The sequence below is a fragment of the Aquarana catesbeiana genome, linkage group LG13 (genome assembly GCF_042186555.1).
Source record: "Aquarana catesbeiana isolate 2022-GZ linkage group LG13, ASM4218655v1, whole genome shotgun sequence".
Taxonomy (NCBI): Eukaryota; Metazoa; Chordata; class Amphibia; order Anura; family Ranidae; genus Aquarana; species Aquarana catesbeiana.
In genome coordinates, this window is record NC_133336.1 from 187,507,335 (window position 1) to 187,651,513 (window position 144,179).

At 45.7% G+C, this 144,179-nt stretch overlaps 2 protein-coding genes and 1 long non-coding RNA gene across 4 annotated transcripts in view; 2 read left to right on the top strand and 1 right to left on the bottom strand.

The window, feature by feature from the left end:
* The first annotated feature begins 14,019 nt into the window (after positions 1-14,019).
* Positions 14,020-116,836, top strand: MTMR11 (myotubularin related protein 11). Of its 2 annotated transcripts, XM_073609822.1 has the most exons (17): positions 14,020-14,332; positions 42,127-42,196; positions 52,269-52,405; positions 65,048-65,120; positions 67,826-67,968; positions 70,332-70,410; positions 79,953-80,094; positions 82,761-82,848; positions 82,940-83,028; positions 89,043-89,167; positions 94,732-94,804; positions 98,333-98,403; positions 101,020-101,192; positions 103,960-104,130; positions 107,257-107,496; positions 110,364-110,636; positions 114,193-116,836. In XM_073609822.1, the coding sequence occupies exons 1-17, from the start codon at positions 14,276-14,278 to the stop codon at positions 114,340-114,342; spliced, it is 2,154 nt and encodes a 717-aa protein (XP_073465923.1). In that variant the 5' UTR covers positions 14,020-14,275; the 3' UTR covers positions 114,343-116,836. The 2 variants fall into 2 exon arrangements, with proteins under 2 accessions (XP_073465923.1, XP_073465924.1); XM_073609823.1 differs by lacking the exon at positions 42,127-42,196.
* Positions 48,376-58,886, bottom strand: LOC141117158 (uncharacterized). Its single transcript, XR_012237111.1, has 3 exons — positions 58,820-58,886; positions 52,986-53,167; positions 48,376-49,865 (listed from the first exon to the last, which is right to left on the bottom strand). It is a non-coding gene; the product is annotated as an uncharacterized lncRNA (long non-coding RNA).
* Positions 116,837-139,824: 22,988 nt separating the features above from the next.
* Positions 139,825-144,179, top strand: part of SF3B4 (splicing factor 3b subunit 4) — a 25,405-nt gene continuing 21,050 nt past the window's right edge. Inside the window, exon 1 of the mRNA XM_073610297.1 lies at positions 139,825-139,948. Within this exon, the coding sequence (XP_073466398.1) occupies positions 139,915-139,948 (34 nt within the window). The 5' untranslated portion in view covers positions 139,825-139,914. The remainder of the gene's footprint in view (positions 139,949-144,179) is intronic.

Sequence of the window (144,179 nt, forward strand, 5' to 3'; positions counted from 1 at the left end):
AATAGCATATGGTTACTGAGAGATGCGTTAGTTATAGCCCTCCTGTAGTGATGTATTGGGTGAGTCAGGCCCCAGTTAGAAGCCAGGTTGGGAGGAGCCCTAGGGCAATTGGGGCATGGGAGCCAGAGACCCCACCATCAGGTAGATGTAGCCAGCAAGTGGAGGCCCTGGAAGCTAGGTTGGGAGAAGCCCTAGTGCAGCTGGGGCATGGGAGTCAGAGACCCTACCATTAAGCAGATGTAGCCAGCAAGTGGAGGCCCTGGACAAGGCTGGAGGCCGGGGAGAGGTAGACCTGCACCTTGTGCCCTGTAGACTTCCTAACCTCCATGGAGGTGGGGGCTATGGTGGGTTGCAAAAGGCCTTTTAGGCCAGGCCAAGCGTTCCCTGGAATGAGGCTATTTGCCTGGAGGGTCCCGGGAGAGGTGTACACATGGAGGAGATCCCATCTCAGTGAGTACTAATGGCCCCAGGTGGGGAGAGACTAAGGGAAGATGGCCTACTGACAGTGCTGCATGATGCTTTCACATGTGACTACTGTGGACCATCCATTAAATGTGATTGACGATATGCTGTCAAGTGACCCCCCATGGTATGTCGATGGTGTTTGTTTGCGCCATCTTCCAAATACTAGTAGTAGTGCAGCAACCCTATTTGTGTGTAGATATTCCTCCCTTTGGGGATATAAAGGTTAATAGTTGGGAATGTTGGGAGGAGGCCTCTGGTATTGAGTGGGGGCACAAGACGGCGGAGGGTTACTGCCTCAGCGGGTGGGCCACTGTTCTAGCAGGAGAGGAGCGGGGCAGGGACTTGTACTCTTGGTACCAAAAGCTAGCCATTCGTAAGTCCTTCTTACAACTGGACCACAGCCTCCCCTCTACGGGACCACAGCCTCCCTTCTACAGGGCAGCAAATTTCTGTGTGCTCTGACAACTGCTCCACATTCTGCCCAAAGCTGACGTGAAAGACACCACGCATCCCCAACTGCCCACCTACCTCCAACTGCTAGAAACCAAGCAAATGGCCACACATGTGCAGTGCACCCTCCTCCCCAACTATGGCTAGCCGGAGCAGGGGAGGGGGAAAATTGGTTTTTGCGTACACAGGGTAGAAGGCCCATTTATGTCATGGCATAAGGATGCAGTTCTGCTTCATTACCCTCAGCGCTGGACCAACCTGTCCCGGCACTGGGAAACCCAAAACTCTGAGGTGGGCAGGGACAGGCAATATGGCAACTAGTGGTGTATCCAAAGACCGACTACGCCCACCAGGCCCCACCTGCCGCTAAAATACCAATTTTGTCGGTACTGGCCCTTTAAATTTAAATCGTTCTTGACTGATGTGTACTTTAACTGTAACAAAAAAAAAAAATCTGAATTCTAAAAAGTTGATATTTTTTCCGAGTTCCCTTTCAGGTCACATAATAGGCGATGACCCGGCGGGGTTGTCACTGCTCTTTAATAATGAATAAGGATTTGTTTATTGCGGCGATCCATAGAGTAATGGGATCCGGGGTGTCTCGCGGTGTCGGGTTCCAGACACCTGTCTATTCAGGGTGTGTCAGCGCCAGTTTAAGGTTCGGTCACTCGATCGGCTTATACTTGGCACATGAAACACATCCAAATTCTTTCCTTTGTTACATTCTTTCCTTTGTTATATAATCGCGGTGCTGTCAGCTCGCACACAACTCTGCTTTCCTCCTTGATAAAAATCCTCCATTGACTATTTAGAGCTCCTCTAAATATTCATGAACTGGCACAAGACTGCATTTTTTTATCTAAAGCAGCGCAACTTTATTACCATTTTAAAGACATCCGATTCTGAAAATAGACTTCCTTTTGAGGCCTGTAATAGCTGGAAATAAATGTATTTTTATCACTGATTCGTCTACATGGGGCATCCGGCTGGCGTATATGTTCCAAACTGCGCTCGGGCACTCCGAATGTGCGCTGCGCTCCCAGACACAGATGCCTAGGCAAGGCTCGATCGTTCATTAATACTAGGAATGAGCAGAACTGACTGAATTTAAGTGAGGGTCGGCAGAATTCAGCACAATTGTGCCCATTTGGAAACATGCACTAGAGTCAATAATGAAGGTGCTTGGGTTTTAATTGTACCCCTTCCCCCTTCAGACACCAATGATGGGGCACTATTCCTCCCACTGACATCACAGATAGAATATCATTCCCCCAACTGCAGTATTTCTCCTATTGACAAACACCGTGGGGCACGATTCCTTCCAATGACACCAATGATGGGGTACTATTTCTCCCATGAAACCAATAATGGGGCACTATTCCTTCCACTGACCCCAATAATCAAGCACTAGTCCTCCTGTTGACATCAAATATGGGGCATAATTCCACCCAAATGATACCAACAATTGGGCAACGTTCTTACTGCTGACACTAATGATGGGGAATTGTTCCTCCCAATGACACCAAAGATGGGGCACCATTCCTCCCATCGATATAAAGGATTGAGCACTATTCTTCCCACTGACACCAAAGATGGGGCTTCTATTCTTTTTTACTGAAACCAACAATGGGGCACTATTATGACTTTTGTACTATATACTATTATTACTATTATGACACCAATGATGGGGCACTATTTCTCCCACTGACACCAATGATGGGGCCCTATTTCTTACACTGACACCAATAATGGGGCACTATTCCTCTCACTGACACCAATGATGGGGTATAATTCCCCCCATGAATATAAAGGAGTGATCACTATTCTTCCCACTGACAACAAAGATAGGGCTTCTATTTTTTTCACTGAAACCAACGATGAGGCATTATCCTTTCCATTACACCAATGATGGGGCACTATTCCTCCCAATGATGGGGTGTTATTCCTCCCATGAATATAAAGGATTGAGCACTATTCTTCCCACTGACACCAAAGATAAGGCTTCTATTCTTTTCACTGAAACCATCGATGAGGCACTATCCCTTCCATTGCACCCATGATGGGGCACTATTCCTGCCACTGAGACCAATAATAGGGCACTATTCCTCCCACAGACACCAATGATGGGGCACCATTCCTGCCACTGATACCAATGATGGGGCACTATTCCTCCCACTGACACCAATGATGGGGCACTATTCCTCTCATTGACACCAATGATGGGGCACTATTCCTCTCATTGACACCAATAATGGGACACTATCCCTCAAACTGACACCAATGATTGGGCACTATTCCTCCCACTAATACCAAACGTTGGGGCACTAGTCCTCCAATGAATACCGTTCCTGGGGCACTATTCCTATTACTACTAACCCCAGGCTGTATGACATTTATTTACTCACACTGACCACCAAACCCAAGATACTGTATTGTCTTCTCCCACTGATGCCAGGTCATTTTCTACTCCCACTGACCACAGTCCAGCCCCCCTAAAGTCTGAAGGCCAGAAAACCGGCCTTTTGTTTAGAAAGTTTGGAGACCCCAGTTCTAGATCACTAATGTCACAGGGAACGAAAGCAAGGGTAAATCCAAAATTTTGAGCTGCCACCAGAACAGGAATAGAGGGGAAATCTTCCAGTGGGGACACCATTTGTTCCAATGACGGCTGTCTAAGTGGGGATTTAACTCACTTTGGAAAATTCATAGCTGGGAACTTACTGAATATTGACAAAGTAATGCAGTCTCTCAATATAATTTCCTTCTATGCTTGAGGAAGAATAATAGTCCATTATTAGGAATCACTTCCCCACAGTGTGTAAACTGAGAACTGAAAGGGCTCATGCACACAGCCCCAAGGTGAGTGTACAGAACCTGCATAAAATCATCTGCTTTCTACAGCTGCCGCATAGAACTGCCCATAAAAAGCATATACGGCTGTATGCGAGCATATGGCGGTATTTGCATACACTTGCATGCACGAACGTAAACCCTGGTTGCAGACATCGATCTGACAAAAAAGAAAAAAGCCCTTTCCCCTGAGATCTTGCAATATACAGCGGAACTGTCCCAGTAGGGCACTGGTGGTGTAGCCTTCCCAGGGGGCATCTGTGAGGCCCCCCGCTATGTCACCAATGTTGTAGAGGTGCATGCACTCGGAATTTTTACTGTATTGGGGAAAGGTCCACTTTAATGACAATAGGTTGGGCTTTATCTAAAATATTTATACTGTTGCAAAAGTGTCATTGCCTGGAAGATGGCCACAGTGGGTCTTATTTAAAAAAAAAATCTGATGGAATAAATGTAAAACTGATGTACAATATCTAAACCTTCGAGATCTCTAAATAAGGGTCCCCAGTTCTGCACATGCCATGATTCAAGAGGCAAACTGCTCAAGCTGGAATTTACATAAGATTGGATTGCCTGCTTGTTCTGGGAATATTGTGAAGAGTCAGGAATTTAAAGTTCCACTCAAAGTTCTCGTAAATGACCAGCTCACACTAATGTCAGAGAGCAAACTCAGCATTTTGCCGATTTCCTATTAACTAAAGGACTTGTCACACCTAGCTGATCTTCTGCAATACAAACACGTTTTACTGCATGCATGCATCTATACCATTCCTACGTGCTCTACACAAACTCTACACAAATGGTGTCTTTGGTAGGCTTTGAACCCAAGTCCCAGTGCTGCAAGAGCATTAACCACTAAAAAGGTCAGTCCACCCAAAACCCACCCAAAACCCATACTTTATTGTTTAGTGGGTGCCGTATAGTAGGGATGAACTTGGGTTTGCTCCAAACCCAAAGGTTAGCTGTCATTGCTGGGCCAATGAGCTGTGGGCGAGAGGTTCCATGCCCTGCTGCTGACATACACAACATCAACCTTATTTGGACACATAGCCACATTGGATCAACATCACTGACCTAATAAGACCCTATGTTCAGCTCATTGGCCCAACAATGACAGCTAACCTCTGGGTTTGGGCCAAACCCAAGCCCATCCCCTACTGGAGAGTTACTCCCCTTGCAGCCTCATCTATCTTCTGGGGAGATCTCTTGAGTTTCCAGGTCAACACATCTGTTGCGTCAATTATGTGAGGCTCACACCATCCCTTATGGATCTTGTTTTTATTTTATACAATGGAGAATGTAACAGGAGGAGCTGGAACACATTTAAAGTAATGCAAGGGCGTCCAAAACTCCCAGGTGGCCAGGAACGGAGTCAGGAATTATGGCCAGGAGCATCGGAAACATGGAGCATCCGAGACATGCAGTATAAGTAGCCAGGGGCTAGCTCACTTCACCAAAAGCCACCTATACTTGTTTTCTTTCCTTCAAAGAAAAGAGGAGGGTCAGCTTCCAGATTTTTGGAAGTGGGTTAGTATCGCCTCTTAGGTAAACCTTACGCTACCTGATTGTCCAATCAGGAACACCATATCACACCATATATTGTGACCCTTACATGCAGAAAAAGTGACCACATGGGTTATCAGACCAGGGGGAAGAGACAAACGTCTCCAATGACATCTTATAAAAGCCTGGTCCTTTCCTTGAGAATCTAGAGCAGTTGGTTGACCATGTCATTTCTGCACTCCAATCTTCATTTCTGCACTCCAATCTACTGCACGTTTTTTTTTTTGTTTTGTTTTTTTAGAGCAAGTCTACAGGTGATCATCACTAAATCCAGATGGTTGTCCAAGATATTGATCTGTTAGCACTTGCAAATACAATTGGACAGGTTGGAAAACCTTATCCAATCACCAGCGTTAGATGTCACCATTTACGTCCTTTCTCTTCACTCCACAGCATAGACCTAGATGTCACCATTGACATCCTTTATCAGCATAGACCTAGATGTTGCCATTTATCTCCTTTCTCCTCATTCCACAGCCTAGACCTAGATATCACCATGGACATTCTTTCTCCTCATTTTACAGCATAGACCTAGATGTCACCATTAACCTCCTTTATCCTCATTCCACACCATATACCTAGATGTCACCATGGACCTTTTTTCTCCTCAATCCACAGCATAGACCTAAATACTTATCTCATCTGAGTACTTATGCTTAAACACAAAACTAGACTGAAAGGCATCTTCAGAGATTCGCATCTTGCCCATTCCTTCGACCTTGCCCATCTAATTCATCTGCTCAGACCGAGTGAAAACAAAGGCCTCTTTATGTGCCTCATTGTTCTCACCTCCGCAGTCCTTTAACCAGGAAGCCAATCACTTTCCCTGGTCTACAGATAGCCACTAGACCGGGACAGTCTACAAATCTCCAAAACACAGTCATTAAACAGGCAACATAAGAAAGAAAAAATGTGACGACCACATGAAAAGGACTTTAAATATCACAACACTAATCTTGCATAGTTACGCGATTAGTTGAGTTGAAAGAATACACATGTTCTTTGAGTTCCACCAAAAAACAAAACTAATTCATAAAAATTAAAAAAAGGCTTCTGCATTCTGAGAATCTGAACTTGCAGTTGATTTAGGGGAAGGCAAAAGTAAAAAAATAGAAAATTTAAGCCCATTCACACTAAAAGGCTCATGAAAAAATAGGTTCTTCATGACTTTTTTTAGTCCGTGGTAACAAAATGCACAGAGCATATGTATCTGGATGTGCATTGGGTTGCAATTAACTTTGCATTGCAACAACAAAAACTGCTCATCCACAGTGAGCTACTGTGCATTGCATTAACACACGTTCTAACACAAGTAATAGGTCATGTTATAGTGGGAACAAGCCTTTAATCTGTCCTCATATGTGAGGTCCTCCATAACCCTTATTAATTTAGTTGTCCTTCTCTATGCTCTATCCAGTTCCAGTTTCCTTTTTGCGACCTGGAGGCCAAAAGTGAATGGCATATTAAACCAATTCCCATTAGCCATCGGCATATACTGTAAGTGACTGCACTGTCACTAACAGCTTCGGATCAGAGTGGCGATCGGGAGGCAATAGAATGGGCACCCAATCACATCATCACCCAATCACAGTGATCACACAATTGATTGCCCTCTCTGAAGGCAAAATGTGCACCACTGTTTCTGGGCCCCAACACGGATGCAACACAAATAGTTGGTATCTACATGTCGTTTAGATATCCACTAACATTTACCACCAAAGGAAAGCACTACTTGTCCTAGCAAGGTATAATTCACCTGGATACATTTTGGGGTCTATTTAGATTTAGATTCCCTTCACTGTATAAGTAATCCAAGCAGTTATACAGCCGCTGGATTACTTTTACAGGTGGTGGAAGTGGGTCCCACACCTCTCCTGCCTTTGCCTTTATCAGGCTCTCTTGAGTGACTGGTAAGGATGCAACCAGCAGCGGCATCTGGTTCCTGGGACACAGTGAGAGGAACTAATGTTGTTCCTCCCACTGTGTGACATCAGAAACCGGAAGCGACAAAGATTTTCTCACTTCCGGTTTAGGTTTGTTGTTTATAAATGGTTAGTGGCTTGTAAAAGCATCTGATTAAACCATCAGTTTGATCAGATGCTTTTCGAGAGCAGATGAGAGATCTGGGCTCTAATAGACTCCAGATCTCTCCATAAGGAGGACCTGTCACAGCCCATGCTATTGCAGGGGATATTGCTCATCACTTGAGATGGCCGTAAAAGTGATTAAAAAAAATTAAAGAGACAGCATAAAAAACGTAAATAGAATCAATAATGCATTTTTGTAAAAGCACCTCCATCCCCCCCGTGGTTGTGCGCAAATTTGAATGCGTGCGTCAGTCTTGCACGCATATGTAAACAGCAATTGCACCACACGTGTAAAGGTATGACCTCGAATGTCAGAGTGAGAGCAGCAGTTCTAGCTGTAGACCTCCTGTGTCCTGTGTCACTCTAAACTGGTAACCTGTAAAGGCTTTTAAAGCGTCACCTATGGAGATTTTTAGGTACCGAAGATTGGTGCCGTTCCACGGCCGTGCGTAATTTAAAGAGTGACATGTTTGGTATCTATTTACTCAACATAACATCATCTTTTATATTTTACCCAAAAATTGGGTTATATATTGTGTTTTTGTGCATTAAAGTGGGAGTAAACTCCCTTGTATGATTTTCTCCTATAGGTAAGCCTATAAGCTACCTAGCCTAGGCTTACCTAGAAGTATAGTAAATATCTCCTAAACGTGCACCATTTAGGAAATATTTACTCTAGATGCAGTCGGTGATGTCACCGGCGCAATCGCTCTGAAGGAATGGCATACCCATCCCATTCCTTCAAAGCCTTGTCATAAACATCAAAAAGGCGGTTGGAAGCCTGATCCCCAGTCAGGCGACCAAAAATGGGGCATATTGGACTATTACGGTACAGTAATTAAGGGTAACCATAAGAGCAAGTAACAGCAGTAATAAAAATTATAATTCATTTATTGATGCAACGGACAGGACATGGTAATACAAGAACATTTAATAAAAGTACAGGCATATCACCAATGGATTCGATAGTATACAGTACAGCACAAAATCTCAGATATCATATTCCTCGACTAGTTTCGCGGACACAATCCGCTTCATCAGGAGGTTATCTGGAGATAAGTTTTTCTGACTAAACAGTCTGAACCTGACAATTAAAAATATACAAGATTTATAAAGATACATTATCATACAATTATTATTCCAGCATCAAATTATACAAATAGGTAATGAAAATAGGGGAGGGGGAGGGGGGAGAGAGCGAATCTGCTTACCCAGGTCCCAGCAGACCCCAGGCGCAAGGCCCCAACACCAACGAATGATCTCCCACGGCAGCCTGGGGGAGCTAACAAGATAACAGGATAGTAAGGATAAGTGTATATCGGAATTAAGGTAACCCAGGTTGCCATATACAAAAGGAGGTGATATATCAATTGGTGAGTATAGAGAGGGGGTGATGACAAGGGGGGTTGGGTGAAATTGTGGAGGATATCAATAATTGAAAGCGTATTATGTAAGGCATAAAAGATTACAGGGTGACCAACCAAATAGGAAAAGGCAATGGTAAACGAGGCATAAGGTGTTATATGGGTGGAAGGGTAAACAAGGGAGGAAATGGGGCCGTGGAAGGGAGGGGAGTGGGGGTGGAGAGGGGGATAGGGGAGTGGGGAGGAAGGGTAGTGGGGGATTGGAAGGGAGTGGGGGGGGGAGGGGAAAGGGAAGGAAAGAGGAAGAGGGGGGAAAGGAGAGGAGGCGGGGGAAAAAGAATGAAAGGGTGGAGGGGGATAGGGAGAGAAAGGGGGAAAAAAAAAGAAAAGGGGGGGGGAAAAGGGGGGGGGAAAGAGGGGGAGGGAAGGCAGAGGGTGGGATGGAAGGTAAGAGGGGGGGGAGGGGAGAGTGAGGAGGGGGGGGATGCAACAATGTGAACATATGGGTGAATAGGGGGCAAAAAGTACCTGATAATAGTCAAAGCATGGAAGGGTTCCCGAAGGGGACATCCTGCCAGGGACTGGTTCCATAATAAGGTATAATAAGGTATTATTATGGAACCAGTCCCTGGCAGGGTGTCCCCTTCGGGAACCCTTCCATGCTTTGACTATTATCAGGTACTTTTTGCCCCTATTCACCCATATGTTCACATTGTTGCATCCCCCCCCCTCCTCACTCTCCTCCCCTCCCCCCCTCTTACCTTCCATCCCACCCCTCTGCCTTCCCTCCCCCTCTTTCCCCCCCTTCCCCCCCCCCTTTTCTTTTTTTTTCCCCCTTTCTCTCCCTATCCCCCTCCACCCTTTCATTCTTTTTCCCCCGCCTCCTCTCCTTTCCCCCCTCTTCCTCTTTCCTTCCCTTTCCCCTCCCCCCCCCCCCTACTCCCTTCCAATCCCCCACTACCCTTCCTCCCCACTCCCCTATCCCCCTCTCCACCCCCACTCCCCTCCCTTCCACGGCCCCATTTCCTCCCTTGTTTACCCTTCCACCCATATAACACCTTATGCCTCGTTTACCATTGCCTTTTCCTATTTGGTTGGTCACCCTGTAATCTTTTATGCCTTACATAATACGCTTTCAATTATTGATATCCTCCACAATTTCACCCAACCCCCCTTGTCATCACCCCCTCTCTATACTCACCAATTGATATATCACCTCCTTTTGTATATGGCAACCTGGGTTACCTTAATTCCGATATACACTTATCCTTACTATCCTGTTATCTTGTTAGCTCCCCCAGGCTGCCGTGGGAGATCATTCGTTGGTGTTGGGGCCTTGCGCCTGGGGTCTGCTGGGACCTGGGTAAGCAGATTCGCTCTCTCCCCCCTCCCCCTCCCCTATTTTCATTACCTATTTGTATAATTTGATGCTGGAATAATAATTGTATGATAATGTATCTTTATAAATCTTGTATATTTTTAATTGTCAGGTTCAGACTGTTTAGTCAGAAAAACTTATCTCCAGATAACCTCCTGATGAAGCGGATTGTGTCCGCGAAACTAGTCGAGGAATATGATATCTGAGATTTTGTGCTGTACTGTATACTATCGAATCCATTGGTGATATGCCTGTACTTTTATTAAATGTTCTTGTATTACCATGTCCTGTCCGTTGCATCAATAAATGAATTATAATTTTTATTACTGCTGTTACTTGCTCTTATGGTTACCCTTAATTACTGTACCGTAATAGTCCAATATGCCCCATTTTTGGTCGCCTGACTGGGGATCAGGCTTCCAACCGCCTTTTTGATATTGATTTCTGGATGATGGTACATATGCACCTTTGCTACCTTTATATTTTACTTTAGAGAGGCCTTTGCCCTAATTGTATACATTGGGTGGATAACACACCCGTCTTTTTGTCGAGTGGGACACCTGGGTAGGCTGTCTTAGTGGAAGGGCCACCAATGCCCCCCACCATGCGGACCCCATCTGTTCCACCCCTCAATTTTAATCAACCCCCACTGACACACAATTTTGTGTGTTGTTGGGGGGGCCTCTAGCATACGCAATTTTACCCCTTGATATTACTTTATGGCTAATTTTTAGCCCCGATGCAACCCTCCGAGACAGATGCCCAATAGGTCGGCCAGACACCCTTACCCTGGCTACCCGCCCTCTATCCACATGTTTTTACCCAATCATGTGGCATTGTCCTTGGCCCTCCTTAACTTATATGCATATCATGCAATTAGGTGTTATGGGTTTATGTCTCTGTGGGATTACTGCACCGGTATCTAGGGTATTACCATCCCTAGTTCACCTGAATAAAGCCTTTCAGTTTTTTCCAATTTTGTTTCTACCTTTATTATGCTTTATCAACCCTATATTGTTGTTTTCACAATTTGTTCTACTGAGACCTCTGCTTCCCCAGTCCTGGTCCTGGCTTCTAGCGCCGGCGCGGGCCCCTCCCCCTGTGTTCTCCCGCGGCGGCCTGGTGAGGTCCCTGGTGGAGGGATCGGCCTCCTACACGGGACCGCCCCCTCCTCTTGCACCGGCCTTGGCTGGGACGGTGTCCCCTTGGCCTTGCGGCCGGTGCGCATGCGTGCGCGCGCGATCTTTTCGCGCGCGCGCCGTGTGGAACCTCTGACCCTGTGACGTCATGCGCTGGCGTCCCATTGACGTACGGCGCAGCGTCGCAGGGTTGGGAGCTATTTATAGCGGGCTATGCCTGCTAGCCGGACGGTTCGGTCTGCTGCCCTTGGGTGCCTTTACCTCAACCAGCCTAGTACAAGTTTATGGTAAGTACCCACCCACCCTTCTACCTAAGTCCCATACCCCTGGGCACCAACATCATGTATCTCTAAACTACTGTATTTTACCTTGCAGCTGGCCTAGGCTTAGGTTTACATGCCTTGGTTTGTGTTTGCCCATCGCTTGCAGTCCTCATTATTACCCTCTTTTTTACCTTATTATGGAACCAGTCCCTGGCAGGGTGTCCCCTTCGGGAACCCTTCCATGCTTTGACTATTATCAGGTACTTTTTGACCCCTATTCACCCATATGTTCACATTGTTGCATCCCCCCCCCTCCTCACTCTCCCCCTCCCCCCCTCTTACCTTCCATCCCACCCTCTGCCTTCCCTCCCCCTCTTCCCCCCCCCCCCCTTCCCCCCCCCCTTTTCTTTTTTTTCCCCCTTTCTCTCCCTATCCCCCCTCCACCCTTTCATTCTTTTTCCCCCGCCTCCTCTCCTTTCCCCCCTCTTCCTCTTTCCTTCCCTTTCCCCCTCCCCCCCCCTACTCCCTTCCAATCCCCCACTACCCTTCCTCCCCACTCCCCTATCCCCCTCTCCACCCCCACTCCCCTCCCTTCCACGGCCCCATTTCCTCCCTTGTTTACCCTTCCACCCATATAACACCTTATGCCTCGTTTACCATTGCCTTTTCCTATTTGGTTGGTCACCCTGTAATCTTTTATGCCTTACATAATACGCTTTCAATTATTGATATCCTCCACAATTTCACCCAACCCCCCTTGTCATCACCCCCTCTCTATACTCACCAATTGATATATCACCTCCTTTTGTATATGGCAACCTGGGTTACCTTAATTCCGATATACACTTATCCTTACTATCCTGTTATCTTGTTAGCTCCCCCAGGCTGCCGTGGGAGATCATTCGTTGGTGTTGGGGCCTTGCGCCTGGGGTCTGCTGGGACCTGGGTAAGCAGATTCGCTCTCTCCCCCCTCCCCCTCCCCTATTTTCATTACCTATTTGTATAATTTGATGCTGGAATAATAATTGTATGATAATGTATCTTTATAAATCTTTATATTTTTAATTGTCAGGTTCAGACTGTTTAGTCAGAAAAACTTATCTCCAGATAACCTCCTGATGAAGCGGATTGTGTCCGCGAAACTAGTCGAGGAATATGATATCTGAGATTTTGTGCTGTACTGTATACTATCGAATCCATTGGTGATATGCCTGTACTTTTATTAAATGTTCTTGTATTACCATGTCCTGTCCGTTGCATCAATAAATGAATTATAATTTTTATTACTGCTGTTACTTGCTCTTATGGTTACCCTTAATTACTGTACCGTAATAGTCCAATATGCCCCATTTTTGGTCGCCTGACTGGGGATCAGGCTTCCAACCGCCTTTTTGATATTGATTTCTGGATGATGGTACATATGCACCTTTGCTACCTTTATATTTTACTTTAGAGAGGCCTTTGCCCCCCCTTGTCATAAACAGCGACTCCTGCGTGGGAGTGACGTCATCGCCGGTTTGGCTATTCATATCGCCGAAGCCCGCGAACCCGGAAGGAAGACCGGGTGAAGAAGGCAGCGCCTTCAGCGGTGACTGTCTGCCGCTGCAGGGCTTCGTTTTCAGGTAAGTCTGTCATAAAATGATAGCATGCGATGCATACTAGCACATTATGATTAAACCTCCCAGGGCTTTTTTTTTTTTTTTTTATGCAGTGTACTACCGCTTTCAAACTCAAATGTATTTGTTTAAAAAAAATTGCATTTGAAAAATCGCAGCACAAATATCGTGTAATATAAAAATAAGTAAGTAACACCCACCATTTTATTCTGTAGGGCCCCTGTTTAAAAAAATGTATAATGTTTTATGGGTTGTTTTCTAGCAAAAAAAAAAGTTATGTTGTTTACATATAGGAGAGGAATTTCAGAAATGGCCCAGATCAGAAGTGGTTAAGGGGGGGTAAAAACCAGGGCTCAACCACCTACTTCTGACTGCCCCAGGCTACCCACGTGAATGCCCTAATTGTGAATGTGGTTTTCGTTCGGAAAGAGTTGCACCTATTGCAATGAACTATGTGTACTACGCCTAGGATTTTATTCAAATGGCAGGTCTGGCAGAAAGTTTAAGGGAATTTTGAACTAAATTAATTAACTCAACAATAGTTTGGACGAAAAACTTTTTTAACTTTCCGTACGAACGTTGGAATTAAAATCTAACCACGTACGGCCAGCTTGAAGCGTCTTGTAATAAGCCTCTATTGCAGACAATACATAATACATCTATTTTGCAATAAAAATCCTTCCTGATCGCAAGTTTTTTTTTTGTTTTTTTTTAGCTTAGGGCTAAGTTCCATTTTAAGCGATGGAAAGCACAGAAAGTTCCCCTTTAAGAGTTTGGAGCGCATAGTTACAGTGTCAGTTTCACTATGGCAATGAGACTGAAAAGCAGACGCAGGGGAGGGAGGCTGTAACCTCCCCCCCCCCTTTTCTATCAACGGGAATCCCAGCAACACAACACTCGCCACTGCCTGCTGTAGGCTTCTCACTGCTGTTTGGGGTGACTAACTGTCCCCAGCCCCTTCCCAGGACTATTCTCCTCCGCACAGCAGCAGAACAAAGTCCTCTTTATACTGTCACCATGGAAGCTGCAACAGCAGAGAGAGGCTGACTCTGCCTGTTTATACAGCTCTGTCCTGCCTACAGATCTCCAAAGCTGGCACCATGCTGCCCAGACCCAAGACCACCTTCACCCTCAAGCAGGACCCCCGAGAGATCATGGTAAGTCCCTTCCTTATATATATCTCTTCGTTGGTTTGTGACCTGGGACAGTTTGTGTAAGGGCTCACCGAGCGGAAAGAGAAGCTCTATTATGTAAAAGAGCTGCTGATCACATTCCGAAATAAATTGGAGGCAACCCCCCCCCCCTCCTCCTCTACCGTAGCAGCTGCCCCTCTTTCGGGTCCGCTGTGTAGAGATGCCTAACAAAATCTACTGCTCACTGTACGCCTATGTTATTCTTAGCTCTAAGTTCAAGTCCGTCTAGTAAAAGATTGTGTTGCTTGTCTGCAAACTTTGGGGGCTCCTTCACACCACTTGCATTGGTGTTGGCCTGGGCGGTCCCAACGCAGGACAAGGTGGTTAGCGCAGTCCCAAAACAAGACAAGGTGCCCAGATCAGTCATAAGACAAGGCAACGTTAAGGTGTCCAGAGCAGTCCCAATGTAAGACAAGGCACTTGGCACAGTCTTAACACAAGACGAGGCAAGGACAAGGTGCCCAGCACAGTCCTAACATACGACAAGGCGCCCGATGCAGTCCTAATTTGAGACAAGGCAAACACAAGGTGACCAGTGCAATGCCAATGTAGAACAAGGCATAGACAAGGTGCCCAGAGCTGTCCCAGCATAGGACAAGGTGCCCAGCACAATCCCAATGTAAGATAAGTCGCCCAGTGCAGTCCCAATGTAAGGAAAGGTAAGGCAAACACAAGGTGCCCAGTGCAGTCCCAGTGTAGGACAAGATGCCCAGCGCAGTCCCAGGGTAAGAAAAGGTGCCCAGCGCAGTCCTAACGTAAGACAAGGTGCCCAGTGTAGTCCCAATGTAAAACAAGGCATAGACAAGGTGCCCAGTGTAGTCCCAATGTAAAACAAGGCATAGACAAGGTGCCCAGTGTAGTCCCAATGTAAAACAAGGCATAGACAAGGTGCCCAGAGCAGTCCCAGCTTAGGACAAAGTGCCCAGTACAATCCCAATGTACGATAAGGCGCCCACTGCCGTCTCAACACAAGACAAGGTGCCCAACGTAGTCCCAATATATAAGGGGCATAAACAAGATGGCCAACGCAGTTCCAGTGTAGGACAAAGCGCCCATCGCAGTCCCAGTGGGAGACAAGGCGCCCGGCGCAATCCCAGTATAATTTGGAGTGCCCAGTGCAATCCCAACGTAGCGCAAAACTGGGGAGCCATTAACAATAAATTGCAAGAAATGCAACAAGTGTTTTCGCGTGTGTTCATGGAATGCTTAGATGTAAATGGAGCTTTAAGGAGATTGTACAGAGATTGTACTGTTAGTACCATGTATGGTGAGCCTTAAAGTTATACCATTTCCCATAGGGATTGGTCAAATGTTTGAGCTGGGTTGTGACGCTCGGTCACATGCATTGCAGAGTGTTGGCTGCACTTCCAGATTTACTTGAATTGGTTTTGCCACCTGAACAACCCCCATTCGCTGTCATTGCAGCTTAAGAATGAAGGGGGCAGTTGGGGGCGCTAAAACCACATGTTTTTAATGCCCCCCAACAACACGTCTAAATTTAGCCTTAGGACATACTAGTGTGTATAAAATGTATCTAAATGTCCAAACCTTTTATATTTTAGCTATAGATAGAGTGTGGAAGGTCTAGAACCCCTGTCAGGATTTTACTGCAATCAAAGTATGCACATATATGACTACAGGGTACAGATCTATCAGTATATTATAATTTTAGCAAACAACAGTGGAGACTAAAACCAGCCATAGTTGGTTCAAATCTCAGCCGGTTCAGCAGGGACTGGCCAAAATTTGAACCATGAATGATCAGGCTGAATGCACCCAAGTTGATCCATCAATCGACTTGGGTGCAACCAGCCTGTCAGATTTTTCATGCAATTACTGCCAGCAGGTATGCCGTTGGCAATAATCTTAGTGTTCTCCCGGCAGGGGAGTGTTTTGATAGGGGAATCGAGCGATTTGCAGAAAAGAAAATCGCACCATCTATGGCCAGCTTTAGGCCCTAATCACATGGCTGTAAACATGTTACCGATGTTATTACATGTGTTTTCTATGAGAGAAGTTCCAGCAAATTGATCAGTAAAATACTTATGCATAGATGCATTCAAACGTGTAACGATGCATATGCACATGTACAGGCAGTCATCAGAAATCTTGGGGCCCTTTACACAGCTTTAGGCCTGGGCCCCCGGGCCTGACCCCCTTACATCAGAGTTTACCCCTTTTATTAGGGTTTCCAAGGTCCCTCCCCCTTACACCACTGTCCCCAGGTTCCCCACTCCTTTCATTAATGTCCCCAGAGTTCCCTCTCCTTAGATCGGGGTCCCCAGAGTCCCCTCTCCTTAGATCGGGGTCCCCAGAGTTCCCTCTCCTTAGATCGGGGTCCCCAGAGTCCCCTCTCCTTAGATCGGGGTCCCCAGAGTTCCCTCTCCTTAGATCGGGGTCCCCAGAGTTCCCTCTCCTTAGATCGGGGTCCCCAGAGTTCCCTCTCCTTAGATCGGGGTCCCCAGAATTCCCTCTCCTTAGATGAGGATCCCCAGAGTTCCCTCTCCTTAGATCGGGGTCCCCAGAGTTCGCACCTTACATCAGAGACCCCACTTTCATTAGGGTCCTCAAAGTCTCCCCTTACATTAGGATCCCAAAGTCCCCCCTTACATCAGAGTCCCTAAACCCAACCTTACATCAGGGTCCCTAAAGAAACCTCACATCAGGGTCTCCAAATCCCCTTGTATAAAAGGGTCCCTAGCATCCATTACCTTTCAATAGTGTCCCCAGTGTTAGAAGGGAAGACCAAAATGGGGTAAGGACAGTGGAGAGGTTTAAGAGAATAGTTGGGGTAGGGGAAGGGGAGGAGGGAGTATTGTGAAGACCCCAGCTTACATCAGAATCCGTTCCTTCTCATTGCAGCACTCAACTACAGGACAGGTGGAAGCTGAAAGGCTGGACACTTGGACCAAATAGGTTTGGAGGAGAAACAGCGGGCGGTGGAAGCTGTCAGCCACCATACATTTAGGGACAGCTCTGATTGCTGCACAGCCTGTGCTGTTGCTGAGCGGCGCGGCTGTGGCATCAGGGGCGCTGACTGGGCAGGGCGCTCGAAGGGGAGGGGGGTTTGGACCCAGCAACAACTGCTTGGCTGGAACCCGGGCCCCTTGGGACACCTGGGCCCCCTACATGTGTATGGGCTGTTCCCCTCTGATGGTGGCCCTGTGTACTTTACATAATTAGTTTTTTTTTATACCTTATTTTTCCCCTTTGTTGTGACTTAATTTATGCGCTTATAAACGTATGCGTAAAGTGTACAGATTTTTGCATTCTGTGTTACTGGCCTGAAAGCAGCTCATGTTTACGCACCTGTGTAATTGGCTCCAATGAAAACAATGGAGCTGCGTTCAGATCTGTAATTGAAAAACACTTGTATATGCGAATGTGTGAATGAGGCCTTTTTTTCTGAAATTATATTATACTGATAGATCCGCTTACGCATATAATGTAAGCATGCGCGTCTTTACGCGTTTTAACGCATCTATATGCAAGTATTTTACTGATCATTACATAGGGAACTTTTCTCCTACAAAACACATGTATTAACATTGGTAACATTCTTACAGCCCTGTGAATGTGGCCTGACACCTTCATAAATCCTATTTGTAGGGAGCAATTTTTGTAATTATTCCCTAAATAAATAAAATAAAGATCTTGTTGTCTGCAAATCATAAACAACTGCATTTTTAAAAATAAATTTTGCTTTTTTTCATCCTTTGTTATACCCCAGTGCTGCTGGGAAGACAGGAGGGAGACCAGTGAATTTCCATTTGCTGATCTCCCCTAACCAGTAAGAACCCAGAAACAACATGTATTACATCACTTCCGGGTCGGCTGTGCACTTCTTTAGCTTCTATGGAGGGCAGGTGAGACATCAGGGGTCCTGATGTCTTAATAAAGAGAACCAGTCACAACAAAATTGTCTCACATAGGGGAGTTTTGGTGCCCTATGTGATATAAAGATTCAGTGAGGAAAAAAAAGTGTAAAAAATTTTGAGGAGAGAGAGAGAGGAGGAAAGGAGAAGGAGGAAGAGAGAGATGGAGAGAGAGGAAGAAAGGAGAAAAAAAGAAAGAACAGAGAGAGAGCGGAAGAGAGAGAGGAAAAAGAAGAGAAAGGAAGAGAGAGAGGAGGAAAGGAGAGAGAGAGAAAGAGAGAAGGGGAGAATGAAAGGAGAGAGAGGAAGGCAAAGAGATGGAGAGGGGGGAAGAGAGAGAGATGGAGAGACAGGAAGAAAGAGGAGAAAGGAAGAGAGAGAGAGAGAGAGAGAGGAAGAAAGGAGAGAGAGAGAGAGAGAGAGAGAGAGAGAGAGAGAGAGAGAGAGAAGAAGAAGAAAGAGAGATGAAGGGGGGAAGGAAGAGAGAGAGAGAGAGGAAGACAGAGGGGAAGAATGGAGAGAGAGGCAGAGAGAGAGAGAGGGGGGGGGAAGAGAGAGAGAAGGAGAGAGAGAGAAGGAGAGCAAGAAAGATGAAGAAAGGAGAGAGAGAGGAAGAGAGTGAAAGGGAGAGGGAAAGAGAGAGAAAAAGAAAGAGGGGGAGAAAGAGTTAGGAAGAGAGAGGGAGAAGTGGGAGAGAGGAAGAATGAGCAAGAGAGAGAGACGGAGAGGGGGGGGAGAGAAATAGAAAGATGGGGAGAGAGGGAGAGAGAGAGAGAGAGAGAAAGGAAGAGCGAGAAAGATGGAGAGAAAAGAAGAGAGGGAAAGAGGAAGAGGGAGAGAGAAGAAGAGGGGGAGAGAGGAATAGGGGGGAGAAAGAGAGAGTGAGGAAGAGAGAGGGAGAGAGAGAAGAAGAGAGGAGGGGGAGATAGGAAGAGAGGGGGGGGAGAGGGGGGAGAGACAGGGAGAGAGGGGGAGAGAGAAGAAGAGAGAGGGGGGGGGAGAGAGGAAGAGAGAGAGGGGGGGAGAGAGAGGAAGAGGGAGAGAGAGGGAGAGGAAGAGGGAGAGAGAGGGAGAGGGGGAGAGAGGGAAGAGAGAAAGAGAGAGAGATAGGAAGAGAGAGGGTAGAGAGAGGAGGAGAGAGGTAGAGAGGGGGGAGAGAGAGGGGAGAGAGAGGAACAGAGAGGGAGAGATGGGGGAGAGAGGAAGACAGATAGATGGAGAGAGGGGGGGGAGAGAAAGATGGGGAGAGAGGAAGAGAGGAAGAAATAACAAGTGAGAGAGAGGGAGGGAGTGGAAGAGAGGGGAGAGAGAAAGAGGAAGAGAGAGAGACTTGGAACAGCAGGCATAGAGAGACATGTATATTAATATGTATATATATAGAATGTTATATAACTTGTATTATGTAATGCAGTGATTTGGGGGAAATGTTTTCTTTGGCTGGACTTGCTGAGTTTCATGTGATTTGTCTACATTCAACACACTGGGCTATGGAATAATACGACTTCCACAATCCCCTCTGTGAAGTCACCCTCTTAATTTTGGTTTGGCTGAATGTGTCAAAATGAAGGACTTTATGAACACATACACATTGGGGGTTATTTACGAACGGCAAATCCACTTTGCACTGCAAGTGCACTTGAAAGTGCAGTCGCTCTAAATCTAAGGGGTCGATCTGAAATGAGGGGAAGCTCTGCTGATTTTATCATCCAATCGTGTGCAAGCTAAAATGCTGTTTTTTATTTTCCTTGCATGTCCTCCTCGGATCTACAGCGACTTTACTTCCAAGTGCACTTTCAGTGCAAAGTGGATTTTCCTTTAGTAAATAACCCCCATTTCATTCTCTTTGATGCCTTTTCTTCTACAGAAGTTTAGCAGCAGAAAAATTGCATTAAAAAGCCCCGTTTTGCATGCACGGTCATTTATGCACGTTCAAGTGTTTGGTGTTAATAAATTCTATTGGACCGAATGTTAATTTATTCTGGCCATTAGCATGTATTAACGCATGAACGCGCATAAACGTGCCAGTGTTAAAGCACGTTTATGTGCGTTTCTTTTTATGCTCAAAAGCTCTTCTCCTGAACACGACTTTGGTGGGTATTCTTTTTCTGCCTCTAAACTCCCGTAAAGGTCTATGTGTGTATGGACACCTAGGCTAACACAGAGGGGCATTTAGAGGCATAAAAAAAAGTTCCAACACCTGTAAAGCAGGCATTTTTTAAGCTGCAGTATGCGTGGGCCTATATGCCCCATCTGGTCCTGTTCAAACCTTGTGATTTTTAGAACTCAATTTACATGCAAAAATACATGTCCCACATAGGGCAGGGCATGTGCGTTTACCACCCTAAAGAAACTCCTGCTCCTTTCTGGATGATAAGCTTTACGCAGTTTTTACCGTGCGTTTTGCGGTGCAATTTGCTCGGACCGAAACTTAAAGTAGAACTGAACTATAGGCAACACGTTTTTCTTCTGCATGGATTTAACACACCACACTCTTTCTGAGAACTTGGACGGCTGTTAGGTAGCAAAGACATATATTGGGCATTACAAAATTGATGCAGCAGGATAACAATTAGGACCTTTACAAAAATTAGCTAAATTGCTCATGTATGTATAGGTTAGACAAGTTTTAGAAATGTCTTTAAAAAGTCTGTTCACAACAGGTGAACCTAAAAACATATGCATTCAGTTTTGGAAGGAGTAGGGATTAGAACCGCCAGCGTGCCAGCAACGAAAGCTACTAGGCTGCTGGAGCTGTCTGTATCCTAGCAACAAAGGATGCTAAGTGAACGGTGCCGCCTGCTTCCTCACAGCAAAGGACAATAGGCGACAGGAGTCACCTGCATCCTAGCAAAAAAGGAGAATAGGGGGCAAGAGCCACCTGTATCTTAGAAACACAGAATTCTGTGTGGCAGGAGCCACCTACATCCTAAAAAATGAAGGACGCTAGGCAACAAGAGTGACCTGCTTCTTAGCAACAAAGGACGCTAGGCACCAGAGGCCGCCTGCATCCTACCAACAAAGAAAAATAGGTGGCAGAAGTTGCCTGCCTCTTAGCAATACAGGATACTGGGTGGAAGTAACCAGCTACTTCCTAAAAATGAAGGACAGTAGGCAACAAGAGTCACCTGCTTCTTAGCAACAAAGTACACTAGGCACCAGAGGCCGCACGCATCCTACCAACAAAGAAAAATAGGTGGCAGAAGTTGCCTGCCTCTTAGCAATACAGGATACTGGGTGGAAGTAACCAGCTACTTCCTAAAAATGAAGGACGCTAGGCAACAAGAGTCACCTGCTTCTTAGCAACAAAGGATGCTAGGCAGCAAGGGCCACCTGCATCCTAACAGCAGAGGAAGATAGGTGGCAGGAGCTGTCAGCAAGATCCAGCGTAAAATCATATGCACGCATGCATAAGCCTTAATACTGCCTGGTGGGCTAGGGGCTGGAGGGTCGGTTACAAGGCTGGGGATAGCAATAATGCATGGATCACAGGTTTGATACATTGTTACCACTTTATTTTGCTGTTGATATACTGTATCTGTCATAACAAGATTATTGAGCTACTTGGATACAAAACCGTATGAGTGTTTTGCAACACTATTGTGTAAACTAAAAATAGAGAGGGTGACAGCTATAGAAGCCCAACAGAGGTTCTTACTCATCGCCAATGTATCTAAAACAATAAAAAAATGTTTTGGTAGTGGATGATGCTTTTAAAATATTTTTTTGATGATACAGAAAATCAGCGCAATGGAAAAAAGTATGACAACCCTAGTTGTGTATGAGCTGAGTTCCCAGCGGACGGGGCGGGTGTCGCAGGGAGGGGGTCATTAGATGATATGTTTTTTGCGTAATCCCTCATTAAGAAATGGTTTGTTGCAGACGCCATTTGGGGCCGGAATCCCCCCCCTTGTAATCCTCAGCGGGAAATGTCTGCAGGGGCTCCTGGTTAACCCTTTACTTTGCCCTTCCTCTTGGCTTGCGATGTGTGAGGCTGGGCTGGGCTGGTGGAGAACGGGTTAAGTGTAGAGCGCAGATTGCGGGATTAGGAGGGAGCAATTTTTATTTCACCAAGACAGAAGCTAAAGTAGCTTGTGTGTAAATTGTGTGACCTCCCAGCATACTGGTTTATCTGTAACTCTATGATTATGTCGAAGAAGCTACCTGCATCTTAGCAATGAGAGATGCCAGACGGCAATAGCTACTTGACCTCTATCAATAAAAGATGCTAGGCAGCAGGAGCCACCTGCATCCTAGCAATGATGGATTCTAGGCAGCAGGAGCCACCTGCATCCTAGCAATGATGGTTTCTAGGCAGCAGGAGCCACCTGCATCCTAGCAATGATGGATTCTAGGCAGCGAGATCTACCTGCATCCTAGCAACTAAGAACGCTGGGTGGCGATAGTCACCTGTGTCCCAGCAATAAAGGATGGTAGGTTTCAACAGCTGCAAAAAAAGGATGCTACGTGGCAAGAGCCGCCTTTTTTCTAGCAACGAAGGATGCCAGGCAGCAAGATCTCCCTGCATCTTAACTAAAGACACTAAGGACGCTGTGCAGCAATAGTCGTGCATGTCCTAGCAACGAAGGATGCTAGACTGCAACATCTGCTTGCGTCTCAGCAACAAAAGACACTGGGTGGCAACAGCTGTAAGAAGGATGCAAGGTGACAGGGTCTGCCTGCTTCCTAGCAACAAAGAACACTAGGCTGCAGGATCTACCTGCATTTTAACTAAAGACACTAAGGATGCTGGGCGGCAGTAGTCGCGTGTGTCCTAGCAATGAAGGACGCTAGACGGCAACATCTGCCTGCGTCTCAGCAAAAAAAGAACACTGGGTATCAATAGCAACCTGCGTCCCAGCAACAAAGGACACTGAGCGACAATAGTCACCTTCATCCTAGCAAAAAAAAGACATTGGGTGGCAGCAGCTGCAAAAAAGTTGCTAGGTGGCAGGAATCGCCTGCTTCCTAGCAATGAAGGATGCTAGGCAGCAAAATACGCTTGCATCTTAACTAAAGACACTATGGATGCTGGGTGGCAATAGTCGCATGTGTCCTAGCAACAAAGGAGGCTAGACAGCAACATCTGACTTTGTCTCAGCAACAAAGGATACTGGGTATTAATAGCCGCCTGCATCCTTGCAACAAAGGACACTGAGCTACCTGCGTCCTAACAACAAAGGATTCTGGGTGGCAACAGCTGCAAAAAGGATGCTAGGTGACAGAATCTGCCTGCATCCTAGCAACAAAGAACACTATGCAGTAATAGACACTTAAGTCGTAGCAACAAATGATACTAGGGGTCAGGAGCCGATCATCAAACACACCTACAGATATATAAACTGTATATTGTCACCGAGTCACCTGAACAGTCACTCAACCTTAATGCGTCTTTCCAGTAAACCTCACAGGAGAATAATATGTCAGATGCCACTGGATTTGAAAAATGGATGCTAAAAGGGAAGATCTTAATCCATGGTAGCAACTAAGGACGCTGGACAGCAATAGCCGCCTGCATCCTAGCAACTACAGACACTGTACAACAATAGTCACCTGTGTTCTAGAAATGATGCACACTAGATGGCAATAGTCACTTGAGTCCCAGCAATGAAGGATTCTAGGCAGGAGCTATCTGCATCCTAATAACATAGGGCTCTGGGCTGCAAGATCTGCCTGCATCCTAGCAAATAAGGACACTGGACAGCAATTACCTCCTGCGTCCTAGCAACTAAGGACACTGGGCAACAATAGTCACTGGGTCCTAGAAATCATGCATGCTAGGTGGCTATAGCCACTTACATCCTAGCAATGAAGGATGCTAGGCAGCAGAAGCCATTTATGTCCTAACAACAAAGGACTCTAGGCAGCAACATCTGCCTGCATCCTAGCAACTAAGGACACTGGGCAACAATAGTTGCCTGCATCCTAGAAATGTCTCACGCTAGGTGGCAATAGCCACTTAAGTCCTAGCAATGAATGAGCCATCTATATGTCCTAACAACATAGGACTCTAGGCAGCAAAATCTGTCTGCATCCTAGCAACTAAGGATACTGGACAGCAATAGCCTCCTGCATCCTAGCAACTGGGCAGCAATAGTTGCCTAGAAATGATGCACGCTAGGTGGTCATACTCACTTACCTCCTAGCAATGAAGAATGCTAGGCAGCAGGAGCCATCTATGCCCTAACATAGGACTCTAGGCAGCAAGATCTGCCTGCATCCTAGCAACTAAAGATGCTGGGTGGCAACCAAAGGCTGCTTTGTCAAAGTATGCTTGTAGGCATGTACACGTTACATCATCTGGAAAACTTAAATGCAGGATCTTGCTGCTAAAGTAAAGCTTAGCATGCTCGTGTTCTTATATTCATTGAGGCAGGAAAAGTTTTGGCCATTAATGGCCACCCGACTATAGAAAGGTTTCCTAATACTAGTCATCTCCTTTTATTCCCAGACCACACCCACATATGACATCACCCATTTAAGTCCCAGCAATAAAGGATGCTGGGCAGCAGGAGCCAACTGCATCGTAACAACATAGGGCTCTGGGCTGAAAGATCTGCCTGCATCCTAGCAACTAAGGACACTGGGCAACAATAGCCACCTGGGTCCTAGAAATGATGCATGCTAGGTGGCCACTTACATCCTAACAATGAAGGATGCTAGGCAGCAGGAGCCATTTATGTCCTAACAACAAAGGACTCTAGGCAGCAACATCTGCCTGCATCCTAGCAACTAAGAACACTGGGCAACAATAGTTGCCTGCATCCTAGAAATATCTCACGCTAGGTGGCAATAGCCATTTAAGTCCTAGCAATGAATGATGCTAGGCAGCAGGAACCATCTATATGTCCTAACAACATAGGACTCTAGGCAGCAAGATCTGCCTGCATCCTAGCAACTAAGGATACTGGACAGCAATAGCCTCCTGCATCCTAGCAACAAAGGACACTGGGCAACAATAGTCACCCGGGTCCTAGAAATGATGCATTCTAGGTGACCATACTCACTTACCTCCTAGCAATGAAGAATACTAGGCAGCAGGAGCCATCTATGCCCTAACAACGTAGGACTCTAGTCAGCAAGATCTGCCTGCATTTTAGCAACTAAAGGTGCTGGGCGGCAACCAAAGGCTGCTTCATCGAAGTATGCTTGCAGGCATGTACACGTTACATCATCTGGAGAACTTAAATGCAGGATCTTGCTGCTAAAGTAAAGCTCAGCATGCTCATATTCTTATAGCCTATAACCTCCTTCCCTCTATTCATTGAGGCAGGAAAAGTTTTGGCCATTAATGGCCAACCAACTATAGAAAGGGTTTCCTAATTCTAGTCATCTCCTTTTATTCGCAGACCACACCCACATATGACATCACCCATCAGGGCGGCTTTTGCTCTTTAGTGTAGCGCCTTAACAATTAAAGGGGACACACTCTAAAATGTTGACTTTAAGGTAGAGATCACTTCATGCTACCTGTCATCTCTGTGACAACAATGTGCTATGTGACTTCTACAGAGGACACAGAGAAAGTAAAATGCTCCTCCTGACAGAGAGGCGATCATGTGCTCGAAGTGTAAATACGGGCGCACTCCTCCTGACCTCTCAGGTATGCAACCAGCACACACACCCATTGAACACACCTACAGATCCATAAACTGTACATTGTCACCGAGTCACCTCTCCTGAACTGTCACTCATCCGTAATGCGCCATTCAACTAAAGAAAAATAAAGCGGGTGCCTTTGCATTTGGAAAATACCGATTGCCTGGCTTTTGTGCTGACTTCCTGGTTCCTGTACTTTCCCATCACTGACCTGTGAAAGTGTGCAGGTCAGGAAAGTCAGAAAATAGTCAGCAGTAGCGACGAGCTCAGGCTCGCCAGCTGTCATTCCTGAGCCAATCAGCTGTGGCCAGGACATTTAAGGAAGCTCTGTACAGCCCCCTGCCGGCTCCTCCCACCAGACACGGTCTGTCTGGATTGCACAGAGAAGCATAGAGGCCCAGTGATGACACCTCTAATGCCCCGTACACACGATCGGATTTTCTGATGGAAAATGTCCGATCGGAGCGTGTTGAAATTCCGACCGTGTGTGGGCTCCATCGGACATTTTCCATCGGATTTTCCGACACACAAAGTTGGAGAGCAGGAGATAAAATTTTCCGACAACAAAATCCGTTGTCGGAAATTCCGATCGTGTGTACACAAATCCGACGGACAAAGTGCCACGCATGCTCAGAATAAATAAAGAGATGAAAGCTATTGGCCACTGCCCCGTTTATAGTCCCGACGCACGTGTTTTACGTCACCGCGTTCAGAATGATCGGATTTTCCGACAACTTTGTGTGACCGTGTGTATGCAAGACAAGTTTGAGCCAACATCCGTCGGAAAAAATCCATGGATTTTGTTGTCGGAATGTCCGAACAAAGTCCGACCGTGTGTACGCCCTATAAGTCTAAAATAAAGTATGCAATGAAAATGGGAAAGGATTATTGAAAAAATGTAATTTGAAAGAAAAAAGAGGAACTAGGGAAGGCCAAATATAAGCCGATTAAACGTCAGTTTTCAAAACCCTCAACCACAATCATCCCATGTGTCTGCTTTCATATGTACTGCGAACTCCAGGACAATACCGCTTCCTCTTTCTTATGATATTGTTCACTTTCTCGGTTCTTGTTTTGGCGTGGCTCAAAAAAAAAAAAAAAAAAAGTTGTTTCCAAAAATGAGAAAACAACCCTTCCCCCGCCTCCCCACAGTCAGACCGCGATTCTTTCATGTTCACGTGACCCTCAGTATCAATGTCAGAGATCTGTGACAGTTGAAGACTTGAATGGCTCATTCTAGGAAGGGCTTGGCACTAGGAGGTGGCTCTGTGTTTATATGGAGTCATAGTTTATGGTTGGCAGTTGATAACGGAGGGGGCACTGATATCAGCAGGTTGCAGGTTTTCTCTGTGGTGCTGTGTATTGCTTCTACTAAAACACTGAAAGTCTTTGATCAAGAAGATAGGTCCTCTTCAGCACCTAGCAAGATTCCAGATACCCCTCATAATGGGCACAGCAGGTGTACAGACCCGGGAACTGAGGACAGAGATGGGGGGAGCCCCTCATAATGGGCACAGCAGGTGTACTGACCTGGGAACTCAGCACAGAGATGGTGGGAGCCCCTCATAATGGGCACAGCAGGTGAACAGACCTAGGAACTGAGGACAGAGATGGTGGGAACCCTTCATAATGGGCACAGCAGGTGTACAGACCTGGGAACTCAGCATAGAGATGGTGGGAACTTCTCATAACGGGCGCACCGGGTGTACAGAATCTAGTAAAACCGGAAATATCCGTTTTGGGTGGACTAAGCCATAAACTAGTAACACATATTGATAAGATTATTTGCTTTAAGCTGATTATTTTTATGGGTACATCTTATAAAAAAAAAAAAAACTTAAAGTGGACTCTGCTATAACTGCATGAATAAATTCCTCACATGAAGTCACAGTATACTACTTTTTTTTCGGGGAAGCTTCACCTTTTACCACTAAAAAGCAATCCTTGAATTCTAATCAGTGCCTTTGCCTATTCTGAGAGGTCACCAGTCTGCTGCGGGCAGGGGGAACATCTCCCCCCCCCCACTGATCACTCATACTTGACACTGTAACTTTGAAGCAAGTCAGGAGGTCAGGGGCTGATCTGTGTCACCCAAGAATTGCAGAGGCACCGGGATTTACATGACTGTGTCTCCCCTGAGATGACATCTCAGTGCAGGAAGTAGATGGTGACCCTGAATGATACCTGCACAAAGATGGCTCCATCATTCAGGAGCAATAAGGCAGATGAAAGGCATTACCAGGGTGGGTATTGTCATCTCAGTGAAGAGTAATAAATATCTGGAAGTGACACTGACACATTATTTGCAGGCATACACTGAAAAATATAAAACATATCTGATGAAAGTTCCACTTTAAGGAGATACTAGTTTGGAAAGCAAAACTTTAAAAGGGTTGTAAAGTCTCAGGGTTTTTCACCCGAATGCATTCTATGGTACACCCCCCCCAGGAGCCCCCCTTTTACTTACCTGAACTCAGTCTTTCCAGTGACGGGGACGAGCACAGCAGCTCCAAACGCTGTCTCGGGTCCTCATTGGATAGATTGATAGCAGCAGGAGCCATTGACTCCCGCTGTCAATCAAATCAAGTGACACGGGAGCTGGGGGGCGGGGCCGAGTCATGCTGTCTGTCAATGGATGCAGCAGCAGGACTCAGGAGCATGCCCGCACGAGTGCCCCCAGGGAATGTGGCCCTCGGTGAGGGCACGCGAGAAGAGGAGGAGCCAGGAGCGCCGCTGGGGGACCCCAGAACAGGAGGATCGGGGCTGCTCTGTGCAGAACCCTTGCACAGAGGAGGTAAGTATGACATGTTTGTGATTTAAAAACTCCTCCCTCTCGCCTCATCAACATGCTAATGACATTTTTAAAAAAAATGTGTTTTAATTACATATCGTATTTTAGATCCAGTGACGTCATCACTGGGTCTCTGTGCTTCTCTAAGCAATGCAAGCAGATCATGGCTGGTGGGAGGGGCTCTACATAGCTTCCTGAAAACATCACAGCACCCAGCCTCAGTGCTCTCAAGTCGAAGTCAAGCCCTAATGCAGGAAGTAGGCTGAGTCTTTGGGAGGAGTTATGCACATATTAAAATGTCCTGATGGGCATGTGTCAATGTTCTCAAGAACCCTCAGCTGTGATGTAATCAGTGGGAGGAGTTATGTAAATGTCAAAATGCATTAATGGGCGGGTGTCAATCTTCCCAGGAGCCCTCTGCTATGTTGTAATCAGTGGGAGGAGTTATGCAAATATCAAAATGTCCTGATGGGCGTGTGTCAATCTTCTCTAGAGCCCTCAGCTGTGATGTAATCGATGGGAGGAGTTATGCAAATATCAAAATGTCCTGATGGGTGTGTGTCAATCTTAAGAGCCCTCAGCTGTGATGTAATCAATGGGAGGAGCTATGCAAATATCAAAATGTCCTGATGGGCGTGTGTCAATCTTAAGAGCCCTCAGCTGTGATGTAATCAGTGGGAGGAGTTATGCAAATATCAAAATGTCCTGATGTGCATGTTACTCTCTTTAAGAGCCCTCTGCTATGTTGTAATCAGTGGGAGGAGTTATGTAAATATCAAAATTTCCTGATGGGTGTGTCAATCTTAAGAACCCTCTGCTATGTTGTAAATAGTGGGAGGAGTTGTACAAATATCAAAATGTTCTGATAGGCGTGTGTTAATCTCCTTAAGAGGCCTCAGCTGTGATGTAATCAATGGGAGGAGTTATGCAAATATCAAAATGTCCTGATGTGCGTGTCAATCTTCTTAAGAGCCCTCAGCTGTGATGTAATCAGTGGGAGGGGTTATGCAAATATAAAAATGTCTTAAAGGGCATTGTCAATCTTCTCAAGAGCTCTCAGCTCTAATGCTATTGGTGGGAGGAGTTATGCAATTATCAAAAAGCCTTGACCGGCGTGTATCAGTCTGGAGGAGTGGGCTTTCCTAGGCAGGCTGCTTTTGCATAGGTATCACCCACATGGGATACCGATCCTCCATGATTGAAAGAACTGAAATCCAATGAATGAAAGAGGTGGGCCAGAGACAAACTGGGGAGGAAAGGGCTAGGAGATGTTGGACGTCCTCCAGCCAGGAAATGTGGTGGGCTCTATCTAACTAGCAGACGCTTCTAATGCACACTGTGAGAAGCTCACTGTGTGCAGTGAAATCAGAGTAAGCAACGCCAGTCCATAAAATGAGCCCATACAAGGGAAGACCAGAGCTCAGCTGTAGAGTTCATTATAGTTTATCCCATGTACTGGCACGGTGGCAGCTGAGGTGGCAGAGAATTCCGCTACCGTTGGCACGCACAGCTGTACACAACACGGTGTCAGGTGGGAAGTCTGGCAGTAACAGAGGAAGGGTTGGCAGCTCTCCCCGTCTCTACAGTCACACCTCTGTAAAAACAACGCTCAGAACGGGAGGCCGCGGTGAGTCACGCACCCTGTATTTCTGGAAAGAACTCGTACACAGTCTGTCCGGCCCATGTTCAGCCAACGCTTGGACGTCCCTTCGATCGTCTTACCAGACGAGAAATCTGGAGTGATGGGAAATGAAAGCAGACGTAACCCAATCACCACCATCTTCTATGGATTTTATAACATGTTTCAAAAGCATTCAATCCGCAGCTTTTGTTGCTCCATTCACACCTGTCACAGCGACTTTAGAGTACAACTTTGGATGGGTGCAACTTGAAGGTGATTTGTTGTCCCTCTGCAAAGACAGATCCACTGTAAAACATTCAGATAAGACTTTAGGTCCCCTGTTCACACCGGTTCAATTTGACAGTCCCAAATCGCATAACAAGTCGCACCCCCATTGTCGGCAATGGAACCGTTCAAACTGCCACGACTCGCAAGCGACTTTGAAAAAGGTTCCTGCACTATTTTTTTGCAGATTTCATTGCAACTTCTGTTGTCTGCAATGAAATCGGCAGTGCAAATTACACTGATGTGCGGCTTTGTAGTTGCTCTGGAGTAGAGTGATTTCAAAGCCGCGGCAGTGTGAATGGAGGCTCATGCAACTTCTGAAGGATAACAATGAAGTCTATGGCCCTCCAGTTGCATGAAAGTCAGACCAAAGTAGTGCATGAACTACTTTGAAGTCGGTGTGACTTTAAGTCGCAGATATATGAATGATCATTGTTGAAAAAACATGGGGTACAATTTGTTGTGCGACTTTAAAGTCCAAAGTCGCATTACAAGTCGCACAAGTGTGAATGGGGTCCCTCAAAAGTTGTGAATGTTTTCTATGCAACAGTGGGTCCTAATATGTAGCGGGACAACAAGTCACATCCAAAGTTGCATCAACGTTGCACTCCAAACCCGCAGGACTTTGGAGTCATACAAATGTAAATGGAGCCTTAAAGAGGATCAGGTGATGCTGCAATGAAGGTCACTTCATGTTCTGGGGGTGACAACGCTCTGTCCCTGTCTACCAATTATCTTGCTGTGTAGTCACCCTGTCACAGGGACTTCTGATGGGGACTGTAGGTTTCTATTTTAACACTGTTGTTATCATAAGAAATCCTGCCCTGAGATATCTCTGGTCTCCCGCCCTTCTACCCAGCAGTACCTACCATGGGGGTCCGGGGCCCTTAGGCTGGAAGGCGGATCCCAGGAAGCACAGTGGGGGGACTCCGACAGCCGGCTTGTCAGATTTACACGAGTGTGTATAAAACCCCCCCCGCGCTACTGTCACCCTATGACACACGTCAGTGGCAGGGAAAGTGTTAATGTCATTTCAAAAGTCAGCATTATTTAATCTACAGCTTTCTTTAACCGCTTGCTTACTGGGCACTTTTACCCCCTTCCTGCCCAGGCCAGCTCTCAGCGCTGTCACACTTTGAATGACAATTGCGCAGTCATGCAGCACTGTACCCATATGAAATATTTATCTTTTTTTTTTTTTACATAAATAGAGTTTTCTTTTGGTGGTATTTAATCACTGCTGGGTTTTTATTTTTTGCTAAACAAACGAAAAAAAGACCGAAAATTTAGGAAAAAACAAAAACATTTTTCATAATTTGTTTTGCAAACAGGTCATTTTTCTCCTTCACTGATGTGCGCTGATGAGGCTGTACTGATGAGGAGGCACTGATGAGGCGGCACTGATGGGCAGCACTGATGAGGCGGCACTGATGAGGTGGCACTGATGGGCAGCACTGATGAGGCGGCACTGACGAGGCTGCACTGATGAGGGGGCAGTGATGAGGCGGCACTGATGAGCCTGTACTGATGAGGCAGCACTGATGAGGCTGTACTGATGAGGCTAAACTAATGGGCACTGATGAGGCGGCACTGATGAGCCTGTACTGATGATGCAGCACTGATGAGGCTGTACTGATGAGGCAGCACTGATGGGTATTGATGAGGCAGCACTCATGAGGCAGCACGGATGAGGCAGCACTGATGAGGCTATACTGATGGGCACTGATGAGGCTATACTGATGGACACTGATGAGGCAGCACTGATGGGCACCGATGAGGCTGCACTGATGAGGCTGCACTGATGAGGAGGCATCGATTGGCAGCACTAGTGAGCACTGTTGGGACTGCACTGATAATTAGTGCCAATGTCCCTTTAACACAAGCTGGTTATCAGCTCTCTTCCTCTCTCCTCATGCTGTCAGCGCGAGGAAAGAAAAGCGATAACCGGCTTGTGTTTACTTTCATGATCAGCCGTCATTGGACACAGCTGATCACGTGGTAAAGGGCCGCTGTGATGGGTCCTTTACCCCGATCTGTGATCTGGTGAGTCTGAAAGGGGCGCGCAGGTAGCGCAACCACGGGAGGACGTCTGTGGATGCCCTACCGGCAAACTAAGCCCACACTGTAGCCTCCTTTTGGCTATACCCCGGGCAGAAAGTGGTTAAAATAATTTTGTGATTCTGCCAGGAAGTTTGTCAGGGCACTTCCTGTTATAGGGTGACAACGCTCAGTGTTTTGTCTACCAAGTGTGCTTCTGCGTTGTTACCCTGTCACATGGGCATCCAATGGAGACTACAAGTGGCTGTTTTAACACACAATACCCAGTCATGGTGATCTATGATCACCTCCTCACCGCCTGCCAAAGTCCACCATGGATCGCTTTTTAGAAGGGCGACCCCAAGGCTCCATTCATACCTGCGTGTTTTATAAATGTGCACAAAATCTGGAGTTTTTGCCTGCATTTACCGACATACTAAAAATGTGTGTTGCATTTGCAGTTCCATTCATTGTTAATGGCACTCCAAACGTGGCAGGGAACAGGCGTTTTGCCATGTGAAAAAAAAGTACAATATAAAATGCGGCAAAAAAGCTGCATGGGCAACTCTGCCGTTGTTTGTCACGCATAGGACAGCTCATTGAAATGAATAGGCTGCTCTATGCGCGTCGCACCAAAAAATGCACTAGGCGTGAACGGAGTCCTTCGTGTGTTTTTAGTGTTTTTTTTTTTTTTTTCCTTCGCGGGTTATTAGTGTGTTTTTTCCCTTAGAGTGTTTTTTTCCATAGCATGTTTTTTCCTTTACCATGCTTTCAAATGTATTTTTAGGCATTTTTTTTCCTTGGCATGTTGTTTTCCTTGTCGTGTTCTTAGCGTGTTTTTTTCCTTAGTGTGTTTTTTTATTGTGTTTTTTTTCTTAGCATGTTCCTTCCTTTGCACGTTTTTTTACTTAGCGTGTTTTTTGTGTTTTTTTTCTTAGCGTGTTTTTTTTCCTTAGCGTGTTTTTTAGTGTTTTGTTTACATTTTTTTTCCTTAGCATGTTTTTTCCGTCGCGTGTTTTTAGCACCTTAGTGTGTTTTTTTTTCTTTTCTTAGCGTGTTCTTTCCCTTAGCGTGTTTTTTTCCTTCGTGCTTTTTTTCCATTAGTGTGTTTTTAGCCCCTTAGCGTGTTTTTTCCTTAGCGTATCTTTTGCATTTTTTTCTTAGCATGTATTTAGCGTATTTTTAGCTTTTTGTACCTTAGCATTTTTCCCTTAGCGTGTTTTTTCTTTCTTAGCGTGTTTTTCCCATTAGCGTGTTTCTTCCCTTAGCATGTTTTCAACTTTTTTTTACCTTAGCATGATTTTTTCCTTAGGGTCCTTTGCTGCAATTGTTGCAAGATAAATTGCACTGCAATCGTGGGAAATCGCATCTCCCTAAGCTCAATGTTCAAAATGGAGCAGGAGCTTTTATCGTGCGACAATTGTGGCAGAACCGCACCCGCGTTTAGGTGCCAATGAAAATGAATGGCACCTTCGCAAGCATGATGCAAATTGTCACTTTTGCAGAGCGCTCTGGGATCCTGGGCAGAATCGTGGCGATTCTGCCTGCAATTGCAGACGCCCAGGTGTGAACGGGGCCTAAAAGCTGAACTCCAGTTGAACACAGAGGTGGATTACATACAAGGGATCTGTTTTATCTGCTAAAAAATTTCTGTCCATCCAGTCCTGAGATTTACACAGCCCTGCCACACAGCAAAGCCCTCTCTGGCAGTTCAGGAGGGCTGATTTTTCTCTGCTTTCTGTAAAACTTACAGGTTTTTTTCCCCACCCCAATCTGTGACTGGACAGTGAAAAGAGAAGCAGCACACCCAGGAGCTCATCTCTCTCTGCACTCTCTCCTCTTATCGGCATGCTCATTGCAATGCAACATACCGGATTGGCTCCTTGTGCTGCTTCTACCTCTCTCCCCCCAGTCTGAGCTCTGCTGTGGATTAACGCAGACCATTAAATGTCTCTGCCAGTCTTGTTTCATGATGGCGGCGCAGGAACAGATCAGCAAAGGAGAACTTTGGCCACAAGGAAAACAACGTAAATGAATAAAAGTGCTAGCAAAAATATATAAATAAGTGCAAAAATAAAAATAAGAATAAAGACTGTTGTAGCTGCTGGATATAGGTGCCACGACCCAATAATATTACTGTAAATAATCGAGTATAAACCGAGTTTTTGAGCACATTTTTTTGTGCTGAAAGTGCCCCCCTCGGCTTATATTCGAGTCAAGCACTTTTCTGCAGCAAAAAATGTCATTTTCCGAACTGATTTGGGGCCCCGTATCTCTGGGCCACTTGGTGCTAGGAACCCCAAATTTGGTGTGCAAACCCAGTAGAACTAGTACCACAATATAGCCAAAGCTGGGGTTTCTAACACTAAGTGGCCCCGAGATACGGGGCCCCAAATTCGGTTCAGAAAATGTCATTCTCTGTTGCAGAAAAGTGCTTGACATTTTCTGAACCGCTTTTTGGGGCCCTGTATCTCGGGGCCACTTGGTGCTAGGAACGCTACCTTTGGATATGTTGTACTGCTAGTTCCACTGGGTTTGCACACCAAATTTGGGGTTCCTAGCACTAAGTGGCCCCGAGATACGGGGCCTCAAAGTCGGTCAACTGTGTCCATCTGCAGCAATGTCATTTCGGGACCCTTTGGGTCCAGAGACCCCAAATTTTGGCTGCAGCTAGGGGGCATCTAGGAACCCTTAACTACTGAGTTTGAAGTTCAGGGAACCTATGGCTGCAAATGGGCACAGTGGGGCATGCAAATGGGCATAGTGAGCCTGCAAATGGGCATTGCTGACCCTCTTTTCCACTTACAGTAGCTGCGCATTTCTCACCCTAGGCTTATTATTATTATTATTATACAGGATTTATATAGCGCCAACAGTTTGCGCAGCGCTTTACAACATGGGGGGGAAACAGTACAATTACAATACAATTCAATACAGGAGGGATCAGAGGGCCCTGCTCGTTAGAGCTTACAATCTAGAAGGGAGGGTCAAGTGGAAACAAAAGGTAATAACTGTGGGGGATGAGCTGATGGAAAAAATGAAAATACAGTTGTTAGGTGTGGGTAGGATAGGCTTCTCTGAAGAGAAGGGTTTTCAGGGATCTTCTGAAAGCTAATAAAGTAGGAGATAAGCGGACAGATTGGGGTAGGGCAGGGATCCTCAAACTACAGCCCTCCAGCTGTTGCGGAACTACACATCCCATGAGGCATTGTAAAACTCTGACATTCACAGACATGACTAGGCATGATGGGAATTGTAGTTCCTGAACAACTGAAGGGCCATAGTTTGAAGACCCCTGGGGTAGGGCATTCCATAGGATTGGAGAGGCTTTGGAGAAGGCCTGGAGGCGAGCATGGGAGGAGGTGACAAGGGAGCTAGAGAGTAGGAGGTCTTGAGAGGAATGAAGAGAGCGAGTAGGTTGGTATTTAGAGACTAGGTTAGTGATGTAGCTGGGGTCGAAATTGTGGATGGCTTTGTACGTAGTTGTTAGAATTTTGAATTTAATTCTATGGCCGAGCGGAAGCCAGTGGAGGGATTGACAGAGAGGCGTTGCAGACACAGAGCGATTGGTAAGGTGGATGAGTCTGGCAGCGGCATTCATAATGGATTGAAGAGGTGATAGACTATGTAGAGGTAAGCCAATGAGAAGGGAGTTGCAGTAATCGAGGCGAGAGATGACCAGCGAGTGAATTAAGAGCTTTGTTGTGTCATTGGTTAGAAAGGGGCGTATTTTGGAGATGTTACGGAGGTTGAGGCGGCAGGATTTGGACAGTGATTGGATGTGTTGCTTGAAGGAGAGTTCAGAGTCTAGGACAACACCTAGAACCTTGGCATGTGGGGATGGGCTTATAGTTGTGCCATCGATTTTGACAGAGAGATCAGGGGAAGAGGCATATGGGGGAGGAAAAATTATAAGTTCGGTTTTGGCTAGATTGAGTTTAAGGAAGTGGTGTAACATCCAGACTGATATATCTGAGAGTAAATTACTGATACGTGAGGAGACAGAGGGAGTGAGCTGAGGGGTAGAGAAATAGATTTGGGTGTCGTCAGCGTAGAGGTGGTATTGGAAGCCATGGGAGGCTATCAGTTGACCCAGGGAGGCAGTGTAGATTGAAAATAGTAGAGGTCCAAGAACAGAACCCTGGGGGACCCCAACAGAGAAAGGAAGAGGAGAGGAGGAAGTAGAGTTATAAGAAACGCTAAAGGTGTGGTTGGATAAGTAGGAAGAGAACCAGCGAAGTGTACAGTCACAGAGACCAAAGGCGTGTAGTTTTTTGAGGAGGAGGGGGTGGTCAACCGTATCAAAGGCAGCAGAGAGGTCCAGGAGTAGGAGTACAGAATAGTGTCGATTGCTTTTGGCCATTAGTAGATCGTTTGTTAGTTTTAGGAGAGCAGTTTCTGTGGAGTGTTGAGGACGAAATCCAGACTGAAGGGGATCAAGAAGGCCATTATCAGTGAGGTGGACGCTCAGTCGGCTGTAGACCAGACGTTCGAGTTTGGATAAGAAGAGGAACAAGGAGATGGGGCGTAGGTTAAGATTGGATGGGTCCAGTGAGGGCTTTTTAAGTATGGGTCTGACAAGTGCATGTTTTAGAGACTTAGGGAAGATGCCAGAAGAGAGGGAGAGATTGAAGATGTGGGTTAGAGAGTGTAGTATAGGGCCAGAGGGTGAACGTAGCATTTGTGAGGGAACAGGATCCAGAGGGCAGGTGGTAAGGTAGACATTAGCAAGTAGTTTAGCAACTTCGTCTGTAGTGGTGGGGTTGAAAGAGGGAAATAATGATTGTGCCTGTGGGCATGAAGTGTAAAGCGTGGAGGTTGTCGGCACAGTAGAGATCTCAGCGCGAATAGTATCAATATTCTGTTTGAAGTGATTGGCGATCTCCTGTGCAGTGAGTGAGTTGGCGGGTGGAGGCGGTGGAGGACGAAGTAGAGAGTTGAAGGTGGAGAAGAGTTGACGGGGACAGGATGAAAAGTTGCTAATGAGATTGGTAAAATAGGTCTGCTTGGCAGTGAGGAGGCTGGAATTGTATTTTTGGAGGGCAGATTTATATTGGTTGAAATCTCTCTGGGACTTAGTCTTACGCCACAGGCGCTCCAGAGCACGACTACGTTTTTTCAGACTTCTAGTATCATCTGTTTGCCAAGGTTGAAGGGGTCTGGGCTTGATTCTGTGTGTAGTGAGGGAGGCAAGTGAGTTCAGTGAGGCTAGAAGTGAAGCGTTGTACACAGAAGTGGCTAGGTTGGTGCAGGATAGGGGTGAGATTTTGTCGTAGAGGTTGTTGATAGCAGAGTAGAGAAAAGAAGGGTTGAGATGACGTAGGTTTCTGCGGGTAACTTTAAGGTGGTTGGAGGGAGAGGAGCTGAAGGAAAGGGAGAGAGTGAAACTAATAAGGTGGTGATCAGAGAGAGGCAGCGGATAGTTAGAGAGGTTGCATGGAGTGCAAAGATGAGAGAACACGAGGTCAAGGATATTGCCTTCTGAGTGAGTTGGAGCATGTATCCACTGCTTCAGGTCAAAGGAGGATGTTAGGCTAAGAAGTTTGGAAGTGGAAGGAGTGTTAGTATTAATAGGGATGTTGAAGTCCCCGAGAATGATAGTGGGGATTTTGGAAGAAAGAAAGTAGGGTAGCCTGGCAGAGAAGTCTTCAAGAAAGGTTGATACTGGTCCAGGGGGCCTGTAGATCACAGCTATCCTTAGAGAAATTGGAGTGAAAAGACGAATACAGTGTGCTTCGAAAGAGGAGAGTGACAGAGAGGGAGGTGGCTGAAGTACCTGAAAGGTGCTATGTGGGGCTAGAAGGATTCCGATACCTCCTCCCTTACGTCCGCTGGATCTGGGGGAGTGAGTCCAGAGAAGACCACCATGGGATAGGGCAGCAGAAGATGCAGTGTCGGATTCGTGGAGCCAGGTTTCGGTAATGGCGAGTAGGTTAAATGAGTTGGCAATAAAGAGGTCATGGAGAGAGGTGAGCTTGTTGCAGACAGAGCGGGAGTTTCAAAGGGCACAAGAGAAAGGGAGTCTGGTTTTGGGAAGAATAGAAATGGGAACTAAATTGTGTTGATTGCGGCTGCTGCCAGAGGGTGCAGGGTGATGGTGCATGGGGTACAGTTAAATGATGGAGGCCCAGGGTTTGGGGATATATCTCCAGAGGTTAGGAGAAGCAAGAGGGTGAGGGAGGTAATATGGGAGTGGGATTTATATGAAGGGACATGCCCCAGGGTCTTAGAGATTTTTAGTGTATGTGGATTTAGAATTAGCAGGAGTTGGTGGATGCAGTAATAAGGACAGGAGTGAGGGTGATATATATATGCTGTGTGGGGGAGAAGAGGGGTGAAGGAGAGATAGTTTTAGGATGGAGGACAGAGTTGTCAAAAGCAGTGGTAGAGAAAGCATGTTACAAGGAAAAAGAGCTAAAGGAGTAAACAAGTTCACCTGATGTCTGTGTGCTGTTTTTCAAAGTGTTTATCTTGTGCCCTTTCGCTTTGTGCATTCGCTGAAGTGCAGAGTCAGAAGTGCATTTCATTTATAGAAATCGCCACTTTGAGAAAGAGCCAAGTTGCAAATGTGTACCCCCTGTAAATGCTTCCCCCAAGAGAAGCTTATATATATACTGATAGGGGTAGGGTGTGGGTGGATTTCAATTAGCAATCAAGAGGTTATAAAGCTTGGCTTGGCTGGTCATCAAAGACATCAAACAAACAACATGATGTCATTGATGACGCCCTGGAGGAGGGGCGAAACGCGTTGATGCAATATCCGGCTGACGTTCCAACTAGTGATGCTGTTTCCTGTTCTCTGTGAAACGCACGCTATCGCAGCGGCGATCACATAAACATTCTGAATGCCTGTTTGCAGCCTTCATTCTGTGAGTAGCGCTACCATGCGCACTTGATCTATTTCCCTACGGTATTTCACCATGTCTTTTCCCTTCTAATTTTTGGGTGGAATTTGATGTCCGCTATTTCCAAGCTTTTGTTCCATTGGCAACGGTCCAAGTCCCATCATATCTTCTTGTAACTACTGGAGCATTTCAGGTGACTGTATGTATTCTTTTTAGGCTGTTGAGCCGAAAGTCTGCTATCACTGACCAGTGGGACTTACCTTAGGGAACGTGCACATCCATCCTAAACCTTATCACATTATGTGTGTCTGGTTTTATATATTTATCACTTATTACCAAATGTCAATTTTCAATTGTTAGTGGTATTTTATGCAATATGTAAATTTTTATTTTATGCCACTTGTTTTACCCAGCACCCAGTGCATTTTTGATCACATCCAGATTATTGTAGTGATATCTGCACAATTTTCTTCACAGATTTATTTTATTTTATGGTGTCCTAGTTGCTAGCGCTGTATTCTTTTGTATTAACAAGGAAAACAACGCTCCATAGACTGATAAGTATGTTTTTTTTTTTTTTTTTTTTTTTATATAGGAATAATTATTAGGGATTTGGATTTCAGCGAGGTCGGGTGAAGTTCCTCTTTAAAAAAAAATAGCAAATTTTGCTTATGCAGCTGAGTGAGCAAAACCAGAGTTTCCGGATTCCCTCCACTGATCCCCATTCCCCAGATCCTCCATGTGCATTTATTTGTCTCTATGTCTGCTTTATAGAAGAAGCTCAGCAATAAATATACAGGACGGGATAATAGGAAGTTTATTTACACTGTGCTGACATTTTAATGAGTACAACTGTTTAGACTGATAGATGTGTGGAGGTCTGGCCAATGTCTGGGCCTGAGAGGAGTCATGTGACTTGTCATATGGAGGAGTAAAGCTGGGAGATTTTTTTTATCAGTTATGCCTGGTACACACGATGAGATTATCGGACGAATGATCATACGTTTTTCTTTTTTGCATGCTAATCTCAGATCGAACCTGTAGAGTTTACTAAAGTCACGAAAATTCTCGTACGACGTAATTAAAAAATTTGTAAGTGATGACATATGTTGTAGTGTATTTGTATTGCATTTTCGAATGACAACTGTACTGATTAACTGCTTGCCGCCCGCCCACCGTCAAATAACGGCGGGGCGGTGCAGCTCTTGTTCTGGGACGTCGTCATAAGACGGCGTCCCAGAATGGGCGCGCAGCGCGGCAATCGCGGCCGCATCGTGTTGCTAGGACACAGCGAGACCACGATCTCTGTAAAGAGCCATGTCTGCGACTCTTTAACCATGTGATCGGCTGTGTCCAATCACAGCCGGTCACATATAAACAGGGAAGTTCCAGCAATCGGTGCTCCTTGCCTCACACGGACAGTGTGAGGAGGGGAGAGCCAATCAGCAGAATCTCCTCACAGGGGACAGCTAGGGAAGTAATTAGGGCACTGAATACAATAGTGCAATATAGTGTCACAAATCAGTGCCCACCATTGCCAGCTATCAGTGCCCACCAGTGGCAGCAATCAGTGCCCACCACTGCCCATTAGAGATGTCAGTGCTGGCAATCAGTGCCTCCTATCAGTGCTGCCCATCACTGCTGTCAATCAATGCCCATCAGTGTAGCCCATCAGTGCCACCCATCAATGCCCATCAGTGCCCACCAGTGTCGCCTATCAGTGCCCACCAGTGCCACCTATTAGTGCCCATCAGTGCCACCTAACAGTGCTGCCTAACAGTGCCCATCAGTGCCCATAAGTGTGGCATATTAGTGCCTCCTCATCAGTGCCACCTAATCAGTGCCCATAAGTGCCACCTCATCAATGCCCACTGGTTCAGCCTATCAGTGCCGCCTTATCAGAGCACCTCAGTGAAGGCGAAAAATTACTTAGTTACAAAATTTACTGACAGAAAAAAAAAGTAAAAAACATTTAATTTTTCAAAATTTTTGGTCCATTTTTTTGTAAAAAATAAAAACCCAGCAATGATTAATTACCACCAAAAGAAAACTCTATTTGTGTGAATAAAATGATAATTAATTTGTTTGGGTACAGTGTGGCACGACAGCGCAATTGTCATTCAAAGTACGACAGCGCTGAAAGCTGAAAAATGGCCTGGGCAGGAAGGGAATGCAAGTGCCCTGTAAGCAAGTGGTTAAACGAAAATCGAATGATCTGGCATCGTACGAAAAAAAAAAAAAAAATTGTGCATGTCCGATTGAATAATAGCGGATGAAATGTCCTGATCGGCTCTCGAAAGCTCTGTACCAACCATCAGATTAATGTACGATCGCTCCCAAACCGGTATTGTTCGTGCGATTTTCCGATCGTGTGCACAGGGCTTAAGCCTGCAGGGCTGAACAAAAGAAATCTACCAGATTTCTCCATTCACACAATGCACATCAACGTGTGTCTAGGCGCTTTTGAGCACTTTTAATGCTTCTCTCCTGAGTGCACAGGCGATGGGGTTTTTTTTTTGCCTCCAAATTTAAATTTAATATTATAAATTTAATATGTGTTTGCCTATGTCTCGGTTAGGAAGATTTCCCCTCATTTCCTGGCCTAGCGTTCACAACGCCTAGAAGCACCGCTCTGTAGAACATCTGGAGCCGGTACTATTTATATCCATTATCAGTGATTGGTAACCCGTGCTGTGTTTATCTTGCAGGTCAGAAGCTCAAAGTCTCCAAAAATAAGTGACCGCACAGCGCAGAGCGTCACCCTCAACTGCCTGCCGGGTGAGTACAGACAGGAAGCCCTGCAGTAAACGTTCAGATCATTTATCGGGTTTATAGTAACCCCCCCCGACTCAACCTCCGCATTCTGCAGAAATATCAACTTCCTGCTGCAATCCAAATCTTCTCTTAAATATCTGAACTGAGTTTTTCTATATTTGGGGGTCATCCAAAAAAAAAAATAAAAAATCGCAGAGCTTCTGACAATGTACGGCCAAGGGTACTGATGCAGTGTGCGCTCATACGTGATGTGAGCAAGCCCTTAAAGTGGTTGTAAACCCTTTCCATGTACCCAGTGAAGTGTCTGGCCTCGGGTGATACACAGAGCTTAAACAAATCCTCCTACATAAGTTGTACCTGTTTATCTGCGACCGTCTTTCCCCTACATTCATTCAAAGTGCAGAATGTACACAGGATCTCTCAGCCCTGAAAAGCAGAAGGGGGGGGGGGAGAGCTGAAGTTACATCAGTGAGGGGAGCTCTGAGAGCTGATTGGAGGCAGCGTTAATTTCGTCGACTAAAATATTTTAGTCGACTCAATGAATACTATTGACTAAAATACGACTAAAACAACTGAGATGATTAAAATACGACTAAAACTAAAATGGCATTTTAGTCAAAAGACTTATGCCCTGTACACACGGTCGCGGATTTTCCCGACGGAAAAAGTGCGATCGGATTGTGTTGTCTGAAACCCCGATCGTGTGTGGGCTCCATCTGACTTTTTCCGTCGAAATTTCCGAATGAACTCAAGTTTGAGAGCAGGATATAAAATTTTCCGACAACAAAATCCGATCGTTTAAATTCCGATCGTGTGTACACAAATCCGACGCATGCTCAGAATAAATTAAGAGATGAAAGCTATTGGCTACTGCCCTGTTTATAGTCCCGACGTACGTGTTTTAAGTCACCGCGTTCAGAACGATCGGATTTTCCGACAACTTTGTGCGACCGTGTGTATGCAAGACAAGTTTGAGCCAACATCCGTCGGAAAAAAAATTGATGAATTTTGTTGTCGGAATGTCCGATCGTGTGTACAGGACATAAGACTAAAACTAAATTGAAATTTGACTTCAAGATGAACACTGGTCTGTAGTGCACGTTCATACCTCAATACATTAAATAATAACATATGAGATTTTTCACTCCAGCCTTATATAATGAGGTTGGAAATCGTAGAGAAATGTTAACTAATGCATTACAATTTAATTACACCCAATAGATTTTAGTCGACTAAAATGTACTGGAGATTTAGTCGACTACATACGACTAAAACTAAAAACAATTGGAGAAGACTAAAATGGGACTAAAAATGAAATGCCATTTTAGTCCTAAGACTAAACCCTCGTACACACGATCGGATTTTCCATCGGTAATTGTGTGATGAGAGGCTGTTGGCGGAAAATCCGACCGTTTGTACGCTCCATCAGACAATTGTTGTTGGATTTTCCGCGGAGAAATGTTGGACGGCAGGCTTTAAAATTTTCCGCAGACAATTGTGTGTTGTTGGATTTTTCGAGCGTGTGTACACAAGTCCGTCTGACAAAAGTCCAAAGTACAAACACGCATGCTCGGAAGCAAGGACGAGCCGGAAGCGGTCGGTCTTGTAAACTAGCGTTTGTAATGGAGAATTAACATTCGTGACGCGGCAAATTATGAAATCTCGAAATGCAGCGCACAATTCTCTTCTTCTTTAATGGGATAATAATGAAGCTGCTTTGCTGGTGATACTGATGGAGTTATTGCAAATGAATTTTTTCAAAGGCTTTTTTTTTTCTAGTGATATCAAGAATAATATTATTATGCTTTATTTTGGTGCAAGTTACCACAACACCATTACCCCGTAGTTTTTTTATATCAAAAATACAACTATGTTGGTGTCCCTTGTTAATTTTACATTGTATTTTTTTTTAAATGTAACTGCCGACTCCCAAACTGTCATTTGAAGTAAAACACATAGCCAAGTATTATTCTACTTAATTCTTTTATTGTGCATTAAAAAAAGAAAACAAAATAAAATTAGACATGCTATCTGTCAATAGAACTTAACCAAAAAGTGCATTCTATGCATCCAAAAATATAGAAAATATACCAAATCAAATCATTATTCAACCAAAAAATAAAATAAAAGCCTCATGTATGTGTCCTGCTTCTTAATATAGGGGGTCAACAATGCCAAGAGTAGGTGAAAGCAGGGGCCCGTCATCCGGAGATAATTCCGAAAATCATCTGGATTATTCTCCTGGAGCTCCCGCAGCAAAGGCATATGACATAATTGGTCACCATTAATAAAGCAACCAATTTTTAGTCCAAGAAATCCTCCTCCTCCATTTGTTCCTGGACTGGACTTGGGTCAAAGCAATAACTCCAAGGCCAATAATAAATAACACGTTATCTCCTCCGATTCCGCAACATGTCTGGTTGACGAACTGCTGTTCAGAAACGAACTGAAAAGCACGAAATGAAAAGTGCGAATCAACACTCACCAAACTTCTACTAACACGAAATTAGCAGAAGGAGCACAAAGGGTAGCGCTAAAGAGCTGAAAAAACACGTAGTACTTCACTACGTTCGTGTTTGTTGGTCGACAATTCCTTGCCGTTTGTATGCAAGACAAAATCCAGGCACACGCCTTCAGACAAAAGTCTGAGGTTTTGTCTATGGAAAATCCGATCGTGTGTACGAGGCTTAAGACTAAAACTGAATTGAAATTTGCTGCCAAATTTAACACTGATTGGAGGGAAGGGACACACCCCTCTTCACACAGCACACAGGAACAGAGCTTAGGCAGTCAATTAGTTGGAGGTCCCTCCCCTGACTCCTTTTTTCTCTTGGTGTCAGGAAAACTTGGCAGAAGTGATTCATGGTGATAGCAGAGGAATGAAGAAACAAATGAACGTCGCCCACGGGACTTTAAATGAGGTGTAAATGGTGATCAAAGGGTAAACAGGTATAAAAGTACAAGTATTTTATTGAAAACAACAGCATAATCCATAGTAGGACATGAGCATGGGTGAACAGGTTCATAAAACAGCAACATTGCATAGTAGTCCTAAAACATAGCCATAATATAATAGTAATACATATAATACAGGTATGCATGGTACATCTCTAACCCGACGCGTTTCGCGAGCTTTCCTCGCTTCATCAGGGGCTGATGTGCATAACTGCTGTCTGTAAATACAGATTAAAGTAATTAGAGTATAGGTTATGATTGGGTAAAAGCAATAAGCCAGAACCGGTCATCCCATACTTACTTGTAAGACCAAAGCTACAGACACATAACCCAGGTACGGGTCGGCGGAGGGCATCTCCCCCGGGAGCTGAAGGGGCCGAGGACCCAGCCAGAGGACCGAGGCCAGGCGTGGGGGGCAGCATGGCAAAATGAGAGAGAGAAAAGAGAGCGTGAACCCAAATTGTTCCCAAATGCACTGCAGGGCAACTCGCTGTAAGGGAATATAAATATAAGGTAGTATAGGATTAAGAAGTTTGGAAGTATGAGATGTATATCGTGGCATCAAATGCAAGGTATGTTAATGAGCAAGGTCTAAAATAATAACATTGGTATTGTCATGGAAATATAAAATGTATGCTACTTGCATGGTATGCATAAGGTGTCCCGCAGAGCAGAGAGAAAAAGAAGGGTACAAGGTGAAGGAGTGAATGAGAAGGAGAGGAAAGGGAAGGGGAGGAGGGGAAAGCAAAGGGAGGTGAAGTGAATAGTGACAGAAAAAAGACAAAGAAGGAGAAGAAAAAAAAAAAAATGAAAAGAAAGGGGAACAGGACCAGGGGGAAAAAACAGAAAAAGTGAAAGAAGTGAAGGGAAATGAGACACGGTGAAAGAGAGGACAGATTGATTAATAATGTGATAAACTAAAAAAGTACTTCCGTGTGAAAAGAGAAAGTGTAATTAGAGGAGTGAGTCAGAAACAGCAAGAGAGGATCAATCTGTCCTCTCTTTCACCGTGTCTCATTTCCCTTCACTTCTTTCACTTTTTCTGTTTTTTCCCCCTGGTCCTGTTCCCCTTTCTTTTCATTTTTTTTTTTTTTCTTCTCCTTCTTTGTCTTTTTTCTGTCACTATTCACTTCACCTCCCTTTGCTTTCCCCTCCTCCCCTTCCCTTTCCTCTCCTTCTCATTCACTCCTTCACCTTGTACCCTTCTTTTTCTCTCTGCTCTGCAGGACACCTTATGCATACCATGCAAGTAGCATACATTTTATATTTCCATGACAATACCAATGTTATTATTTTAGACCTTGCTCATTAACATACCTTGCATTTGATGCCACGATATACATCTCATACTTCCAAACTTCTTAATCCTATACTACCTTATATTTATATTCCCTTACAGCGAGTTGCCCTGCAGTGCATTTGGGAACAATTTGGGTTCACGCTCTCTTTTCTCTCTCTCATTTTGCCATGCTGCCCCCCACGCCTGGCCTCGGTCCTCTGGCTGGGTCCTCGGCCCCTTCAGCTCCCGGGGGAGATGCCCTCCGCCGACCCGTACCTGGGTTATGTGTCTGTAGCTTTGGTCTTACAAGTAAGTATGGGATGACCGGTTCTGGCTTATTGCTTTTACCCAATCATAACCTATACTCTAATTACTTTAATCTGTATTTACAGACAGCAGTTATGCACATCAGCCCCTGATGAAGCGAGGAAAGCTCGCGAAACGCGTCGGGTTAGAGATGTACCATGCATACCTGTATTATATGTATTACTATTATATTATGGCTATGTTTTAGGACTACTATGCAATGTTGCTGTTTTATGAACCTGTTCACCCATGCTCATGTCCTACTATGGATTATGCCATTGTTTTCAATAAAATACTTGTACTTTTATACCTGTTTACCCTTTGATCACCATTTACACCTCATTTAAAGTCCCGTGGGCGACGTTCATTTGTTTCTTTTTCTGATATTAGGGATGGAGGTGTTTTATGTTAGGGGTCAGTTCTCAGACTTTCTTTATAAATAGCAGAGGAATGAGGGAGTGGACAGAAATGATACTTAGTGCTCTGGAGTGCTCTGCAAGTATGCACTATAGAGGGATATGCTTTGCTCATATTTCATGTCTGTGGTTTACAACCGCCTTTTGACAAAACTGCTGGGTGTGCAGCATATAGCAGCATTACAAGTCTCACTCATTCACACAGACATGGCAAAAACTAAAGAATCACCCAACATTTTGGGATCACCTGTTAAGCTTGACTGATTCCTCTGCAGTTTCGGGTGCCGAGTGCTGGAACATTTTTTGCACTCCATACCCCAGTACTGCAACTCTGCCGGAGTGATCTCTTCCCCGACAGTCACAGCAAGTTTACACACCTGAGAGGCAGCAATGCAGGAATGGGTGGTCAGGGAAGCGAACCACTGAACACCGATGTTGGCTTCATTTTACTTCCACTGACACCAAGGACTGGCACTCATTTTATCCGACTGACATTGAGACTCAATGATTGGGGCTTATTTATTTTTTGTTTTACCACCAACACATACGACAAGGCTTGTTTTATTCCTCTGACACCAACGCTGGGGCTAATATTATCCCAATGACACCAATGATGGGGCTCAAACTATCCCCATGACACCAAAAATAGGGCTTATATTATTCCTCTGTCACCAATGCTGGGGATTATATTATCCCAGTGACACCAATGATGGGGCTTACTTTATCCCACTGACACAGTGATCGGGGTTGTTTTATCCCACTGACACCACTAAGAAAAATGATATGGCACCAATGATGGGGCTTATTACTGTATCTCGCTGTCACCTACAATGGGGCTTATAGTATTCCAATTACACCAATGATGGCACTTACTTTATCCCACTGATTCCAATAATTGGCACCTATTTTATTATTATTATTTTATCCCACCGACACGATGAGTTGTTTTATCCCACTGACACCAATAATGAAGCTTATATGACACCAATGGCACCAATAATGGGGCTTAGATGGTCTCTCTGTCACCAACAAGAGGACTTATATTATTCCAATGACACCAAGGATGGGGCCTACTTTATCCCACCGATTCCAATAATTCGCACCTATTTTATCCCACTGGTGCAATGATGGGGCTGCTTTTATTCCACTGACACCAATAATGAAGCTTATATGACCCCAATGACACCAATGATGGGGCTTATTACTGTCTCTCCCTGTCACCAACAATGGGGCTTATATTATTCCAATGACACCAATGATGGGGCTTATATTATTCCAATGACACCAAACAACGGGGCTTATATTATTCCAATGACACCAATAATGAAGCTTATATGACACCAATGGCACCAATGATGGGGCTTAATCCTGTATCTCGCTATCACCTACAATGGGGTTTCTATTATTCCAATGACACCAATGATGGGGCTTATATTATACCAATGATGGCACTTACTTTATCCCACCGATTCCAATAATTGCCGCCTATTTTATCCCACTTGTGCAATGATGGGGCTTGTTTTTTCCACTGACACCAGTGGCAAATATTATATTATCCCAATGGGGCTTATATTATTCCTCTGTCAAAAACAATGAGGCTTATATTATGCCAATGACACCTACAATGGGGCTTATGTTATCCCCATGACACCAACGATGGGGTTTATTTTACCCTACTGTCACCAATGATGAGATTTTTTTTTTTTTAACCTGCACTAACATCACTAATGGGGCTTTGTTTTTTCCCCGTTGATACTAAGAATGGGACTTATTCTTCTTCAACTGACATCAATGATGGGGCTTATTTTTTCCCCAGTGACACCAATAAGGGGTTTATTTTATCCCACTGATACCAATGATGGGGCTTTTTTTATGATATATCTTCACTTGACACTAACTCATCTCCACTCCAGCAATGCGTCGGCTGCGAGCTTACCTCGCCATCACTGACATCCCCCCCCCGCTTCTTGTGGTTGGGGAGGAAGTCTTCAGAAATCCTCCATAAATGTTCAAGGGAGTTCATTCATCCCGGCACCTGGCAGATGCTGGAATTACACACCGAGCTGCGCATGCGCAGTTTATTTTACAGTCTGAAGACAATTGTGAGGAGGAAGATAAGAAGCCTTTTATTTTTGCAGATATAGCATGTAAGAAAAAAAACCTTCCTGCTCGCAATTTTCTGTTTTAAGGCCACAGATCCACCTGCAGAGGGTAATACAGAAGCTCTTTGAATGCACACTGAATATTGAAGATAAAGATGGTTTAGTGTTGAGTCATGAAAATGCTGCCGACTACCACAACAGGAAACTGAGCAAAGGCGTCATTTATGACTCTTAGAGGCCGCTATCTGATCGCATTTTAAGAAATGAAAAGTTGATGCGGTTTGAACTTTGTAGCGAAAGGTTTCCATAAAACGGGTCAGTTATTGTGTGTATGTATGTCAGTAAAGAGCATTGTAAGAAAGTGGGTGAGGTGCCCATAGCAGCCAATCAGAATTAATGCCGCAATCTGAATAATTGCTTAAAGAGACCCTGTCAGGTCTTTAAAGGTTAAAATCTCTTAATTCCCCGCAATAGAAGACATTTTATACTCTCCTCTCCCCCAGCACGTTTCTTTACCTCCCCCCCTTCCAGCTCTGCGACCTCCATGAGACTCTTCAGCTCTGGTGGTGTCCCCGACTGTGTGTTGGTTCCTTTCTCTTTCCCTGGTGTCACTGCTAGAAACAAAATAAATGAAGCGCTTTACAGCAACGCATGTTAAAATGGTTGTGAAACTCAGACATGAAATATGAACAAAGCATATCCCTCTATAGCTTGTACTTGTCTCAATCCAGAGCACTAAGTGTCATTTCTGTCTGCTGCTTCATTCCTCTACTATCAGAATGAGTCACTTCTGACAAGTTTTCCTGACACCAAGAGAAAAAAGGTGACAGGGGAGGGACCTCTAGCACCCAGTCTGTGATTGACAGCCTCAGCTCTGTTCCTGCTGCTGTGCTGTGTAGAGGAGGGGTTGTGTCTCTTTCCTCCCATCAGCTCTCAGGGCTCTCCTCATTGAGCTCTGCCGAATGTAACTTCAGCTCTTCGCCCCGTTTTCTGACCGCTCAGACAAGCTTTCCAAATTCTGGAATTTGAATGACTTTAGAGAAGAGAAGACTGCAGAGGCCTAGTTGAGATCTGTGCACTGCAATAACGCATGTGCATTGCCCTTTGCCAGCTTAACAACTTTAAGGAACTGCCTAATATACCAGATCAAACACGAAAAAAAAAAAATAATGTACTATTTTTTGTAATGCAGCACCACAACGCATGGTACTGTGTGTGCAAGACCCCCTCAAACTGGGGCGGTGCAGGCGTTAGCGGTAAAGTGCCGCTAGTTTTAGCGGCACTTTACTGCTGTTATAGCGACTCTTTTCGGCCGCTAGCGGGACGCTTTTAACCCCCGCTAGCGGCCGAAGAAGGGGTTAATAGCGCCCGTGTTGCGGCGCTGCCGAAGCGCTTTGCAGGCTCTTCAGCAGCGCTGCCCATTCATTTCAGTGGGCAGGGGCGGTGGAGGAGCAGTGTATACACCGCTACTGCACCACCCCAAAGATGCTGCTTGCAGGACTTTTTTCCCCGTCCTGCAAGTGCATCGCCCTAGTGTGAAAGCACTCGGGCTTCCACACTGGGGTAGCTTGGGAGGCACTTTTCAGGTGCTATTGTTAGCGCTAAAACACCTGAAAAGCGCTCCAGTGTGAAAGGGGTCTTACTGTGCCTCGTGGTGCACCGCAGCACATGTTCATTAGCAAAGTGCATTGGGGTTACTATTGAGACTGAATGGCACTGCAACTCACAAATGCGCAAAACACTTTCTGTGGGTGCAGCCCATCTTTCTTAGTGCACACCAGAACGCAGCACGGGAAAGGCAAGTTCCCACGGCGTTTCCCACACTGCGTTCAAAACGCACTGTCTCTGCGACCTGCTGCGGGTGTCAACACATTGTTAACAGCACCCCATGCAATGTGTTTGCAGCATCAGATCATATTGGTATTGCAGTGCCATGCGATTTGGTGGAGCTTTATACCCAAAAAAGTGCATGCACTTTGTTTTATGCGTTCTGGTGCGACGATTTCCAGCCCATTCAAATGAATGGGATGCAAAAATCGCACTGCAGAGGAAAGCACAGGTATTGCACATGCAGACTGCATTCCTGTGCGAATAAGGCATTAACTGGCGCTTAAGACAAACAGTCTTGAGAAAGGTAGTTATGCTCTACCGAAAAACACTGACCATAATAAACCTTCCTCTTGCGGCAAGTCTCATAGAGCGCACCTGCTTTCTTATTGGAATTCTATATATCGTCTTTATGGATTGCACCTGGGAAAGCTCTCTCTATAAGCAAGTATCCTGGCTCACCTTTATAGTGTGTGGGACTATATATATAATTTTTTTTATAACTATTTACACACATACATATATTTTTTTTATTTACACACATGCACGCACACACATTTTATATATATATATATATATATATATATATATATATATATATATATATATATATATATATATATATATATATATATATATATATATGTGTGTGTGTGTAAATAAAAAAAAATATATGTATGTGTGTAAATAATTATAAAAAAAATATATATTATATATATATATATATATATATATATATATATATATATATATATATATATATATATATATATATATATACACACACATATACATATTTATTTTCATTTTGGATAGAGCATGGGAGAGTTATAACCCCTGTCAGATTTGTTTTTCTTTTCACCATCTGTGTCCCATTGCAAAGATTTCCCTTCACTTCCTGTCCCATAGCCAAACAGGAAGTGAGGAACTCCCCGCTCACCCCATTGGAAGATTTCCATTCTATTATTTTTCTGGGGACAACTCAAAATTTGGGATTTTCTGTTACTTTCACTTTCAATAATAATGGTAAACAGGAGAAATAGAGAGGGGGGAATCTCTTTAATGGGGGGAACAGACAACAATAAAAACTGACAGGGGTTCTAATACCTCTCCAAAATGGAAAAAAAGGTTTGCCTATAGTTATACTTTGAAACTAGGGTTATCTTATAAGAGGTCTTTCTTCCCCTCAGGAGAACATGTGCATGTAGAGTCGCTGAGAGTCAGAAAACGCATGTATTTTAAAGATGGCCACCGTGAAGTCTATGGCACCTTGTACTGCACCAGCTACAGGATTGCCTTCCGGCCAGACTGTATGCGCTCCCCCCAGGTAAGGATGGGTTTTTCTACTGGGTTAAAGAAGACTGCATACAAGCAAGTGCGACCATGAAGGATATTACTTGATGCCACAGTGTGGCAATTTGGACCAGCCTGGTTTAGTAGAGTGTCACTAAGCTCATGTATAGCTGAGATAGCCGATATTTAGAAGTAAAGGAAGAGGAGCGCCAGAAAAATATTTTTCGGTGCAGACAAAAAGTCTATGGAGATTGTGACGTCACCGCGCTGTCCAATCAGAGAACACCTTGTATTCATTGAAATCAATACTAGGGGGTTCTGTGAATGGAGGTTCTGCCAAGAAAAAGACCCCTTGTGGTCACTATGCAGAAGGGCAGCCGCATGGGACACGGAAGACTGCGGTGACAGCTACAGTGACCTTCCCAGGGGTGTATCATTCATGGGTGCAATGTGAGTACGGCACATGGGCCCCAAAGAGGGGGGGGGGGGGGACTGTGCTCCGACAGACACTGCACCCATGGATGAGACATCTTCTGTTTCCACAGGAATAGAATTTGTATACTTACATTGATATAAGCTGCACCAACATACCTTCTATGCAATAAGAACCATACCTGGAGTTCAGCTTTAACATCATAGGGCTTCCTATAGTGTTTTATCTGTTGGCTGCCCAGTGAATGGTAATTCATGGTAATCCGGGATAAGCAGTTCCTGAAGTTTTATGCAAATTGTGACCATGGCAAGCTGACGGATCACCACCAGACTGTAATTCAGTTCTTTATCTCGGTATCATGTTCTGTTGATATAAAACAAACAAAGTTGCTATGCAAGCAAATTTAATTCTAAAATTATCTTTTTTTGTTGTTGCTTAAAGCGGTATTAAATCCAAAACCATGTCACATATTGCAGCTTACCAATCATTCGATGTGGCGGCTGCATTCGTTTTCTTATTTTTTAGGCTCCCCCCCCCCTCTGTTTTCAGCTGGTGATCTGGCCAGTAACACACCTCCTGTATTAGAACGCCCCCCCCCCCACTCTGGATGAAGGAGCACAGGGGCCACCTTTGGACAGCAGCATTGTCAGTCTGGGGGGAAGGGAGTGTTAGATGTACTAGCAGATTTAGATATACTAACAAATTGAAGCCAAACTTCAGCTCACACTTTATAATCAGTTACACCAAACAGTTGTTTTTTTTTTTTCTTTCTTTTAACCAGTTGCAGTCTGCCGCACGCCGATATACGTCGGCACAATGGCAGCGGTAGGCAAATGGGCGTACCTGTACGTCCCCTTTAAGAGACGGGGATAGCAGGTGCGCGCACGCCTGCTGCGTACATCGTGACTGTGCCCGCGGGACCGGCGGACTCGATGTCCGCCGGTCTCCCAGCGATCGTGTCACGGAGCCTTGGAATGGGGAAGTGCCTATGTAACAAGTCATTTCCCCGTTGTGTCAAGACAGATCACTGCTCCCTGTCATCGGGAGCGGTGATCGCTGTCATGTGACTTGAAGCCCACCCCCCCCCACAGTTAGAATCACTCCCTAGGACACACTTAACCCCTTCATCGACTCCTAGTGGTTAACCCCTTCACTGCCAGTGTCATTTACACAGTAATCAGTGCATTTTTATAGCACTGATCACTGTCCCAAAATAGTGTCAAAAGTGATGTGTCCGCTATAATGTCGCAGTCCCGATAAAAATCGCAGATCACCACCAGTGCTAATAAAAAAAAAAAAATTAATAATAAAAATGCCAAAAATCTATCCCCTATTTTGTAGATGCTATAACTTTTGCGCAAACCAATCAATTAGGGCTGAAACAACTAATCGATTAATCGACAACTAATCGATTATGAAATTAATCGATTACTAGTTTCATAATCGATTAATCGGCCAGTAACATAATGGGATTAAAAATAATAAAATTACCTCTTTATAGTACAAAAAGAGCAAATAATCGCTACTGTAAATATTACTTTGACAGTTCTACAGTTAAAAAATGAACCCCTTACAGTAGCGATTATTTGCTTTTTTTGTACTATAAAGGGCTCATTTTAGTTTTTTTTTAACCCCCTTATGTTACTAAACGTCTTAGACCTGGTTCACATGTTTGTGTTTTTTGATGCTTTTTGCAGAAACACACTACAGTTCATTTAACATGGTTTTCTATGGGACACGTTCACATCTATGCTTTATTTCAGCCGCTGCGTATTTGGAAAGGGTCAAGGACTTTTTTTTTTTTTTTAACGCAAAACGGTGCTTTTTTGGTTCAATATACTTCAATGGAGAAGCTGCAGATAAGCATATAATGCATTTTTGCAGCAATTTGTATTTTTTAATCTGCCCAACAACAAATTGGCCAAAAAACTGTATTTCTCTTCTAATAGTGTATACAGTGTATCTCCTCTAATAGTATATACAGTATATCTCTTCTGTCTGTTATTCTCAGAGTGGATTCAATATTTTGCTCCCTAACCATATAGTTGGTTGTTTATATTTACCACTGCATAGAGATATTTAAGAATAAATTGCTTTTTTTTTAAACTTTACATATTACCTAAATTATACACCACACTTTTTTTTTAAGGTTATTAACCGATTAATCGATTAATCGAAACAATAATCGACCAACTAATCGATTATGAAAATAATCATTAGTTGCAGCCCTACAATCAATATACGCTTACTGCGATTTTTTTTTACCAAAAATATGTAGAAGAATACACATCGGCCTAAACTGAGGAAAAAAAATGTTTTTTTATATATTTTTGGGGGATATTTATTATAGCAAAAAGTAAAAAATAATGCGTTTTTTTCAAAACTGTCGCTCTTTTTTTGTTTATAGCGCAAAAAATAAAAACCGCAGAGGTGATCAAATACCACCAAAAGAAAGCTCTATTTGTGGGAAAAAAAGGATGTAAATTTTGTTTGGGTGTAACGTCGCACGACCGCGCAATTGTCAGTTAAAGCGACGCAGTGCCGCATCGCAAAAAGTGCTCTGGTCAGGAAGGGGCTAAATCAGGAGTCTCAAACTGGCGACCCTCCAGCTGTTGCGAAACTACAAGTCCCATCATGCCTCTGCCTGTGGGAGTCATGCTTGTAACTGTCAGCCTTGCAATGCCTCATGGGACTTGTAGTTTCGCAACAGCTGGAGGGCCGCCAGTTTGAGACCCCTGGGCTAAATCCTTCCGGGGCTGAAGTGGTTAAACAGATACTTGGATAAAGCAGCAAACACACAATTTGTGATACCAAATAAACAAACAAAATACAGAAATAGCGTGGCCTAAATCAAATTCAGAAAAATAATTATAAAATTAATTGAATAGCAACTCATCAATAACACGCGATAAAGAATATATATCAAAATATCCTCTAAAAAAATATAATATGTGACAATTCATAGAGTCCTTAATAAATATTATAAAGAAAGTCCCATTTCAATCAAAATCTATCCCCTATTTTGTAGATGCTATAACTTTTGCGCAAACCAATCAATATACGCTTACTGCAATTTTTTTTTACCAAAAATATGTAGAAGAATACACATCGGCCTAAACTGAGGAAAAAAAATGTTTTTTTATATATTTTTGGGGGATATTTATTATAGCAAAAAGTAAAAAATAATGCGTTTTTTTCAAAACCGTCGCTCTTTTTTTGTTTATAGCGCAAAAAATAAAAAACGCAGAGGTGATCAAATACCACCAAAAGAAAGCTCTATTTGTGGGAAAAAAAGGACATCAATTTTGTTTTGGTGTAACATCGCACAACCGCAAAATTGTCAGTTAAAGCGACGCAGTGCCGAATCGCAAAAAGTGCTCTGGTCGGGAAGGGGGTAAAATCTTCCGGGGCTGAAGCAGTTAATATAAAGGTTTTACATCAATAAATAAAAGCTGGTCACTGTAAGTACCCCTGTCAGTGTTAAATGTTTTGTCCCATCTCTGTAAAATGTAAACTGATACATTTTCCAGAGAGCGTGTTCTAGGCCTCTTTCACACCAGTGGATGGTCGGTCCGCCTGTCTGGTTTTCGGACCACCCTTTGTTCTCTATGGGGGCGCTGTCACTGACAGGCATCCAATCCGATCCCGTCTACTAAAAACCGGATTGGAAATTTAATTTCCATCTGACCGCCTCATAGAGAACAGTAGGCTGTGTCCGTGTCCGCTCTGTGTCCGTGTCCGCTCTGCATAGTGGGGAGGACACAGACCTGTCACCCACCTTCCCAGCAGAGATAAGCGGAGAGATCCCACGCTGAGCAGGCGGATCCGCTTGGATGGATTCTGCTCCGTATGAAAGGGGCCACACTGGTCAGATCACCAGATGCAAAAAACAAACAAAGCCTAAAAAACAGAAAACGAATGCAGCCACCACATCTAAGAATTGGTAAGCTGCAATATAATAAATGTTTACTTTTGGGTTTAATACCGCTTCAAATAGAGAAGCTGTGGATTGAGCTGTGTTTTCAGTGCTTCCTCAACCCCCCAATCATGCCCCCCCTGTCGCTTTCGCTGGGCGTAGGGCCCGCCAAGCGCAACCCATGCAAGAGAATGGGGCCGCTCTGCAATGCGCCCCGCAACCACGTTAGTGCGTGTCAAATGCTTTCTAAAGAGCGATCTGCGTTCGGCAAGTGTTACTGAAACCTTTAAAGTGAACTTTGCCCAACTTTAAACTTGGCAAAGTTGGAAAAAAAAAAGTCCCCTCTCTGATAAAGTTTCACTCTACTGGAGCCTGGTGAGTCACCAACTGCCATCATCCCCTTGTCCAATGATAATGCCTATACTGAACTCCAGCAGTGATCTTTATTGCATGGTTGCATTGGACCAGCTTGGCACAATGTAAGTATCCATATATCATACGTTGGGGGCACTGAGAGGAAGCAAAGTCACTGTCACCATTCTGATGCTAATAAACGATTGTGTTGTTATAATCAATATTGTGCTGTCAGCCCTCATTGTGTAATATATAGTCAGTATATGAGGACATAGGGGGCATTGTGACATCATACATAGCATTCACAGTGCTGGGACCTCATTTAAAATCCCACCAGGAGAGGGGGCCACCCCCTTCCCCACTCACACCAAAGCCCCCCCTATTCTTCAGATGCCCCCCCCACTTACTTCAGAGCCCCCCTCACTGTAGAGTAGCCCCCCCTCACTTCAGAACCCCCTCATTGCAGAGTACCCCCCCACACTTCAGAGCTCCCCTCGCTTTAAAGTAGCCCCCCCCACTTACTTCAGAGCCCCCCTCACTTCAGAACCCCCCTCATTGCAGAGTAGTCCCCCCACTTCAGAGTAGCCCCCCCCCCCACACTTTAGAGCCCCCTTCACTTTAGAGTTCCCCTCACTTCAGAACCCCCTCATTGCAGAGTAGTCCCCCCCCATTTCAGAGCCCCCCTCACTTCAGAGTAGTACCCGCCCCCACTTTAGAGCCCCCTCACTCCAGAGTTGTCCCCCCACTTCAGAGCCCCCCTTACTTCAGAGTAGTCCCCCACACTTCAGAGTTCCCCCCACTTACTTTGGAGCCCCCCCTCACTTCACAGTAGTCCCCGCCCCACTACAGAGCCCCACTCACTTCACAGTAGTCCCCGCCCCACTACAGAGCCCCACTCACTTCAGAGTAGTCCCCCCCCACTTTGGAGTCCCCCTCACCACAGAGTAGCCCCCCCCCCACTTCAGAGCCCCCCTAACTTCAGAGTAGCCCCCCTCAGTGTAGAGTAGTCCCCCCCTCACTTCAGAGTTCCCCCCACTTACTTTGGAGCCCCCACTCACTTCAGAGTAGTCCCCCCCACCTCAGAGTAGCCCCCACTTACTTCAGAGCCCCCCCTCACTTCAGAGTAGCCCCCCTCAATGGCAGAGTAGTCCCTCCACACTTCAGAAAAGCCCCCCTCGATGCAGAGTAGTCCCTCCACACTTTAGAAAAGCCCCCCTCGATGCAGAGTAGTCCCCCCCACACTTTAGAGCCCCCCCACACTTCACAGTAGTCCCCGCCCCACTACAGAGCCCCCCTCACTTCAGAGTAGTCCCCCCTCACCTCAGAGTAGCCCCCCCCACTTTGGAGCCCCCTCACCTCAGAGTAGCCCCCCCACTTACTTCAGAACCCCCCTCACTTCAGAGTAGTCCCCCCCACTACAGAGCCCCCCTCACTTACATCAGAGTAGCCCCCCCCCCACTTTGGAGCTCCCACTCACTTCAGTGCCCCCCTCACTTTAGAGTAGTCCCTCCCCACTTTAGAGCCCCCCTCACTTCAGAGTTGTCCCCCTCCACACTTCAGAGTTCCCCCTACTTACTTGAGATTTCCCCCTCACTCCAGAGCCCCCCTCACTTCAGTGCCCCTCCCCACTTCAGAGTAGTCCCCCCCCCCACTTTGGAGCCCCTTCCACTTCAGAGCTCCCCCCACATCAGACCCCTCTATACATCAGAGTCATATTCCACCATTCCTCCTCTCAGTTCTCTCACCTCACACTATTCTGTACAGCAGCAGGTCACATGGTACAGTGTCAGCCCCGCCCCGGTCACATGACTCTGTAGCTGTATTCCCCCTCTCAGGCCGTCCACTGTAATGCCTGTCCCTGTCCTGGACAGGATATAAATCACCACATTCGTTATGGGCAACTGCTGCTGACCCTACAGGTAGATTATAGAAGATGTACCCACAAATCTGGCGGGAATGGGCACATATTCCCTCACACACACCACAAGAGAAAGACTTCCCAGAGGAGGGCAGGATGTCATAGTAATAAATGCCCCAGAGGAGTGGAGGTTGTCATAGTAATAAATGCCCCAGAGGAGTGGAGGTTGTCATAGTAATAAATGCCCCAGAGGAGTGGAGGTTGTCATAGTAATAAATGCCCCAGAGGAGTGGAGGTTGTCATAGTAATAAATGCCCCAGAGGAGTGGAGGTTGTCATAGTAATAAATGCCCCAGAGGAGTGGAGGATGTCATAGTAATAAATGCCCCAGAGGAGGGCAGGTTGTCATAGTAATAAATGCCCCAGAGGTGTGGAGGTTGTCATAGTAATAAATGCCCCAGAGGAGGGCAGGTTGTCATAGTAATAAATGCCCCAGAGGTGTGGAGGTTGTCATAGTAATAAATGCCCCAGAGGAGGGCAGGTTGTCATAGTAATAAATGCCCCAGAGGTGGTGGAGGTTGTCATAGTAATAAATGCCCCAGAGGAGGGCAGGTTGTCATAGTAATAAATGCCCCAGAGGTGTGGAGGTTGTCATAGTAATAAATGCCCCAGAGGAGTGGAGGATGTCATAGCAACAAATGTCCCAGAGGGGTGAAGGTTGTCATAGTAATAAATGCCCCAGAGGAGTGGAGGTTGTCATAGTAATAAATGCCCCAGAGGTGGTGGAGGTTGTCATAGTAATAAATGCCCCAGAGGAGTGGAGGTTGTCATAGTAATAAATGCCCCAGAGGAGGGCAGGTTGTCATAGTAATAAATGCCCCAGAGGAGTGGAGGTTGTCATAGTAATAAATGCCCCAGAGGAGGGCAGGTTGTCATAGTAATAAATGCCCCAGAGGAGTGGAGGTTGTCATAGTAATAAATGCCCCAGAGGAGTGGAGGTTGTCATAGTAACAAATGCTCCAGAGGAGTGGAGGTTGTCATAGTAACAAATGCTCCAGAGGAGTGGAGGTTGTCATAGTAACAAATGCCCCAGAGGAGTGAAGGATGTCATAGTAATAAATGCCCCAGAGGAGTGGAGGTTGTCATAGTAGTAAATTCCCCAGAGGAGTGGAGGTTGTCATAGTAATAAATGCCCCAGAGGAGTGAAGGTTGTCATAGTAATAAATGCCCCAGAGGAGTGGAGGTTGTCATAGTAATAAATGCCCCAGAGGAGTGGAGGTTGTCATAGTAATAAATGCCCCAGAGGAGTGGAGGTTGTCATAGTAATAAATGCCCCAGAGGTGGTGGAGGTTGTCATAGTAATAAATGCCCCAGAGGTGGTGGAGGTTGTCATAGTAATAAATGCCCCAGAGGTGGTGGAGGTTGTCATAGTAATAAATGCCCCAGAGGAGTGAAGGTTGTCATAGTAATAAATGCCCCAGAGGAGTGGAGGTTGTCATAGTAATAAATGCCCCAGAGGAGTGGAGGTTGTCATAGTAATAAATGCCCCAGAGGAGTGGAGGTTGTCATAGTAATAAATGCCCCAGAGGTGGTGGAGGTTGTCATAGTAATAAATGCCCCAGAGGTGGTGGAGGTTGTCATAGTAATAAATGCCCCAGAGGTGGTGGAGGTTGTCATAGTAATAAATGCCCCAGAGGAGTGGAGGTTGTCATAGTAATAAATGCCCCAGAGGAGTGGAGGTTGTCATAGTAGTAAATTCCCCAGAGGTGGTGGAGGTTGTCATAGTAATAAATGCCCCAGAGGAGTGAAGGTTGTCATAGTAATAAATGCCCCAGAGGAGTGGAGGTTGTCATAGTAATAAATGCCCCAGAGGAGTGGAGGTTGTCATAGTAATAAATGCCCCAGAGGAGTGGAGGTTGTCATAGTAATAAATGCCCCAGAGGAGTGGAGGTTGTCATAGTAATAAATGCCCCAGAGGTGGTGGAGGTTGTCATAGTAATAAATGCCCCAGAGGTGGTGGAGGTTGTCATAGTAATAAATGCCCCAGAGGTGGTGGAGGTTGTCATAGTAATAAATGCCCCAGAGGTGGTGAAGGTTGTCATAGTAATAAATGCCCCAGAGGTGGTGGAGGTTGTCATAGTAATAAATGCCCCAGAGGAGTGGAGGTTGTCATAGTAATAAATGCCCCAGAGGAGTGGAGGTTGTCATAGTAATAAATGCCCCAGAGGTGGTGGAGGTTGTCATAGTAATAAATGCCCCAGAGGAGTGGAGGTTGTCATAGTAATAAATGCCCCAGAGGAGTGGAGGTTGTCATAGTAATAAATGCCCCAGAGGTGGTGGAGGTTGTCATAGTAATAAATGCCCCAGAGGTGGTGAAGGTTGTCATAGTAATAAATGCCCCAGAGGTGGTGGAGGTTGTCATAGTAATAAATGCCCCAGAGGTGGTGAAGGTTGTCATAGTAATAAATGCCCCAGAGGAGTGGAGGTTGTCATAGTAATAAATGCCCCAGAGGAGTGGAGGTTGTCATAGTAATAAATGCCCCAGAGGAGTGGAGGTTGTCATAGTAATAAATGCCCCAGAGGTGGTGGAGGTTGTCATAGTAACAAATGCCCCAGAGGTGGTGAAGGTTGTCATAGTAATAAATGCCCCAGAGGAGTGAAGGTTGTCATAGTAATAAATGCCCCAGAGGAGTGGAGGTTGTCATAGTAATAAATGCCCCAGAGGAGTGGAGGTTGTCATAGTAACAAAGGCCCCAGAGGTGGTGGAGGTTGTCATAGTAATAAATGCCCCAGAGGTGGTGGAGGTTGTCATAGTAACAAATGCTCCAGAGGAGTGGAGGTTGTCATAGTAATAAATGCCCCAGAGGTGGTGGAGGTTGTCATAGTAACAAATGCTCCAGAGGAGTGGAGGTTGTCATAGTAATAAATGCCCCAGAGGTGGTGGAGGTTGTCATAGTAACAAATGCTCCAGAGGAGTGGAGGTTGTCATAGTAACAAATGCCCCAGAGGTGGTGGAGGTTGTCATAGTAATAAATGCCCCAGAGGTGGTGGAGGTTGTCATAGTAACAAATGCTCCAGAGGAGTGGAGGTTGTCATAGTAATAAATGCCCCAGAGGTGGTGGAGGTTGTCATAGTAACAAATGCTCCAGAGGAGTGGAGGTTGTCATAGTAACAAATGCCCCAGAGGTGGTGGAGGTTGTCATAGCAACAAAAGACGGGGGGGGGGGGGGGTGATTCCATATTATTGACTATGTGGCTATGGTATTGTAATGGGATATCCAATAGACCTATATTGTCCGTATTGGCGGGGTCCTGTCCTGTGATATCTGGATTACATTGGGCCTCATATATACAGACAGTTTGAGGCGGAGACATGGCAGGCGGCGCACACAGCGGCCATAGAAGTAAATGGCTGTACACTTTACTACTTTCATGTATCACAATTCATTCACACCTGAGCGTTTTGTGAACGCACACAAAAATTGAAACGCATGAAGAACGTGCGTTGCGGAGCCATTCCTTGTTAATAGCACCTGAAACACAGTAATCGGACACGTTTACAAAAAAAGTGCAGAGCTCAAAGCTCTAAAAAGCTACGTGAGATACTTTGGTGCGTTTTTTGTGCATATGTCAGACCATTGAAATCAGTGGGCTGTCCTATGTGCGGTGGTGAAAAATGTATACACAAACACAGCGTGATTTTGCCTTAAAAGTATTCACACCCCTTGAAATTTTATTGGGATTTTATGTAATAGAAGAACACAAAGTGGCACATAATTGTGAAGTGGAAGGAAAATGATAAATAGTTTTCACATTTTTTCACAAATAAATATGTGAAAAGTGTGGTGTGCATTTGTATTCAGCCCCCTTTACTCTGATACCCCTAACTAAAATCTAGTGGAACCAATTGCCTTCAGAAGTCACCTAATTAGTAAATAGAGTCCACCTGTGTGTAATTTAATCTCAGTATAAATACAGCTGTTCTGTGAAGCCCTCAGAGGTTTGTTAGAGAACCTTAGTGAACAAACAGCATCATGAAGGCCAAGGAACACACCAGACAGGTCGGGGATAAAGTTGTGGAGAAGTTTAAAGCAGGGTTAGGTTATAAAAACATATCCCAAGCTTTGATCATCTCACAGAGCACTGTTCAATCCATCATCCGAAAATGGAAAGAGTATGGCACAACTACAAACCTACCAAGACATGGCTGTCCACCTAAACTGACAGGCCGGGCAAGGAGAGCATTAATCAGAGAAGCAGCCAAGAGGCCCATGGTAACTCTGGAGGAGCTGCAGAGATCCACAGCTCAGGTGGGAGAATCTGTCCACAGGACAACTATTAGTTGTGCTCTCCACAAATCTGACCTTTATGGAAGAGTGGCAAGAAGAAAGACATTGTAGAAAGAAATACATAAGAAGTCCCATTTGCAGTTTGCGAGAAGCCATGTGGGGGACACAGCAAACATGTGGAAGAAGGTGTTCTGGTCAGATGAGACCAAAATTAAACTATTTGGCCCAAAAACAAAACCCTATCTATGTGTGGAGGAAAACTAACACTGCACATCACCCTGAACACACCATCCCCACTGTGAAACATGATGGTGGCAGCATCATGTTGTGGCGATGCTTTTCTTCAGCAGGGACAGGGAAGCTGGTCAGAGTTGATGGGAAGATGGATGGAGCCAAATACAGGGCAATGTTAGAAGACAACCTGTTATGCCGCGTACACACGGTCGGACTTTTCGTCTACAAAAGTCCGACAGCCTGTCCGACATACTTCCGACGTACCTTCGGCGGACTTGCGGCAGACTTTCTTACGAACGGACTTGCCTACACACGACCACACAAAAGTCCGACGGATTCGTACGTGATGACGTACACCGGACTAAAATAAGGAAGTTCATAGCCAGTAGCCAATAGCTGCCCTAGCATGGGTTTTTGTCCGTCGGACTAGCACACAGACGAGCGGATTTCGGGGTCCGTCGTACTTACGACGTAAAGATTTGAAGCATGTTTCAAATCTAAAGTCCGTCGGATTTGAGGCTAAAAAAGTCAGTTGAAAGTCCGGAGAAGCCCACACACGATCGGATTACCAGCCAGCTTTAGTCCGTCAGCGTCCGTTGGACTTTTGTAGACGAAAAGTCCGACCGTGTGTACGCGGCATTAGAGTCTGCAAAAGACTTGAGACTGGGGGGAGGTTCATCTTCCAGCAGGACAACAACCTTAAACATACAGCCAGAGCTACAATGGAATGGTTTAGATCAAAGCATATTCATGTATTAGAATGGCCCAGTCAAAGTCCAGACCTAAATCCAATTGAGAATCTGTGGCAAGACTTTTGTTGTTCACAGACGCTCTCCATCCAATCTGACAGAGCTTGAGATATTTTGCAAAGAAGAATGGGCAAAAATGTCCCTCTGTAGATGTGAAAAGCTGGTAGAGACATCCCCAAAAAGACTTGTAGCTGTAATTGCAGAGAAAGGGGGTTCTACAAAGTATTGAGTCAGGGGGGCTGAATACAAATGCCCCCCACACTTTTCACATATTTATTTGTAAAAAAATGTTGAAAACCATTTATCATTTTCCTTCCACTTCACAATTATGTGTCACTTTGTGTTGGTCTATCACATAAAATCCCAATAAAATCCATTTAAGGTTTTGGTTGTGACATAACAAAATGTGGAAAATTTCAAGGGGTATGAATACTTTTTCAAGGCACTGTATATGACCTAGGTGTGAATGCAGCCTTAGTGTAAACGTGCATGTATGACGTATTCCTAAAAGGGCGGGTGTTTGCGCTGATGTGCAAAAGCATTGATCTATGTCCAAGTACAAGTGCATACAGCTCTTCACTTCTATACAGGCCACCTGCAGATCCCCGAGCTCGGAAAACACCAGTATTTCACGATCACTTCAGCCTCAAACTGCCCGTGTGCATGCGGACTTATTATCCGTGTTACCCCTCTCAGCCAATCAGGCGTTACCTTTGTAACACCAGCCATCAGCCAGGCTCTGATTGGTTGCTTTGGATAGCGCAGACTTTGTCATTTCCTTCAGATGTTTGTTTGTTGCGCTCAGGACATGCAGGAGTTAACGAGACGCGTATTTCTGTGGCAGGATTCCCCTGGCGAGGCGTTATTTGACAACGACAATGACATCGCCCTGCCCTGCGCTGACAGGATTTTGGCAGGTAAGGACCTTGGCATCGCCTTACAACTTGCCAAGAGGAGCACAATACACCCACACATGTGTACTATTAACAGAGGCGGCGACCCTTCTTCACCGGGAACCAAGGGTGGCAGAGGCAAGCAGGAGACTCTTCCCTGTAGAGTTTCCCAGTATATGGCCATTCCATTTTGACAGAAGGCAATCTAACAATCGACTTATGTTGAACAGGAATATTGGAAAATTTTCCTTCATTCAGCAGCTGCAGCCAATCAGCTGCAGTGCTGATCAGTGTATTCTATCAGCAGAGGAATCCCCCACTATCTGAATACAATAACACAACTGGGAGGATTTCTCCTTCCACCTCGCTTGTATGGATGGGGGAAACAGTTCCCTTTTTTTTTCGATCAGCTTATTAGATGATCAAAAAAAAAAAAAAACAACCCATTTATGACCAACCTTAGCCAGGCAAGAACCAGCAGAGCAAGAACATATAACACATAAAGTAAAGGATGTAGCACAGGGTGTTCCTTTGGCAATAAAAGGTCATGTGCCTACAGGCTCCTGATAAAAGTCAACACTTGAGTGCCAGGCTGAGTATTAGGCTAACTGGCTGTCCTCTGTCCTGTCACAGACCTGATCAGAAGTTCTATGTAAGTCTATGAACAGGTACAGTATCTCTCAAAAGTGAGTACACCCCTCACATTTTTGTAAATATTTTATTCTGTCTTTTCATGTGACAACACTGAAGAAATGACACTTTGCTACAATGTAAAGTAGTGAGTGTACAGCTTGTATAACAGTGTAAATTTGCTGTCCCCTCAAAATAACTCAACACACAGCCATTAATGTCTAAACTGCTGGCAACAAAAGTGAGTACACCCCTAAGTGAAAATGTCCAAATTGGGCCCAATTGTGATTTGTTACTGTTACAAGGTCTCAGGTGTGAATGGGGAGCAGGTGTGTTCAATTTGGTATTGTTGCTCTCTCTCTCTCATACTGGTCACTGGAAGTTCAACATGACACCTCATGGCAAAGAACTCTCTGAAGATCTGAAAAAAAGAATTGTTGCTCTACATAAAGATGGCCTAGGCTATGAGAAGATTGCCAAGACACTGAAACTGAGCTGCAGCATGGTGGCCAAGACCATACAGCGGTTTAGCAGAGCAGGTTCCACTCAGAACAGGCCATGGTCGACCAAAGAAGTTGAGTGCACATGCTCAGCGTCATATCCATAGGTTGTCTGTGGAAAATAGACGTATGAGTGCTGCCAGCTTTGCTACAGAGGTTGAAGTGGTGGGGGTCAGCCTGTCAGTGCTCAAACCATACGCCGCACACTGCATCAAATTGGTCTGCATGGCTGTCATCCCAGAAGGAAGCCTAAAGATGATGCACAAGAAAGCCCGCAAACAGTTTGCTGAAGACAAGCAGACTAAGGACATGGATTACTGGAACCATGTCCTGTGGTCTGATGAGACCAAGATTAACTTATTTGGTTCAGATGGTGTCAAGTGTGTGTGGTGGCAACCAGGTGAGGAGTACAAAGACAAGTGTGTCTTGCCTACAGTCAAGCATGGTGGTGGGAGTGTCATGGTCTGGGGCTGCATGAGTGCTGCCGGCACTGGGGAGCTACAGTTCATTGAGGGAACCATGAAGGCCAACATATACTGTGACATACTGAAGCAGAGCATGATCCCCTCCCTACGGAGACTGGGCCGCAGGGCAGTATTCCAACATGATAACAACCCCAAACACACCTCGAAGACGACCATTGCCTAAAGAAGCTGAGGGTAAAGGTGATGGTCTGGCCAAGCATATCTCCAGACCTAAACCCTATTGAGCATCTGTGGGGCATTCTCAAATGGAGGGTGGAGGAGGGCAAGGTCTCTAACATCCACCAGCTCCGTGATGTCGTCATGGAGGAGTGGAAGAGGACTCTAGTGGCAACCTGTGAAGCTCTGGTGAACTCCATGCCCAAGAGAGTTAAGTCAGTGCTGGAAAATAATGGTGGCCACACAAAATATTGAAACTTTGGGCCCAATTTGGACATTTTCACTTAGGGGTGTACTCACTTTGTTTGCCAGAGGTTTAGACATTAATAGCTGTGTGTTGAGTTATTTTGAGGGGACAGCAAATTTACACTGTTATACAAGCTGTACACTCACTACTTTACATTGTAGCAAAGTGTCATTTCTTCAGTGTTGTCACATGAAAAGATAGAATAAAATATTTACAAAAATGTGAGGGGTGTACTCACTTTTGTGAGATATTGTAGATACAAACAGACGGGCATTCGTTTACTTTTGAGGCTGTCCAGTTTTGCAAAAAAAAGAACAGAAAAAGTCTGCATCATGACGCAATATGGCAGTTAGAGGTTGTCTAATATAAACGGAAGGTAGAAACAAGAGATAATCTGATGTATGCAAACACACATCCAGCTGCCCATAGATCTAATATGGGTCTAAAAAAATCCTGCAGCAAAAAAGTGAATGGATGTCCTTGGTTCTGCTCCAATTCAGCAGGGGATCTTTTCATGGATCCTATGCTGGGTATGCAAAGGCATTTGGTGCTCATTAAGGCGATTTACGCCATTTGCAGCTATTGAGTAATACTGTATATATTATTCAAAGTTTTTGTGCCCGTAGCTGAGCTGTAAATGACCCCAAGCATTCATGCTGGCACGTTTGATATTGTCAATCTGTTCTCATCCCGTTTTTCCTTGACTTGTAGTGGCCGGACAGAGTAAAGTAAAGGTTGTTACTCCTTCGCTGAGCCTGAAGTTTGTCCCGGAAGAGCTTATGATCCATTACAGAGGATTCCGCCTAATGCACTTCCACTTCAGTGACAACGGCTTGAAGACTGAGGCCTACACTGTAAGGTTCAAATGTTGGACGGTTTCCCTTTTGAAGCTGAATACCAATTAGCTGGTTAATGGGTGATGGAAAACCAACTGTTTCCTTTTCTTTTAGGTAGCATTTTCATATTATTTTTTTTATAACTAGTACAAAAAAAAGCAATCAAACACTGACGTGGTTCATCATTTGTGTGGCCACCCATGGTAAATCGCTTATCAAAGGCATCCTCAGTGCCTGTGTTAACCATTACACATGATTGCAAAGCAGTTGTGATGTGGCCCCCTTCACTTGAATGAGTCTTGTTTGGCAGTAGTACCACATCTGCACGTGTAGACACGCTGACTCCTATGGCAACAATCTTGAACAGTTTCTAACAAAGGTTACAATGAACTCTTTCATTTTCTCTACAATCTCCTATTGTAGATCTTCACTCAACTGAGCTCCCAGTCTCTCTCACTAGACTTCCTGATCCACTGCCACTGGATCCCCTGAGCTCTTTCAACCTTCTCACTCAGTATCTTCCTCAAGAGTCCCCCCTTCATCCCTGCTGGGTCCCTAGCTTGGCATCCAAGATAATTCTCAAGAGTCACCCCACTGGCCTGCCCGGTCCCTAGCTTCACACACAAGGCTGCTCTGCAAGCGTCACCTCCTCTGGCTGGGTCCCTGGCTTGACTCCTGCTGAAGTTTCCCCACTCTTCACCATCCCCAGTTAGTGAGAATACTGCTCCGGTACTTGCTTCAGCTACTCACAGTGGTCCCTGGTAACAAGATGGATAGTCCCTTAGTGGCAACAGCTTCCCCTCTACCTCCGACCATGACAGGTTCTCTGGCCAGCAGAACCGTCACTTCTGACTGGACTGAAAGTCGCAGTCCCAACCCTACTCTGCTTTCTTGCTTCTGGATAGGCCATTAGACAGCCTAGCAGCCAGATGTCCCCGGGATAGGCCTCAGGCTCTGGCCTAGCAGCAGCACAACACACGTCCACCCAGACAGCTATCCAGGTGGAACAGAACCCCGATCACCTGACCTCACCCAAATAAATATGCTCCCCATGCAGGCCAAGGGACCCAAGAAGATCCCTGCCTATTGGCTGAGATACTCCATCTATTCCTAATCTGTCCTTGCAATGCCCTTGTCTTATCTAATGCCACCAGATATCCAGCCATCTAGTGACAGAAGAGAGAAGTGCAGCAATTCCATAGCTAGGGTGGAATCAATTGATCTCCTATCAATTGGCCAAGGCAACAATACTTGGCAGGTAAATTTACTAGCAACTCTGCCTAAACTTCAGGGTGCTACATTCAGAAGTTTCAAGACTTCCTGTGCCCCTCACTGGACAAGACAAAAAAACATAGTTAAAGATATTCTTGGAGTCCACTGAGGGACACAGGTCCCATCTGCCTCTGTGTATGATCATGCTCTTGGTACTAGTTTGCTACTGAACTAAGGCACGATGATAGTAAGTAGGATTGTCCCAAGGCTGGCCTACCATTTTTTTTTTTTGCTTTCCAATGTCCAATCCTCCTGTAGATGGCCATTTGACCCAACATTTTTTACTTCCTGTTTCCCATGATGGACTCCAAGAAAACTATATTACAGTGAGTACAAAAATCCTGTTATTACTGGAATACAAAGGCAGCTGGCAAACGTCATGTGCTGATTGTACCCAAGTAGATCTATTTTTTACATGAGATTACTGCCAGCAGCTATAGCTGCTAGCGGTAATCATTGTGTTCTGCCAGCCGGGAAGGCTCCCTGCACACTCCTCCCCCTCCGGGAGAACACAATAGCACTGTCGGAGGCATTCCCCCATCTACACTGACTATGTTGATGTTTATAATCAAGCATAGGTGTGCGCAGCCTATTGCATTAGGGTGTTCACCCCAAAGTTTAAATACATATGCATGTGTATATGTACTGATGGTGTCAGTAGGGCAGTGGACAGTGTCAGTAGTTGTATTTTTATTCTTTTAAAATTATTTTATTTTGTAACATTTTTTTTTTGGATGAAATATCAGTGGTCTAAACAGGGGGGAATATGCACCACACAAGGCGATTAGGGTGTGCCTAGGCACACCTGGCACACCCTGTGCGCATGTAATCAAGCAATTTTCTCTTTCTTTCTACCTGTGGTGGAAGAAAAGAAAATTAAATCATCTATGGTCTGCTTTAGTGTGATAACTGCAGCTTAAGAAAATGAGAGTTTCAGATTTTCATAGACATAGTAGTATAGTAGGGGAGCCGGTGAGAGAGCCAAGGACTGTGTGCATTAATAAAAGACAATCATTTTTTTAAATTTTATTGCTACTGATTCATCTCATTGGTTCTATCATATTACATTTAATGGTGTATCCGCGTGTTGATCTGATTTTTCATTGTAGATGACAAACACCATGATTAAGAACCAGCAGCTGATCAGCTCAGCCATACATCGGGAGGAAGCCATGCTTCGAAGTCTAGGTGAGAAGCACTATGAGATATGATCTCATTACAGCAAGAATATTTACCCACACACATGTGCATCACATCTGTTTATAGATGTTTTCTTAACCACCTCAGCCCCGGAAGATTTGGCTGCTCAATGACCAGGCCGTTTTTTGCGATTCTGGACTGCGTCTCTTTAACTGACAATTGCGCGGTTGTACGACGTTGTACCCAAACAAAATTGACGTTTTTTTTTCCCCCCACAAATAGAGTTTTCTTTTGGTGGTATTTGATCAACTCTGAAGTTTTTATTTCTTGCTCTATAAACAAAAGAAGAGCAACAATTTTGAAAAAAACACAATATCTTTTACTTTTTTCTATAATAAATCTTCCAAATTAAAAAAAAAATGTTTTCCTCAGTTTAGGCCGATATGTATTCTACATATTTTTGGTAAAAAACAACCGCAATAAGCGTATATTGATTAGTTTGCGCAAAAGTTATAGCGTTTACAAAATAGGGGATAGATTTTATGGCATTTTTATTATTTTTTTTTTTTTTTACTATTAATGGCAGTGATCTGCGATTTTTATCGGGACTGCAATATTGCGGCAGAGAAATTGAACACTTTTGACACATTTTTGAGACCATTGACAAAAAATTGCTATAAAAATGCACTGATTACTGTATAAATGTCACTGTCAGGGAAGGGGTTAACACTAGGGGGCGATCAAGGGGTCAACTGTGTTCCCTAGGTGTGTTCTAACTGTAGGGGGGATGGGACTGACTAGGGGAGGAGAGAGATCAGTGTTCATACTTAGTTCTGAACACACGATCTCTCTCCTCTCCCCTGAGAGAACTGGGATTTGTGTGTCTACACACACAGATCCCGGTTCTCGCTCTGTCACGAGCGATCGCGAGTGCCCGGCGGTCATTGCGCCTGCCGGCACTCGCATTGGCTGCGGGCACACGCGCCTCCTACACCATCTTAAAGGGCCGATGTACAGTTACGGCGGCTCGCCCAGGGGAGCCAACTTGTCGCAGTAAAACTGCGGCGGCTGGTCGGGAACCAGTTACAGTGTAACTGAATTTTTTTAATGAGGACAAAACGCTTCCCTGGTGAGTTACATATGTTGCAAGGATTCTTGCTATCTGTATTGGAGCTTACACATGAATTTGACTCACTTCCTGTTTCCCTGGGTGGGATGATCTTCCTGCTGTAGTCACATGATTAGTCCCAGTACTGTAATAAAAGAAGAACAGTGGCTAGCCTAACACATTGGTGATTGGCGTGTCTTATGTCATGGAAATATTTCCTGTGAAAAAGCTGGATTGCACTATTTCCTGTCTTGCTTGCCTGTGTGAAAGCTCTTTTGGGTTCTTTCACACTGCTCCATTAAAAAAATGCATTAAAAACAGATACAGTGCCTTGAAAAAGTATTCATACCCCTTGAAATTTTGTCATGTTACAATCAAAAACATAAATGTATTTTATTGGGATTTTATGCAATAGACCAACACAAAGTGGCACATAATTGTGAAGTGGAAGGAAAAATGATAAATGTTTTTCAAAATGTTTTACAAATAAATATGTGAAAAGTGTGGCATGTATTTGTATTCAGCCCTCTTTACTCTGATACTCCTAACTAAAATCTAGTGGAACCAAATGCCTTCAGAAGTCACCTAATTAGTAAATAGAGTCCACCTGTGTGTAATTTAATGTCAGTATAAATAAAGCTGTTCTGTGAAGCCCTCAGAGGTTTGTTAGAGAACCTTAGTGAACAAACATCATGATGAAGGCCAAGGAACACACCAGACAGGTCAGGGATAAAGTTGTGGAGAAGTTTAAAGCAGGGTTAGGTTATAAAAAAATATCCCAAGCTTTGAACATCTCACGGAGCTCTGTTCAATCCATCATCCATCATCATAGACTATCCCCTCTTCAGTCTATCATGAATGCTGCTGCCAGACTTATCCACCTTACCAACCGCTCAGTGTCTGCCAACCCTCTACTCCAATCCCTATACTGGCTCCCAATCACCCAGCGAATTAAATTAAAAATACTAACCACAACATACAAAGCCATTCACAACTCTGCCCCAAGCTACATCATTAATCTTGTCTCCAAATATCACCCAAATCGACCTCTCCGCTCTTCTCAAGACCTCCTGCTTTCAAGCTCTCTCATCTCCTCCTCCCATGCTCGTCTCCAGGATTTCTCCAGAGCCTCTCCCATCCTCTGGAACTCGCTACCTCCATCTATCCGGCTATCCCCTACTCTTGCTACCTTCAGGCAATCCCTGAAAACTCATCTCTTCAGGAAAGCCTATCACGTCTCCAACTAATCTCCTACCACTTCTATCAGCTCATTCCCCATAGTTACAACCTTTTGTACCACCTGCCCCACCCTATTAGATTGTAAGCTCTTCTGAGCAGGGCCCTCTTAATCCTCTTGTATTGTATTGTATTATAACTGTATTGTCTCCCTTTTATATTGTAAAGCGCTGCGTAAACTGTTGGTGCTATATAAATCCTGAATAATAATAATAATCATCCGAAAATGGAGAGAGTATGGCACAAATGCAAACCTACCAAGACATGGCCGTCCACCTAAACTGACAGACCGGACAAGGAGAGTATTAATCAGAGAAGCAGCCAAGAAGCCCATGGTAACTCTGGAGGAGCTGCAGAGATCCACAGCTCAGGTGGGAGAATCTGTCCACAGGACAACTATTAGTCGTGTACTCCACAAATCTGGCCTTTATGGAAGAGTGACAAGAAGAAAGACATTGTTGAAACAAAGCCATAAGAAGTCCAATTTGCAGTTTGCGAGAAGCCATGTGGGGGACACAGCAAACATGTGGAAGAAGGTGCTCTGGTCAGATGAGACCAAAATTGAACTTTTTGGCCTAAAAGCAAAACGCTATGTGTGGCAGAAAACAAACACTGCACATCACCCTGAACACACCATCCCCACCGTGAAACATGGTGGTGGCAGCATCATGTTGTGGGGATGCTTTACTTCAGCAGGGACAGGGAAGCTGGACAGAGTTGATGGGAAGATGGATGGAGCCAAATACAGGGCAATCTTAGAAGAAAACCTGTTAGAGTCTGCAAAAGACTTGAGACTGGGGCGGAGGTTCACCTCCCAGCAGGACAACAACCTTAAACATACAGCCAGAGCTACTATGGAATGATTTAGATCAAAGCATGTTCATGTGTTAGAATGGCCCAGTCAAAGTCCAGACCTAAATCCAGTTGAGAATCTGTGGCAAGACTTGAAAATTGCTGTTCACAGACGTTCTCCATCTAATCTGACAGAGCTTGAGATATTTTGCAAAAAGTGATGGGGAAAAATGTCACTCTCTAGATGTGCAAAGCTGGTAGAGACATCCCCAAAAAGACTTGCAGCTGTAATACAAATGCACGCCACACTTTTCAGATATTTATTTATAAAAAATTTTGAAAACCATTTATCATTTTCTTCCACTTCACAATTATGTGCCACTTTGTGTTGGTCTATCACATAAAATCCCAATAAAATACATTTAAGTTTTTGGTTGTTATATGACAAAATGTGGAAAATTTCAAGAGGTATGAATAATTTTTCAAGGCACTGTATGCATCCTCATAGTGTCCAGTTCTTCAGTTTTGGGGTATCCCATGCTGCCTCACCCCATCACGTTCTATGTTCCAATAAAACCCTAAAAAGACACCCCTAGACCATTCTTTTGAGACAGAAAAGGCTATGTGTGTCCTAACTGGGGGAATAAGGCCAAGTCCACCAGTGGCTTTTTCAGGGGTGTGCTACACAAATATATGTGGAAGCCACAGTGTCTACATCAAGGCTCCCCTGTATACTGGGGTCCTAACTCATATCATCCGTCCCCGCTCTCGTCCGATTCTGCAGACGGAGGAAAATCCTATTTTTCCTATTTTTCTCCCCATAGGGGAGAGCGAAGATCTGACAGGGCGGTCCCTGCACGATGTGCAGGGACCGCCCTGTCATCCGCTGGCTCAGCCAGCGGATGTTCACAGGACGGATCATCACAGATCCGTCCCGTGTGAAAGGACCCCTAGGGTATATAATTTTTGAAGCAAAGCAAACGCAGCATGTATATCAAGGACCATTAATCAGACCGAGACAGAATTATAGTTAAATCACACTTGTTTAATCATAATATTAAGGTAAACAGAGTAAGCGTATTCAAAACAAGCCAGAGTTCAGTAACCGGATCGGGTAGTCAGCCAAGCAAATGTCAGAGAGCCAGAGATAAACATAGTAGTACAGCAAGCAGGATCAGGAGCCAGAAGGAACGTCAGCCGAGCAAGTCTTCAACAGGAAAGCAGGAGAAAGTCTCTGTGTTGACAAAGGCGAAGGCAGAGAGCTGGACAACTTTAAGTAGGCAGGCAACAACAGCTGGGTAACTGTGGAGAGAGATAGGAGCTGGCAAATAGCCGACAGCTGAGCGGCCAGCTCAGAGAAGGAAGAGCTGAGCCCAGCCCTGACAATTTAAACAGGACTGTAAGATAACCATTTTATTTAGTGATAGGTACTTTGATTGGCATTCAGAGCATGGTGTAAACAAGGCCCTAAAGACGCAGGCAGACACTGGACACCCAGCAAGAGCAAAATGGCAACTAAAGGCATCCAATGTGTCCACATACCAAATCTAGAGAAACAACAATCATAAAACAGGCATCAGATCCCAGAAGACAAGCCAAAGCCAGAACCAGAACCCAAGCCGACAGAATACTGAAATACCATGAAGAACTCGAAGGAATATTTTTAGCTCCGGCATTGTGTCAGTAGGCCGAAATACTTTTAGAAACACAAAAAAGAAAAGTTTGGCAAGGCATCGGGCATACAATGGCCGCCCCCTGGAGTGTTTTGTCTTGGCAGTGATTAAAGCCTGAACATACAGACAAACCAGACGGGTTCAGGACGGGGTCGCTGCCTTTTTTGGCAGAATTCGCTTGAGAATGTACCGCAAGCCCATCTATTGTCTCGTAGAGGCAGCCAAGATGGAAACAATGAAAACAAAAAGCTTCACAACAAACAACAACAGATACAATGGTCTTCTTGTTTAAAAATGTCTGAAATAAGAACGGCATTGCTGTCCTGAAAAGCAGACTCTGATTGGCTGATCTGAAGATCTGACTTCTCCATGTTTGAGGCTAAAGCCTCGTACACACGATCAGATTTTCGTCAGAGGATTGTGTGATGACAGACTGCCTAAAATCCGACCGTTAGTACGCTCCATCAGACAATTGTTGGCCAACTTTCCGCCAACAAATGTTGGATGGCAGGCTAGTAAATTTTTGGCGGCCAACGGTCTGTTGTCAGATTTTCCTATCGTGTGTACACAAGTCCGTCACACAAAAGTCCAAAGTACAAACACGCATGCTCGGAATCAATGCTCACCAAACACGACGTTAGCAGAAGGTGCCCAAAGGGTGGCGCTCAAGAGCAGAAATTCCACGTAGTACGTCACTACGTTCGTGTTTGTTGGCCGACAATTGTGTATCGTTTGTAGGCAAGACAAGTTCCTGGCATAGGCCCTTCGGACAAAAGTCCAATCGTGTGAACGAGGCTTTAGGGCAGTGATGGCGAACCTTGGCACCCCAGATGTTTTGGAACTACATTTCCCATGATGCTGAACTACATTGCAAAGTGAATGAGCATCATGGGAAATGTAGTTCCAAAACATCTGGGGTGCCAAGGGTCGCCATTACTGCTTTAGGGTTTAAAGTGTTGCATTAGAAGCTGCAGCAAGTCAGATAGAGACCGCCTCTAACCCTTTCCTCCTCAGCCTGACTGTCCCCGGCCCACCCCTTTCATTAACAACTTAAGGACTTTTCCCCCTTAATGGCCAGGCCATTTTTTGCAATACGGCACTGCGTCGCTTTAACTGACAATTGCGCGGTCGTGTGACGCTGTACCCAAACAATATTGATGTCTTTTTTTCCCACAAATAGAGCTTTCTTTTGGTGGTATTTGATCACCTTTATATTTTTTGAGCTATAAAAAAAAGAGCGACAATTTAAAAAAAAAAAAACAATATTTTTTACTTTTTGCTATAATAAATATCCAAAAAAAAAAAAAATTTCTTCATCAGTTTAGGCCAATATGTATTCTTCTATATATTTTTGGTAAAAAAAAAAAAAAATCGCAATAAGTGTATATTGATTGGTTTGCGCAAAAGTTATAGTGCCTTCAAAATAGGGGATAGATTTATGGCATTTTTATTATTAACTTTTTTTTTTTACTAGTAATGGCGGTAATCAACAATTTTTAGCAGGACCACGACATTTTAGCGGGACTGCGGCGATCGAACACTTTTTTTTGGCACCAGTGACATTTATACAGCGATCAGAGCTAAAAATAGCCACTGATTACTGTATAAATTTCAATGGCAGATTGACAGATCCTCGTTCTGGCTCTCTGAGGAGCGATCGCGGGTGGCCGGCGGACATCGCGGCCGCCGGCCACGGGCATCGGCTCCAGGTGTTGCGCTTTGGGCGCACCCCATATACCCCTTAAACAGCTACAGGCGATTTACACCCCCTATACCCCTTAAACAGCTACGGCGATTCACACCCCCTATACCCCTTAGACAGCTACGGCGATTTGCACAGGGGAGCCAACCTGCCACCAGGGGCAGATCCAGAGTCTAGTCTCGGGAGGGGCACTGCCAGAAAATCCGTTTTTTTTGGGGGGGCAATTTATCGGGGAAACGGCTGGTGTTGGCACTGCAATCATTCCAGCACCATGGTTGTTACGGTGTCAGGATGATTAAAGCGCATTATTTCTATAATTACATTGTAATTTAAAATGAAATAGTTCAACTCACCATAATGCAGAATCAGTGGGAGCCCTGAGTGTGTCACTTGCCACGTCACCTGCCACACATTGCAGATTGTCACTTGCCACGTCGCCTGCCACACCTTGTGGATTGTCACTTGCCACGTCACCTGCCACACCTTGTGGATTGTCACTTGCCACACATTGCAGATTGTCACTTGCCACGTCGCCTGCCACACCTTGTGGATTGTCACTTGCCACGTCACCTGCCACACCTTGTGGATTGTCACTTGCCACACCTTGCAGATTGTCACTTGCCTGCCACCAGATGCAGATTGTCACCTGCCACACCTTGCGGATTGCCACTTGCCACGTCACCTGCCACACCTTGTGGATTGTCACTTGCCTGCTAAGGTGGTCTTTTGGTTGTCTCTTGCTGTGTCCCAGACTCCCAGAGTCAGGCAACAGAGAGATAATTTAATCTCTCTGCTGCCTGCACAGTGAGGGCGGAAGTTACTACAGGGATGCAGGGCTGGCGGTGAGAGATGATCTCATCTCTCTGCTCCCCCGCCCCTGGCTAACTGATTGGCCAGCTGCCACACCGAGCCTGCTCTCTCACTCTCACCTGCCAACACACTGAGCCACCTGGCAGCCTGGCCCGCCCACAAACCCGGTCCGCCCGGTCCGCCAGCTATCTCACCCGCCCGCAGAGACGCCCGCTATCTCACTCGCCTGCTATCTCGCCCGCCCGGCTGGCAACAAATTTCTCGGGGGTGGCAATTGCCCCGTTGCTCCCCCTGGATCCGCCCCTGCCTGCTGCTGTATAACGACGGTGGCTGGTCAGCAAGTAGTTAATTGGATTTTAGTTTTTCCAATAATGGAGGCTCAGCATGACATGTGGGCGTTACCTAGCCACTTGCCGACCACAATACATATATATATGTTGTGGTTTTCAAGTGAACCCCGGTACCGTTTTGCCAGCAGACGGCTGTCTTTCATGAAACCGTTCCGATGCCCCCCTCTCGCCATTGGCCGGTGTTTCTCGGGCTTACCGTTACCACTGGTTCGAGAAGCGATCTGACGGTGCGACCGTCTGCTCTCATAGGCGGTCATATAATTAACACACCCCCTGCCACGCCCCTTTAGAGAAGAATTATACAAAAAAAATTGGTTAAACCCACAAGTGCTTTTTTTTTTTTTTTTTACCACTACTATTCCTTTATACTGGCTTTTAAAATTTACAAATGCACCAATTTAGAGATTGGATGAAAGGTTTAGCACTGAGAAACACTTTTTGAAAGATAAAAATTGCATTTTATATACGATATAGATCAGACCAAAATGAGGGACAAATGAGGAGGAATGAGGGACAGAGGGACTTTGTACCAAATCAGAGACAGTCCCTCGAAATCAGGGACAGTTGGGAGCTATGCTCTTTGATCGACTCTATGGCCTTGGAGGACCGGAGGGACATCATGACATCACTTCTGGTCCAGGCTAGAAGAAAAAAAAAATTAAAGCAAAAGATCAAAAATACATTTTTTTTTTTAAAGGTAAAGAAGAGATTTGGGGTCTTTTTGACCCTAGATCTCACCATGAAGAGGACCTGTCATCCCTTATTTCTATTACAAGGGATGTTTACATTCCTTGTAATAGGAATAAAAGTCATCAAAAAAAAAATTGAAGCATTGAGCTTCATTTTCTCGGCCCGTCATAGTGTTGTACGTCACCGCGTTCTTGACGGTTGAAAGTTCAGCGAACTTTTGTGTGACCGTGTGTATGCAAGGCAAGCTTCAGCGGAATCCCGACGGAAAAGCCGTCATATCTTTTTCCGACCAAAATCCGGATCGTGTGTACGCAGCATAAGAAAACTACAGCCATCAACCCTGCTGGGAAGTCATAGTCCAGTGTGAATAATGTGTCCGGGTCTCAGACATTCAGAAACCCGGACGCATGATTCCAAACCCGAACTGTCCGGGTGAATCCCGGACAGGTGGCAACCCTATGCATGACACCAATTTCCCTGTTACATTGGTGTCATCTCTCCACTCCCAGCCTGCTGACTGGTCAGTAAAAGAGCAGCAGCAGACTGACAAGATCATCTGTCTGCTCACTCTGTTCTCTCTTCCTATCAACATATTCTCTGTTAGCATATTTGTATGCAGCACGCCTGATTGGCTTCCAGTCCTGTCTCTCCTGCTCCCAGTAGGAGTGCCGCTGCAGAGGCGATTGCAAGAGGCCAATGGCAGTTTAAATTCAGATATATTCACTAGTCCCTTTTGTCAAACAATAAATGTACTACATTTTTTGTTGTCTTTTATATTTGCCTAGAGTTTAGCTTTAAAGCCTAATGCTGGCATTTACACAGCAATTTTCAAACAATGTCAGACACTTTTTCAATTGATTTTCAATCGCAAAAGCAACCGAACAGATCAAGGCAGCCCGCCACCAACACTTATATTAATTAATGGGGGTTTGCTCATAAAAAAATTTACTGTGTGATTGTGTCAGCCTTGTGAATAATACCCGGTAAAGTGTCTAATATTTTTATTTCCTATGATCGCCAGCTCCATCTAGTTGTCATAATGGGGTGCTTTCCTGATTGAGGTATTTCAGGAAAATACAGCGTTATGGCCACTAGATGGAGCTGATGATTATCTGCCTTGTCTTGTTGAAGGAGTCCAGACTGGAAATTTGGATATTCAGGGTTTTAATACCGTTCTGATTTAGTTGGTGAAATGGTGCTTCATGCTCTGCCCTTCTCACTGTTGACAGATAGGCGGGAAAGCGCAGCACAAATGGACTACCCTACAAGGCTTTTTGAGTCAGTAGCAGACTGGGAGAATGAAATTGAAAGGCTCGGAGCGACCGCCTGGAGAGTGACACCCCTTAATGAACGTTGTGACACCTGTACCAGGTAATGCCATGAGAGTAAAGGGACATGCGCTGTATGTTATCACATATGACTTTTAAAGCAGAACTGCAGACCAGAATAACAAGACTAAAGTAAATAGCCCAATGAAAATAAAATAGCAAAACCAGCTTTGGCTGTAATATTCGCTTATAGTCCAGAGGTTCCCGCACAGTATGCTTTTTCTAGATGTCTTCAGTCTGATGGCCAGCAGCATTCAACCCATTTCCTCTGAGCCCAGGTCACCCTTGAATTATACACCCAGGATGTACATGCGGCCTTGACTTCTGCCCAAGTCAAGATTAAGCCCATCCCCTCTCCTGGCGCTAAGCACTTTCTCAACTATTGGATGGCATAACCTCTAAGTTCTGGGATTTAAATGGAGAGTTAAGGGTCTAGTGCAGCCTTTCTCAACCTTTTCAACACAGAGGAACCCTTCAAATAACTTTCCAGTCTCAAGGAACCCCTGCTAAAATGACTAATTCTACAACTCATGATACTTTAGTGTGATGGTCAGTGGTAAGCATGCCCCTTATACTTGTGGTCACTGAGAAGAATTACCCCCTTTTCAGTCGGAACTTATCTGAGAGACAAAAATTCTCATTTGTCAAGGAACCCCTAGCAACCCAACCTCTGGAGGAACCCTGGTTGAGAAACCCTTGTCTAGTGCTACAAGGGGCCATAAAGTTGACTTACCAGAAGTCAGGGTTCCATATACATCCTGGGCCTAGGACCCGAGGACCTCCACAAGGACACAGAGATCTATTTGAGGACTATCAGCACAAGGTTCCTGGACTTCAGCACTGCTCTTACCACTGTATTCCAGCTCCCTTTGTACTATGTATATGAATTGTTCATTTCATATTTGACCAAAACTGATATTTAGGAAGCAGAAGCCTACAGTATAATTATGAAGCCAGAAAGAACTTCAGCTTCAAAAGAATTGACCTATAGCAGATGCTGACACAATCCAAGAATGTAGTCATGCGTCTGAAGTTAATAAGAGGTCCACATTATTTTGTGGAACTAAACTCTTTCAATCAACATTGACTATTTTAATCATTATGCCACTAGCATTAGTAAATAGAGAAGAAAATATTATAATATTATAATATATATATTATTATTATTATTATATTTACTTGTTTTAAATTTTTTTTTAGGTTTCTGGCCTAGGCCAAAATGATGTCATACATCCCAGGAGTCTTCATGGGCATTTTTTTTCTTTCATCCGGGGTGTTCTCAGTTAAGCACACCCTCCTGCCTGCATGCCCAAGATAAGGGCAGATAGATTCCAGGAAGTATAGGCTACATGAATCATCTGCCCTTACTCAAAATGGCTGTGGCTAGAAATGCTAGGGTGATGTTTTTCAAAGTGATTTCTCAACAAAACAAGACATGGATGGTTGGGGGAGAATGCTTTTAATATTAAAATTAAATTAAAGAGGAACTCCAGTCCCTGTTCCCCCCCCAAAAAAAAATTAAAGGGGTTGTAAAGTCTCTAGGTTTTTCACCTTAGTGCATATGCATTAAGGTGAAGAACCTTTTGTGGTGCAGCTGCCTCCAGAGCCCCCCTTTTACTTACCTGAATTCGGTCTTTCCAGCGATGAGAACGAGCCCAGCAGCTCCAGCTGCTGTCTTGGGTCCTCATTGGATAGATTGATAACAGCAGGAGCCCTTGCCTCCCGCTGCTGTCAATCAAATCCAGTGACACGTGAGCCAGGGGGGCGGGGCCGAGTACTGCTGTCTGTGTCAATGGATGCAGCAGCAGGACTCAGGAGCGTGCCTGCACGAGTGCCCCCAGAGAATGCGGCTCTCTGTGGCGTCACTTGAAGGGGAGCCAGGAGCGCCGCTGAGGGACCCCAGAAAAGGAGGACTGGGGCCGTTCTGTGCAAAACCATTGCACAGAGGAGGTAAATATTGGCATGAACCTTTACAATCACTTAAAAAGTCAGCAGATGTTCTCATCTGAGCTGATTCTTCAATTGGCTTTGGATCCAGGTGCTGTCATTTCCACTAAAGGAAACCAGCAGCGAAGCCTTGGGGCTTCACAGCCGGCTTCCAGCTGCCCAGGCGCGAGCCACACTAAACTTTGTGATTGGTCTCAGAAGGCTGCGGAGGAAGGAGGGGGGCTGAACTTCCGCTCAAATTGCCACTGTGATCTGACCGGAAGTGGGGGGGGGGGGGGGGGCAGGCACCTGACAAAATCAGGTACCCGCCCCCCCCCCCCCCCCCCCCCAAAAAAAATATGCCAAATGTAAACTATTGAGGAAGGAGGAGGAAGAGTGGAACTTACAGTCTTGTTCTACTTTAATACAGTGATTTCCTATGATCGTCAGCTCCATCTAGTGGTCATAATGGAGTTCACCCAATGGAGCTGACCATCATAAGAAATCACTGTATTAGGCAAAATAATTCAGAATTCATCAAGAATGGGTGAATGTATGTCACGCTCATCTAATGAATTTTTTATAAATACACCCCTCAGTGTAGATTTTAAAGAAGATTGCAAACAACTACGATGAAGTTCCTTCCTACTACCAATTTTTGTTTTTAAACTTTAGTTCTGCTTTAAATGGCTCTCTATTTGACCCTGGTTCCTGAGCTGGCACAGACAACAGACGCCTCCTTTACAACATCAAGCCTCAAAGTCCTTTATGTCTTTATTTCAGCCTCTCCAAGTACTTTGTGGTCCCCTGCAAGCTCTTGGACAATGACCTGAAGAAGACATTTGCACATTTCCAGCAGAGGCGGATAGCTGTGAGTACTGCGCCGCATCTGATCTTCGTCCCTAGATTAATATGTATGAAATATCATATAACACTGGTTTCTTTTTGTGTTGAATACACAGAGATGGTCGTGGCATCACCCGTGTGGAAGCGACCTGCTGAGAGCGGCTGGATTTCAATCCAACACTGACCCCGATAAAGAGGACCTCAAGTAAGCACAACTTGGGAGGGGGGTGGCTAATCCTGTTCGGATGATCCATCTCAATGGTTGTCCCTTCTTTTTAACGGACTTCTGAAGAGCTTTGTGTCTTGGAAAACGTCAACCTGCTCTATCATGGGTTAAATTGTAACCAATCTGGACATAGCCCATGTTTCTGGCTGCCTAGGAACCCCATGGTTGACCTGCATGTCTGGATTGGTGCTGAACACATGAATTTTGGTTGTACATATGGTCACCATTGGGTGGACTTATAATTGTTAAGCAGAGCTCACTGGCAGAAGGACTCATGCCCATGGTCAATTAGGTCACTGCCAGAAGGGCTCATGCCCATGGCCAACAAGGTCACTGCCAGAAAGGCTCATGGCCGATGAGGTCACTGCCAGAAGACTCATGCCCATGGTCAATGAGGTTACTGCCAGAAGGGCTCATGCCTATGGCCAATGAGGTCACTGCCAGAAGGGCTCATGCTCATGGCCAACGAAGTGACTGCCAGAAAGGCTCATGCTCTTGGCCGATGAGGTCACTGCCAGAAGAATTCATGCCCACGGTCAATGAGGTCACTGCCAGAAGGGCTCATGCCCATGGTCAATGAGGTCACTGCCAGAAGGGCTCATGCCCATGGCCAATGAGGTCACTGCCAGAAGGGCTCATGCTCATGGCCAACGAGGTGACTACCAGAAAGGCTCATGCTCATGGCCGATGAGGTCACTGCCAGAAGAACTCATGCCCATGGTCAATGAGGTCACTGACAGAAGGGCTCAAGCCCATGGTCAATGAGGTCACTGCCAGAAGGGCTCATGCTCATGGCCGATGATGTCACTGCCAGTAGGGCTCATGCCCATGGCCAATGAGGTCACTGCCAAAAGGGCTCATGCTCATGGACGTACAGCACCCAGATCAGCATATTTTTGCAGCAGGTGCAGCCAGGTGTTTCCCATCAGTGATGGGTTGACACTGTCCATGGCTGCCCACATGTGTTCTCACATGGAGTAATTACCTGCGGTAATGGAAGGTTGTGTTCCTTCTGGATGTGGACAGTGTCAGCCAATCATTGATTTGTACTGACTTCCTGTCTGTGACTGATTGGAAGCACTTGGCTGTACCCGCTGCAGAAATACGTTGATCTGGGTAGTTGTGCAGCCCTACAGCTACTGTATATGCATAAACTCTATAAATTCAGGCTTTGGTATGGAGTGTTCTCCACAGTGACTGGAGGAGAGGCCATGTGTTGAGCTCTCCTTTTCCTGAAACTTTTCTTTCTTCCATATATTGAAATTAATGGGGCTTTGCTCGCTTCAGAGTCCTAAGCACTAAAGGGTCTGTTTATAAATAATTTGTTGTGTAAATGTCTCAGCATTCACGCAGATGTCCCAAATAATTACTGTAATGATTGTAATATGTGTGCTATGTCATTTTCTATGTATTTCCTAAGATCGTCAAAGCCATCTAGTGGCCATAATGCAGTAGTTTCCTAAAATACTGCATTCGGGAAAAATGTTGCATTATGGCCACTAGATGGAGCTGCCAATCACAAGGAATATATAGAAAATAAAATTTCACACATATTGCAAACAATAATAAGATTATTTGAGACATTTGTGTGCATGCTGAGACATTCGCATAGCAGTTTTTTTTTTTTATAACTAGACCTCTAAGTGTCAAAGCACTGAACACATTTATAAACCACATAAAAGTGTTTTATAAATGTCCCAGTTTTTTTTTTTCTTAGCCTCATGTCCACGGTAAGACCCTATGTCTCAAGTAAAGAATGTTGTTCAGCTAATCCATTGTGTGCTGGCTTCCTGTTCGGGTGAACGCACTCTCACCATGACAGAAAGTGAAAGGAAAGCTCTCATTGGGGACACAAAGAGCAATTAAAATCTGACAGAAGGTTCTAACTCTTCACTGCTCTAAGCTCTCCAAGTTTTACAGTAGAACGGAGAAGGGTTAGAATTTTTTTCAGATTTTCCCTGCTAATCAATAAACAATCTATCCAGCACCATGCTTTTTGCGCCTGGCAAGGTGGGGTCTGGCCTACAATGATGCTGCAAAATATATTTGGAAAAAAGTGGCAGTGTGCCATAGGGGATATACAGTGTAGGGAGTTCCACCCCCTACACCCATATGCAGGGAGTTCCACCATCAACATGAAAAGTCAACTGAAAGTGCCAAGCCACCTGGCTCCATTGTCAGCAGCACCGCTGCTCTCCTTACCAGTCCATCTGACTGTGTTTCCCAGCTCTCCTGGTTCACTTGGCTCGCTTAGCCTTTAGTCGCAGCACCCTGCTGCATGACCCACTCCTGGCCTCTGAGTAGGCGTTCTCCTGACACCTCAATAGGAGCCCAACTGACTCCTGGGACAAGATCTGTATCCTGGCTGGGGCACCTCTGACCCCTGGGTGAGACCCCCTGTATCTTGACTCCTGGATGGGGCCCCTCTGACCCCTGGATGAGACCTTCTATCTCCAATATGGGAGCTGTCTCTAAAATGGGAACCCTGAGCTATCCCCAGGCTTGGGTATATAATGACCCTGCACACTTGTGTACTCACAAAGGCTGCAGGCATCCAGTAAAATCCGCACGCAGGATTGAAGGTTCCATCCCACCCAAGACTCTTTGGAGCCTTCAAGCTCCAGGCCCAAATCCAGGTCAGCAGAATCCAGAGAAAGCCTAAAACACAGCTTTCTCTGCTCAGAAACAATAGTCTGGAACTTTGCAAAAGCCTTAATGGGAATCCTGTGTCATTTTCTCCTGCATTTCCACGGTGGCAGGGCTTCGCACTGTCACTATATACTAAATATATATATGTATATATGTGTGTATATATATATATATATATATATATATATATATATATATATATATACATACCCATTGATTATACAAGATCAATACACCTGTTGAGTTGCCTATGCCCCATGCCCATGTCCCAGTTTACAGCAATTTACCATCTTTTAAGGATAGCAAGCAGTAAAAAACCTAGAATGGCAAGCCATATGTGCTAAGGGGATGGCATGTATTCCGCACACCAGAACTTGCACACACCACTTGTGTTCTGGAAATCAGAAGTTGCCAGACAGTGCCTTGCTGCACCAAGATGCATCACCTGCTGTCTGCGTCCTCACTAGGAGTGTTCAACCTGTATAATTGTCCTGGTGACCATTGTCCCTGGGACTGAAAGTGATGAGAAATCCAAAAGTTTGAGTTGTCGCTAGTAGGGTTAAACTGGGTTTGATCTGAACTCGGTCCAAAGGTGGTGGAACCCGTAGGAAGCTGTCACATAATCTCATCCCAGCCAACCTAATCAGCAGCACCTGGGCATTCCCTGCTCCACATCTGCACATACAGGCGGGCATGCTCCTGATGTCATTGACCCAATATGACCACATGGCCATTGACCCATATTAGGTCAATGATGTCACAATTCTTCCGATGGGGACACCTGTCCAAGAGTAGACTTTTCACATTTTGGAGAGATTTCCCCACACTTCCTGTTGGATTTACAAGACAGAAAGTGAAGGGAAAGTCTCCCCATGGGGACACAGTTGGCACCTTCCCTACTCTATCCAACAGTAAACGTTTTGGCTTTATATGTACTTTAACCATAAGTCAGAGAGAGGGCCTCATCATTCTGCAGGACTATTCTATCTGAGATTATTACAATGCAGGTGATGTATACTGTACATAATTGTATAGAATGAGAATGAACACAGTCTTAGTTCCTAGCGAAATCGCAGAATTAATTTTGATGGGCTGGCTTATGCAAAAAATGTTCACCAGTTCAGAGTCTCTTAGGTTTGTGTGGTCAAGAGATACTGCAACAGTATCTGTATACGTGACTCTGCATGATATAGCATAGCACAGCTGTACTGAGTGAAACCGTAGTAAGGTAAAACTCATCTCTCCTTCAATTACATGTCATGACCCCTCGTCCTACGATTTCCCTGAAAAGACGTATTTGCTTACGTCTCATTGTCTCTTCTTTATCTCTTTCATAGAGCACATGGTTATCTGTACTGTATAGTCTTAGCACAGAAAGTCTTGACCAGTGTAGCCCATATGTCCCCAACCTTCTTAGACTGCCCAACCACTCATACTCCACCAACACCCTCTTACCATTCTAAATTAACGAGACCACAACTGAATTTGGAGTATAACTGGCCATAGCAGCCTTTTATTAACAAAATATCAATAATTCAAAACTTTTAATCATAGCATCTGTAACAACAACTTTTTACCCTCTGTCTGTTGGTCTTTGACGGCACCCCGAACTTCACACTTCTTCCACCACTACACTGCAGGACCTTTTTCCATGATAGGCCTCCAGCCGTACCACCGGCTCGGAGACAAACCCCCTTCCCGCAGTGCCGTATTCCACTAACCATTACCATTCCGTTCTACTGGAATACACCAGAGGGGCACATACTACCGATGAGTCCCCCAAAACTTCCACTTGTGTGTTTTCTGACACCATCAAAGACCAAAAACACCGCTGTTACTCCACTGCTATGACAAACCGATTTCCACTGAACCTGAAATGAAATAAAAACAGACAGACAAAACAAACAAGACAAAAACACAGGGAGGGAGGGTGGGAAACTGCTTTCTCCTCTCTGCCCCTTCCTCTGCTGCCTGGAAGTCCCACCGCCTCCTTAAATAATGCTCCACCCCCTCAGTCTTTCTCAAACCGTTCCAACCCCTTCCTGTTACACTTTCTTGTTTCACCATTTGTTAACCCTTTGTTGTCTCCCCTTGCAGACTGTCATGCCCGGCCCTGCACTACTTTCTTCTTTTCTTTCCCTTCCTCACTCTGCAATTAAAGGGATCTATTAAAAAAAAAAATAATTGTTGTTTAGATGCCTCAGTATTCCCGTAATGTTTCTAATATGTTTATTTCCTATGATCATTAGCTCCACCCAGTGGCCATAATACTGTACTATGTATGTTTGGATGTGGTCTTTGTCTTTTATACTTGCATTGTACCATGTCGAATTGTGTTCAGTTCTACCATGTAATGCTTTAATACTTCAATAAAGCACTCCTGTTTTGTTAATAAATAGAGTCCAAAGGATATGTCAGTGTATTTGGCATCACATCTCACTGTATACAATTGTATATGAATCTATAGCAAAATTTCTTAGCTGAAGACTTTGCCAATAACAGCACTTCCTGTTGCAGGCTGCGAATGCTAAGCTTTTGCCTACCAATTAGTAACAGCGTTGTTAGCCTGCCGTACTGGCTCCTTCAGTTGGCCCTACAGCTGCCTGTCAGGTCTATAAGACAGGCATCTAAATGGCCAATTAAAGGGGTACAAACAGGAGGCTGATAACACTGCTGCAATTTGTGCGGCAGTGTCTTAGCATTGTCGATCTACAATCAGCATGATCTCCAGCTAAGGAACAGTAAAACATTTGCTTAAGAAAACTTAGGCTGATGTCAAACATACTGAAAATAGTTTTAGGGCAGGCATCTGCAATTAGCGGACCTCCAGCTGTTGCAAAACTACAAGTCCCATCATGCCACTGCCTCTGGGTATCATGCTTGTGGCTGTCAGAGTCTTGCTATGCCTCATGGGACTTGTAGTTCTGCAACAGCTGGAGGTCCGCTAATTGCATATCCCTGATTTAGGGTTTACATACCCTTCAACTGGTGTTGCAGAGATTTCTATGCCACTAGATGGCGCTGACTTTTATAGGAAATAAGAATGCTCCTCAGTGCCATCTAGTGACCATAATGTAGTATTTTCCTCATTCACACCATTGAATTACAGCAAATATATCCTAAGAACATTCAGTTTTGCCCTATTCACACAGAATGGAATTACATGCCATTTTGATGGGTAAACAGCTATGCAAATTTTTTGTAAATACACCCCAAACGCATTAAAATCAGAGACAGCCAGGAAACGAGTATTTTTTAGGATAAGGGCAGCAGTGGCAACCTGTGTGTCTCTTTTAGTAGAGCTCCTCTTTAACTGATTGTTAATTAAAGCTCTGATGTTCCAGGTCAATGCGACTTCTGTTATTCGTCAACCATTCGCAGTGTGTGGTCATCGACACCTCTGAAGACCTTCCTTCCATCTCCGACATCCAGATCTCTTATCTTAAATTGCGCAGCTTGTGCTCAGCGGGTAAACCGTTCTACTATTACATTGCTTTGTATGTTTTTTTAAGGTTGTTGAGTTGGGGTTTAAGATGTTTTCCACCACCATTAATGCTATGTGCTGGTATTTCAGAATTTTATTTTAATGAGGCAAAACTTTGCAGTTTTTCTGACTACTGAAGACTGAATTGAGATTTGGTTGGTTTATAAGACCTTGTTTCTGGGGAGGATGCAAACCGTTTGTGCCAACTGTGCCATTGCTCTGGGACCCAGGGGACCATTTTTACCAGATGTTCTGCTGGCCTGGATACTGGGCAAGAAGGAAGTATTCTTTATGATGCCCCAATCTTGCCAGTAGTTTATAATATCAAAATCTTCCACTCTTTGCCTGAGAAGCGCTTAGACATGAGTTTAGCACCATATGGACTGGATAGGTGCACCATATGGACTGGATAGGTGCACCATATGGACTGGATAGGTTCACCATATGGACTGGTTAGGTGCACCATATGGACTGGATAGGTTCACCATATGGACTGGATAGGTTCACCATATGGACTGGATAGGTTCACCATATGGACTGGATAGGTTCACCATATGGACTGGATAGGTGCACCATATGGACTGGATAGGTTCACCATATGGACTGGATAGGTTCACCATATGGACTGGATAGGTGCACCATATGGACTGGATAGGTTCACCATATGGACTGGATAGGTTCACCATATGGACTGGATAGGTGCACCATATGGACTGGATAGGTTCACCATATGGACTGGATAGGTTCACCATATGGACTGGATAGGTTCACCATATGGACTGGTTAGGTGCACCATATGGACTGGATAGGTTCACCATATGGACTGGTTAGGTGCACCATATGGACTGGATAGGTTCACCATATGGACTGGATAGGTTCACCATATGGACTGGATAGGTTCACCATATGGACTGGATAGGTTCACCATATGGACTGGATAGGTTCACCATATGGACTGGATAGGTTCACCATATGGACTGGATAGGTTCACCATATGGACTGGATAGGTGCACCATATGGACTGGATAGGGTCACCATATGGACTGGATAGGTTCACCATATGGACTGGATAGGTTCACCATATGGACTGGATAGGTTCACCATATGGACTGGATAGGTTCACCATATGGACTGGATAGGTTCACCATATGGACTGGATAGGTTCACCATATGGACTGGATAGGTGCACCATATGGACTGGATAGGTTCACCATATGGACTGGATAGGTGCACCATATGGACTGGATAGGGTCACCATATGGACTGGATAGGTGGACTGAAGAGGTGTTCCCTGTCTGACCCCATTAGGATATTATGAGCCAAGAATTCAGGGGATCACAAAGACTATCTATCTATCTATCTATCTATCTATCTATCTATCTATCTATCTATCTATCTATCTATCTATCTATCTATCTATCTATCTATCTATCTATCTATCCAGCCCTCCATATGTTTACCGTTCTATCATCTTTAGCAAGCAAGGATACAAAGCAAGCACCTATGTGTGTGGTACAAATCCACACACATGGCCAAAAACCTGTATTCCAATACCCTGGAACAGGTATTATGGATACATAAGTAGGGATGAAGGGTCCCGGGTGGACCTTGTTGAGCGTTGGCCATGTACATACACTATATTACCAAAAGTATTGGGACACCTGCCTTTACACGCACATGAACTTTAATGGCATCCCAGTCTTAGTCCGTAGGGTTCAATATTGGGTTGGCCCACCCTTTACAGCTATAACAGCTTCAACTCTTCTGGGATGGCTGTCCACAAGGTTTAGGAGTGTGTCTATGGGAATGTTTGACCATTCTTCCAAAAGCGCATTTGTGAGGTCAGGCACTGGTGTTGGATGAGAAGGCCTGGCTCGCAGTCTCCGCTCTAATTCATCTCAAAGGTGTTCTATTAGATTGAGGTCAGGACTCTGTGCAGGCCAGTCAAGTTCCTCCACCCCAAACTCGCTCATCCATGTCTTTATGGATTTTGCTTTGTACACTGGTCCAAATTATTTGGTGGAGGGGGGATTATGGTGTGGGGTTGTTTTTCAGGGGTTGGGCTTGGCCCCTTAGTTCCAGTGAAGGGAACTCTTAAGGCGTCATCATACCAAGACATTTTGGACAATACCATGCTCCCAACTTTGTGGTGACAGTTTGGGGATGGCCCCTTCCTGTTCCAACGTGACTTTGCACCAGTGCACAAAGCAAGGTCCATAAAGACATGGATGAGCGAGTTTGGGGTGGAGGAACTTGACTGGCCTGCACAGAGTCCTGACCTCAACCCGATAGAACACCTTTGGGATGAATTAGGGAGGAGACTGCGAGCCAGGCTTTCTCATCCAATATCAGTGCCTGAACGCACAAATGTGCTTCTGGAAGAATGGTCAAACATTCCCATAGACACACTCCTAAACCTTGTGGACAGTCTTCTCAGAAGAGGTGAAGCTGTTATAGCTGCAAAGGGTGGGCCAACTCAATATTGAACCCTGCGGACTAAGACTGGTGTGCCATTAAAGTTCATGTGTGTGTAAAGGCAGGCGTCCAAATACTTTTGGTAATATAATGTATTTGTACCACAAAATGTATGTGATTGCTTTGTAATATCACAATTGGTTTGTGCAGCCTATTGCATTTGGGTGTGCGCCCCAGAGCACAAACACACATGCGTGTATATCAGCAGAGCAGTGGACGGTGTCAGTAGTTGTATTTTTAATATCTTTAACGTTATTTTTTTAATTTTTTACACTGTTTTTAGAAGCCTCGTTGGGGGGCTTTGGTGAAATATCAAAGGTCTAAACAGACCCCTGACATCTCACTTTTGAGACAGAAAAAGGGAATGAGGACAGAGATTCCCCAGTCCCTTTTTCTGCAGCCTCAGCTACACTGGGCATTTAACAAATGGGAAGTGCTCTGTGCTGAGCGGCTTTCTATTCATTCACAAACTGAAGCATAATAAACATAGTTTACTATGCCTCAGTTAAGAATGAACACAGGAGCAATCGGTACAGATCACACACTGTGTTCATTCAGAAAAGGAAGGGGTCGGGAAATAAAATTCGTTCTCCATCCTAAAACATCCCCCGCAGCAGCCAGTGGGAGAAGATAGAAGGGAAGCTGGCAGCACTACAGGGGGAACGGGGGTGTCAGGAAGCAGGGGGAATTGGCACCACACAGGGTAATTAGGGAGTGCCCAGGCACGTCCGGCACACCCTGTGCGCACACCTATGAATATCACCTTAATAAAGGGGATCCATGTTTTTGAAACATTGGGTATGTTTTATATGGCACCACAGTACAAGCAGTATTTGTATATGGAGTGCTGGCTTTTGAATGGTAATGGATGTTTAATGGTACGACTGTTGGCCGAGCACCCGCTCTGTTTCTACTGGCAGTTGGAAATACAAATTGTTGACTTTGGAAAATTTAAATTCCTCCCCACCATATTCAAATCCAGAGTGAGGCTTTAAAGCAAAACTAACCTTACCTTTCCTTCAACGCTCCCCGTCTCCCACCAGTATCTACTTCCTGGTGCTGGTCTATGGCTGTATTCATTGGCCAGCACCGAATGACGTCATTTTTGCGTATGCACAGGAGTCAGCCATCCCTGCACACGGGACTGTGCTAGCGATGTAGGCAGAGCTGCACATGCGCAGCTCAGTTTTCATGCCATAGAACAGTGGTCTCCAAACTGCGCAAGAGAAAAACTCACCCAAGCGCTACCGCTATATAGTATAGTTGGTGTGTAGAATAGTCGGTGCTCTGGCTAATTAAGCTCACAAAAGATCCATAGAAAGTACAGGTCGGCAACTCGACAGCTTCTCCATAGAAAATATTTATTTAAGCATTACAGCAATAACATCATCCAAACACTGACGCGTTTCGGCCTTAGGCCGTCATCAAAAGCTTTTGCTGAAGTCCTAGGGCAGAATCGCGTCAGAATTTTGGATGCTGTAATGCTTAAATAAATATTTTCTATGGAGAAGCCGTCGAGTTGCCGGCCTGTACTTTCTATGGATCTCCAAACTGGGGCCGGATGTGGCCCTTTGCCTGCCTTTATCTGACCCTTGGAACACTATTCCTCTTATGCCCCATACCCATGGTCGGATCTTCCAATATAAAATATTCGATGGGAGCTCGTTGTCGGAAATTCCAACCGTGTGTAGGCTCCATCGAACATTATCTATCGGAATTTCCGTCACACAAAATTTGAGATCTGGATCTCAAATTTTCCAATAACAAAATCAGTTGTCGGAAATTCCGATCGTGTGTACACAATTCTGACGCACAAAATTCCACACATGCTTGGAATCAAGCAGAAGAGCCGCACTGGCTATTGAACTTCATTTTTCTCAGCTCGTCGTACGTGTTGTACGTCACCGCGTTCTTGACGTTCGGAATTTCCGACAAGATTTGTGCGACCGTGTGTATGCAAGACAAGTTTGAGCCAACATCCGTCGTAAAAAAATCTATGGATTTTGTTGTCGGCATGTCCGATCGTGTGTACGCGGCATTGCTGTTATGAGACACTTTTCGTCCAACTGACACCCGACAGCGGGGCATCATTTTTCCCCCTGACACCAATAATGGGGCATTATTCCTCCCAATGATGCCAACGATGGGGCACTATTCCTTCCCCTAATACCAAATATGGTGATGTTTATGCCCACTGATGCCTGGAGAATTTCCACCACCACTGGCCACAGTCCGGCCCCCCCTAAAGTCTGAAGAACAATAAACTGGTCCTTTGTTTATAAAGTTTGGACACCCCTGCCCCAGAACATTGCAAGCTTGCAGGTAGGGGCATTTTATTGGAGATTGGAGAAGTCTTTTCTGCAATAAAAAAGCCTGCCTGCTTGCAGTTTGTGACGGCAGAACTTCAGTTCTACTTTAAGCCTTTCTCTTTCGGGAATCAAAAAAAAAAAAAAAAAAATGCAAGCTAGCTTGAAATCAAATAGAACTATGATTTTGTTTTCCTTTATTTCTTTATCTGAAGCCTTGATCACATTTGAATAGATTTGGAGGAAGTCAAGAGGGAAGACGACTCTATTTAATATCGGACTTACAATTCACAAGGGCAAACAAGTCCTTCTTCACTCCATTAAACCAGCTTCAGGTCGGTTATTAGATCAATAATATGTCTACAGGTTTCATTGATGTAAAGGAGACCTTCCTGAATAAACATCTAATGTTTTAACTCTTTCTAATCGGGTTACTTTGAAGAACTAATGCAACTTTCCTTAACCATTTTACCCCAGAGGAGTCATTGAAATCTTTTACAGGTCTGCATTACAATTATATTTAGAACTTACGGTGTGTTATCAATATCAGTATCTTATAAAGGGAATTATATAAAAAAAAAAAAGAATAACGGATATAAAGAATATAAAGAGAGGTCACTATATGGGATTTTTCCAAGTGCTTGTTGACCACGCCAAGGCCAGCCCTTGCTAACATTGCTATTTTTTCAGTGGTTGCCTAATAAAAACAGGTTTCCTATCTTATCTACTGACAGCCTATTATAAATTAATATTTTCTGCTTTTTATAGATACATCAACACCCACACCTGATGAAAAATGGCTTTCCAACTTGGAAGGAACCAGGTGGCTTGATTATGTGAGGTAATGGCTTTAGATGATTAAATGAGTTGTAATTGAATCCTATTGTAAATAAAGATTTCTTGATTTCAGAATGTACAACTGTATTGTCTTCGTGGGCCAATGTTTTTTATGACATGCCCATATAGTGTCTAATATGTTTATTTCCTATGGGTGTCAGTGCCATCTAGTGGGCACAATGTGGTATTTTCCCAATGTTTCAGGAAAGTACCGTATTATAACCCCTAGATAGAGCCAGTGATCAAAGGAAATACACATGAACAGGAAATTAATCTGAAAAACACCTGACATTCTGTCAGTGAGTTGCCTATAGGAACTAATTAGATTCCGTCTTTCTTGTTCCTAGCACAGAGTAGAAATAACTAGCAGGATTTTGATTTGCTTATATAGTTTACCTAGCTGCTTTCCTTTCCTTTTTAAAATAGATAAGCACATTTGTGAATTTTTGGCACATGAGAGGATTGAGTGATGCATATAAAAACAAAATCTTGTGGCTTCTTAAGATTACTAAAAAATGGTAATGTGGAACTGGGTGACATATGACCACCATTATAACCTCACATAAACATAACACCAATATGAGACAATCCTGCCAGGACTTGGGCCTGAACCTGCAACCTCTGCTGTGTCTGATGGTGTCTCTTATTTCTGAGCCAACTGGGATGTTGGACAGCAGCATGGACAATTCCTTGAACAATCTTGCCTTGAGCCTTGTTTCTCTTGAACCTTGACCCTTTGCTCCTCCCATGAACTTCTTTTTTTACCTGTGCCTTTGCACTTCCTGTTTGCCAGATTATTGTGCTCTCTCAAGCCAATATCTCACTCTTGGCACTCTTGTCCTCAAATACGCTTCTGCTTGATCCCAACCTGCAACCACTTGTTACAAACCTTTTGGTTTGTTTACTGACTACACTGCTTTATCCCTACCTGTTTTATCTGCTACTTGACCCTAGCTTGGTCAACTCCTGTTTGGGCAATCCTGAGGACCCCGACCCGGTACTAACATGTAGCTAACCCATCTCCACCATCAGGAGCTCTGGTTAGTGTTTAGACTCCGCACCTCGGGGGAGCCCGTGTCATCCACCAGGGTGACCTGCTTCTGTACTTATTCAGCTTGTCAGTGGGAGCCACTCTACTGCTATAGCTAGTGGTCTCCAAGCCTGACCCCCTGACCATGACAATTCCAGTACCATAAGCATTCAAATAGAATTGGCCAGGGGCGTAACTACCACCATAGCGACCCATGCGGGCGCTATGGGGCCCGCAGCCAAGTGGGGCCCAGTGAGGATGAGAGCACCGCCGGCACAGTCTCCCAGCCAGGGGAAGATAGAGGAGAGCAAGAGGCAAGCTGTGACCTGTGCCCAATGCAGCGTGACCTGTGCCAAATACAGCGTTGCCTGTGCCCAATACAGCCTGGTCTGCCTGTGCCCCATACAGCCTCACTTGTGCAGAGGAAGAGGCAAGCCACCCGGATCAGCAGAGAGCTGAATTGGCCGATGTAATAGCATTCATTAGAACTTCCAGTGTTCCCAGGGCTCACGTCACATAGCTCCACCTCTTGGCCTGGCGCCTTTGATAGACAGAACGCCAATCCAATGCGGGACGTGTGATGTCATCAAAGGCGTCAGGCCAAGAGGTGGGGCTATGTGACGATGAGCCCCGGGAAGACGGGAAATTCAAATGAAAGCTATTACAGCGGGCAATCCCGCTCTCTGCTGATCCGGGTGGCTTGCCTCTTCCTCTGCACAGGTGAGGCTGTATGGGGCACAGGCAGACCAGGCTGTATTGGGCACAGGCAATGCTGTATTGGGCACAGGTCACGCTGCATTGGGCACAGGTCATGCTGTATGGGGCACAGGTCACACTGTATGGGGCACAGGTCACGCTGCATTGGGCACAGGTCACGCCGCATTGGGCACAGGTCACGTTGTATGGGGCACAGGTCACGCTGTATGGGGCACAGGTCACGCTGCATTGGGCACAGGTCACGCTGTATGGGGCACAGGTCACGCTGCATTGGGCACAGGTCACGCTGCATTGGGCACAGGTCACGCCGCATTGGGCACAGGTCACGTTGTATGGGGCACAGGTCACGCTGTATGGGGCACAGGTCACGCTGCATTGGGCACAGGTCACGCTGTATGGGGCACAGGTCACGCTGCATTGGGCACAGGTCACGCTGCATTGGGCACAGGTCATGCTGCATTGGGCACAGGTCATGCTGCATTGGGCACAGGTCACGCTGTATGGGGCACAGGTCACGCTGTATGGGGCACAGGTCACGCTGTATGGGGCACAGGTCACGCTGTATGGGGCACAGGTCACATTGTATGGGGCACAGGTCACGCTGCATTGGGCACAGGTCACGCTGCATTGGGCACAGGTCACGCTGTATGGGGCACAGGTCACACTGTATGGGGCACAGGTCACGCTGCATTGGGCACAGGTCACGCTGTATGGGGCACAGGTCATGCTGCATTGGGCACAGGTCACGATGCATTGGGCACAGGTCATGCTGCATTGGGCACAGGTCATGGTGCATTGGGCACAGGTCACGCTTTATGGGGCACAGGTCACGCTGTATGGGGCAAAGGTCACGCTGTATGGGGCAAAGGTCACGCTGCATTGGGCACAGGTCATGCTGCATTGGGCACAGGTCACGCTGCATTGGGCACAGGTCACACTGTATGGGGCATAGGTCACGTTGTATGGGGCACAAGTCACGCTGTATGGGGCACAGGTCATGCTGCATTGGGCACAGGTCACGCTGCATTGGGCACAGGTCATGCTGTATGGGGCACAGGTCACGCTGCATTGGGCACAGGTCATGCTGTATGGGGCACAGGTCAGGCTGCATTGTGCACAGGTCACGCTGCATTGGGCACAGGTCACGCTGCATTGGGCACAGGTCACGCTGCATTGTGCAAAGGTCACGCTGCATTGGGCACAGGTCACGCTGCATTGGGCACAGGTCACGCTATATGTGGCACAGGTCACGCTGCATTGACACTAGGGCAGCTGTGGGGGGGGGCTGTTTTGCAGGGGGCCCCATACAACATTTTGCTATGGGGCCCTGCTATTTCTAGTTACGCCCCTGGAATTAGCCTTTCTTTGTAGCTATAACAGCTTCCACTTTTCAAGGAATGTTTTTCACAAGATTGAAGGTAACTGTGGCAATTTGTGTCCATTTTCCAAAACAGCATTTGTGTGGTCTGACGTTCGATGGGAAGACCTGGCTCACAAATCTGCATTTCATTTAATCCAAAGATGTTCAGTATGGTTGAGGTCAGGGATCAGTGCAGGCCACTAGATGTCCTCCATAACAAACTGGGCAAACCATGTTTTTATGGAGCTGGCTTTCTACACAGGGCGAGGGGAGTATTTACAATCTTTTTTCCAGGGGACCCTTTTTTTGGCAGTTTTAACAATAGCGTTGCTTTAAGGTAATCACTTTAATAATAACGCAAAATGTTCTAGTTGGAAAATATACTTCACTTTTTCTTTAAAATGTATGTATTTTGTTTCCTATAGGTTATGCCTCAAGAAAGCCAGTGACGTTGCCATCTTGTTGGGTGAACGGAGGCGATCAGTAGTCCTTCAAGGTAGGCCATTAATTGGGTCAGTTGAGCTTTCTCTGTAGGAGACCTAACAAAGGTCAATTTTGTGACCCGTTCCAGACTCTGCTGGAGTCCATTAATGAAAAAAAAAAAAACATATAAAGAAGTGTAGCCCACTAGACTTTAGGGAAGCTTTTTCAAGTTTTTATGTACTGATGAGAATCTGAATTTAAAGAGGAGCTTTAGCTGGGGAATATTGTCCTTCCCCATGCTTCTGTTCTGTGCCACCATCTTTGAATGTCTTGTGCATGCACAGATGTGTCGCAGGTCCTTTCCAGGTCCTAAACACTTGACAGAGACCTACAGCACATCTGCACGCGTGCCGTTTGTTTTTGGTACCAGACCTTGTACAGACCTGCAGTGTGTATGCCAATTGTGTAAAAGGAAGGGAAGAGAAACAAGGAAAGAAAAAATATGTTTTTATGGGTGAAAGTCCACTTTGAATGTAGAAAGAATTAAATGTCTATCTGGATTCCCTGAATCTCTATGTAAAATAAATAAAAATTCCAGCAGAGAGAGAGAGAGGGAGCCCCTCATAATGGCCACAGCAAGTGTACAGACCCATAGAACTCACCAATAGGGTGCATGAAAGATGTTAGGTGGGTTAACTCTCCATCATCCACCAGACACTAAAATATCAATTGTGCATGGATTGGGTCTTTAATGTTCCAAGTAAATTGACAGGCTCAGTATACTGAAAGTACTTTACACATTGGGTGTCCTGATGCACTTCTTCTTGGGCGTCGTGTACAAGGGTATACTACAGTGTACACCCACGCGAGGGCCATGTTTACACACATGGGGATGCGCAGGTGCTCCATGCATTCCCGTGCAGGCAGTCCCATAGATGTCTATTTGAAAACAGCAGCAGGACGGATACATCCACTGCTCCCTATTTGATATCAATTTGATATTTGATGTGCATGGACCCAAATGCATTCTGTCTGTGTTTGTGGCTGTGCACTCACACTCACAAGAATGTCAAATTGGGAGCAGCGGCTGTGTTCGGGCAGCTGCTCTGTCCCAATAAACATTAATTAGACTGCCTGCACTGGGATGCACAGAACACTTGTGCATTCCCATGTGGGTAAACACAGTCCTTGCATAGGTGTATGCTGAAGTATTACTACGGGAAGGAAGCCTAAATGAGCTCTATGCCCTGTCTCAATTCCCTTACATTCTTAGTTTTCTTTACCCAAACCACAAACCTCCTACAGTAAGTGGCAAAACTGGTTAAAGAGGAGACTGCTTTCTGGAAGCAGTGTGCGAACCAGTTTCTGATGCTCGTAAGGAAACTCTAAAAAACAAAACAAAAAAAACCCCTTGCTTCTCAAAATAGGTTTTATCTCTGCTATCTCACAAGGTAACTATAAGTTATGTTTACACTGTAACAAATATTCCCAATGCACTGGGTTTAGAACAACCTCACTTCAATAATTTTTAAGAGGACCTGTATTGCGGAAGCTCTGCACAAACAAAGGCAAGCTGTGGACAAAGGACTAGTCGCCAGTATTTCCTGTAATCTTCCCACAGCTGATACTGTATCCAATACTGACTTACCATGCCCTTTTCGGCACAGTGTTTCTTTGTGGAGGAGGCCATCGTGGTAAAGGGAGGGTTTTGCTTCTCATGTTGAGCTACCCCTAATGACCTGTAATCAGTTGACTGGTGGGGTAATATTCAAAAAGCAGCAGAAAAAGGGAAAAATACCCAGATCCACAAAAAGGGTGAAGCAAAAGCAGGGAGATCTTTGCTTTGCAGGTTGCCAGGTACAGCTTCCCCACCAGCAAGGAGAACAATGAGCAGCACAGTAGTGATATCTCCAAATCTCTTGAGACTAGCTATTGTAGACAGCAGTGTATTAGCACTCACACTGCAGATATACAGCTAAGAGGCTCAAGACACAGAAAGTGCACTGCTTCTTTTTAGGAGGAATTTAGAATTTTCAGGGTACTGCGTAGGCGAAATTAACATTTCTAGATTGTAAATCTTCAGTTCTTAAGTTCAGGTCCAGATTTCCATTTAGTGTTGTAGAGGAGGAAATCAAAACAAATTCGTTCTAGCTAACTATGGCCATTCTTTTCTCAAAAAAATAAAAGTGGTCAGATTCATTCTATGGGTCAAAATTTTTACACAATGTATTTAGTCATTATAACTGTGCATACCAATCGTGATAAAAGAATATAGTCCTAATTGAAATTCTCTTACTGATGCTGATATTACCATGTCATACAGCAGAGAAGCCATTCTCAACCAGGGTTTTATAGAATCCTACGGTTCCTCCAGAGGTTGCTTGAACAATGCCTCTTAGATGATTAACCACTGACATTAACAATCTTTTTCGCTAAGGGGGGGATTCTTCCGAATGACCACAAATGTAACGAGCATTCTTTCTAGTGACGACCACACTAATATACTCTAAGCTGTAGATAAATTCATTATTAGCTGGGGGGTTTCCTGAGCCCAGAAAGTAATTTCAAGGGTTCCTCCATGTTAAAAAGGTTAGGAAAGGCTGCAGTACAGTATTGTTAAGTTTTGCTAATATTACCGTAAAAAGTTCTTTCCTATACTGATTGTTTTATCTTCCGTGTCATGTGACAGAATCCGAGGATCGGGACTTGAACTGTCTGTTGGCATCGCTGGTCCAGTTGATTCTGGACCCCCACACACGAACCTTGTCCGGCTTCCAGAGTTTGGTTCAGAAGGAGTGGGTCTCTGCAGGACATCCTTTCATGCAGAGGATAAACCACTTTAAAAGATCTGACAAGGAGGAGGTGAGTGTGTTCTTTGAAGTAAAAGTCTACCATCTACTGAGAGAAATATGGGGGCTGCCAATGCTTACCTCCTTCTGCTGATTTTCTGTTTGTCCCTCTGGATCTAATACCTTCTGAGTCACTGACCCAGGCAAGTATGCAGCAAATTAAGTCATACTTATTCTGGGTTGGTGACTTAAAAGTATAACTAAAGGCAAAACTTTTTTTTCTAGTTTTGGACAGAGGAGAGATGGATTAGAACACCTGTCCGGTTTTTTATTGCTGTTTGTGCCCCCCGTTAAGGAGATTCACCTGACACCCTCTCTATTTGTCCTGTTTACCATTATCATCAAATGTGAAAGTAAAAGAAAATCCCAAATTTTGGGTTGTCCTCAGAACAATTATAGCCAGTGGCGACCGCTCCATTAGGGGCGAAGGGGCGCCGCCCCCCTAATCCATTAGCCCGACCCCTAATTTACATGCAAGGCGCCGGACGCATGGATTTCAATGGGGGTTTTTTTTTCGAAACACATGATTAGAGCCTGAGGCTCTAATTGGCTTCAAAAAGGGTGGGCTCCGGGCGCAGAGCACTGCACCCCGAGCCCACACAGTTGTGTGACAATAGCAAATTAATATTTGCTATTGTCTTCCTGCTTCTTCTCCTGGCCAATCAGTAAGCGGGTCTTAAGATGCGATTGGCCAAGAGGAGAAGCGACTGTATTGGCCAGGAGCATAAGCAGGGGGGAGCCCGCGGAGGAGGAGATGCAGGGGAGGCTGCCAAATGCCCGTGACCTAGATGGGGTAAGTGGTGGGCAGAGGAGGCGAGCAACGGGGGGGATGAGGTTGTTCACCGAACGAGGGGGGGTAGGTGGGAGGGTAATTTTGCTTTTATAGTATTGTTCAAAATTTTCCTATTTATTTTACTAAGGCTTCATTCACACTTGTGCAACTTGAAGTCGCATGACAAATCGCACCCCAGGTTTTTCAATGACAACCATTCAAGTATATGTGACTTAATGTGCCAGCATCTTTTAAAAGGTTCCTGCACTACTTTGGTCTAACTTTCAAGAAACTTGCAACCATAGACTGCAATGTAAACACTCAAAAAAAGTTGCATGAAAGTCTCACCTGAATGTTATACATGTGACAGTTGTGCAACAGTTGTCCATTATCATTGGTCAAAGCCAAAGTGTCATCCAAGTCACACCCATGCAAAGTTGCATCAAAGTTGCACTCCAACTTTGAAGTTGGTCAAGTGTGAATGCAGTCTAAGTTATATATATATATAGCACTGACTGTTCCTCGTTGCAAGAACATTGAACTATTCACATTATTTCTTGCCCCAGAAGAGCTTACAGCCTAATGTCCGTACCACAGTCACACACTTTTAACATTACAGTCATTTTAGTACAATTATCCTTCAAATGCTCAGACTCCCCCCATTCAGCCAGTGGCCTGCTGGGTATTACACAGCTGCCACTCCAGAATTATTCCAGCCGGGCTCACTGTCTCCTGAATCTCCATTCATACCTATGAAAAAGGTGGTTTATTTTGTGTGGGAACCTTTTCCATAGGAGTGAATGGAAGAATTGCCCAGCTGGGAGACTTCTACAGCAGTGGCTGTGTGGCTCCAAGCAGGACATACAGCAAAGGTCTCGGAGAAGTGGGTACTGTACAGGTAAGAACAGCACTTGGGACATGGGATGGTTGCTGGCCAGGGGAGCATTTAAAGGTTAACTGTGCTAAAACTACAGTTAACCTTGCAAAGCCTTAAGGGTAAGTAAATGTCCAACAGCATTGGCATTTACCCATAAAAGTGATGCATTAAAGCGGAATTCCGGCCACATTTTTTTTTCTTTTAATTGATCCGAGCAAAACTAATTATTAAATTAAAAAACGATTATATAATTTTAATGATGGATGTTGCTAAAATAAAAATGTTATACTCACTGGTTTTTCTCTCCTGTTGTGGCTGTTGCCATCATGATTGTGGGCATGTGAAGCCCAATCAATAACTCTTCCTGGATAAGTTTAGGAGAGGTGCATGCTGGGTAACCAGCATGCACCTCTCGATCTCGCGCATGCGCGATTCACTGGAGGCTGTAGTGCCGATTGTTTCTAAAGTTGCCATAACAACAGGCGGCAACGGAGGAAGGTCCCTTCCCGTTGTTATGGCAACATAGATAAACACATCTCGTCGCTGTGATCCGCCTTGAATCGCATCATTTCCTGTCAGGAAATAACGCGATTTTTGATCACAGTACTGCCCACAGACTCCTAGGAAATGATAACACATCATTTCCCAGGAGCACTTGCGAGCGAGGAAGTGACGAGGAGCTCCACGGACCAGGAAGTGGCAGATTAGGAGGACTACACAGCAACAGGGCAATTCTGGTAAGTAAAAAAAATTTCCTCCATATGTTTTTTTATAGGTTTAGAGGAGTCTGATTATGAAAAAAAAAATTTCAGGGTGAAACTCCGCTTTAAGGGTAATATGCTTTACGTAATACAGCAGCCATCAGCATTTTCAAGTATACAGCCACACACAGCCATTCACTTGTATGGGCAGCTGTACGCAACACCTATAGCTCCCTGGTTGCAGGAAAGCACCAGAAACGTTACCCTAAAAGACTTTTTGCATGTAAACATTCCCGTGCATGAGGCTTACCAAGAACAAACTAGGGGTTATCATATTATTGAGGTATTTATATTTTAAAATGAGTTATAGGATTTATTTAGCAATGGATAGGCTCCATTTTTGACCTGTTACCCTTGTCTTTTCTTGCAGTCTCCGGTGTTCCTGTTGTTCCTGGACTGTGTCTGGCAGTTTGTGCAGCAGTCACCAACAGCCTTCGAGTTTACGGAATCCTATCTGATGGCCCTGCATGATAGCACTTACAATCTGTTCTGTAGCACCTTCACTCACAACTGCCACTGGGACCGCATAAGAGGAAGCCAGGTAGGTACCTGCCCAGGGTGGAATCAAATAAGTGACCATCAAGGACCTTAAAGCGGAGGTCCGCTCCACCGCTGCAAAAATTAAAAGCCAGCAGCTACACATACTGCAGCTGCTGACTTTTAATAATCGGACACTTACCTGTCCTGGAGTCCAGCGATGTCAGCACCACAGCTGATGTTTCCATCAGCTGTCAGGTGCACGCCGCCTCCATTGCGAGTAAGTGAATCCGGCAGTGTAGCCTTACGGCTCCACGCCGGGAACCCTACTGCGCATGCGCTAGGCGCCACTCCTCTCTCCTACTGGCCCAGCGCCGGGGGTAAGAGGAGGGAGCCACGCGATGACGACAATACCCGCGGCTGAGGCTTCCGGATGTGGGGACAGCATACCTGTGAAAGACAGGTATCCTGGGGCCCCCCCCCCCCCAAAAGGTGCCAAATGTGGCACCGGAGGGGGGAAGGAGTACAATGAGCGGAAGTTCCACTTTTGGGTAGAACTCCACTTTAAGTCTGAAACATGTAAGTCAATGTGGGCGCAGCCATCAAGGGCACCCATTCCTACTCCTCTCAGGGTAGAACAAATATTTTTAAGTAGAAAGTAATAAAAAGATATCAAATATGTACGAATGTACACACAAATTTAGGTAACTAAGGCTTAAAAGAGAAGTATGGCTGGAGCTTTTTTGGTCATACTTCTCTTGTGGGTCACAAAAGTACGCTTACTTTTGCTCTCCTATGAATCAGAGTCAGCTTATAGTGAGCTATTGCCTGCTGTCAGCTGACGTGGCAGAGCTGCTCCTGGCTCTGGAAGGATCCTGACATTATTGGCAGGATCCACCCAGCTGCCTGATTGACATCTGGCTCTTGGCCTCTCATTGGGCCTGAGACCTGGAGTCAGCATTTCTCGCCCCCTGCCCAGCCTAGCACTCCAGTTGAGCACTGGAGGGGGAGAGCAGTGACTAACAGTCACTGGTCTTCCCTCTGAGCAAACCAAGAACTGAATGATCAGCGGTCATGTGATTGCTCTGTTCATGGGCTTAGAGCTGATGTGGGAAAGCTGCAACCTTACACCGATGCTGCATCTTAGAGATGAGTATGAATGTGTATTTTTATTTTTTTATGAACCCCATACTTCTTCTCCTTTAAATCCAGGCAGATATAAAAGACACAAATTAATGTATCTCTAACCCTTCAACAAATACAAACTATGTAATCCAGTCCATCGGATAGTGGCGGCTATCGAGAAGTGCCCAGGACGAACGGCGCATGCACAGCACAACAGCTGTTGTGACGGCGAGACGGCGCCTGCGCACAATAGCCGACGGAAGAAATTTTTGTGTCAGATTGTGCCCCGCGCTGGCGAGGCATGTTCATGTCAGTGAGGGGCGGATTAGTACATGATGGGGGTGGATTATTCAATGGTGGCCAGTGCTGCAAAACACATCTTTTTCTGCTATTCTTCCTGGACGCTTGCGGGGCGTGTTTAGCCAACTGAAGGGCGGGTTTTTCTATCAGTAAAATATGTGTTTAGAAGCACTGCTCATCATTTAATAATCCTCCCCCATCATGTACAAATCCGCCCCTCAACGGCATGAACACGCCTCGGCAGCACGGGGCACAATCTGACACAAAAATTTCTTCTGTCGGCTATTGCGCGCAGGCGCCGTCTCGCCGTCACAACAGCTGATCGTAAAATCAGCTATTGTGCTGCTCCCTACGGCGCATGCGCCATTCGTCCCAGGCACTTCTCGATAGCGGGCACTATCCGATAGAACACCGGCTTCATTATAATAGGGGATTATTGCTACAAGCAGTGTAATTATCTGACTTTAATTTGGTATCTGCCTCTTGCAAAATCCTATTTGTTCTGGCTGAGAGAAGGAGAAGCAGTACAAGGAGCCAATCAGTTGTGCTGCAATGTGCTAACTACAGAAACAGAGAGAAGAGTGAAAGAGACTAGAGGTTATCAGGGCTGTGTAAATCTCAGAACTGAACGGACAAAAAATATAGTCATTTAGCAGGTAGAACAGCTCCCTTATATGTATTTCATTTTAATGTTTTGCCCGGAAATTAGCTTTAATAACCCCTTTCAGCTGCCACCTCCTAGCCCTTTAAGAGTTTCTAAATGGCGGGAGACGGAGGCGGGCATTCGGGTCATATGATCGCTGTGATTGGCTGTCACAGTGGTCACATGACCGGAAAGCTCCCGATCACAAGTATGCATTGGGAGCTTTCCGGTCCCCACCAGTGACTGTGCTGGGAGCACACAGGGCGTGCGCTCTCAGTACATAAATTTGTTTACATAGGGCTGAATATATGCGGTGCCCCAGTGTAAAAGCCCACCCACTGTGAGGCCGCATATATGCGTACCATCGGCGGGAAGAGGTTAATAATTTACCCAAAACCCTTATTATTTTTCTTTAAAGCAGAGTTCCTAGCATTATTACTAATTAAATGCCAAAACGAATATACAATGTTCATTATGGATTTAGCAAAAATATAAATTTCTTACTCAATATTTCCTTCCTCCTGGTGTGGCCGTTGCCATCATGATTGTGGGCATGTGAAGCCCAATCGATATCTCTTCCTGTATTAGCTTTGGAGTGGTGCATGCTGGGTAACCAGCATGCACCTCTCGATCTCGCGCATGCGCGGTTCACCGGTGGCCGTAGCACCTATTGTTTCTAAAGTTGCCATAACAACGGGCAGCGATGGAGGAAGGTCCCGCCCGGTTGTTATGGCAACATAGATAAACACATCTCGGCACTGTGATCTGCCTTAAATCGCGTTATTTCCTGTCACAGTACTGGCCACAGACTCCTGGGAAACGTCATTTCCCAGGAGCACAGGCGAGGGAGGAAGTGACGAGGAGCTCCACGGACCAGGAAGTGGCAGATTAGGAGGACTACATAGCAACAGGGCGATTCTGGTAAGTATAAAATACTTTTTTCCTCTAAATGTTTTTTTTTATACGTTTAGAGGAGTCCAATTCTGATAAAAAAAAAATTCAGGGTGAAACTCCACTTTAAGTTATATTTAAGATGAACTTCCATGTCGACTTATCAGTGTGTAGAAGGATTTGATCTTTTTTTGAAAGTCTTTTGATTTGGCATGCGTTTTCTTCTTTTAGCGGCACTCATCTAGCCAGACGTACACGCCGGTGAATGGTTGGAGAGACATAGTGAGAGAGAAGGTCCTGTTGAACGGAGATTACAAGCCAGTAGAAGACATGAGGGCCGTTCCTCCAACAGTCTGGGAATGGAGCCTGTTCTACAGTCATGTGCGAAGGAAGCAGTTCCGGAACCCCGTGTATCAAGTCAGGGAACAGGCTGTGTTAAATGGCAATGGAAGTGGGCACAATGCTGATAAGGTGAGCTTTGCTTTAAGAGGGGGTTTCATTAAACTCCATTGAATCTTAACATGGCCAACTGGCAACTCATTTTAAAGGTCTAAAATTCCCCAAAGTGAAGTTGTGAAATTCTCAGCATAGGGAATTCACTGTCCCCCATTGTCCACTGGTCTGCCCATCATTGTGGGAAGAACAGAAGTCCTGTGTAAGCTCCAAGGCCAAAGCTTTTCCTCCCCCACCTGACAGATTTGAGTCCAGAAATTGGTCGCTTGGGGAGTGTTGCATCATGGGAGTAAGGGTGCAGAGTCACACGCTCCCTTATGCTTGGAACAAATGTAATTTCTCTTTGTTCCAAGCCACTAAACACGGTGCTAGGGGGGCAACTGTAAGGGGAATATATTTGAAAGTGGGGATGGGTATTTAAAGCGGAACTAAAGTTCCACTGTGAGCAGGAAGGCTCTTTATTGCAGAAGGGACAGGCAATGTCTCTTCTGCAATGAAACACACCTGGCTGCCCACTCACAGTGATCCCCGGCATTTAAACTGAGCTGTATATGTGCAGCTGAGCTATTTGTGGCTGGCCTGATCCCTGTGTGCAGAGGTAACTAGCTCCTGTATATGTATGCACAGGAGTGACATCATCCCATGCCGGCCAATAAAAATGGCCAAAAACCAGCACACACAAGAATATGCTGGCAAGGGAAAGGGACTGTTGGAGGAAAGCTGAGTATTCCACCCTTTAGTTTTGCTTTAGGTGAATCTGCCACTTGGTCCTGCATGGGCAAGTCCAGTTCCTTAAAGTGTCAATAATCTATAACCTGCAAAGAGCCTTACCTTTAATAGAAGTCTGCGAATACTTACCTTATCTGCTACCCATGCCACCAGAAAGTCACTCCGTTCACTAGAAATCTTCATCTTCATCAGAAGTGCACAGCAAAATCAACACTTCAAGGCATGTTGATCTACTGGGTTCTCTGCAGCTTTCAGGGGTTCCTCCTGCTGACCTCCACGTCATTGCAGGACAAAATATAGATGTGGAATGGGGATGGGTAGCTGTTTATCCAGCCCATATGTACACAGGTTACCCTGTTTCAGGAGGCATAATTGAGAGTGATACTCTAAACTAACCATTCTCAGCCAGGGTCCTATGGAACGCTAAGGTTCCTCTAGGGTAGTGGTCTCCAAACTGTGGCCCGGGGGCCGGAAGCGGCCATTTGCTTGCTTTTATCTGGCCCTTGGAGCACCATTACATCCACTGATATGAACAATGGTGCATAATCCCCCCCTTGACACCAATGATGGGGTACAATTCCTCCTAATGACACCAACAACAGTGCACAGTTCCTCCCAATGACACCAACAATGGGGCCCAATGACATCCTTGATGGGGCACAATTCCACCCAAAGACACAAATGATGGAGCACAATTCCTCCTAATGACACCAACAACAGGGCACAGTTTCCTCCCAATGACACCAACAATGGGGCCCAATGACATCCTTGATGGGGCACAATTCCTCCGAAAGACACAAATGATGGGGCACAATTCCTTCTAATGACACCAACAACAGGGCACAGTTTCCTCCCAATGACACCAACAATGGGGCCCAATGACATCCTTGATGGGGCACAATTCCTCCGAAAGACACAAATGATGAGGCACAATTCCTCCTAATGACACCAACAACAGGGCACCGTTCCTCCCTATGACACCAACAATGGGGCCCAATGACATCCTTGATGGGGCACAATTCCTCCCAATGACACTAACGTTGGAGCACAATTCCTCTCACTTACACCAACGAACAGGCACAATTTCTTTCACTGACACCAAAGATGGTGCCTTGTTTACTCCCAATGATGCTGGGACATTTTCTGCTCCCAATGTCCACAGTCCAGCCCCCTAAAGTCTGAATGACAGTAAACTGGACCTTTGTATAGAAAGTTTGGAGACCCCTGCTCTAGGGGTTCTTTGAGCTGTGGTTGATTGGTCTCCCATCTGATGATTCCTGCATTGCCCCAGGACCAATGCTACTTATCAAAGCCAAAAGTATGACACCAGTTATATTTTTAGCTGTCTGTAAGGGTCTCATTCTTCCTATTGCCCACTAATGTTAGAGGCATATTTGTAACTGGCCCCTGATGAACTGGTTTTAGTAAGATAGGGTTCCCTGAGACCTGAAAATTATTTTAGGGGGTTCCTCCAGGGTAAGAAAGTTAAAGGGTAACTCCACTTTTGTGGGGAAAAAAAAAGCAAATAAAGAAAAAATAATATAGCGTATACAGTTGCAACACAAGTCATATTGTAATTGAATGTTATTAAAAATGACCTTTCCTTTTCAATCTGCAGCCTCTATAATTTTCTGAAAATGCAATGCAATATGGCTACCTGGAGGTATTCTGTACACAGAATGTGTACAGAATGCCACCCAGAAACATCGTTTCCTGCTTGTGTGATTGGCTCACTGATTTTCCCAGAAGTCTGCCTAATGTACAAGTCAGATTTCAGGCATCCCCTGCAACAAAAATGTCATTTTTAGTGAGATACTCCCAATAGGAACATGTCTAAAGGGATGCAGGCCCAGCGGGTTTCCTCATTAGTGTCCTGCAGTTGCACAGCTGATTGATAATTATGAAACCACTCCCATTAGATTCACTTACCACATGAGCACTGAGGAACACACAGGGATTTCTTCAAAATGACAAAAGGTAGGAATCTGCAACACAGTTTGGTAAAATCCTTGCATTGTACATATATCACCCAGAGGGGAATGTTTTTTCTCAACAAAAGTGGAGTTACGCTTTAAGAAAGGCTGCTCTAGACATATAGTATATTCCTCCTATTATATATACAGTGCATTGACTTGTGTTTTTCTTTTTTTCTCAAGATGAATGTCTCCAACAACTGCAATGTGTACATGCTCTCCAAGGGGTCCCTCGTCCTACAGTCTCCATTATTCCCAAGGAAAATCGGTACAGTGTCTAAGCGGACGGCTCGCCGTGCCCAGTCTACTGAGAGTTTACTGGAAGAAGAAAAACCATTTAGGAGTAAAGTTACCGCTTACAGCCCCGCAGAGGACCTTCTACTTCCTATAAGTGTGGGGCCTTGGGTCACGCTATGGAAAAGATGTTACTTGCGCTACACCACAGACATGGCACAGGTAACTAAACATGGCTGGAAATTGGCAGATGAAGATCAAGTATAAATACACAATATAGTCAACTGTATGTCGACACCTGGCCATGACACCTACCTGCATGGCCAAATAGACTCCCTTCTGAAATCTTGAGTTCAAATGTTCAAAAATATTGCTACAGCATGTGAAGACAAATGTGCACTTCCAACCTTTTGGCAGCAGCCTGAAGAAGGTCCTTTTCTGTCCCAGCATTACTGTGCCCCTGTGTACAAAGCCAGCTCCATAATTGCTCCCGGGGCTCACGTCACATAGCTCCACCTCTTGGCCCGGTGCCTTTGATAGACAGAACCCCGATCCAATGCGGGACATGTGACGTCATCAAAAGCGTCGGGCCAAGAGGTGGGGCTATGTGACGATGAGCCCCCGGGAAGACGGGAAATTCAAATGAAAGCTATTACAGCGGGCAATCCCGCTCTCTGCTGATCCGGGTGGCTTGCCTCTTCCTCTGCATAGATGAGGCTGTATGGGGCACAGGCAGACCAGGCTGTATGGGGCACAGGTCATGCTGTATGGGGCACAGGTCACGCTGTATGGGGCACAGGTCATGCTGTATGGGGCACAGGCAGACCAGGCTGTATGGGGCACAGGTCACGCTGTATGGGGCACAGGTCACGCTGTATGGGGCACAGGTCACGCTGTATGGGGCACAGGTCACGCTGTATGGGGCACAGGTCACGCTGTATGGGGCACAGGTCACGCTGCATTGGGCACAGGTCACGTTGCATGGGGCACAGGTCACGCTGCATGGGGCACAGGTCGTGCTGCATTGGGCACAGGTCACGTTGTATGGGGCACAGGTCACGTTGTATGGGGCACAGGTCACGCTGTATGTGGCACAGCTCACGCTGCATTGACACTAGGGCAGCTGTGGGGGGGGGGGGGGGGGGCTGTTTGCAGGGGGGCCCCATACAACATTTTGCTATGGGGCCCTGCTATTTCTAGTTACGCCACTGACCACCAAGTCTGGGGCCTTCTACTCTCATTGGCCACAGTCCGGCCCTCCTAAAGTCTGAAAAAACAGTAAACTGGTCCTTTGCTTAGAGTGTTTGGAGGACCCTGTTCTAAAGTCTACCAAACACTGACATATCAGCTTTGGGTTGACTGACCCTTTAAGTAAAAAAATATTTTTGTGACAAAAGCTTTATGTCGCTTTTAACATGAATCAGTGGTGGAACTACCGTAATTATTAGCTACGCAAACAGAAATGCCAGTGGCATTTATCACTTCTTCTCCTCCAGCCATAGCTTCTATAAATGTTCTGTGTTATCCTGCCCCCTGCTGGGGGATTTGCACAATTTATATTCGGATTTAGATTGGATTAGGTTCCATTTGGATATATTCTTGTTCTTAATGTAGCGCTACCATTATGTGATGATTTTGGTTCTGCAGTGAAAGATACCCAAACTAAAATGTTTATTGGTTTACCTGCAGGCTGAGCTAGTTTTTTTTTATATGCTTTAAAGCCTCTATTGACAAACTTTTCAAAATCCAATTACCTAGTTACTAAAGCACCAGACTAGGCAAAGTTTTCACAACAGTACGGATGTTTAACTATCTATGGTTTTTAATTCTCTGGCTAAGTGCTGATATGCCTTGTTTATTTTACTGCTAAAAGTCTTAATGGCAATGTTTTGATGTCCTTTGAAGCTCAATTGAAAGTCTCTGCTGATGGTTAGATATTCACTTTGATTGTGTACATTATAAATTGTGCTTGGTGAGTTGGGTTAGAGAGAGAATGTCTGGCACAAGCAATAGACTTAAATCCAGATGGTTTATAGCAGACTGGTGAATTTTAGAGGAATGAGGGTGACACCGTGTGCGACCTGACTTCCCCCCTCAGTTTGGAGCCTTCAGACCTCATTATAACACGTTTCCGTGCCCTACCCTGTTTCCCCGAAAATAAGACCTAGCGTGATTGTCAGTGATGGCTGCAATATAAGCCCTACCCCCCAAATAAGCCCTACCCTGTTTCCCCGAAAATAAGCCCTACCCTGAAAATAAGACCTACAAGGACTTTAACTAGGGCTTATTTGGGGGGTAGGGCTTATATTGTAGCCATCACCGACAATCACACTAGGTCTTATTTTCGGGGAAACAGGGTAGGACCTGGTACTGAGCCTGCTTATGTATTGATAATTACGAACATTTTTATAAACCAATCTCCACTGTTACTGAGTTAACTAAAACTATTTTCTGGGGGAGTCTATTCCACATTTCTACAGCTCTTACTGTAAAGCAGTCTTTTTGTGTGCGGAGGTTAAACTTTTTTCTGCAGATACAAATTTTACTGCCACTGACTACCAATGCAGGGAAGGTGGCCTTTGGGTTAGATTTCACTGCCACTGACCTTTCATTGCTGCAGAGTGCAGTGACCACCGAGTGTAGGGTAGGGGGTTACATTTCTCTGCTACTGCACTGACTGCCAATGGTTGGGGGGGCAGAGTTAAAAATTACTGCAACTGACCACCAATAGGCGGTTAAATAGCATTCTTAATATGCACCAGTGCAGGGGAGTGGGGTGGTTACAGCACTGCTACTGATGCTAATACTGGGGGTTATTATTGCAGACACTGACATCAATGCTAAGGATTATTATTGTGGCCACCGGCACTAATGCTGGTTATTATTGTGGTCATTGACACCAATGCTGGGAGTCATTTTTGTAGCCATTGAGACTAATGCTGAAGGTTATTATTGCGGCCACCTACACCAATGCTGGGGGTTATTATTGCAGTCTTTGACACCAATACTGGGGGTTATTATTACAGATGCTGACATCAATGCTAAGGATTATTATTGTGGTCACCGACACTAATGCTGGGAGTTATTCTTGTGGCCACTGACACCAATGCTGGGGGTTATTATTGCAGTTTATGACACTTATACTGGGGGGTTATTATTTGCAGACACTGACATCAACAGCATATATTATATTATTATTATATTATATTAGTGTGTCAACCGACCCTAATGCCGATGGTTATTATTGTGGTCACTGACACTAATGCTGCAAGATTTTCTTGTGGCCATTGACACTAATGCTGAGGGTTATTATTACGGCCACCAACACCAATGCTGGGGGTTATTATTGTGGCCACTGACACCAATGCTGAGGATTGTTATTATGGTGTCTGACACCCTACACTGGGGGTAGTAATGCAGACACTGACACCAATGCTAAGTATTATTATTGTGGTCTCTGACATGTACAGTAGTAGGTTATTATTGCCAGGTCATTGGCATCAGTGATGTTTTTTTTTCTTTTGCAGCCACTGACTCCTATAATAACTCCAACTTTCTCTTTATTGTACATTGTGTTGAGGTGTGTTAAAGCCCATTCATTTTGATTGAGCTGCCTAACTCAAAGCAATGCTCCTGAGTGCACAAAAACACGTCAGTACTCTGTGGCCCTCTGAAAGTATTGCTGACCACATTTGAGGTCCTCCATTATTTTCAAGATGACCACCACTGACTTATGTTCACACACCCCCCCTAAATTCTTCTTTTCTTTTCATTATAGCATGACGCAGGCCATCCTCCAGCGACCAGCCTAGTCGAGGAGCTGAGGATTCTTGAAGACAGACTGAGGAACCTCCATACAAACAGCCAAGATCAGAGACTTGGAGTACCCAGCCACCCTAATGGCCTTACCCCTTCTTCCAACCGATAGCAACCACTTACTGGGACTCTATACTGAACAGTCGTCCTTTTCACTGATATCTGCAGATGGGTTTCTTCTGACTTGTACATATAGGGGTATTTGACACATAAAAAGCTACAATTCCAGTTTAACCTAATCAATGCGGAAAGGTGGAGAGAAGACTGGAAATCAGTGACTCTTGTATATAAAGACTACTTGTCTATAATATTTAAGAAAAAATAAGTAAAATAAGCCTATACTCTCTATAGATTTTCATAATTAGCTCTCTGGCTGTGTATTAGGTACTGTAAGGTCCCTTTAGTTTCTGTACCAGTCTTTTCTGGCTGCAGTTAAGCACTTTGTATTGAGAACGGAATCAGCAGCTGCTTCTCATAATTTAGTACTCACTGCCTAAGCAGCCAATCACCAGGCCTGAACGTGGTCAAAATTAAGCACTTGCTGCTTAAGCAGCCAATCGCCGGGCCTGCATGTGGTCACATGGGGGCAGGATGGGGGAGTGGGCTGGCAAGGTAAATGTAAGCACCTTGGGATGCCTGCTACTCAGACTGATAGCTAATTAAGGTGGTTCTAAAGGTAAAAGGTTTTTTTTTACATTAATGCATTCTATGCATTAAAGTGCTTGTAAAGTCGAAACAATTTTTACCTTATGAATTCCTTGCAATAAGGTAAAAAATGTTTAAGTGTTAGCATCCCCCCCGACGGCAGCAGCGGAGTCTAACGTTAGGATGCAGGGGGACTCCTCTCCGTTCTCCTCTGGGCTGAATAGGAAGTGTATCCTGAGGCATGATTGGCCAGTGTGGCTTGAGGCACGATTGGGAGTCCCAAGACTCCCTGGCCAATCGGCTCTCAGGAGCTGCTTCCTGATTGGCTGAGAGAAGAATCAGGAAGACAATAGCGAATAATAATTCACTATTGCGCCCCGGGTCCAGCCTTTTTTGAAGCCAATTAGAGCCTCGGGCTCTAATCACGTGCTTAAAAAAAAAAAAAAAAAAACATTAAAATCCATGCATCCGCCACCCTGCATGTAGATTAGGGGCCGGGTGCATGGATTAGGGGGGCGGTGCCTCTGTGCCCTGCATTATGGCCTGCCACTGCCCCCTTGTATTATGGGCTGCCATTGCCCGCCTCCAATCTGACCAAACCCTACCATTAAGTGACTATTCCAACCATGATAAGCCAAACCCTGAATCTTGGAATTCCTACAAAGTTCTTAGGAAGCAATTAGTCCCTGATTAGTGGAGCCGGGCCCTATGGTGGTAGAGGTGGAGGATCTTCCTTTCAGGATCTAAAGGATGGCAGGTGACTCAAGCCTTTAGACAAAGTGGAGATCCATTTACGGCAGATTTAGAGCCATGCCATACTGGTGATTATGCCAGAGCTGGCATCAGCATAACCAAAATGTAGCTACTGCTTTCCCTTAGCCAAAGTCACACTCTAACAGGCTAAATGCAGAATTTCATGTCAGGAAGGGAGACACTTGCCAATGCCATAGGTGAAGGTAAAAATGAGTCTCAGGGGTTATGGCATTTTTTTTTTGCCAGTGACAAAATGTCGCCACTATGACATAGGCTTTACACTTTACAGGTCTGCCTTTGTTCTACCTTCCAGATTTTATGTGCTATAATAATGGCAGGACAATCATCCCCTTTCTCTATGAGAAAACTGTCTATATATCATGTTAAAGTACGATTCTGTCTAAATCAGAGCTTGGTCCTGCCATCAAGGACCCTGATGGGCCATTTCTACCCAGTGATGAGTTCAGATTTTTCAGCCAAGCTACTATTGGCACTGCCTTGTGTTGGCCATATATCTCTGAGAAATGCACTAGAACAGTGGTGATCAACTTATGAGTTATAGGGGGGCCTCAACTGTGGCCCTGACATCACCAAAGGGTTTCATTATATGTAATACTACAGAAGACTGGGGAAATACCACAGAAAATGGTCAGAATCTGTGGACATGCTACAGGTGTGGTTGGAGACTGGAGACATTATTGGGTCAGGCATAGTCTAGGAACATGTTGCAAGAGACTGCTAGAGATCATTGCCCTTGTAGTCACTTTAAAAATCAATACTTCCATTACTAACTGCTGGGGTCCAATGGCTGCACAACAACTACCCAAGGGTCACAGGTTGGGCACCAGGGCACGAGAGGATACAGGTTCGTTCATCAACTACTCTCTAGTGGATTCTCCATCTTGGACAACTCTGGTAATAGCCATGCTGGGTGTAGGAGACATCTTCTTCTGGGACCCAAGATCTGGTGATAAAACCTTTCCCCACTCCACTAAAAACTTAGAAATCCATGTTGACTAGATTCCTTCTTCAAATTTGTTTTATATGTTTTAGCTGCTACCCGAATTCTTCTTGTCAGTGGAGTCTGGTAAAGTGTCTGCCGACCCCTTCGGTGGGGAATGACGTCTACACTGAATTGGCATTGTGTGATTATTTGTATATTTTGTAGTAATGTAAAAGCTCAATAAAGCAAATTATTTATAATGAAAGGTGTGGTTTATATGGTATGCAAAACATCAGCAACATTATGGTTTATGGTCGATCTACTATAGAATATCAGTGTCGCATCATCTGTTTGCTGGCAGCATATTCATACATAGTGGAGGTTAATGGGATATCCTTCATATATATATGGCTCAGTTCCACATACAGCTTCCACAGTGTAAATATACAGTATATACTGTATATATATATATATATATATATATATATATATATATATATATATATAAAATATATATATATATATATATATATATATAAAATATATATATATATATATATATATATACACACAAACACACACACACACACACACACATATATATATATATATATATATATATATATATATATATATATATATATATATATATATAAACTACACATTAGTATAATTGCTATATCAACACCATACTTTCAGTGCCATGTACAGGCCCCATGCACACTGGGCTGGATGGTGCACACAGCAGAACTTTCATTTAGTGCAGTATGTGCCCAGGGACAAAATCCCAAAATTCAGACTGCTTGTGTTGTAAGCATTCGTCCCTGAGCACATACGGCCCTAACATTCATACCACTAGGGGCACCGTCCAAGCCGCCATCAGCCTCTCATAGAGTTTGACATGCTGCTGGTAGCTGGACTAGATGGTGCACTTGTGCCCTGGGCGGGACACAGCATTGGCAGGACACAGCACGGGCAAGATATTACCCCCCAAAATAACCATTTAAAGGGCCAGTGCACTTAAAAGTAAGATTTTAGTTAAAGGTGGAGCTGTGTGTCATGTATTTAATACTCCAGCAATAACATCTCTGTAATTCTATTTATTGGTAGTAAGTAATTCCCTTTTGCCTTGTAAATGTCGTTGTGTAAGATTTTCATATATTGATGGAATTAAAATTAATAAACACTTGTTGATGCTGCCAGTTTATGATCTCCCTGAGGCCATCTTTAACAGTGTGACCCCCAGCACCCAATGTACAGCATTGTTGTCACCCTCCAGGCAGCTGTGCTTTCTCCTCCAATTTGTTGTAGTCATCGCCCCCTGCTGGTCTATAAACCAGGGGTGGGGGGGGGGGGGGGGCACCTTATAAAATGTAATTATCATTTCTGCTGGACAGCTGGGCCTGTTACTAGGAGAAGAAAAAAATAACAGATCTCCTGGCAGGATCAACCAATCATACAACTGTTACCGGGCAGACTCAGAAAAACCAACACTGCTATGTGAATGTTATTGACAGACAGACATCATAGATGTCATTTTGTATTTGGCCCAGAGCTCCACTTTAATATGTTTCCTATAAGACACACAGAGCTCCATTTCTGTACACAGTAGTATCTGTAACTGTCACAATTCAAACTGAAAACCGGTTGCTGATTGGCTGCTGTGAGTTTTTAATGCAAAAAAGTTCAATTACATTGATTGCTGATTGGCTGCTATGAGTGTATGGGAAAGTCAGATGTCCATATAAAGATAAATGATTGCTGATTGGCTGCTGTGAATATATTAGAATGTCAGAATTACAAACAATGATTTAAAAACTCGATGATACATAACAGTTAATTGGTAAAATAAACTCTAATATTTTCATTTCACTGATCAATGTTTACTGATTATTAAATGCTAATAGATCTGATCACTGCAGTCCATCTTATACAAACAATCTATCCATGTTTGTTAGCTTGTTGTTTTGTCAATTACGTTTTCACTTAAACAAAAAAATAAAAAAATAGTGGAGGATGTTTCGGCAGTTAGCATTATGATTTTATAGTGTGGGCGGAGCCAAAACCCATAAATAGATTTGTACATAACAGTTAATTAGTAAAATAAATGCTAATATTTTCATTTCACTGATCAATGTTTACTGATTATCAAATGCTAATAGATCTGATCACTGCAGTCCATCTTATAAACAATCTATCAATATATTGTTAACTTGTTGTTTTGTCAATAAAGTTTTCAATAAAAAAAAAAAAGTCAGTGGAGGATGCTTTGGCAGTTAGCACTATCATGTCATGGTGTGGGCAGAGCCAGTAGCTATACATAGAGTTGTTGACAACAGAGCCAGCCAGTCTTGGGCTTAGCACAGAGAGATTTCTCCTGCAGGAAGTGTAATTAGGATTGCGATATACTAACCCGAGATATTATTCTTATTCAGATTGTGGTAGAAGCTGTACGTTAGGTAGGTCTTGTTATATTTTTTCCAAAAATGTATATTTATATCTGTATATATCTGTATAAATCAGGCAGACCCTGGCACTGCATAGCTGTTACAATTTCTAAAATATCCTTTACATACTCTAACGGATGGGATCAGCTTAATATTCTTCAGTCACACAGTTAACCAATGGGATAACAAACTGTTTTTTTTTAAACAAAAAACAAAGTGACAGTTAATTTCAGCCTGAGCCCTGGTTCACACAGGGGCGGCACGACTTGCAGGTCGCCTCACCGAGGCGACCTGCACGCGACTTCCAAGGCGACTTGCAAAACGACTTCTGTATAGAAGTCTATGCAAGTCGCCCCCAAAGTCGTACAGGAACCTTTTTCTAAGTCGGAGCGACTTGCATCGCTCCTATTACAACGGTTCCATAGCACAGAACGGGAGGCGACTTGTCAGGTGGCTAGGTCGCCTGACAAGTCGCCCCTGTGTGAACCGGCACTTAGAGACTGAGATCATTTGTTAGGGAGGGATCTATTTATAGAACATTGGTTGGAGAAATGCCACACATTGGTGTAAGCTGGACACATTTCCTCCATATTTTCTGTATCAGATGAATTATTATGATCGGCATTGCCATCTAGTATACAGTATATTTTCTCATTGATGTATTTCAGGAAAAATATACTGCATTTTAGCCACTAGATGGAGCTGACAATCCTAGGAATTAAATCTATTATAGAAAATACAGGGAAAATTCATCCCGCCTGTAGAAATGTGACATTCATCCAACAAATGTCTTATAAATAGACCCCTTATCATCTAATGACATTAATATTGGTTGTAGTGGGTCATACACTGGCCGTCATCCGCTTACTCCCAAATTTCCCATGTTAGAAATAAATATATATATATATATATATATATATATATATATATATATATATATATATATATATATATTTATTAAGGTGGGTCCAGATCAATGTTTACTGATTATCAAATGCTAATAGATCTGATCACTGCAGTCCATCTTATAAACAATCTATCAATATATTGTTAACTTGTTGTTTTGTCAATAAAGTTTTCAATAAAAAAAAAAAGTCAGTGGAGGATGCTTTGGCAATTAGTACTATGATGTCATGGTGTGGGCAGAGCCAGTAGCTATACATAGAGTTGTTGACAACAGAGCCAGTCAGTCTTGGACTTAGCTTTGGTGAACACACACACACAGAGATTTCTCCTGCAGGAAGTGTAATTAGGATTGCGATATACTAACCCGAGATATTATTCTTATTCAGATTGTGGTAGAAGCTGTACATTAGGTAGGTCTTGTTATAGATTTTTTTTATAAATAAATATATATCGGTATATATCTATATAAATCAGGCAGACCCTGGCACTACATAGCTGTTAGTTTATCTAAAGGAGATTTTATAGATTGTAACGGATGTGATCAGCTTAATATTCTCCATTCACACAGCTAACCAATGGGATAACACTTTTTTTATTTTTTTTTCAAACAAAGTGACAGTTAATTTCAGCCTTAGAGACTGAGATCAGTTGTTAGGGAGGATCTATTTATAGAACATTGGTTGGAGAAATGCCACACATTGGTGTAAGCTGGACACATTTAATCCATATGATTAGATTCATTGGTATGATCCCATCTAGTATACAGTATATTTTCTCATTTGATGTATTTCAGAAAAAATATACTGCATTTTAGCCACTAGATGGAGCTGACACTCATTACAGAAAATACAGGAGAAATTCCTCCAGCCTGCAGCAATGTGACATTCATCCAATGAATGTCTTATAAATAGACCCCTTACTGTCCAATGCCATTGACATTAGTTGTAGTTCATTTTGTGCGATATTTAAGTAAAAACTGAAAAATGACCATTTGTTTTTTCTCTTTGCAGGTGCGGATTACTTTTAGAAATTTCATAAAGTTTTCAGATACAGATTGACAAGATGTTGCCCTACACCTACGCCATCAATGAGCTGCTTCAGGGCGCTCTGAGGCATGTGGTAAGTATTTTTTTTCACTCTTTTTATATTTGACTGGTGATGTATAAAATTTTATTATGGCTCCTTTACACATGCAGCAACCCTGGCCGTCCCTCTGAGAAGCGATCCATGGAGGGTTGCTTTTCAGAGGGTGGTTGACATGCACATGCAGCAGCCCTTGCTGTCCCTCTGAGAAGCGATCCATGGAGGGTTGCTTTTCAGAGGGTGGTTGACATGCACATGCAGCAACCCTGGCCGTCCCTCTGAGAAGCGATCCATGGAGGGTTGCTTTTCAGAGGGTGGTTAACATGCACATGCAGCAACCCTGGCCGCACCTCTGAGAAGCGATCCACGAACAGTTGCTTTTCAATGGGTGGTTGACATGCACATGCAGCAGCCCTTGCCTTCCCTCTGAGAAGCGATCCATGGACGGTTGTACTGGGAGGCGGTTTCCCACCTTCTCAGTGCCTGCTTTAACTCTTAAAAGCCTGCACCACTTCTCTGCAGCCACATGTGGTGGTTTCATTGAGACCTCATTCACCAAATGTGACTGGGGGGGGGGTATCATTTTTACCGTAGCATGCGTGCAACCTTGACCACCTTTGCGGTGTAAGGGGGCGGTAAAACTGCAACTCAGTTGCCTATTTTTCCCACCCCCCTATACACAAGTGTAAACAAGCTCTAAAAGTGGCCTTATAACTATAGAATTGCCTTCGAACAAACCCATTCATCAGAGCATTCAATGGTACTTATATGACTAATTTTCTATGACACTTCGTTCGATTTCCACGTCAATGTGTCGAATTTTAACCACTTGCCGACCGGCGATGTACCAGTAGATCGATAGACTTCAAGTGATTATACCGGGATGGTGCCTGCAGCTTCAGGCATCCTGCTATTGTTTTTTAGAGCCAACGGTTGGCTCTATTGTAAAAGCGATCCAAGCAGCTAACTAGCCTCTGGATTGCTTTTACAAGTAGTGGAAGGGGGTTTTCAGCACTTCCTGGTTACCCGGATGTGAACAGCGCCATTTTTAAAATGGGAAAGCATCTGATAACACCGATCTTGTTGTGATCGAATGCTTTTAAGGGCAGAGGAGTAATCTGAGATCTTATAGACCCCAGATCTCTCCATAAAGAGTACCTGTCACGTGCCGATTGCTGTCACAAAGGATGTTCACATTCCTTGTGACAGCAATAAAAGTGATCACATTTTTTTTAAAGTGTAAAAATAAATAATTAAAACAGCGATCGCCCCATACTTGAGGTATCACCGCGAACGTCAGATCAGGGGCAGTAATTCTAGCACCAGACCTCCTCTGTAAATCTAAAGTGGTAACCTATAAAAGATTTTTAAAGCGTGGCCTATGGATAGTAAAATTGACGTCGTTTGTCAGCGTTGCACGGGCGTGCGCAGTTTTAAAGCGTGACCTGTTCGGTATCTATTTACTCGGCGTAACGTCATTTTTTCTATGTTACCATACAATTGGGTATCATATTGTGTTTTTGTGCGTTAAGATTCCAAAAAGTGTATTTTTTCCAAAGAAATTGTGTTTCAAGAACCGCTGAGCAAATACCATGTGACATAAAAAAAATTGCAGCGCCCACCAATTTATTCTCTAGGGCCTCTGCTTTTTTAAAACAAAATATATATATAATGCTCTAGAAATGTTCTAGCAAAAAATACTGATTGTTACATGTAAACAAAAAGTGCCATAAAAAGTGGAAGTGGTTCATTTCATTATGTCTGGTAGTGCAAATTAGAAAAAATTTTATCCGCATGAAAATTGAGCAACCGTTCCAAAAGCGAACATATTTCAAACAAAATTCTACAGGTATAAGGCCAGCTTTAGGATTGTAGTAAACCCTTTACCCCTGGACTCTGTGATAAGGCTGTGCTAGTTATCCCTGTTGGTGAGACAGATTTACTTTCTGTTGTGTCACCGGGGCAGGAAGTGAGGGGAAATCTCCCATATGGAGACACAGACAGTGATAATAACCCAGAAGAGGTTCTTACATACAGTACAGCAGATTCTGGCAGAGCCCTGATAGGAGATGATTTATGATTTGTGGTTTTAGGAGTGTATCTAAAGATATGTAAATAGATCCGTTTTTTTATATTGGGGGAATAAATGTTTAATGAATACCTATTGGGAAGCCCCCCGCTCACTTCCTCTCTTCCTGAGATGACGGGAAGTGAGAAGACATAAAAGATAAAAAAAAAGCTTGGAAAAGATTGAACTCTTTTCCCACTCTATCCAAATAAAAAAGAAATGGGTGGAGTTTCACTTTAATATCTGTACTTTAACTTACCTTCTTTTTTTTTCTTTATAGAGGCACAAATTTGGTTCTGAGGATGAAAGGGCGAAATTAGTGGAACATATGGAGGAAGAGGAAAGGCAAGAGGAGGAAAGAATGAGAGAGGAGGCCAGGATAAAGGAGGTGGTCAGGATACGAGAGGAGGAGATAAGAAGCGAGGATGAGAGAATAAGAGAGGAGGACAGAATGAGGGAGGAGGCCTGGATAAAGGAGGAGGCCAGGATAAGAGAGGAGGCCAGGATAAAGGAGGAGGCCAGGATAAAGGAGGAGGCCAGGATAAAGGAGGAGGCCAGGATAAAGGAAGAGGTCTTAGTGAGGGAGGCAAAGTTAAGGAAGCTGGCCAGGAAAAGGGAGAAGGCCAGGATAAGAGAGGAGGCCAAGAAAAGAGAGGAGAGGATAAGAGAGGAGGCCAGGATAAGAGAGGAGAGGATGAGAGAGCAGCAAAGGATAAGAGAGGAGGTGATGAGAGAGGAAGAGATGATAGAGATGGCATGCAAAAGAATATACAGTATACAACAGGAGATGATAGCAGACTGCGAGAAGTATGAGCTGAAACGGAAAGAAAAAATGAAGGAAGCAGAGGAGAGGAAAGCAAAGAAGGAAATGGAGGTGGCCAGGTTGAGGCAGCAGGCCAAGGAGAGGGAGGAAACCAGGGAGAGGGAGAAGGCCAGGATGAAGAACGAGTCCAGGCTGAGGGAGGAGGCCAGGGAGAGGGAGGAGGCCAGTCTGAGGGAGGAGGAGGCCAGGCTGAGGGAGGAGGCCAGGGTGAGGGAGGAGGCCAGGCTGAGGGAGGAGGCGGCCAGGACACAAGAACAGGCTAGAATAAGGGAGGAGACCAGGATAAGAGGGAAGGCCAGGATAAGGGAGGAAGCCAGGATAAGAGAGAAGGCCAGGATAAGAGAGGATGCCAGTGTAATAGAGGAGGCGGCCAGGATTAGGGAGGAGGCCAGGATAATAGAGGACAGCAGGAAAGTAGAAGAGACCAAAATAAGAAAGGAAGCCAGGGTGATGTATTTGGCTAGAATAAGGGAGGAGGCCAGGATAAAGGAGGAGGCCAGGATAAAGGAGGAGGACAAGATATGGGAGGAGTTTAGGATGAAGGAGAAGGCCAGGAAGAGTGAGGAGGCAAGGATAAGGAAGTCGGTTAGAGAAAGGGAGGTGGCCAGGATAAGGGAAGGGGCCAGGACTAGGGTGGAAGCCTGGATTAGGGAGGATACCAGGAAGATGAAGGAGGCCAGGATGAGACAGGAGCCCTGGATGAGACAGGAGGCCAGGATGGGAGAGGAGGAGGCCAGGGTGAGGCAAGAGGCCAGGATGGGGGAGGAGGAGGCCAGGGGGAGGGAAGAGGCCAGGATGAGGGAGGAGGAGGCCAGGGGGAGGGAAGAGGCCAGGATGAGGGAGGAGGAGGTCAGGATGAGGGAAGAGGCCAGGATGAGGGAAGAGGCCAGGATGAGGGAGGCCAGGATGAGGGAAGAGGCCAGGATGAGAGAGGAGGAGGCCAGGATGAGGGGGCAGGCCAGGATGAGGGAGGAGGCCAGGATGAGGGAGGAGGCCAGGATGAGGGGGCAGGCCAGGATGAGGGAAGAGGCCAGGAGGAGGGAGGAGGCCAGGATGAGGCAGGAGGCCAGGATGAGAGAGGAGGCCAGGATGAGGGGGCAGGCCAGGATGAGGGAAGAGGCCAGGAGGAGGGAGGAGGCCAGGATGAGGCAGGAGGCCAGGATGAGGGAGGAGGCCAGGATGAGGGGGCAGGCCAGGATGAGGGAAGAGGCCAGGAGGAGGGAGGAGGCCAGGATGAGGGAGGAGGCCAGGAGGAGACAGGAGAGCAGGATAATGCCGCTAGTTAGGAGAACGATACAAAGGATGAGAGAGATGGTGAGCAGAGATAGAGAGATGCTAGTGGTGGAGTGCAGAAGAACTGTCACACACTACAGGTGGTGAAACCAGACAGGGAGAGGAATGCAGCAGAACTGGGGGAAATAAAGAAAGCAGAAGAGAGGAAAGCAAAGAGGGAAGAGGCCATGATAAGGGAGTTGGTGGTCAGGATAAGGGAGGAGGCCAGGGTAAGAAATTGGGGGTGGGGGTGCAAGAGTAAAGAGGATGAGGAGGAATAGGGTGTTAGAGGAGGTGAGGAGAGATGGAGAGAGGATAGTGATGGAGTCCAGAAAAATTGTCAGCATAATACAGAGAAATAATGAAGAACATAGAAGCGAGGAAAGAAGAGAGGAAAATGGAGGAGAGGAAGGGAGGGTAGTTAGAAATGGGGAAGCTAGGAGAGGGTAGGGGCAGGGGTGTATTGGGGGGTTAGCAGTGTCTGATGGTGGGTGAGGAGTGGGAGTACAAGGAGTGGAGCGCATTAGCTGCACCTTCACTTCTCATCCCCAGTCAGACGCTACTGAACCCGCGGGGGCTGTGCCATCTGAGGGGGGTGAGGAGAGGGGGGCAGCAGTGTCTGATGAGAAGGTGAGGAACAGTGGGGTGCGGTGCGGGGGCTGCCCCCTAGTTCTTGCCCTCATCAGGCACTGCTGCCCCGCCTCTCCCCATCAGATGCCACTGGGGGGGCAACAGCATCTGACTGGGGGTGAGGAGCAGGGGGGCGGCAGTGTCTTATGGAAGGGGAAGGAATAGGAGGATGGGGAGTAGGGGGCTACACCCTTTCATCAGACACAGCTGCTTCCGGGGGGGGGGGGGGGGGGGCAGTTCAGCCGTATCTGATAGGTGGTGAGGAGGGTGAGATGCATGTACACTCACTGTGCCAGCCTGCCCCACTGTCACTGATCACCGCCCCGATGTAACAACAATAAATAAAGTGTGCAGCCAACCCATGTGCGGCAAACAAATATTAATTCGCTGTTGTCACACAAGTGGGTGGGCTCAGGGCACACTGCTCTGCCTTTTTGAAGCCTCTGGCTCTAATCACGTGTTTCGGAAAAAAAAAAAAAAACATTGGAATCCATGCGTCCAGCATGTAGATTAGGGGGCGGACGAATGGATTAGGCGGGAGGCGCCCCTGCACACCATATGAACGGGTCGCCGCTGGCACTATCACAGTTCCACTATAAGTCGCTGATCACCGCCATTCCTAGTATAAAAAAGAAAATAATAAAAACTCCATTATACATACCATAGTTTGTAGACGCTATAACTTTCACGCAAACCAATCAATGGACACTTATTGGGATTTTTTCTCTACCAAAGACATGTAGCAGAACACATTTTGGCCTAAATGTATGAAGAGATTACATTTTTTTATGTAGCGGTACCTCCGTAGGAGCTGCTGAATATTGTGGTCCATCTGTCACCCTGCCCAGCCAGGTAAACACTCTTTCAGTCCTCAGAGACAAGAAAGCAGTCCTTGCATTTCGTTTTTGTTTGTTTTATTGAGGAATTTTAACTTGGATAGGGATGGGGACCTATGAGATGCCCAGTTGATCAGAACATTGCAATTTGGGACTTTATATACATCCGGTATGTACATCACTCCATTTCTCCTCTTGCACGTCGCTTCCTCTCTTTTGAGTAGCACTCCATACTCCTCCTGCACATCGCTTCCTCTCATTTCTCCTCCAGACTAGCTAGCACTGTAGGCCTGACACTGGCTCAGCCAGTCCTGAAGCAAATGCCCTTTTTACAGGCAGGGACCGCGGGCCCCTATGGTGTAGCAAATAGAAAGTCCCAGTGCTAGCTGTCCCTGTGGCTACTGGGACCAGCACCGCCTCATCAGGCCCTGCCAGCCCTCCTGGCTGCAGCTGCCTTGCTCCAATGCCCGTGACACCACCATCCTGCAGACTGGCTCTGCACCCATCCTAGACTGCTCCACATCAGTCCGCTCAGGCGTGCCTCCAGATGGTGTGCTCACTCACCAGGCCACTTGGCTGCCTCTGTGGAACTACTGGAGACTTGCCCGGCAGTGTTCTCCCACTGTCTTCACTTGCTCCTCCTGTGCCTCCTGTCCAGGACACCTCCATGTTTTTTTTGAGGGCCCCGTCCACACCCGAGCCCAGGCTCAAGGTCACCCCTTGGTCAAATCATTAGTAAGACCTCATCTGGAATATGCAGTTCAGTTTTGGGCACCAGTTCTCAAAAAGGATACTGGAGAAAGTGCAGAGAGGGGCAACCAAACTGATAAGAGGCATGGAGGAGATCAGCTATGAGGAAAGATTAAAGGAACTGAATTTATTCACTCTTGAGAAGAGGAGAATAAGGGGGGATATGATCAACATGTTCAAATATATAAGTGGTCCGTTAAGTGAACTTGGTTTTGAGTTATTCTCTTTACGATCAACACAGAGGACATGGGGACACTCTTTACATCTAGAGGAAAAGAGATTTCATCTCCAAATACGGAAAGGTTTCTTCATAGTAAGAGCTGTGATAATGTAGAATAGACTCCTGCCAGAGGTGGTTCTGGTCAGCTCAGTAGATTGCCTTAAGAAAGGCCCGGATACTTTCCTAAATGTACTTAATATAACTGGGTACTAACATTTATAGGTGTAGCAATAACTCATGGTGGAGCTGCTGGTTAAAGCGGGTCTGTTACCTTCACTCTGCTTCCCTCTGTTTCACCGGCACCGGGTCTAGGGTTCCGTTGAGTTTACTGATGGACGACACACGAACCAACACTGGAGTACGTTTTCAATGCTTTATTAAAACAAACGACTTAGGAAATAGCAGGAAAGAGGTGGAAAGGAAACTTGCAGAAGAAACTCAAATATCTCTTGACAAATGTCCTGGTAGAATTCAGATACTATATGGAATGCGCTCCCCTCCTGGGACACACTCCTTGCTCGTCTGGATAGGCCTCTCTCACCAGTCTAGCAGCTAGCACGCAGCACGAATCAAAGTCTCTGACACAGACTTGTTTGGGAATAAAACCCGTACGATCCTCTGCCACAGGATGTATCAGATTTTCTGTAGTGAACGTCAGTCACAGTGCTTGAACCTTTAAGCCAACCCGGCAACACTATGCTGTATAGTTACTTTCGGATACGTCCTCCAACCGAGTCACCAGGCCCCTCTATAGACCAGCACGCTGCATGATCCCTCCAAGACGGGTCCTCCCCTGGGATCTTCTTGGTTGTCCAGCTTCGTCACACAGGACCAACAGCTCAGGACAAGCTTCTGGGCCCACCCCTGCGCCGCAGCAGTGTGGGCCTCCGGAGTGGAGGACCACGAGGTAGCTCCTTAACGCATACCTGACGGCCAGGAGGGCCAGCAGGTGGCTGAAAAATGAACCCCAAAATATGGCGTCTGTCCCAAAAATACCCTCGCCCAGAATGCAACTCGGAGGACCACCTCCACCGAGTTGTCTCCGGGACAGAAGAGCACCCATACGCTTCAACACGTTGCCTTTCCAACACTAACCAGTGGTAATAGTGACACCCACCGGTCAGCACGGAAACACACGCAACGTCAGCCAAGCTGGAACAGAGGCAAACTTAACCTTCCTAATGCACAATTTACTAAATTTACCTAACGTGCGGTAGATTGCAAATCTACCAGCGCTACATAGGTAAAGTTGATCCAGGGAAAATCGGATTTCCTCTTGGGGGATCAGGAAGGAATTTTTTCCCCTGCTGTAGCAAATTGGACAATCCGACCGTGTGTGTGGGCTTCATCAGACTTCCAATGGACCTTTACGGTCGAAAATCCAACGGACTTTAGATTTGAAACTTGTTTCAAATCTTCGCGCCAAAATCTCAGTTCCGATTGGGAAGCCCGTTCGTCTGTATGCTGGTCCGACGGACAAAATACGACGCAAGGGTAGCTACAGCACCTGTCCGCGAGAATGTTTCCGGTGACAGAGTACTGTACATCTCGCTGCAATAGGAAAAGCACATTTTCCTATTGCAGCGAGAGGGAGGCGACAATGTCTATAGAGGGAGGCGAACAAAACGGCGTGGGGGCCCCCCCCAAAATCCATACCAGACCCTTATCCGAGCACGCAGCCCGGCCGGTCAGGAAAGAGGGTGGGGACGAGCGAGCGCCCCCCCCTCCTGAACCGTACCAGGCCGCATGCCCTCAACATGGGGGGGGTGGGTGCTTGTCCCCATGTTAATGAGGACAAGGGCCTCTTCCCGACAACCCTGGCCGTTGGTTGTCTGGGTCTGTGGGCAGGGGGCTTATCGGAATCCGGGAGCCCCCTTTAATAAGGGGGCCCCCAGATCCCGGCCCCTCGCCCTATATCGTACCCCTACCCATTCACCTTTGGAAAAAAGTGTCAATAAAAAAACACATTAGACAGGTTTTAAAAGTAATTTATTAGGCAGCTCCGGGGGTCTTCTTCCGACTTCGGGGGTCTCTCCAGCCTCTTCTCCCGGTGTCCGATTCTTCTCCGCTCTCTCCGGCCTCTTCTCCCGGTGTCCGGTTCTTCTCCCGCTCTCCGGAAGTCCGTCGGGAAGACCGTCGGACCTAGTCTGCCGGAAAGTCCAGTCGTGTTTACAGGGCATAACACTTCATCTCCATTCTTCCACCTGATCAACTCCTCCGCAGCTGGACTGACTCTGGGTATTTGAGGAGGCCTGCCCCCTGCCAATCCAATCCCCAGAACACCCCAGGTGGCTCCACCCCCCCTCCAGCCAATCTTTCTAGAAAACACTTGAAGATTCTAGAAAGAAGTAGGAGGTCCTAGTGATGCCACCTGTGAGTCACCCAGCACTTACTCTGAGCCACTCCCAACCTAGATCACAAAACACACCAAGCATGGAAAGTTACCTGTACTAGGAAAAAAAACGTACACGATTTCCCTAGCACACTACATTTCATTTTTTATTGGATATGTTTTCTATCAAAAAGCATTTTGGGGGGGGGGTTCCATTATTTTTGTACCATTGTACATCTGGTTGTACCAGTAACTATGGTGTTTTTTATTGTATTGTTTTGGTATTTTGCGATACCTTGTTTTGTATTTTTTTATCTGCCAAAATTAATAAAAATAATATTAAAAAAAAAAATTCTGGTCTTTTTTCATTTATAGCACAAAAAATAAAAAAACCAGTGGTGATCATATACCACAAAAAGAAAGTTCTACTTGTGTGAAAAAAAATTTATATAAATCTCATTTGGGTACAGCATTGCATGACCGCGCAATTGCCAGTTAAAGTAGCTCAGTGTTGAATAGCAAAGAATGGCCTGGTCATGAAGGGGGTAAAACCTTCCGGAGCTGAGGTGGTTAACAACCGATGACTCATCCCTACTGCCGACAGGGACACGGTTGGGTGCTGCTAAATGCTAAAAAAAAACGTGCAACAAAATGCACAAAAATGCAGGATTTCTGTGTTTCCATGCATTTCTATAAAGAAAAAAAGCTCTTAAAAAATGCACCAATCTGCCCAAATCCAGCTACAAAAGAAGCTCCAAAACTTTTTAAAAACTTCAGGCATTTGGCTTCCTGTGACTTGGAGTGGAGATGTGATGAGATTTTTTTTCTCCCTGAGCATTTTGGAGCTTCAAGCTACAAAACACTCAGGTGCAGGGCCGTAGATCGTTTTTTGTTCGGGGGGGGGGGGTTCAGCAGCAAAAGTCTTTTTAACCACTTGACGTCCACGCTATAGCCGAATGACGGCCACAGCGTGGACCTCAATTTCCAGGACGCCGTCATAGGACGTCCTCCCCTGTGCTTGCGCTGTGATCACCGAGTCACGGAGACTTAGGTGATCACAGATCCGAGTAAGGGCCCGATCCTGGCCTCTTACCATGTGATCAGCTGTCAGCCAATGTAAACAAAAGCTCGGTAATCGTTTTTTTTTTCTCCTCAGGCTGACAGCGTGAGGAGAAAAAAAAGCCGATCACCGGCTTATGTTAAGGGGACATCGGTCCCGAAGAGAAAGGAGGCACATATGCCTCATCTATGCCAACCAGTACCCCCTACCAGTGCCACCTGCCATTGCCACCTGCTAGTCCCCACAGTGCCACCTATCAATGCCCATGAGTGCCACCTATCAATGACCACCAGTGGTGCCAATCAGTGCCACCTAGCAGTGCTGCCATCAGTGTAAGCAATCAGTGCCCATTATTGCCACCCACCAGTGCCCATCACTGCCACCTATCGGTGCCCATCAGTGCCGCCTCATCAGCGTACATCAATGAAGGAGAAACATTACCCGTTTGTAAAATTTTATAACAAAATATTAAAAAAATATAATTTTTTTTTTTTTTAATTCTGTCTTTTTCAATTTTTTTAATAAAAAATAAAAACCGCAGAGGTGATCAAATACCACCAAAAGAAAGCTCTATTTGTGGAAAAAAAATGATAAAAATTTCATTTGAGTACAGTGTTGTATGACCGCGCAATTGTCATTCAAAGTGCGACAGCGCTGAAAGCTGAAAATTGGTCTGGACAGGAGGGGGGTTTAAGTACCCAGTAAGCAAGAGGTTAAATAAAACAAATTTGTGTCAAATTCATAAAGACTGGGAAAAAGAAAGATGATGTGTTGCTCATAGTAAGCAATCGCATCCTTAACCTGTTCCCGACCAGCCGCCGCAGTTGTACTGCGGAAGAATGGCACGGGCAGGCGAATTGCCGTCATACTACGTCGGGCGCGCGGCCGCCATGATCGGATTCGATCCAGAACCGATCAATCTCCAGGCCCAGGCCAATGAAATATGGCTTGGTGATCGGTCCTGGCGAATGAGATCCTTCCCCTGTCGTGCAACTGTAAACACTGACAGGGGAAGTGATGTCTGTAATGATATCACAAAGCTGTGTGGTTAGTAGTGAAGGGCACACCACCATGACCTTGCCCCCACCTTTTTTCTTTCAGTTATCCAATACACAAACTGGTGACTGAGGCCAGGACCTTATCAGTCCAGTGATCAGAATACACAGACTTTTCCATTACCCAATCCACAATTTAAAGTGGAGGGCCACCCTAAAAAAAAAAAAAATGACATGAAAATGTTCCTAAAAATTTGGAGAAAAAAAAAATATTTTTTTTAACTTACCAAAAATGGCTGTTGCTAGGCAGAGCGTCCTAATCTGCCACTTCCTGCACTGCGGTGATCTTCAGTCTTCTCCTCCTTGCATTGTCTTCTGGGGAATGGGGCGCGGTATGTTCTGGGAACTGTGTGTGTCCCACAACACAGCGCGCCCCATTCACAAAGCGCTGCGCGACTCGCGCATGCGCAGTAAGAAACGGGCAGTGAAGCCGCAAGGCTCCACTGCCTGTTTCCCTTAGTTTGACCGAGCCGAGGGACGGGTCGGCCTCCGGCGGCCGGCATCGCGGGCACCCTGGACAGGTACAGTAAGTGTGCTTATTAAAAATCAGCAGCTACAGTTTTTTTTTTTTTTCTGCTGGCCCACTACTTTAAGGCCGGAACCCCTAATAAAACTGTCACCCCCTCAATCCAGAGAACCAACAGATACCTGTCGTAAATACCTCAAACCACATAGAGTGCAGACAGTTTAGAGCCCTTTCACACTGGGGCGGTTTGCAGGCGCTATTGCGCTAATAATAGCGCCTGCAAACCGACCCGAAAGTGCCGCTGCCTTAATTCCAGTGTGAAAGCCCTGAGGGCTTGCACACTGGAGCGATGCGCTGGCAGGACGGTAAAAAAAGTCCTGCTAGCAGCATCTTTGGAGCGGTGAAGGAGCGGAGTGTATACCACTCCTTTACCGCTCCTGCCCATTGAAATCAATGGGAAGGCGCGGCTATACTGCCGGCAAAGCGCCTCTGCAGAGGCGCTTTGCGGTGGTTTTTAACCATTTCTCGGCCGCTAGCGGGGGGTAAAACCGCCCCGCTAGCGGCCGCATACCGATGGTAAAGCGCCGCTTACAATAGCGGCGCTTTACCGCCGACGCCCGCCCCAGTGTGAAAGGCCTCTTAGTATAGTTCTGAAACTTCAGCATGTTTCCAGACATCCCAACCTGCAAAAATTAATTTCAGGGAGGTGGCGCTTCACGCTGGCACCGACCCCGTCGACTGGGCACACTTCAGGGCACGGGGCACACAGCGGGGCATTGGGAACACATCAGGGCACATCATGGGGCACACAGCAGGGCATGAGGCACACAGCAGGGCACATCATGGGGCACACATCAGGACATGGGGCACACAGCAGGGCACAGGGCACACAGGGGCACTGGGCACACATCAGGACACGGAGCACAAAGCAAGGCATGGGGCACACAGTAGGGCACACATCATGGGGCACACAACAGGGCACAGGGCACAGATCAGGGCATGGGGCACACAGGAGGGCCCACAGTGGGGCATGAGGCATACAGGAGGGCACACAGCAGGGCACATCATGGGGCACACAGCAGGGCACACAGGGACACTGGGCACACATCAGGACATAGGGCACACATCAGGGCACACAACAGGGCACACATCAGGCATGGGGCACACAGCAGGGCAGGAGGCACACATCTGAGCACAGGGCACATCATGGGGCATACATCAGGACACAGTGCACACAGCAAGACATGGGACACACAGCAGGGCATACAGCGGGGCATGGGGCACACAGCGGGACACCGCACACCGCGGGGCACACAGTGGGACACTGGGCACACAGCAGGGCACACAGCGGGGCAAAGGGGCACACAGCAGGGCATGAGGCATACAGCAGGGCACATCATGGGGCACACATCAGGCCATGGGGCACACAGCAGGGCACACAGCAGGGCACTGGGCACACATCAGGACAGGGGGCATGGGGCACACAGCGGGACACTGGACACACAGCAGGGCTTGGGGCACACAGCAGGGCAAACAGCAGGGCATTCTGTACACAGCAGGGCACTATTCCCACAGCTGGGCATGGGGCGGGGATCTGACACCCTTGTTCGTCACAATGTCATCTCTCCTCGTGTCGGTCTTTTCCGTTCCAGACCGAGGAGAGATAACATCTAAGTTGCACCAACACTACACTGACACCAGGTCACATAGGCACACAATTCACCCCGATCACCCCCCAATCACCCCCAGTTAACTCCTTCACCACCTGCCACTGTGTCACCCAGTACAACATTCAGATTTTTTTTTGATCGCTGTACTGGTGTCATTAGTGACAAAAATCAGCGTAAGTAGGTAAGTAGTCTTAGGCCCAGATAGGTCTAGGGACCGACCTAAACCCCCCAATAAAGGTTTAACCCCTTGATTACCCCCTGTCACCTGTGATCACTGTATAAGTGTCACGGGTGACGCAGTTTAGCTACTTTATTTTTTATAGCGTCAGGACACCCGCCGTATTTTACCCAATAAAGGTTTAACCCCCTGATCACCCAGCGGGTTATCAAAGTTAGGTTTTAGCGTCAGATAGGGTCTGCGTCGCCCCAGGCAGCGTCAGATTAGTGGCAGTAGTGCTAACACCCATGCACGCACCATACGCCTCCCTTAGTAGTATAGTATCTGAACGGATCAATATCTGATCTGATCAAATCTAAACTAGCGTCCCCAACATTTTAGGGTTCCCAAAAACGCAGCATTAGTGGAATAAGGCCAGATACCTGCTAGCACTTGCGTTTAGCCCCTCCACCCAGCCCACCCAAGTACAGTATCAATCGATCACTGTCACTTACAAAAACACAACACACATAACTGCAGTGTTCGCAGAGTCAGGCCTGAGCCCTGCAAACGCTTTTTTTGGTAACGTTTGAATCAGTCGCTAACAGTCAGGAGCTTTTTTACCTGTGAGTCTCACTAGTGTACCAGTAATAAATTTAGAGACCAAAGTGTCAAATTGAAGGTACAGTAGTGAAGAGGCCTACACGTTTCTGAGCATGACAGAGTGTGAAGAGGAAGTCACTCATCTGTCAGATTCAGGCTCAGAATACTAACCTGTAGACAGCAGTAGCACCCTGGCAGATAGCTCTGACGACGGAGTTGTGGTCCCTGCCAAGGTCAGGTGTACCCGACCCCATTCTTCTGCTGTCGTTGAGGTGCAAGAACCGCAGGTCCCTCGTATGGAGCAGAGAGCCAGTACTAGCGCCACTCATCCTTCTGATGAACTGGCAAGCACCAGCGGCCTAGTACATCCTGGTCATACATCCAGCACTGCAGTAACACTTGGTGACGTGGCGAGTCCCATAAGTACAGTTCAAGCTGGCGAGGTGGCAAGTATGAGTAGTGTCCCGCTGCCACCAAGAAGACAAAGACAGGCCCGTCGTGCCCATAGTATCCTTCCTGCAGAATTCGCCAATCCTAATTGGGAACCCACCACTTCTGCAGCACCCGTACTTCCCCCATTCACTGGCCAACCCGGAATTCAGGTGGAAACAGTTGATTTTACGTCACTTGATTTTTATTCGCTGTTTTTCACTGAAGATCTTTATAGATCTATTGTGGACCAAAGCAATTTATATGCTGGTCAATTTATGAGCTGGTCAATTCATCGCCGCTAATCCCCAGCTGACCCTTGCCAGAGATTGGAGACCTATTACGGTCTTCGATTTAAGACCTTCCTGGGCCTTCTCATGGGCGTAACTAAAAAGAGTGAGTTGCGGTCATATTGGTCCACTGACCCAATTCACCATACGCCCGTGTTCTCTGCCTCCATGACCAGGACATGATATGAGCAGATCTTGCAGTTCATGCACTTCAATGACAATGAACTCTGTCGTCCTCGGGGTGACCCTGGATTTGATCAGCTCTACAAAATTCGGCCCCTCGTAAACCACTTGAACCAATGTTTTGCAGCCTTGTTTACTCCCGATCAAGTTGTCTGCGTTGATGAGTCCCTGATTAAGTTTTCTGTCCGCTTGTCTATCAAACAGTATCTTCCCAGCAAGCGTGCCAGATACGGGGTCAAGATGTATAAGCTCTGTGACAGGGCCACAGGCTATACATGTAGTTTTATGGTTTACGAGGGAAGAGATAGTCATGTAGAGCCGGAAAACTGCCCAGACTACATAGGGAGCGATGGTAAGATTGTGTGGGACTTGGTGTCACCCTTATTCGGAAAGGGGTACCACTTGTACATGGACAATTTTTACACAAGCGTGACACTTTTTAGTCACCTTTTTGATTATGGAATTGGTGCATGTGGCACCGTGCGATCTAATTGCCGGGGCTTACCCCAACAGCTTGTAGAATCCCGACTTAGACGGGGGGAGAGAGCCTGCTTGAAGTGTAATAATTTGTTAGCAGTGAAGCGGAGGGATTAATGGAATGTTTTCGTTCTGTCCTCGCTTCACGCAGACACGGCAGTCCAAATTCCTACTGCGACTGGTGTTGTGGAGAAACCCCTCTGTGTCCACGAATAAAACCTTAACATGGGAGGGGTGGACCTCAATGACCAGTTGTTGGCGCCGTACCTAATTGCCCGTAAGGCCAGACGCTGGTACAAAAATTGTCTGTTTATTTATTTCAATTGGCTTTGCTGAACACTTTTGTGCTATTCAAAGCTTCAGGACGGACTGGATCCTTCCTTAAACTCCAGGAAGAGATCGTCAGAGCCCTTCTGTTTCCAGACGGTGCTCTTGCCCAGCTTCCCAATGCAAATGCAGTGAGCCGGCTGCACGAGAGGCATTTTCCTTTTGTCCTCCCTGGTACCCCTACGCAAAGAACCCCCAAAAAAGATGTCGTGTCTGCAGCAAATGTGGATTTAGGCGTGACACCCGCTTTTATTGTCCCTCCTCTCCTGACCAACCTGGTCTCTGCATTGGTGAATGTTTCAAACGCTACCACACACTAGTTGAGTATTAGTGTAGGGTACAGCACCACACAGTCATAGGCACACTAACACAGGGTCTTGGGGTCTCGAAAGATGTGATGGCCATCACATTTTGAGAGACCCTAATCTGCAACGTTCAGTTTGAAGTTTTTTTTACAGTTTTTATAAAAGTGAAAAAAGTGTAAAAAATAAAATAAAAAAACACACAAAAAAAAATAAATAAAAAAGCCAAAAAGAGTTGTGGTTGTATTTTTCTTCTCTCTCTCTCTCTCTCTCTCTCTCTCTCTCTCTCTCTCTCTCTCTCTCTCTCTATTTTTCTCTCCCTTATGTTCGCTCTTTACTGTCCGCTCTATTGTTCACTAACTATTGTTCTATATCTATCGTTCTCTCTCTCTGTTTTATTGTATTTGCTTTGCAGGTATGGTATATTATAATGTAATGTTTGTTTTATTGTTAACCATCATTTGCTTAGCAGGTACGCCATTCAGCTGCAGCACGGGATTATTTATCTTGACAGCAACAGCGTTTGCTCCCACGATACATAAAGCCGTGACTCCAGCGCTGTCGGAGGTGATTTCACAACCACAGTTAAAAAAAAAGAGCATATATGCTAAAGCATGGGGGCAGGGGTGGAGGAGCGGTTTGCTCCTAACATTAGGGGCGGATATAAAAGCAATCCTAGTGGCTAATTAGCCCATAGACTGCTTTTATAAGCAGTGGGAGGGAACCTCCTCCCACCGTCTTCCATGGTTTTCTCGGGCTCCTCTGTCCCAACAGGGAACCCGAGAATGCAGCCGGTGGTTCAGCTAGCTGACCATAGAGCTGATTAGAGACCAGAACGGCTCCAATCATCTCTATGGCCTAAGAAACCGGAAGCTACGAGCATTTCATGACTTTCGCCGGATATAAACAGCGCCATTGGGAAATTGGCAAAGCATTTTATCACACTGATCTTGGGGTGGTTAGATGCTTTGAGGGCAGAGGAGAGATCTAAGGTCTAATAGACCACAATTTTTTCAAAAAAAAGAGTACCTGTCACTATCTATTGCTATCATAGGGGATATTTACATTCCCTGAGATAACAATAAAAATTATTTAAAAAATTAAAGGAACAGTTTAAAAATATAATAAAAAAGCAAAATAAATAATTAAAAAAAAAAAAAGAAATTTCATTTTCCCGCAACTTGTGGCAAAATATAAAATATTGCATGGACTCAACATGCCTCTCATCAAATAGCTTGGGGTGTCTACTTTCCAAAATGGGGTCATTTGGGGGGGTTTGTGCTATCTTGGCATTTTATGGCCTTCGAAACTGTGATAGGTAGTGAGGAGTGAAATTAAACATTTACACCCTTAGAAATTCTGAAGGTGGTGCTTGGTTTTCGAGGTCCTGTATGCGGATAGGCTCCCAAAAAGTCTCACACATGTGATATCCCCGTACTCAGGAGAAGCAGCAGAATGTATTTTGGGGTGTAATTCCACATATAACCATGCCATGTGTGAGTAATATATCATTTAGTGACAACTTTGTGTAATTTTTTTTTTTGGTCATTTTCATATTCAATGGGCTCAACATGCCTCTCAGCAATTTCCTTGGGGTGTCTATTTTCCAAAATGGGGTCATTGGGGGGGGGGGGGGGGGGTTTGTACTGCCCTGCCATTTTAGCACCTCAAGAAATGACATAGGCAGTCATAAACTAAAAGCTGTGTAAATTCCAGAAAATGTACCCTAGTTTGTAGACGTTATAACGTTTGCACAAAACAATAAGTATTCGCTTATTGACATTTTTTTTTTGACCAAAGACATGTGGCCGAATACATTTTGGCCTAAATGTATGACTAAAATTGAGTTTATTCAAATTTTTTTATAACAAAAAGTAGAAAATATCTTTTTTTTTCAAAATTTTCGGTCTTTTTCCGTTTATATCGTAAAAAAATAAAAATCGCAGAGGCATTTAAATACCATCAAAAGAAAGCTCTATTTGTGGGAACAAAAAACATTGCATGACCACGCAATTACCAGTTAAAGCAGCGCAGTGCCAAATTGTAAAAAGTCCTCCGGTCATTGAGCCGCCAAATCCTCCAGGGCTGACGTGGTTAATAAAGCAACCAATTCTTGGTCAAAGAAATCCTCCTCCTGTTCCTGGACTGGACTTGGGTCAAAGCACTAACTCCAAGGCCAATAATAAATAACATGTTATCTCCTCCGATTCCACAACATGACTGGTTGACGAACGGCCGTTCAGAAACTAAATGAAAAGTGCGAAATGAAAAGCGCGAATCAACACTCACCAAACTTCTACTAACATGAAATTAGCAGAAGGAGCCCAAAGGGTGGTGCTAAAGAGCTGAAAAAACATGTAGTACGTCACTACGTTCGAGTTTGTTGGCCGACAATTCCTTGCCATTTGTATGCAAGACAAAATCCAGGCACACGCCTTTGGACAAAAGTCTGAGGTTTTGTCTGTGGAAAATCCAATCGTGTGTACGAGGCTTTAGAGTGTGGCTCTCCAGGGCCGTCTTTAACCCAGGGCAAAAGGGGGAAGCTGCCCTGGGCCCAGTCATTGTGTGCCCCAAAGCAGCCGCCCTTTCAGCCCACAAAGAGTTGATAAGTGGGCCCCAAGAAAATGTTTGCCCAGTCAGGTCCAATCAATATTAAAGACAGACCCGCTACTCATTTATTTATACATGTTTTGCTTGTGATAATCACTTTCCAGTGACTCTGCACAGGAAGCCATAAACACATTTGCATATAAATATAAGTAAGTATTGACATATAAATACTCCTGAATGGAAAATTCCATTCATTTAAAAAAAAACCCTTCTAGCTCCTTCAGGTTTGTTTACACTGTGCGCGTACAATAAAGTTTTTATCAGTGTACAGAGCTTGCCGGAACGGAAGTGACGTGGAGGAAGTAGGGACGTAGCGGCGCTGAGGCTGTGTTGCATGCTGGTTGAAGATGGCGGCGGGACCGATTTCGGAGCGGAACCAGGGTAAGGCGGGGTGATAAGCAGGACTGCAGAGGGAGGTGACGGTGGGCTCTACGGACCGGCCTGCTGTAGAATTGGGAGCTGTGTGGTTGGGCCTTTGTTCATAGCAAAAACAGCGCCGCTCTGGGAATGGCAGTAACCCTGGTTGCTACGGGCAACGGCTCCCAGTGCTCGGCCTTGTAGTGTATTGGCGGCCTGTGGAGTGGAGAGGGGTCCACACGTGACTGCCTGGTCATGGGACTCATTGAAAGAGTAAAGGGGGCTGGCTGTCTTCTGAAAATGCCATTTGCCTGGCTTTTCACACTGGAACGTGATCTGCCTGCTTTGCGCCGGTGTCAGAATGACTGAATGGAAGCCGGTGCAAGTAGCCAGACAAGTAGCATTTTTAGAAGGTAGCCTGCAGTGGCATATTCTTGCTTCCCTCAGCATTCCCTCAGAGGGGCCCAGACCGTCCTGGAGGCAGAACACTCCACTATGACGGGGAGGGGGGTCTCCGCTAATGACGGGGAGGGGTGTGTCTCCGCTAATGACGGGGAGAGGGGGGTCTCCGCTAATGACGGGGAGGGGTGTGTCACCACTAATGATACGGGGAGGGGGGTCTCCGCTAATGACGGGGAGAGGGGGGGTCTCCGCTAATGACGGGGAGAGGGGGGGGTCTCCGCTAATGACGGGGAGAGGGGGGGTCTCCGCTAATGACGGGGAGAGGGGGGGGTCTCCGCTAATGACGGGGAGAGGGGGGGGTCTCCGCTAATGACGGGGAGAGGGGGGGTCTCCGCTAATGACGGGGAGAGGGGGGGGTCTCCGCTAATGACGGGGAGGGGGGTCTCCGCTAATGACGGGGAGAGGGGGGTCTCCGCTAATGACGGGGAGAGGGGGGGTCTCCGCTAATGACGGGGAGGGGGGTCTCCGCTAATGACGGGGAGAGGGGGTCTCCGCTAATGACGGGGAGAGGGGGTCTCCGCTAATGACGGGGAGAGGGGGGGTCTCCGCTAATGACGGGGAGAGGGGGGGGTCTCCGCTAATGACGGGGAGAGGGGGGGTCTCCGCTAATGACGGGGAGAGGGGGGGGTCTCCGCTAATGACGGGGAGAGGGGGGGTCTCCGCTAATGACGGGGAGAGGGGGGGTCTCCGCTAATGACGGGGAGAGGGGGGGTCTCCGCTAATGACGGGGAGAGGGGGGGGTCTCCGCTAATGACGGGGAGGGGGGTCTCCGCTAATGACGGGGAGAGGGGGGTCTCCGCTAATGACGGGGAGAGGGGGGGTCTCCGCTAATGACGGGGAGGGGGGTCTCCGCTAATGACGGGGAGAGGGGGTCTCCGCTAATGACGGGGAGAGGGGGTCTCCGCTAATGACGGGGAGAGGGGGGGTCTCCGCTAATGACGGGGAGAGGGGGGTCTCCCCTAATGATACGGGGAGGGGGGTCTCCCCTAATGATACGGGGAGGGGGGGGTCTCCCCTAATGACGGGGAGGGGGGGTCTCCGCTATGACGGGGAGGGGGGGGTCTCCGCTATGACGGGGGGGTCTCCGCTATGACGGGGGGGTCTCCGCTATGACGGGGGGGGGTCTCCGCTATGACGGGGGGGTCTCCGCTAATGACGGGGAGGGGGGTCTCCGTTAATGACGGGGAGGGGGGGTCTCCTCTATGACGGGGGGGGGGTCTCCTCTATGACGGGGAGGGGTGTGTCTCCACTAATGACGGGGAGGGGTGTGTCTCCACTAATGACAGGGAGAGGGGGGGTCTCCCCTAATGATACGGGGAGGGGGGTCTCCCCTAATGATACGGGGAGGGGGGTCTCCCCTAATGACGGGGAGGGGGGGTCTCCGCTAATGACGGGGAGGGGTGTGTCTCCGCTAATGACGGGGAGGGGTGTGTCTCCGCTAATGACGGGGAGGGGTGTGTCTCCGCTAATGACGGGGAGGGGTGTGTCTCCGCTAATGACGGGGAGGGGTGTGTCTCCGCTAATGACGGGGAGGGGTGTGTCTCCACTAATGACGGGGAGGGGTGTGTCTCCACTAATGACGGGGAGGGGTGTGTCTCCACTAATGACAGGGAGAGGGGGGGTCTCCCCTAATGATACGGGGAGGGGGGTCTCCCCTAATGATACGGGGAGGGGGGTCTCCCCTAATGACGGGGAGGGGGGGTCTCCGCTAATGACGGGGAGGGGTGTGTCTCCGCTAATGACGGGGAGGGGTGTGTCTCCGCTAATGACGGGGAGGGGTGTGTCTCCGCTAATGACGGGGAGGGGTGTGTCTCCACTAATGACGGGGAGGGGTGTGTCTCCACTAATGACAGGGAGAGGGGGGTCTCCCCTAATGATACGGGGAGGGGGGGTCTCCCCTAATGATACGGGGAGGGGGTGTCTCCGCTAATGACGGGGAGGGGGGGTCTCCGCTATGACGGGGAGGGGGGGTCTCCGCTATGACGGGGGGGGTCTCCTCTATGACGGGGAGGGGTGTGTCTCCACTAATGACGGGGAGGGGTGTGTCTCCACTAATGACGGGGAGAGGGGGGGTCTCCGCTAATGACGGGGAGAGGGGGGGTCTCCGCTAATGACGGGGAGAGGGGGGGTCTCCGCTAATGACGGGGAGAGGGGGGTCTCCCCTAATGATACGGGGAGGGGGGGGTCTCCCCTAATGATACGGGGAGGGGGGGGTCTCCCCTAATGACGGGGAGGGGGGTCTCCGCTATGACGGGGAGGGGGGGTCTCCGCTATGATGGGGGGGGGTCTCCTCTATGACGGGGTGTGTCTCCTCTATGACGGGGAGGGGTGTGTCTCCACTAATGACGGGGAGGGGTGTGTCTCCACTAATGACGGGGAGGGGTGTGTCTCCACTAATGACGGGGAGGGGTGTGTCTTCACTAATGACGGGGAGGGGTGTGTCTCCACTAATGACAGGGAGAGGGGGGGTCTCCCCTAATGATACGGGGAGGGGGGTCTCCGCTAATGATACGGGGAGGGGGGTCTCCGCTAATGAGAGGGGGGGTCTCCGCTAATGATACGGGGAGGGGGGTCTCCGCTAATGATACGGGGAGGGGGGTCGCCACGCCGTGGCTTGCATTGTACAGCCCATTTTTAAAATGCAGGCTGCGGTGTGGCCTGGTCACATGACTGTCAGCACATCACATGACCAGGCTTTCCTTCAGGCTGGGTTCACACTTAGTGCGGACGAGGCTGACAGCAGGGGACTGGTGCATCCCTATTCTACGTTTCAGGGACGAATCAGGCCTGAATTTGGACCTGAAATGGAGCCAAAGACGCACAGGTGACAAGCAGGTATTCCCTCACTTTGGAGGACTTAATTCTCGCTTCCTGTTTGGGCTATGGGGATCGGAAATGTCATCAATAAGACACAAATGGCAAAAAGCACACACGGGTTATATATAACGCTCCCGTACTCAGGACATATATTATGCAATTTGCTTTCCACAGGTTGAAGGAGAGAAAATTGCTAGATTCCCCCCATCAACGCAGTTAGTGTTGAGGAAATCCCTCCTGGTGGCGATTGTATTCTGACAGTGGGAGGTTTCCCCACCATCAGAATACAGTGATCACTGCCAGCAGCTATTAGATGGGGGGGGACAGATGTGTTGGTTGTATAGAAATCAATCAATAGATCAACTTCAATCTATAGATGGATTGGAATTCAGCCAAATCCTGCTGAACCGCCAGATGTTTGATCAGTCTAGGGCAGTGATGGTGAACCTTGACACCCCAGATGTTTTGGAACTACATTTCCCATGATGCTTTTGCACTCTACAGTGTAGGTGAGCATCATGGGAAATGTAGTTCCAAAACATCTGGAGTAATAAGGTTCGCCATCACTGGTCTATGGGCTGCTTATCTCTATCCAAAACTAAACCTAAAAAAAAAAAAGTTTTACCTTTAGTCATACTTTCTCAATGTTTGCTCATTTCAGGGGTGCTGAACCTATAGAGGTTTGTATAGCCCACCACTGAGCTCCACACAGGATCGGAAATGCCGCCCTACCCAATGGCACATACTGACTTTTGTTACCCCACTGAAGGGAATGCCTGGTACTTCCAAGGATGGCGGAGCATGTGACTCGCTCATGTGACCACACTGGGTTTGTGCACGGCAAACTGTTGGCATTTGGAGGATGCTGAAATTAGTAGCTGAGATGATGTAATTTCAGTACAAATGATCAGGTGTTACAATTTCAATGGTCTAAGAAAGATATCAGATGTGGAAGAGATGTTGGCAGCGGTGGAGA

What these genes read in the sequence shown, in the direction of transcription:
- MTMR11 (XM_073609822.1), top strand. Translation starts at nt 14,276, where the DNA reads ATGCTGCCCAGACCCAAGACCACCTTCACCCTCAAGCAGGACCCCCGA. An exon ending in CGCTGACAGGATTTTGGCAG is followed by an intron (nt 65,121 to 67,825) that starts GTAAGGACCTTG and finishes CTTGACTTGTAG; the next exon opens with TGGCCGGACAGAGTAAAGTA. An exon ending in AGGTGGCTTGATTATGTGAG is followed by an intron (nt 94,805 to 98,332) that starts GTAATGGCTTTA and finishes TGTTTCCTATAG; the next exon opens with GTTATGCCTCAAGAAAGCCA.